Source organism: Nycticebus coucang, chromosome 6 (assembly GCF_027406575.1).
Source record: "Nycticebus coucang isolate mNycCou1 chromosome 6, mNycCou1.pri, whole genome shotgun sequence".
In the NCBI taxonomy this organism is placed as follows: Eukaryota; Metazoa; Chordata; class Mammalia; order Primates; family Lorisidae; genus Nycticebus; species Nycticebus coucang.
In genome coordinates this window covers 103,494,093-103,638,271 of record NC_069785.1, presented here as the reverse complement: position 1 = coordinate 103,638,271, position 144,179 = coordinate 103,494,093, and the positions used below count along the sequence as shown (strand labels likewise).

The 144,179-nt window shown below is 44.2% G+C and overlaps 2 protein-coding genes, 1 non-coding gene and 1 pseudogene across 3 annotated transcripts; all 4 read left to right on the top strand.

Moving 5' to 3' along the window:
• Window positions 1-51,603: 51,603 nt before the first annotated feature.
• Window positions 51,604-51,670, top strand: LOC128589458 (uncharacterized; annotated as a pseudogene).
• A 16,357-nt stretch (window positions 51,671-68,027) lies between these two features.
• LOC128589311 (U6 spliceosomal RNA) lies at window positions 68,028-68,134 on the top strand. Its single transcript, XR_008380906.1, has one exon. It is a non-coding gene; the product is annotated as a U6 spliceosomal RNA (small nuclear RNA).
• Window positions 68,135-80,238: 12,104 nt separating this feature from the next.
• On the top strand, window positions 80,239-133,861 carry ABHD17C (abhydrolase domain containing 17C, depalmitoylase). The gene is made up of 3 exons (XM_053594242.1): window positions 80,239-80,896; window positions 128,581-128,760; window positions 132,380-133,861. The coding sequence occupies exons 1-3, from the start codon at window positions 80,280-80,282 to the stop codon at window positions 132,597-132,599; spliced, it is 1,017 nt and encodes a 338-aa protein (XP_053450217.1). The 5' UTR covers window positions 80,239-80,279; the 3' UTR covers window positions 132,600-133,861.
• LOC128587832 (actin, cytoplasmic 2-like) lies at window positions 121,365-123,242 on the top strand. Its single transcript, XM_053594241.1, has one exon. The coding sequence runs from the start codon at window positions 121,385-121,387 to the stop codon at window positions 122,510-122,512; it is 1,128 nt and encodes a 375-aa protein (XP_053450216.1). The 5' UTR covers window positions 121,365-121,384; the 3' UTR covers window positions 122,513-123,242.
• Window positions 133,862-144,179: the final 10,318 nt, after the last annotated feature.

Here is a 144,179-nt window from a genome sequence, read left to right as displayed (position 1 = left end):
ATACCAGCAAATATTGTATACCATGTATGCAATAGGGAGATGAGTGAAATCTATTTGCCAATCTTCACCTGGATATTTACTTGTTCTTGTATACCCGGGAGAGCTAGATGGTGAGTTAAAAGATTATTTTTCTGAAATACATCACAAATCCTTGTTATCTGTTTTATGGTTTTAGATAAGTTTTTTTTTTCCATTAAAGAGAGCTTTAGCCATGTAATAGGTACTTTCAGTGCCAAAATGAAAAGACTGATGTAAAGTTTTAAGTATTTTCCATTGGCTTGCGGCAGGTAATAGCAATAGTCCACTTCTAATTTGTAGCCAACCTGATGGAAGTAGTGAATACTTTGGATAAAGCCCATTCCTTCTCCTTTTGGGTATATTGAGATGCATGGCTCTTAAGTGATCCCTCCCAAATAAGGGGTGCCACAAGAGGGATTATTCCTTTCTGTGCTGCTATTTTAGCCTCTTTATCAGCAAGTTGGTTACCTTCAGAAATCTCATCTAAGGTCTTTTGGTGTCCCTTATAATGAATAACTGCTACTTCTTATGGAGCCTGAATGGCTTATAACAACCTGTCTATCTCATGATGATATTTTATGGGAGAGCACTTGGAAGTTAGGTACTATCTTTCCTTCCAAATACCAGCATGGGCATGTTAAATGAGGAAGGTGTATTTTGAGTCAATGTATATATTGACTCATTTGTTTCTCCCAATTTCTAAAGCATGGTTCCTAAAGGGAGAGACCCACTCTCAATTACAGCATACTAAGTAACTACAGCATAGCCTGCTTTTTGAGTTCCATGTTCTATGAAAGAACTTCCATCTGTATATAAAACCATGTCAGGATTAGATAGGGGGAGTTCTTGTAAGTGTTCTCTAGCTGCGTAGGTCTATACTATAATTTGTTGGCAATCATGCCCTATTTCCTAGTTGGATTCAGGGAAGAAAGTGGCAGGATTCAAAGCAGCACAGGTGCGTAATTGTAGCACTGGTCCTTCTAGTAAATAAGGCTTGATATTTAAGAAGGTGATTATCTGACAGCCAAAGATTGCTTTTTGAATTTAAAAGTCCAGTGAGGTCATGGGAAGTGTAAATAATTAGATCTCTTCCTAAAGTTAGCTTGTTTGCTTCTGGGGTTAAGAAACAACCCGTAGACAGTGCGGCCATCCCTTGGCCACGGTGTCAATTTCTTTACTAAGATAAGCTACAGGTTGTAAAACTGGACCCTGGTGTTGGGCCAAAACTCCCAGGGTGATTCCAGTTTGTTCTGTAATATACAGATTAAACTGTTGTCCAGTGGGAAGACTCAAAGCAGGGGCCCGCAAAAGAGCAGTTTTCAACTGTAGGAATGCCTTATTTGCTTTTGGTTCCCATTCTAGAGTGACTAAGCCCTCTTTTTGAGCATTTTTAATTAAAGAATAGAGTGGTCTAGCTATTTTACTATATCCAGGAGTCTAGAGTCTGCAAAAGCCTATAATTCCTAAGAAGCCTTAAAGTTGTCTGAGAGTTTGAGGTTTAGGGTGAGCCAATATTGGTTCTATTCTTTCTTTGCCCGAGGCTCTATTCCCCTGTGAAAGCTGGAGACCCAAATAGTGAACTTCTGGAATACATAATTGGGCTTTAGCCTTGGAAATTTTGTACCCACAATCAGCTAGAAAGTTTAATAGAGTTTGTGTAGCTTTATGGCATTCCTGTACATCTGGTGCTCCCAAAAGAATGTCATCTTTTGGGAGACATTAACTCCCAAAAGTTAATGTCTTTTAACTTTTAGAAGTCAATAACATGGTGGTGCCCATCACTCAGTGAGTAGGGTGCCAGCCACATACACCAAGGGTGGTGGTGATGATACAGGATGGGTGGCACCCCATACTGAATAAGAGTTACTGTAGGATATGAAAAACGACTCAAGTCTTTGGCTAAGGCTTGTCCAAACAAATGAGGGCTGTCCCTAAATCCCTGGGGTAACACAGTCCATGTGAGCCGGGTGTTGGAGTCAGAGGAGTCTTCAAAAGCAAAAAAGGTATTGGGAATTTTCATGAAGTGGAATGCAAAAGAAGGCATCTTTTAAGTCTAAGACTGTGAAATAGGCAGCCTATTCAGGGATATGAATTAATAAAGTATATGGATTGGGAACTATAGGATGGAGAGGAATGACCGCTTCATTTATAATGCAGAGGTCTTGGCCTAGTCTCCAAGTTCCGTTTGGCTTTGGCACTCCTAGAATAGGAGTGTTACATAGACTATTGCAAGGTATTAATAATTTCTGTTGCTTTAGATTCTGTATTATGAGTATTAGTCCGTTCTTAGCATCTGCTTTTAGATGATATTGTTTTTTATTGGGATAGATGGTGGGATTCTTAATGTGGACTGGTTGAGCATATCTTGCTCTTCCCACCTGTCTCAGTAGCCCACACTTCTGGGTTAATTTCTGTCTCTAATAAGGGAAGGCATAATATAGGTTCCTATTCCATATTCATATTGTTCCCACTTTAGTTAGTATGTCCCTACCCAGAATAGGAGAGCCAGTCACCCCAATTGCAGCTTAAAGGCTGAGAGAAAAATTTGGTAACCAGCTTTCCAGACACCCCCTGTATAGTTACAGATTTCGGTGATCAAAGACCAGGGTTAGAGAGAAGTACAGAAAAGGTTGCTCCAGTGTCCAGAAGAAATTCTATCTCCTGGCCTACACTATAAGGCAAACCTGGGGCTCCTGGGGGGTGATGACACAAGCTATAGCCATGAGAATCTGCTACTGGCTGATTTCCAGATGATGGACATCAAAATTATTAGTCTCCATTACTATAACTATAGAGAAAAGCAGGATAGAGGTAAGTGGTCCCATACAGATCTTCAATCCTGAACAACAAGCCCCCAAATATGATACCGGAATTTCATCTTCAGTAGGTTCCTGGTCTCAGTGATTCAAAGAATGAACCCACAGACCACCAGATCAGTGGTAAGAAAGGATTTATTGCCGGGCGCGGTGGCTCACGCCTGTAATCCCAGCACTGTGGGAGGCTGAGGAGGGAGAATCGCTTGAGCTCAGGAGTTCGAGACTCGCCTGAGCGACAATGAGACCCCCCCGACTCGTGAAAAAAATGGAAAAACCCAGCCGGGCGCTGTGGCGAGCACCTGTAATTCCAGCGGCTTCGGGAGGCTGAGGCAGTGGGGTGCCCGCAGCCCGAGTCTGAGGTTGTGGTGAGCTACCACGCCCACTGCACTCTGCTCAGGGGCATAGGGTGGGACCCTGTCTCAACAAAAAGAAAGGATTTATTTATAGAAAAGAATACAAAAACACCAAAGCTCCCAAGTAGAGAAAGAAAAGGTCTTTCTCTCTGTCTCTGTCTATCTGTCTCACTGACTCTGGGCTCTTTGTCTAGGGGTATATATATTTCCATGGGGCCCTCTGTAGTTACATTTGTCTGGGACATCAATGAATGGCTACAATGCCTTTCATTACCAGGCCTAGGAAACTTACATGAAATTGACCAGGCCTAGAAAATGGGGGTTGCCAGTTCAGCCATAAGTGCAAGGGGAGGGAAACCTAAGGGGCTGGTGTCTGCCCAGTGGTTGTCTGGCCCCTCCAGCTACTGGAGCCTCCTGCAGGGTCCCCCAGCCTACTCTTTAGCCACTGGTTCTTCTGCTCGCTGCCACAGCACCAACACCACCAAGGCAGAGGCAGCTGGTTCACCCTCCCCTCAGGTCCACTGAACTGGCTGGGGTGCCACCCATCCTGTATCATCACCACCACCCTTGGTGTATGTGGCTGGCACCCTACTCACTGAGTGATGGGCACCACCATGTTATTGACTTCTAATTTCATTTCACTGTGGTTAGAGAACATGTGTTGTATGATTTCAATAATTTTATATTTATTGAGGTGCATTGTACTTATTAACAGATGGTATAAGTTCCATTCGCAGTTCCACAAAGGGTATATTCTGTCGTTGTGTTTGGTGTTCCGTAGATGTCTATTGAGTCTAGTTGGTTTATGTTTTTAAGTCTATTTCTTTGCTGATCTTCCCTCCAGCTTTTTTTTTTTTTATCAACTATTAAAAGTGTGGTGCTAAGGTCACTGACTATTACTGTGACATTGTTTATTTCTCCCTTCATTTCTGACGGTTTTTACTTCACAATTGTTGCTTCAGGGGAACGGAACTAATACAACATGGATAGGTAAAAGGGTATGTAAAGGGAGATGCTCAAGTATAAAGACATCTAGGAAGACACTCACTATTAGGTATGTGGGTACTCACATCATTGTGGAGGCAGAGAACTTCTGTCATCCACTGTCTGTCAGTGGAGACCCAGGAAAGCTGGTGGTGAAGTTTAAGGACCTGAGAGCCATAAAGCTGGTAGTATAGATTCTAGTCCAGGCCTGAAGGAAAGGCCTGAGAACCAGGAGCACAGAGCACAGGGAAGATCAGTGCTCTAGCTCATCAGGCAGGGAGTGAATTCAACCCTAGGTGTGCAGGCCTTTAGCAGATTGGATAATGCCCACCCACAGTAGACATGACTGGTGATGTTAGCCTTCACCACTTAATTAAGGTGTTTTCTGCCAGGGATCACCACTGTGACATTATGTTTTCTCTTTTCATACTCTATTCATGTGAAGCAGGTCACTAAGTCCAGCCCATGCGTGAGTAGAGGAATTTTAAGCTCTCCATCCGAGAAGGAGTATAAAAGAGTTTGTGGGCATGTATCTAAATCACTGCTGTAATTAAAGAGTATAATTTTAATCTATGAAAATATCCTTTCTGTCCTAAAAGTTTCACTCACTAATTGAATCATTTACTCAGTGAATGTTGCCTGGAGCACTTATTACTGTAATGTTCTGATGGCAATTTTCTAATGACCCTATTTCTTCTACATTAATTGGGACTCTTCTGTAAGGAAGATTTGTCCCTCTCTCTTGAATCAAAATGGGCTTGTGTATTTTTTAAATACTTGGAGGTATAATTTAATACTGTGTTATTTTGGTGCTTAAATTATTCAAATTTTGACCATTGGGTTTTCTTTTGGGGTTGGCTCTTGCATCCTTTTGACAAGTATCACCCCACTTTTAAAAAACTATAATTTTCTAGAACTGCAACAGATGTTCTGGTCTCATCTTATATTTTCCCTGGCGGTTCCTTTCATGAGAGAATGGTATTTGACAACCTATCCTGGTACTAGGTGTGCTTGCTGCAAATGGGGTATCACTTCTAGGCCCTGTCAGACCAGAGCTAGAAAATACGTGTACATACATGAAATAAACATAAATTCTCATTATCTGTATTTCTTTGTTCAAGCCTAGTATACATGTAAACTACTTTCAGAATTGCCATGCCACATCCTCATGAGATGCAATGCGTAGAATGCAATATTTGCATACAGGGGTTTTCTCCTCTTTAACCTAGTGCATCAAAAATTATTTAGGTCATTTTCTTTGTTTCCCCATCACCCTCAATGAGATTATATTATAGTGCTGTAATACAGTTAGATTTATTTGTCACAGTCTACATTCCATCCTGGGTTCCTCAACATTCTGGTCAGTTTTAACTTCAAATAGTAAAAGTCACTGTTTGGTATGTATGGTTATGTGGATTTTGACAAATGTAAAACTCATGGAATTATATAATTAAAAGATGGAGAGTGGATTAGTGGTTGCCAGGGGCTAGGAAGGGAGAGACAAGTGTGGCTAAGGGTAACAGGAGGGAGTCTTGCGGTGTGGGTATGGCCAAGTGGCTTTGTATGGTTGTGTGATTGTGCAGGGCTAAACATGATAAAATTGCACAGAGATACTCGCGCACACACACACACACACACACAACTGAGTGCATGTGAAATGTAGATGAGCTCTATGGATTGCACCAATGCCCATTTCCTGGCCTCACCATGTCCTCTATCTGCAAAAGAGGGAGAGGGAGCAAGATGTATGGGAGGGACATCCCTGTACATTTCTTTGTGTCCCCCTGTGAATCCATGATTATTTCAAATTTTTTTTTAAAAATGTAATGAGGTTACAATACAGTACAAATGCAGTTTATTTACAAATTACAAAATACTTTTCCAACACCCTCTTTCTTTCATTTATATCCTCTGATCACATTAAAGTGAATTCACTTTCTACATGCCAGAAAGCCAAAAGGGAACCATAATTTTTTTAACAGACGTATATTATGGAAGTAGCATCAGCAACGCCAAATGACACAGCTGAAAAGTGATACCCAGCCAGAAAGTGTCCATCGGCTTTGGAGCTTAGAAGACACTGGGGACCTGACAAGTGCAAGACAAGTGGCAAGGCAGAGGCAGAGGCCGAAGCTAGTGCCTTTTATGTCAGGCATAACCCCCTGAGACTTATCCAGAGGAGGACCTGGACATCAGGAAACAGATACGACCTTGAATGCCTAGAACACAAGGTGAGGCCTAGGCTTCAGAAACAAGGCAAAGTGGGAGAGACGAGCAGCAAGTTGACCTGAGGTTGCAGACCCTGGCGGATCCTACAGGGGTGAGTCAAAAGGTCACATCAGTAGGCAGGGAAAGCTGGAAGTCTGGGAGCTGGGCAGGCCCTGAGAACCACTTCCCAGTATGTCAGCAGATGTCCACAGATGTATGAAGATCATCACACAAATCCACACGGATCTTAATTTAGGTGCTTGCCTAAGCTGTGCTTAGCCTCAAAGCAGGAGGCTGTGGAATTTTACAATGCCTCAAGACTAAAAAATAAGACTATGTGTGCCGTCCTTTCTTCACTGCGTGGTCATTATTGATCTCAGCAATGTAGCATTCACTGGTCCCAGGAGGTTTGGGAAACACCATTGCAGGTTCCTGACCTTCACTTAGTACTAGACCATAAGCCACTCAGACATGTATATATATATATATATATATATATAGTCCCACTGACCCATTCATCCAGACCTGGCAATTTGTTATAGAAAAACTACTCAACAGGGCGAAAAGCAGAGCCCGAGCAAGAGTGAGACCCCATCTATACAGAAAATAGAAAAGCTAGTTGGGCATGGCAGGATGCGCTGCTAATCCCAACTGTTCTGGAGACGGTGGAAGGAGGATCACTTGAGCATCCCAGGAGTTTGAGGTTGCAGTGAGCTGTGATGATGCCACTGCACTTTAGTGAGGGTGACAAAGCCAAATCCTGTCTCAAAACAAAACAAAAAAGGAAAAACACAAAGCCACAGAATTTTTCATTTCAGTTTTATTTACATGATACGGTAACAATTTACTACTAGCCTATAGATACTCCATTCCTTTATCCCTCTCTTCCCTATCCATCCACTCAGGTGGCATGAATAGCCTCCATTCATCTAGCTGGTAGGAGTGTAGAGACAGTCTAGAGCAAAGAAGTTGACGGAAATGTTAACAAATACTTAAAGAACCGGGAGAATTAACAAAGTATTTTTCAAGATCCAGCCTTTATTGAAAGTTAGGCCAGAGGCTGTGGTTCACGCCTATAATCCCAGCACTTTGTGGGGCTAAGGCAGGAGGATCCCTTAAGGCCAAGAGTTTGAAAACAGCCTGGGCAAATTAAATGAAAATAAAAGTTAAAAGAATTTTTCAAGCATTCTATGATCTGAACTTAAAAAATAAAAGGCCAAACTGGAAGGACTCAATGGAGATTGCTCTTCCCATTGAGAAAGGAAGACGTCCTGATGACCACCTGGTTGGTTTCCCACCAAAAAAGGGAGTGGGAGTCTGGCCAGAGAGGTTCAGAATGGACAAGAGAGAGTGTGGGTGCTCCTGGGTGTTGCGGCACCTCACAGAACACTAGTCCTGGTGTGGTGGCAGAGTCCCCAAATGTTTGTGGTATCCCAGGGCTAAGTATCTGCACCTCCTTTCCTTAAGCCCCTGACAGAAGGCAGCCATGAGCAGGCTGGTGCTGAGGAAGCTGGTAGGGTCCCCCAGATCCCCAGGAGGACACACAAATGCTGACAGGGTGGTAGCTGTAGGAGGCATGAGGTCACGATGACAAGCAAGGAGCATAGGTCCGCTCTCACCACAGGGACCACTGCCAACTCTAGGCACACCAACCCTCAGAGCCACGGAAGACATCACGGACGAGAGAAGCACTTGGCACCAGATAACCTTGATGTCTCCCCCACCCCGGTCCCTTGGGGAAGACGGACAGGTGAGGCAAAATGGGAAGAGTCTTAGATTTGACCCCAAACACACCAACTTTTAAAGCAGAATCAAGCAAAAGAACAAGAGTTTCCTACCCTCTGTGCCACAAGTAGAGCCCAGCCATGGGGCATTCATACGTGGAAATGTGACTGCTTGTGCTCAGTGGGCTGCAAGGGCAGCAGCGCAAACTTAGACATGAGGAACTCTTTGGCAGCCGTTTGCAGTGATCAATGTGAAAAGAATGGGAGCTCTGTGGGCCGGGCAGGGTACACAAAGCAGGCTGCAGTGGTGGCAGCTGTGAGCCACCACTGTGTGCCACCACTGTGTGCAATGGGAATTAGCAAACACCAGCTTTCTGGTGTTTCCCTGGCCAGGCCTGCTAAGCCCAGGCCATGGCTCTGGGATAAAGAGAAAGGCTGCTTTAAACTGACCATTGTCATGTATTCTCCGTTCCAGCTGCCTGTCACTCACTGACTGACCCCTCAGAATGCGTTTTCTAGGCTTTGAGAAAATCTCACAGTCCTGGCATTTTACCACCAATCCAAAGCCATGGATCGGACACCTCCTGTTGGAACCCAGGCAGCTGTGCAGCATAAAGTGCCTTTTCTAGGAAGCAGGGAATGTGAGGCAGGACTTCTGGGCCTGCTTCTCCCTCTGTCTCCCTGGCCCCACAGACCACATCTGGGTTAATAGTGCCGGTCCAAGTCCCTGCAGCTGGGCTGGCAGAAAAGAGCCTCCCTCCTGAAGGAGAGTGTGTGTGTGTGCACGCGTACATACGTGCAGCAGGGGCTGGGCACAGAGGGCCTCCCTCCTCCGGCTTCCCCACTGGCCCCCTCTCCTCCAACCACAGCCCCAGCAAATGTCCTGCACCCCCTTTGCCCTAGGCTGTGTCCCTGGCAGCAAGGAGAGAACAAGACAGCCCCTCTGGTATGCTCCACACACAACAGACTTGCAGCGTGGCCTTTTTGTATATACCACAGGAAAAGCAGCACCTCACCGTGGGCCCCAAATGCTCTCACCCAGCCTGTCCCTGTATTCTTCACTAGGTCAGCCTTTGAGAGGCTTTGGGTTGTCTCCAAAGTTCAACAGTCAAGTGTTTTTGGTCATGGTGCCACTTGGCCTCCACCCGTGTTTCCAGCCTTGTTACTCCTCCCTGTCATGCTTCTGACCTGATCTGACTGCTTCCTGCTGTCCACATTAGTCTGTTTGGCTGCTATAACAAAACACCATGGGCCAGGTGGTTTAAACAACACACATTTCCTCTCTGCTCCGCAGGCTCTAAGTCAAACAGGAAGTACCAGCATGACTGGTTTGCGTTGAGGCCCTTCTCCCTGGCTTGTAGCCAGCTACCATGGTGGGGTCCACCCTCACATGGTACCGTGTCCATCCTCACGTGGTACCGTGTCCATCCTCACCATCCTCATGTGGTACCGTGTCCATCCTCACATCCTCACATGGTACCGTGTCCATCCTCACGTGGTACTGTGTCCATCCTCACGTGGTACTGTGTCCATCCTCACCATCCTCACGTGGTACTGTGTCCATCCTCACATGGCCTTTCTTCTGCACACAGACAGGGATAGAGATGTCTCCAATGTCCCTTCTTTTCCTTTCCTTTCTCATAGTCCACACCAGGACTGTGAGATTTTCTCAAAGCCTAAAAAATGCATTCTGAGGTCAGTCATTCAGTGACGAGCAGCTGGAAGGGAGAATACAATACAACAGTCAGTTTAAAGCAGCCCGTCTCTTTATGCCAGAGCCACTGCCTGGGCCTGGCAGGTCATCCATCCACCAGAAAGCAGGTGTTCGCTAATTCCCAGCCCACACCTGCCTATAGTGGCTGGCTGCAGGCTCATAGCCACCACCACGGCAGCTGTTCCAGGGTCCTGTCAGATCAAGGTCCTCCCCTTCCACTCTCATTTACCTTTACTCACCTCTAATATAGTCACGTGGCAGTTGGGGCTTCAACATACTAATTGAGGGGGGATGCAATTCAGTCTGTAGCTCTCTCTAAACTATATATCTGTTCACCTGCACTCCAGCCACCCAAATCCACGCTGAGTTCCCTTCCCCTCCTGCCGCGCACCACCCTTCCTGTCCCAGGGCTCTCTCTCTTCATTGACCCGCTGCTGTACCTGGACCTCCAAGGATGGGCATTTTCCACCCTGATTCCTGGGGTAGGAGGATTTACCGTTTCTCCCTTCATAGACTGGAAACTACCCAGAGGAAGAGCCCAGGGCTTACTCTACTTCTAACCATCACAGTGCCCGACACTGGTTGCTCAATAAATATTTGCTGACTTTAGTAAAAAATACGGAGCCACATCACTGAGGATAATTATTCCAAAGAGCAAATGATTATGTCAGCTCCATTAATCACTCCTAACTAAGTTTTTCCAAGATGCTTAGGGCCAGCATAGCTGTGCTGGAACATCTCTCTTGCCCACTGTGGCAGTCTCCTGTGCCCATATAATAAAACACCACAAACAGAACAGCATAAAACAGCACACGTTCATCCTCCTGTGGTTCCGGAGGTCAGAAGTCTCAAAGCAGCCTCTCTTGGCTGACATCAAGGCAGTGGACGGCTGGTCCCTTCTGGAGGCTCTGAGCCGAGACTTCACACTTGCCTTTTCAACTTCTGCAGGCTTCCATCTGTCCCTGGCCTGGGACTCCTTCTTTCCTCAAATAACTGCACCCTCTTGCTTTTCTCGCTGCATTTTCTATCAACTCCAACCTTCCTGCCGTCCTCTTATAAGGACCTTTATGATTCCCCTGGGCCCACCCAGATAATCCGGGACAATGTGTCATCTCAAGATATTTGACTAAGTCACATCTGCAAAGTCCATTTAAAGTATCATATTCACAGGTTCCAGGGAAGAATGTAGGAATCTGGAGGGGGGTGGCATTGTTGAATTTATCACACCCACCAAGGGGATTATGCCGACTGGATGTGCTGTGGTTATCAAAACATTATGTGATGTGATGTTATGTTATGTGATGTTATGTGATGTGATGTGATGTGATGTTATGTTAATTATGTTATGTTATGTTCTTTATGTTATGTTATGTTACAGATTTTCTGTACCATAGGCTGAGTAGGAGTGGATAGAGCTCCCAGGCAGAGTCAGGAGCCTTGAGCTTGACCTTCTGTTGTGTTGTCTATTCTATACTTTTGCATTCTAATGTTTTCAAGTATACAATAGCACAAAAAAATACAAAAATGCTGCTGTGAAGATGCAGGAAGTTGATACCTGTAGGAAAGACCACATACACCTGTCATTCACAGGCCCCTCCTCCCTGTCAGCCCTGGTGTCTAAAACACACCCTCCTCCCTCTTACCTACCAGGCCTGCATTGCTGACCATGAGTGTGACGAAGTAGGCTCCCTGACGGAAACAGTTTTTCCTCCCCAGGCAGACTCAAATGAGGGTCCCTTACGTTCAAAATGCAAATGGCTCACACTTGAATTTGGTGAGCAGGACAGCTCAGGCCTGCCTGGTTTCCTGCTCATTGTCAACACCAGTAGTGATCCTGCTACCTTGGGCTGTCACCAATCAGCAGCCTCCGAGCACCAGTCTTATGCCTTCTGATCATTCTCCACACTGTGGCACATGAAGTATCTATTAAGAAATGCAAATCTGATTGTCCCGTTTCTCCTAGACTACCTCATGGCTCCCTTGTAAGAGAGCCCATGCTCTTCCTGGTGGCATTCGAGGCCTTCCTTCTGGGCTCCCCATCCCTCCAGCTTCACTGCCCACTGGACGTCATCACTCAGCTACTCCTACAGGCAATGCCCTGTCTCTGCCTTCATGCCTCTGACCACCCAGCGGCTCTGCCTCTGGTGCCACCTCCTTGTAACCCAGCTGGGACATGACCTCTCCAGGAAGCCTTCTCTGACCCTGTCTGAGTGAGACATTTCTCCTCAGCACTCCACAGATGGTTCAGTTATCACTTTGTACTGAAACAGCCACTGAGTGTCTCTCACCAGAGGATCCCCTCAGGGTGCGACAGTGGCCAGCTCACTGCTCTATCTCTGAGGTCTCCTGCCATGCCTGGCACCCTGCAGGAGATCTGGACTAAAATGGGTTCAAGGAGTTTGCATCCTGCAGATATTAAGCTGATGTTAAACTGCTCCCTGATGTCTCTTTTGTTTGTTTCCTGATGTCTTGAAAGCAGCCGATAGATGCTGTGGTTTATAGAAATTTCCCTTGGTGGCAGCTAAACTGTTAAGCAAGCAAGTCCAGAACTTCAGAAACTCCCAGGAAAGGGCAAATGTGACGGAAGCTGGTATTCATTACTCACCACCAATGTTTGTTTTCTAGGCAAAATGGTTTCTTAATTAAGGATTTTGTAAAATATTTGGGAAAAATATAAAAACAAATTGCGATGTTCTCTGATTCCCAAATCCCTGTCAGCCACAGTCTCTAACATACTGCTACCTTGGCATCCGACGGGTCTCCTCTTTACTTAACGCTCTTGAGTTACGGAGAGAAATCCAGCAACCCAGTCTGAGACCACAGTCCTGAGGAAGAGCGCGTGGATGTCACCAGTTTGGAAGGGACACACAGCACAGTCACCATCTGCCTAAAGGCTGGGCCGTAATCCAAGAGGGCTGTTTTATTTATTCTTTCATTTCCTCTATTCTCTGCCCTCAAGTAGTTTTGAAATGATGGAAGAGGAAAAGAGAGAGAAAATTTTTCCTACCAAGTTTTTTATTTTAATTAATTAATTAATTTTTTTGAGACAGAGTCGTAAGCTGTCACCCTTGGTAGATTGCCATGGTGTCACAGCTCACACCAACTCTTGGGCTTAAACAATTCTCTTGCCTCAGCCTTCCAAGTAGCTGGGACTACAGGTGCTCGCCACAAAAAATAGCCTGGCTATTTTTCTTTTTTTTTTTTTTTTTGGTTGTAGTTGTCATTGTTGTTTGGCAGGCCCAGGCTGAATCAGGCTGGATTGGAACCCCCCAGCTTTGGCGTATATGGCTGGCACCTTAACCTCTTGAGCCAAGCCCTTCCTACCAAGTTTTGACTCAGCTCATGTACATGGCAATCAGCAACTGATGATTTCTGTGATAACTGTCCAACAGCAACAGCTGCTCCCATGGACAGTAACTCTAAATCAGCCCTCATAATATCTCAAAGAGGTAAGAACCACAATCACCAGATTACAGAAACAGAAGCTGAAGCTCATCTTAGTTAACTTTACCAAATGGCTCTTAAGTGACAGAGTAGTGATGTGGGCCTGGCTCAGAGCTGACTTCACAGCCCATGCTGCCATGTTTAGGACGTGCATCTTCACAGTCTGCCCTTGGATCCATCAGTTCTCTGATTCATGTCATCCCACCACCAGAAGCCCCACATCTAACCCCATTTCTAACTGCCCCCAGCATTCCTGTTAAACCAGCTAGCTCATGGACTCCCACAACAGTTTAGTCCAACTCTGCTCAGTAAAAATTGCAAGCAAGGTCTTCCCCGTGTTGAATTCAAGTCTGTTAATACTCTACCAGCTGGTACTAGTTCTCTGACCCTGGGACTACACAGAACCACTCTTCCACAGATGGCCCTTAAGATGTCCAAAGCCAATATCCCCTGCCTTGGGCTATACCAGGACTCAGGGGTGAGCCCCAGGGGTTAGAAAGGGGCCAGTGCAGAAGCTGGACTTGGAGGTGAGACTGAGCATGAGTATGTGGGTGACACTCAGGGTTGCTGCTTCTCCTCCTAGACCTTTCCTAAACCAATATCCTAATTCTCCATCAGCCACATTTTTCTCAAACGGTGTTGAACTTGGACCTTTTTCTCCCCTTGGATCTGTGATAGGAGTGGTTACTCTTGAAATGGTGGCCCAGAGACATACTGAGTGATCAGGAAAGGCTCTCATAGGGTGCAAAGGTGCACACAGGTTCTGTGGAGACCTTTACTGGCCATGTCCATCTCTTCCCTTCTCCAGAGAGTGCCTTGTGGAAGCTCAGTGGCCAGACCTAACTGGTGATCCCCAAACGATGCCCCTAACTTGCAATGCTCACTTCCCCAGCATGGAGGTGATGGTTGTGGTTCTTCCTGTCCCTGCTCCCTTCTCCTCTTACCTTACCTTATTGGGTTTTGCAGAGAAGTGTTTTGGTTTTGCAAAGAACCAGACAGTAAATATGTGGGACATATGTCTCTGAGGCAACTACTCAGCTCTCCCATTGTAGTGACCACAGCCATGGGCACAGCAATTAGGGGAATAGATGTGTCAATGTTCCCTTAAAACTTTACTTGTGGATGCTTGAAGTTTGAATTTTATATAATTTTTCCACAAAATATTCTTTAAATTTTTTCTCAAACATGTACAAAAAAACATTCTTAGCTTGACGGCTGTACAAAAACAGACGGTTAGATGTGGCCCTCAAGACTTGATTTTTAGACTCATGGTCTAGAATATTTATTCACTGACCCCAAGTGAGAAACTCCAGTCTATAGGCTCTCCCAAAGGCCTTGATCCCTGGACTCTGAAGCTGGACCATATGGGGCTTACATCCTTGATGACTGTTCTGGAAATAATGTGCATCCTGGCCCTGAGTGATTTCTTCCTCTGTAGCTCTGTTCCTCTGCCCGTGGCCACACCAACCCCTACATTGACAGCCTTGTCACATCCGTTTGCGTCTTAATCTTGTGGTGTCATTCCTTGGAAGGCTTGGCCTGCATAAGAGGAATATTTGACAACTGCCTCAAGCTTTGACTCACTACTGCAAAAGGGCAAATGCTTGAAAATTAATTTCCTAAGAGGAGAAACATAATTAAAAGGAAACCTGAAGGTTTAGGGATAATAGCAACTCAACAGGAAATGAGGCACTTGGAGAAGCTGGAATGAACCAAGAGTTAAAATGGGCCACTGAAGAAAGAGTAGTTTTATCATTGAAATGAAAGCTGGTATTTCCCAATGTTAAACACATTTCTTAAATTCAACTTCAAAGTACCTTTTTTTGGTGCTATAAGAGGGAGCGGGTTCTGTTTGTTTGTTTGTTTGTTTTGGTGAAAACTAGAGCTACTTTTAAATATTTTAACTTATTTGCAATACGATGCTTTCTTAATCTGGAAGTGGGAGTTTTGAGTTCTGCTAAATATTGTTCTTTCTTTAAATCCCTTGTTTTTCTTAGGAAAGTCCCAGGGCCCTTGTTCCCGTTTGCATGTTGGCTTGCTTTACCAAAGCGTCTTGGTTGACCTCTGTTCTTCCCCATTTTATGGGCTGCCTGGAAAAAGGAAGACTAAATGCTTGGAGTGTAAATAGCACAGACCACAAGAAGAAGATGTCATTAAATAGTAGGTCAACAGACTTTCCATCACTGTTCCCAACCCAGGAATGGGTATCAATTTCCCCTCTGCCCACTCAGGGCACTAAGGCCAGAAGGTGGGGTGAGAAGTCCAGAGCTAATACAAGTGGCAGCTCCTACTGCTGTCAGAAAAAGTCCAGGGAACTTATGCCAGTCATGTTGTGACCCACGGTTCTGCACAAGGAGTGAGATAAACTTCAAGTTGCCAGCAAAGTGATTGCATAACAATAAGTTAGTTCCGTTGTAAACATATATTAGTCCATAGATTATAGAAAGTATTGAGGGGTTCACAGAATCTCTGTCTGTTCACAACGCTGAGGACATTCAAATAATTAACTTTTATTTTATTTTTATTTATTTATAGACAGAATCTCATTGTGTCGCCCTCAGTAGAGTGCCGTGGCATCACAGCTCATAGCAACCTCAAACTCTTGGGCTTAAACGATTTTCTTGCCTCAGCCTCCCAAGTAGCTGGGATCATAGGTGCCTGCCACAACGCCAGGCTATTTTTTATTTGTTGTAGTTGTTCATTGTTGTTTAGCTGGTACAGGCTGGGTTTGAACCTGCCCCAAACCACTGAGCTATGGGTGCCGAGCCAATAATTAGCTTTTAAAAATGATACTTTCATGACTATAAAATAAACATAAAAATACAGGAAAACAAATGAATTGAAAATTATCCATTACTCAAAAAATCAAACACAGTATTACCATATGATCCAGAAATTTTACTTCTGGGTATAAATTAAAAGAATTAAAAGCAGAGACTCAAATAGATATCTGTACACCCATGTTCATAGAAGCATTATTCACATTAACCAAAAGGTGAAAACAAACCAAGTGTCAGCAGACAAATGGGTAAACAACATGTGGTTCATAATATTATTCAGACTTAAAAAGGAATGAAATTCTGACTTATGCTACAATGTGGATGAATCTTGAAAACATTATACTTGGTGAAATAAGCCGGACGCAAAGGGACAAATATTGTGCAATTCCACTTATATGAGGGGCCCAGAGTAATCAAACTCACAGAGACAGAAAGTAGGATGGTAGCTGCCACCGGCTGGGCAAGAGGGAATGCCAAGTTACTGTTTACTGAGTATGGAACTTCACTTGGGGAAAATGAGGACATTCTGGAGATGGATGGTGGCGATGATTGCATAGCCATGTAGATGTACTTCATGTACATTTTAAATAGTTAAAATGGTAAATTTTATGTTATTTATTTTAGCACAATAAAAATATTATCCATTAACAAAAGAAACACAAAACTTACAATCCCAAACTACAAAACAGGGCTGAGCACGGTGGCTCACTCCTGTAATCCCAGCGCTTGGGAGGCTGCGGCAGGTGGATTGCCTGCGCTCACAGGTTCGAGACCAGCTGGAGCCAGAGTGAGACCTTGTCTCTAAAAAAAGTAGTGGGGCATTGCGGCGGGCGCCTGTAGTCCCAGCTACTTGGAAGGCTGAGGCAAGAGAATCGCTTGAGCCCAAGAGTTTGAGGTTGCTGTGAGCTACGCCATGACACTCTACCAAGAGTGGCAAAGTGAGACTCTGTCCCCAAAACAAGACAAAAAACAAAACAAAACAAAACAAAAACTACAAAACATTGTTAAAAGAAACTGTAGAGACCTAAATGAATTGAATCTATCCCATATTCATGGATAGAAATACAGTATTTTAAGAGGGCAATACTCTGCAAATTGATTTGCAGATTTAATGCAATTTCTATTAAAGTCCCAGCTACCTTCTTTGCAGAAATTGACGAGTTTATTCTAAAATTTATATAGAACTTAAAGAGACTCAGAATAGCCAAAACATCTTTTAAAAGAAAGCATGGTAATGAAAATGTGGTATTGGCCTAAGCTAAACATAGAGATCAATGGAGTAGAGCTGACAGTTTAGAAATAGGACTGTGACCTATACAAAGTAACATTTGATCATAAAAGGAACGTGGTACGAGGGCGGCGCCCTCAGTGAGTAGGGCGCCGGCCCCATATGCCGAGGGTGGCGGGTTCAAAACCCAGCCCCGGCCAAACTGCAACAAAAACATAGCCGGGCATTGTGGCGGGCGCCTGTAGTCCTAGCTGCTCAGGAGGCTGAGGCAAGAGAATCGCGTAAGCCCAAGAGCTGGAGGTTGCTGTGAGCCGTGTGACGCCACGGCACTCTACCCGAGGGCGGTACAGTGAGACTCTGTCTCTACAAAAAAAAAAAAAAAAAAGGAACGTGGTACTGATATCTGATTCACCCACAACATGGGTGAATTTTGACATTATCCCAAGTGAAGGAAGCCAGTCACAAAAGACCACATATTGTATGATTTTATTTACAGTAAGTGTGCTGAATAGACAAACCCATGCAGGCAGAAAGAGTGGTGGTTGCCCCAGGCTGGGGGTGAGGACTGACTGCTAATGGATACAGGGCTTCTTCTGAGGTAATAAAAATCTTCTAAAATTGACTGTGGTGATGCATAAGTCTGTGAACATACTGAAATCACCAAATCGTGTACTTTGAATGAATGAATTTTATGGGACGTGGATTACATCTCAAAAAAGCTGCTATCAAATTAAAGGATCCATCCCACTGTTAGAATCTATAGTTTTATAGACTTTTGTAAAAAAATTAAGATTGCAATGTTTCATAGTCTACACTTTTATTCAACTATATGGTTCTATATTGTTAATTAGTCTTCTACAGAATTATTTTTAATTATTTTATTGTATTCCAGCTTATGGATGGACTATCACTTATTTAACCAACAGTCTGTCATTACCAATCACTTGTGCTTGTAAATAACATCATAACAAGCCTCCTTTGGGGTAAATTTCTTAGCCATCCATAATTATTCCTTGGAAGGCTGCTGTAATCAGGTATTAAAAACACATTTAATGGTTTTTGAAATGTATTACCAAATTTCTCTCCAAAAGGATATATCTAGCACGTAAAAAGCTGCTCAAAACTATTAGCCACCAGAGAAATACAAATCAAAATAATAATGAGATACCACTTCACACCCACTAGGATGGCTATAATAATAATTTAAAAAAGCAATAACACATTTCAGCAAAGATACGGGTAAATCAGAGCCACTACACATTGCTGGTGGAAATGTAAAATGGTGCAGCTACTGTAAGAAATAGTTTGAAAGTTCCTCCAAAGTTTTAACATAGAATTACCATAAGATAGGCAATTCCAAGTGTAGATGTATCCTCAAGGGAATTAAAAACATATGCTCTCATGAAAACTGGTACATGAGAGCCAGGCACAGCAGCCCACACTTGTAGTCCCAGCTACCCAGGAGGCTGAGGTGGGAGCATCACTGGAGCCCAGGAGTTATCAGTGCAACACAGCAAGACCCCATGTTAAGAAAAAAAAAACAACCCTAGTAATAGTAAATGAATGTTCTTAGTAACGTTATTTAAGATAACTAAAAAGTGAAAATAGCTCAGCAGTCCAACAACTAATGAACAGATGTGGCATTTCCATACTTTGAAATGTTATTCAGCCATAAACAGTCGTAAGTGTTGATCATACTGCAATGTGGATGGACCTTGAGAAAATTATGCTGAGTGAAGAAGTCAGACATCAAAGGCCACACACCACATAGCTTATTTATACACCATGTTCAGAACAGGAAAATATGTATTAGTGGCTGCCCGCAACTGGAGGAAAGAAGAAATAGAGAGTGACAGCCACAAGGCAGGGGAGTGTTTAGGGAAGCGATGAAAATGGTTTGGAATTAGACTGTGATGATGGCTGCACAGCTTTGTGAATAGACTACAACTACTGAGTTGTATACTGTAAAAGGGTGAGTTTTGTGGTCTGTGAATTACGTCTTGATGGGTGAGGGGGAGCTGTAGCTCTTTTTACTTTCAAAAAAGCAGACAGGGAGGGTTACCAGTGCTTTGCAGCCTTTCCTTCTAGCAGAAGTATTTTTAATCTTTCTTAATTTGAAAAGCAAAAAAAAATCTTTTCTTTAGTGTTTCCAATTGCACGCGTTAGGTGCTCAGTGCGGTTGGCTGCTCTTTATGTTTAGTGACCACTGGTGTTCTGTTTTTGTGAACTGTCTGCCGACAGCTTTGCCCACTTTTCTTTCAGGTACTCATTTCTTCTCTTATTTCATAAAACAGCTTTATCTAGTAAGGATTTTAATTTGTAATCTTTTGTCAAAAAGTTGCAAACTTTTTTTCCAGTGCTTAATTTGCCTTTTCATTTTATTTATTCATTCATTCCTTCAACCAGGATGCCTCAATCAGTCCCACATAATAGACATGATTACACCACGTCTGCTTTACACAAGAGGAAACTGAGACTTAGGAGAATGTGGAGGACTCTGTCTGCAGGTAATGAGAGATGCTCTGTCCCACTCTGAGAGGCAATGGTGTGTGACGCTCACTGTGTACTGGAGTCTGCTGACGTCCTGTGGGCCCTGAGTGGGTGTGGCAGGAGGGTGGAGTGATCATGTGAGGCCTTTTCCTGAGGGGATAACATCTACTAGCTCCTTACAGAATGCACCCCCCTCTCTTGGCCTATCTCTAGCCCAGTGAGCGCTCCTTTTCCTCTTTTTACCTGATGTAGCAGAAATTATGATAAGCTCGTCCTATACCTCTTAACAGACCAAAGACAAAATGCTTTAGTCATGGTCAATTTTACATATCAACTAGGCTGGGCCGTGGAGTGCCCAAGAGTCTAATGAAACATTATTTCTGACTGTGTCTGAGGGTGTTTCTAGAAGAGAGAAGCATGTGGATCTGTGGGCTGAGCTGAGCGGACGGCCATCCCCAGTGTGGGGGGAAGTCACGGAGGTGAGGCCTGCACTCTGCTTCACATTCTGCCCAACTGCTTTGAGCTGGACACGGGTCATCTCTGGCATTTGGCTCTCCTGGTTCTTCAGCCTTCAGACCCAGAATGGAATCTATGCCACTGGCCCTCTGGTTCTCAGCTTGCTGAACTACCCCTGGCTTTCCCATAATAGACTGTAGGATTTCTCAGCCTCCATAGTTACATACTCCAATACCCTGTATGAAATAAACAGACAAATAAATTCTCTGGAAAACTCTAATACAGCCCCTGACTTTCCTCAGGCTTCGGGCATGAGGATTAAAGAAGCTGTCTGCCTTTCTCTAGCCTCAGCCCTCCTTCCTCCAGCTCCCAGCCCACCAATAATGGGTCAGTCTCCGTGGTGACAGAGGCCAGGCACTGTGAGCACCTCGAGGGAGCTGGTAATGGTCTTCAGACTGGGAGCTTTGCTGGGGTGATGAAATTAATCTGGAATTAGATAATAGTCAGGGTTGCTCAACTTTGTGAAACATTAAAATCCACTGAATTGTATACTTTAAAGTGTGCATTTTAAGGAAACTATGGCCACAGCTTGCATCTTGGCGGGAAATGAGTAAACACCTCATCTATCTCAATGTGGCATGAATCAGGACAGGAAGAAGCACAGTAACCATCCCTCTGATAACAACTGACATTACAGAGGCCAAAACACAAACTTGCCAACATTATTCCTTCGTGACCAAGGAGAAAATGAGTCTGAAGATACCTTGTTTGGAATTAAGCATCTTGCAAGTGCAGAATGTGGAACCACAGAGGAAAAGCAAACAGAGCCAGCTCCTCATGCTGGGCATATCGCGTGGAGGGACTCAGCTGCCCAGAGGGTGTCCGCAGGTCACCTGCCTGCCTTTCTGCACGACAGCCATCAATTTCATGAGACTGAGTTCTGAGTGGGGCTATAGTGACATGACTTGAAATTGACAAGTCTTATTTTTCCAAGCCAGGAAGGGATTTATTTATTTATAATTTATGGAGACGACCCTGCAGAGGGACAACCGAATGTGCTGTGAAGACACAGTGGAGCTAAGCCCAGCCACAGCTAGCCTTCCCTTAGTTTTCACACAGCAGGCAGGACTAAGAAGGCACAGACACTAAGAGGCATCTCCACTACTCACAGAATCCTCTTTCATTAGCAAATGTATGTGAACGAACCCCAGGCAAGTGCTTGGGGCTTTATGCATCTCCAGAGGGGAGGCAAGTTGGTCACTGTGATCAGGAAAGCAGAAGTCCCACCCTGTGTTCCAAATGGAGAGAATGGGGACAGGGAGTTGGTCACAAATGCACAGGGAAGGCCCAGAGGAGCAGAAGGGGAGCAATGAGGTGGGCCAAAACCCAGAACTGTAGGAAACGGACTCACGCCTGGGTGAGAGGGCCACCAGGGAAGTGGGGTTGCCTACAGTCAGGGACCTAGGTATTGTGACCCTTGCAGCCAGCACCTCAGTGCCTCAGGAAGTCAGGGCCTGTCCTCTTGCTGTTGCTGCTGGTGGAGCAGACGGCCAGACCACCCCCGCCAGCCCTGACACCACCTGACCACAGCCCACCAGGTACCATGCTACCAAGTCCTCTGATATGTCCAGTGTCATGGTCACCACAGCCTGAGCGGGCAGCCAGGAGCTCAGCCACTGCATTGCCAATGCAGACAGGAAGGCTGGGGGGCCCTTCCTCCTCTCCATCTCCCAGGGCCCTGCCTCTGCTTATTCACACACAGAATCTAACCAGCCTGCAGAATCTGGTTGCTATGCACAGGGCTGAGCTTCCTGCCATGCAGAACGGAGCACAGAGCAATGGGAATGGGGCTGACAGACAAAATGACCAGTGTGGAGTGAGTGTTGGAGCCTTTCATGGCTGGAGGTAGCTAAACAGGAGCAAAAAGTACCTGATTTCGATTTAAGGCCGAGCTTAGCCTTGGAGAACATTGGCATTTCCAAGTACAGATTTGCTTGTCCGCTCCATTGCTCATTCACACACTCACACGCTGTGCGTTCACTGGACTGTCCACCAGTGTGCGAAACGGTGAGTGCCAACTGGGGGCATCTCTCTTCTGTCTTAGATGCCTACTGATTGATCTTCAGGGTCTTTGTGGGCTTCCAGAATTCTCTACAATATTTCTTCCTGCACTGAGATTGTAGCCAACATCAACAGAAGAGGAGTGAAGGGAAAGAGGAGGCGCTGGTCCCAGTACGCAAAATGACGCTCCCTGGAGACTCAGGTATGCACCATGAGGCTGTGCTGGAATCCCTCCAGTTTTGTCATTACTCTTAGCTCAACACGCCAGGGGAGACCAGAGACTGGCTCCACCTCGTTCTTTTTATTGAAAACTTCTTTTTTTTTTCTTTTCTTAATTAAAAAGCACACCTTTTCATCGAGGGGATAGGACTCTTTGTGGTACCGAGTTTTAAGTCTTTGTCATGTGGAACTTTCTGATATGCTGTGATGCCATGAGACATGGCAGTGTCCTCACTCACATTTTCCCAGCAAACCTGGAGCAGAGTCCGCATGGCCACTGGTAGTGGGGGTGTCAGAGAAAAGCCAAGTTGCCAACCAGAGTCTTGTCTGTTGACTGTAACAGCCCCCCTCCCAAAGTGCTCAGGAATTGGGGGAAGTACACGTGCTCTGGGGAAGGGGGTCTCCATGCCGCAGACTCCAGCTCTTGCTCAACCTTGCCATCTTGCAGAGCCTTCAGTGGACCTTCGAAATGGGTGGTGGATGCACCAGAGAGGGCACAGCGCTGCTGAGCTGCTCCTGCTGGGGCAGGGGGGAGGGTGTGCTCAAGTGAGTCTCTTGCCTCATCCTTCCAAGTAGCTGGGACTACAGGCCCCTGCCACAATGCCTGGCTATTTTTTTTTTTTTTTTTAAGAGATGGGGTTTCTCTCTGGCTCAAGCTGGTCTCCAACTCCTGAGCTCAGGCAATCCGCTGAGGTGCTCCTCTGGTCTGTAAGAAGATCCAGGCACCACACGGCCAAATGCCACTGTGAGAAGTAAGTCCGGAGAGCCAAATTCTTCTCTACCATCTCACTAACTTCACCACAAAAAAATTTTTTAAGAAGAAAATAAAAATTGATGTTGAAATGCCATTTTCTACTTATGTTGACAAAGTTAAAGAGAATGATAAACATTGGTTCTCAGGAAATAATTATTGATGGGCAGGAAATAGATTATATAATGGATTGTTTATTGGACTGGTATGATAGTGAAAAAATTAAAGTAAGCTATGTATCTAACACACAATGATGTTCAATAAATTATTGTAAACTCACAATATGAAATAGTCCCATAAATAAACATCTATCACCATAAAAAAATGTTTGTAGAGCAGTATTACTAATAAAGTAAAAAAGCAAATTGAGAAATAAATAGTATATGCATTTACAATGATTCCATTTATATTAAATATACAATATATGAGTATGTGCATATATACACACACATCCATACAGTCATGTGTCTCTTAATAATGGTGTTATGTTCTGAGAAATGTATTGTTAGATGATTTTGTAATTGTATGGAAAACACAGTGTCCTTACACAAACTTACAAGGAGAAGCTTTGGCTACGCACGAGGCTATCTGGTGTAGCCCAGGAGTGGGGAACCTTTGCACGTTGGAAGGCCACATTAATTTAGCTGTAATCAAATAAGGCTGCACTCAGGAAACTTCAATGAGATACACTTAAAAATGTACATTAATTTGTAAAAATCTAACTACTATGTGGTTAGTAGTTTCAAAAAGTGAAAACTATTTAATTTTAAAGTTAACTAATCTTTTAACATTTTATTGTGTCTGATTTTTCTTGGAAAGCATTTGAATATTTGCTAGCAGCATGGAGGTCTGCTGTTTTACGTGATCCTCTACATCAGTGTTTTTCGACCTTTTTTTATCTCACGGCACCTTGAACATATAGTTAAAATTCTGCAGCACACTTAAGTTGTGTTGATCAAAAAAAAAAAAAAAGGAGTAAAAAAGAGATACTTACCATGCTTTGACTTCTTTAGAAAATAATTTTTTTTACAACACAATGGGCTTATATCTAATATAGTACTTCTCATTATAGAGATATTAATCAGTTAATTAATATAAAGTTTATTTTTCAAATTATATCTCTTTTCCATTTCAATGTTAATATAAAGGATTTTGTTTTTACATTAAATATTTTTTTGTATTACAATATTAGATATACTGAATACACCTTTCTAAATGTTTTTTACCCAGAGATAAGTGTTCCAATTTTTAGCTATGTGATATCTAAATACCACATTAACTTGAGTGATAAAACAAAAATATAATAAAAATAATGAGAAAAGACTCCTCAACAATTCAGGAGGCAGTGATTGTTAACAGTGGAGATTTCCTTGGATTCCGGGCAAAAGCTTTCTTCTTCCTGTTTCATGTGCTTTGAAAATTCTAAAACTGGCTCGGCACCTGTGGCTCGAGTGGCTAAGGTACCAGGGGTTTGAATCCAGCCTGGGCCTGCCAAACAACAATGACGGCTGCAACCAAAGATAGCCGGGCATTGTGGCCGGTGCCTGTAGTCCCAGCTACTTGGGAGGCGAAGGCAGGAGAATCGCTTGAGCCCAGGAGTTGGAGGTTGCTGTGAGCTGTAATGCCATGGCACTCTACCCAGGGTGACAGCTTGAGGCTCTGTCTCAAAAAAATAAAATAAAATAAAATCCTAAAACTATGAATTACTTACATAAATTTCAACCATCTTACTTCTTTGATCCCCTTTCTAACCTACATATATAAAATATAGGCTGAATTATTTAGTGCATAACTTGTAAAGAAAACATTTTTTCTCATTTATGTATCAATTTGTTCTCATTTTAAGGGAAACAACAAAGACTATGAAACTCTCCTATTTACTATTTCTTGGAAATGTTCAGACACCAAAGTTCACGTTTAGTCTAACAGCACAAAGGTTTTTAGGGCAAGGTTTGATTCAGGAGATCCTTCAGATGCCTGTGATGCTGAAAACTGCACCCAACAGCCATGGGCATCTGCAGCCTCCACTGCTTCAACAACAGGCAACACCAACAGCAGTGAAGTGAGGACTAAGATCAAATGTGTTGAAACTGTAGGCATGATGTTGGCATCTTGAGGGCTGAAGGTTCTAAATAAATGGTTTATATATAATACTTCTATCAGACTTGATATTTTCCCTTTTCTGGAGCTCCGGAACAGATCTTAAGGCTAAGAGGTTCCACATGACACAGGCTTCCAGGGAGCAGCCATTACAGGAATGGCTAGAAAATAATTTAATTAATGATCTTCAAAAATTTTGTGGCACACAGATCCTCTCATGGCATACTGGTTGAAAATCACTGCTGTAAATGAGTATCAGTCATTTGTGACCTTAAGGGTGTCTTGATTTGAGTTGGGCGGGAGAATGTAGATTCACAGCAATAGGGGTCAAAAAGCAAGAAAGCATTTTTGAGCATGTTGCTGAAGGTGAGGGCATTCTACTGCATTTTTCCATCTTCAGTTGTGTCTTTCTTAGCTTCAAGCAATGACTTTAAAATTTCATCTACTGAGAGTTCAATCAATTCCATCTGTAGTTCTCTAGGTGCCTTGGTGATATCAATGATGTGAGGCTGAGATGCTAATTTGAGTGTTATGTCCTGATTCTCAAAGTCAGTAAACTTTTTATTGTATTCTCCAGTTAATAGGTCTGTAACAGCTCTGTTCTTCATCATCCTGCTTATCAATGACCTTTGCCAGCTGTGGAAAACATTTATCCAAAATTTCCTTTTGAAGAAATGTTTTGAAAAAAGATGTTTTTTTTTTTTCAAAATGCTTATTTTTCACACACCATAGGTAGACTTAGTTTTACCTTGCAAAGAAATATTTATGTCATTTTTATTTGATAGGGTATCACACAGAAATACTACATTCCTATAGAAATCTTTCCATAATTCACATTGCTGATTCTGTTCTTCATATCTCTTCTTGCAATGATAGAATGTTGGCTAACATCTATCCCTACAATAACCAATAGACTTGAGAATGAGAAGGCAAACCCACACTGAAAACTTCATCCTTCAAATGTAGTATGTTATAAAATTGACAATGCTGTGTTGTATTTGTATGATTATAGTTAATAATACTTGCAATGTGTGGCAAAATGTCACTTAAAATAGTAGCTCTAGCACAAAATTTAGCTGATGCAAGATGCAATGAAAAAAAATGAAAGCATCTGATCTGTTAATTTTTTTTAACCTATGCAATAAACCCTTCATGTTTTCCTGTCATGGAAGGTGCACCATCTATACATACACTCACTAAATTTACCAAATTCAGTCCAACTTCATGACATTCATCTTGAAGATTGTTGAAGATATCTATTTCCCATGTTCTATTCGCCTGAGTGCCCAAAGTGAGTAACTCTTTGAAGCCAAGAAAATCTTCTGTTATGACCCAAGTAAAGTATAAAATCTGCACCAAGTCTGTAGTATCAGTTGATTCATCCAAACCGATCAAATAATGTGTTTTCCTTTTGAAGTATTGCATAAATTGTTCTGTTAAGTTGAAGGCAAATTCGTGCTGTCAATCAGTTAATGGTTCTCTTTGAAAGAGGCAGTTGTTTGTACTTTGAAATGTTATCAGGGTCTAAGCATCCCCAACTTTGCCAAAGTATTCTTCTACTATTCTACATCACTGAATGCCTTTTCCTTTTCACCAAGTATATAAGCTACTGTATAAGTAGTTTCGATGCCATTATTTCCAGGTCTTACTGCTGCTTGAAAGAATTGTGTTTGCTTTTCATCTTTTAATTTCCACAACTCAACTTTCATGCCTCTCCCTATAATTTAAAATATTTGTGCTCCTTATGAGTGTTACAGTGCTGATGAGCATTGAATTTCTTTAATGTTGATGTTGCAGTATACAAAGCAAACAAATCATCTTATCTTTAGCAGAAACAAGATAATATTGCAATTCCCAATCTTCACTTAAAAAATCAGTTTTCTTTCTTCAGTGTTCTCTTTGTCTTTTGGAGATGATGGGCTGTTAAGAAGACAGAATTAAAAAATACTGTCAAGCTATGCAACTACTCACAAATTCCACTTCAAACGCAGCGCACTACTGTCAAAAGTTGACAACAGACTGGCCTACTTGCCCCCCACCAACCAGCCTGGCGCAGTAGTGGCGCCAGTCAGGCAGGGGGTTAGAACTAAATCAGGAGCATAGCAGCTATCAGTTTAGCCCTATGGCTCACTGAAGTTCTAAGTGTGCCAGTCAATACAGGAGGATTATTTCACTGAAACTTACTTTATTCTTTGGTATTTTAAGTATGTTCATTTTAAAAATAAAAATACAAAAGATGAAATGTATTAATAAAAGGTTTTTTTTCTGTAAAATTTGGATTCAGTCAAAAGGCCACACTTAAGGACCTAGAAGACCATGCATTAATTAATTAAAGAGTATTAAAGGGCCACAGCATTAGGAAGGTTGAGAACCACTGATCTATGGCCTTCAGGCTACAGGTTCCCCTCCCCTGGTGTAGCCTGTTGCTCCTGGGCTGCACACCTGCACACCATGAGCCTGTGCTGAATACTGTAGGCAGCTGTAACAGAATGTAAATATTTGTGCATCTAAATATCTGTAAACATAGAAAAGGAACAGTAAAAATACAGTATGGTAATCTTATGGGACCACCAACATAGACACAGTCCCTCATTGACCAAAACATTGTTATGAGGCACAATGAAAGAGATATTTTTAAAAGGAATGGTTTTTAAAGACTTTCAAGCCCATGCTACAAACCAATTAAATCATAATAATCACAGCAGCCCTCTGTCTGTGATTATCATAATAATCACAGCAGCCCTCTGTCTTTAAATCACCCCAGGCGTTACAATCTTTAGCCACAGTTACAAATCACTGCTCCAAACACCTCCCACTTTGTTCTACACACCCTCCACCTCACACCAAAATTAAACTGCTGCTTTTATATACGTTTCCCAACTGATTTATTTTGGTACCATTTGGCCCTCGGGAAAATAGAGAATCCCAATATTGGTTGCTATACAGAAGCATTTTCCTGGAGCATTTTCTTGGGGCTGAGGTGTCTGGAATGTTTCCATTGCCAGCCTGACTCGGCTTGAGAAAATCACCCATAAGTATCTGGTAGGACCTTCTGTAAGCAGTTCTGAACAGAAGCCTAAAGAGGAAACACACACACAAACACACACACCACACAGCTGAAGCTGAGGATGATTTCCCAGCCTGCTGGGAAGAATTGTGGAGTATTTGATGTTTATAGCATGATTGAACTCATCCTTTCATTAGTGACCTTTGGTTAGGTTGAATCATTTCCTTTGGATATAAAGGAAAATGCTGTGATTGTTTTTGACAATTTCTATTCATCTTTAAAAATATTTTGCAAAACTAGTTTTCTCCCTTTTGGTAGTTTCAAATTTCATCTAGATTTTGTGTCTATTGACCTAAGCAGACAATTACATAATATTGTTGGCTGAGCAAACTTGACTTGAGGGGAGAATTGTTTTCATTGGAGTTCAGGGGGCAACTAGACTTCACCCACTGTGAGCCCCTCTTCCACGGTACGGCAGGGCAGATGGGAGACTGAGAACACCCAAACGTCTCAGTGGGGGTCAGGTGGAACATGACAGCTGAGCTGGGAGTGGGACCCACTGTTTGCTTCCTTCTTTAGCTCAATTTTTACTGGATCATACTGTGTGGGGTGCAAATGTTTCATGGGAACTCTCTGTAAAGCCATCAGACTGCAGCTTTCTTTGTTCAGTAGTAAAGTGTGCGACCTCTTGGTGTTAGCATACCCAGCTTCAAATTCTGGCTCAGTTACATATTAGCTGCGACAACTTTGGCAAGTTACTTAACCTCCCTATGCCTCTTTTTCCTTATGTGTAAAATGGGGATTTGCGCCACTCTCATGAGGATTAAATGTGTTGATTTGTGCAAGGCACCTGGGACAGTGGCTGCGCATCATCAGTGACAGCCGTTGTTAGGTCCATGAGGTACTGACACCAACCCCACTCTGCTCTTTCTGGTGCTCCATTTCCCATGCCAGGTCCCGGGAGCCTGTGTACTGTGTGGGAGCGGAGGGGGGCCTCATGCCCAAACAGAGGGAAATACTGTTTAGCCTTGGAAAGCAGGAAGCTGGCAGGCTGGGACCTGGGTGGAGAAGGAGGGCTCTGAGATTGGAGACTTCTGAGTGCTCGCGTTCAAAGCCTTGTTCCTACAGCCCCTCATCAAACCTTTCTGACTAAGGCACTTGGAAGAATCATTAGCACTTTTCACAGTTACCAAGAAATTTTGTGTCCATGGTCAGACACTTGGACAGGGAGGAGGAGACCGCCCCTGCTCTGTCCTTGATGTCCAGCGTGGCCTTGGGCTAGACCTCTTCCTTTTCTGTCCGAGCCTCCCTTTTGATCCAGTGGGCATAAGAAGGCTTCTGCCAGTCATAAAATGCTGTGTCCTTTATGTTATTGGACCCTCAAAATAACTGGAAGTAAGGGCAAAAGACTTGCCCAGGGTGTGTGTCACCTGGAAGAGGCGCCTCAGGCTGCAGCTTCTATTTGCTGGTCCACATTCTCCCCTTGTCCCCATCATGGTCTGGCTGTCACTGCCTCATCCTTTCCTCAACCATTCACATCCATCACAATGAGCTTCTCTCCCAACACCTTTGTTTTCCATAAAAATCTTTCCCTTTCTTTTCTCATCTCCTTTAGGGCCCAGTTTGAGGCTGGATCCTTAATCAAAGAGACCAGCCTGAAATGATGATGGTCCAAAATGGGTTCAGGAGTTACCACTTCCAGGAAACCAAACTGATACTTCACGTGACTTCGTTAGATCAAAATGCCACCCACAACGGGAATGATTCACAGATTCATAGATGACAAAAAGTTCCGATACCTTGGCCAGCCAGAGGGACAGCTGCTAGTCACTGGTGGGGCTGGTGGGGGCTGGTGGGGGCTGGTGGGCTGGTGAGGCTGGTGGGGGCTGATTGGCTGGTGAGGCTGGTGGGGCTGGTGGGGGCTGGTGGGGGCTTGTGGGACTAGTGGGGTTGGTGGGGGCTGGTGGGGCTGGTGAGGCTGGTGGGGGCTGGTGGGGACTGGTGGGGCTGGTGAGGCTGGTGGGGGCTGGTGAGGCTGGTGGGGGCAGGTGAGGCTGGTGGGGGCTGGTGGGGCTGGTGAGGCTGGTGGGGACTGGTGAGGCTGGTGGGGACTGGTGGGGCTGGTGAGGCTGGTGGGGGCAGGTGAGGCTGGTGGGGCTGGTGAGGCTGGTAGGGGCTAGTGGGGCTGGTGAGGCTGGTGGTGCTGGTGAGGCTGGTGAGGGTGGTGAGGCTGGTGAGGGTGATGGGGCTGGTGGGGCTGGTGGTGCTCGTGAGGCTGGTGGGGCTGGTGGGGCTGGTGAAGCTGGTGAGGCTGGTGGGGCTGGTGAGGCTGGTGAGAGTGGTGGGGCTGGTGGGGCTGGTGTTGCTGGTGGGGGCTGGTGAGGCTGGTGGGGGCTGGTGGGGCTGGTGAGGCTGGTGGGGACTGGTGGGGCTGGTGAGGCTGGTGGGGGCAGGTGAGGCTGGTGGGGGCTGGTGGGGCTGGTGAGGCTGGTAGGGGCTAGTGGGGCTGGTGAGGCTGGTGAGAGTGGTGGGGCTGGTGGGGCTGGTGTTGCTGGTGGGGGCTGGTGAGGCTGGTGAGGGTGATGGGGCTGGTGGGGCTAACGGAGGCTGGTGGGGACTGGTGGGGCTGGTGAGGCTGGTGGGGCTGGTGGGGCTGGTGAGGGTGGTGAGGCTGGTGGTGCTGGTGAGGCTGGTGATGCTGGGGGGCTGGTGAGGCTGGTGAGGCTGGCGAGGCTGGCGAGGCTGGTTAGGGTGGTGGGGCTGGTCGGGCTGGTGTTGCTGGTTGGGGCTGGTGAGGGTGGTGGGGGCTGGTGAGGGTGGTGGGGCTGGTGGTGCTGGTAGGGGCTGGTGGGGGCTGGTGAGGCTGGTGGGGCTGGTGAGGCTGATGGGGCTGGTGAGGGTGATGAGGCTGGTGAGGCTTTTGGGGCTGGTGGGGCTGGTGAGGCTGGTGATGCTGGGGGCGCTGGTGAGGCTGGTGAGGGTGGTGGGGCTGGTGGGGCTGGTGTTGCTGGTGGGGGCTGGTGAGGGTGGTGAGGGTGGTGGGGCTGGTAGGGCTGGTGGGGGCTGGTGGGGGCTGGTGAGGCTGGTGAGGCTGGTGGGGCTGGTGAGGCTGATGGGGCTGGTGAGGGTGATGAGGCTGGTGAGGCTTTTGGGGCTGGTGGGGCTGGTGTTGCTGGTGGGGGCTGGTGAGGCTGGTGGGGGCTGGTGAGGGTGGTGAGGGTGGTGGGGCTGGTGGTGCTGGTAGGGGCTGGTGGGGGCTGGTGAGGCTGGTGAGGCTGGTGGGGCTGATGAGGCTGATGGGGCTGGTGAGGGTGATGAGGCTGGTGAGGCTTTTGGGGCTGGTGGGGCTGGTGGGGCTGGTGATGCTGGTGATGCTGGGGGGGCTGGTGAGGCTGGTGGGGCTGGTGAGGCTGGTGAGGCTGGTGAGGGTAGTGGGGCTGGTGGGGCTGGTGGTGCTGGTGGGGGCTGGTGGGGGCTGGTGAGGCTGGTGAGGGTGGTGGGGCTGGTGGTGCTGGTGAGGCTAGTGGGGCTGGTGAGGCTGCTGGGGCTGGTGAGGGTGATGAGGCTGGTGAGGCTTTTGGGGCTGGTGGGACTGGTGGGACTGGTGAGGCTGGTGAGGGTGGTGAGGGTGGTGGGGCAGGTGGGGCTGATGGGGCTGGTGGATCTGGTGGGGCTGGTGAGGCTGGTGGATCTGGTGGGACTAGTGGGGGTTGATGGGGCTGATGGGGCTGGTGTGGCCGGTGAGGTTGGTGAGGATGGTGGGGCTCGTGGGGTTGGTGGGGCTGGTGAGGCTGGTGGTGCTGGTGTGGCTGGTGAGGCTGGTGAGGGTGGTGAGGCTGGTGGGGCTGGTGGGGTTGGTGAGGCTGGTGAGGGTGGAGGGGCTGGTGGGGCTAGTGTGGCTGATGGGGGTGGTGGGGACTGGTGGGGCTGGTGAGGCTGGTGGGGCTGGTGAGGGTGGTGAGGGTTGTGGGGCTGGTGAGGCTGGTGAGGGTGGTGGGGCTGGTGTTGCTGGTGGGGGCTGGTGAGGCTGGTGGGGGCTGGTAAGGGTGGTGGTGCTGGTGAGGCTGGTGGAGCTGGTGGGGCTGGTGGGGCTGGTGAGGCTGGTGAGGGTGGTGGGGCTGGTGGGGCTGGTGGGTTGGTGCGGCTGGTGAGGCTGGTGGTGCTTGTGAGGCTGGTGGGGCTGGCGGGCTGGTGCAGCTGTTGGGGCTGGTGGGGCTGGTGGGGCTGGTGGGGCTGGTGAGGGTGGTGGGGCTGGTGAGGGTGGTGAGGGTGGTGGGGCTGGTGAGGCTACTGAGGGTGGTGGGGCTGGTGGGGCTGGTGAGGGTGGTGGGGCTGGTGAGGGTGGTGAGGTGGTGAGGCTGGTGAGGGTGGTGGGGCTGGTGAGGCTGGTGGGGCCTGTGGGGCTGGTTCGGCTGGTGGGGGCTGGTGGGGCTGGAGGGGCTGATGAGGCTGATGAGGCTGGTGAGGCTTTTGGGGCTGGTGGGGGTGATGGGGTTGGTGAGGCTGGTGGGGCAGATGAGGCTGGCCTGTGGAGAAGTGGACATAGGTGCGAGAAAGCAGACTCAACTGGAGCATGCTACTCCCTTGTGGACCTCAGTTTCTTCATCTTTATGCAGCATGGCCAAACCAGATGCTGTCTGATGTAACTCCCAGCTCATACTCCTTCCCTGAAGTACCAGTACACAGCTGTGAGTCTGTAGATCTGCCCAAAATACACTGGCATTTCACCTGCATCTTTCCCACCTTTCTTATTAGAAGTCTCAAATCACCTCAAAGATGTCTCCCCTCCTCGCTGTCATCCAGCAGCTTTGAGACCCTTTGGGCTTCCTTCACCTCACCCCAGCTTCTGTTTCCCTGTTTACCTGTTGCAGGGAGAGAAAGTAGAAACCTCTGGTTTCTCCTTATAGTTCTTTACACTTCTTTCTTTTTAATTTAGAATTAATATGAGGGTACATAACAACTGGGTTACATTGGTTGTGTTTATAAGGTGGAGTCTGAGTTCTAGCTGAGTCTGTCCCTGGGGGTGAGCCACAATGGGTACATTGTGCCCATTAAGTCAGAGCTTACTGAGCCGCTAACGCCCTCCCCCCTTTTTGAATTGAATTGTGTTTTTCTCTCTTGCAGGCCTGTTGTTGTTCATCTACTCATTTCAAATTAATACTGAGTACTTGGGTTGCTTGCTTTTCCATTCTTGAGATACTTTACTACTGAGAATGTTCTCCAAACAGCTAAAAGTAGACCTTCCATTTGATTCTTCACATTTCCTTAGTGACAATTTCCTGTCAGGCACTTGGGCAAATGAGAAGGGGAATGAGACGCAATTTTTGCCCTCAGGCCCCCAAACTATAAACCAGTCGGGGTGAAACAGATGAGGGCCACAATAGGGGGGCACAGCAGGAGCTGAGGGGGTTTGGGAGGAGAATTGCTCATCCTGGATTTTCCCAACAAGTAAGGAGGGGCAGGACCAGAACTGAGCTGCAGGCCCAGTGAAGACAGAAAAGTGGGTCAGCGTGGGGTGTTGTCCGCTCTCCTGCCTTTATTATATTACAAAAGGCAGCAGCAACAATGGAACTCAGGGGGCAGCAGCATCACAATCCTCCCCTTTAATGCATCAGATGATTTTATTTTTCCAAATCCTTTCCAGACCCTGGTGACATTTGTGCAGAAACGTTATGTTGTGGTAAACACAGCATGAGCTCAGTCCTGACTCCAGCTGTTCTCACTTAGCTGCACACACTGAGCCCGTGTCGCTACACAACCAGCCCTGGCCTAACAGCTGCACAGCATTTCCTGGAGTGCTTCCACTGTGCCACCAACAACAGACGGCTGCGCCAGTGTCTGAAGCTTGCGTGCTGATTATTGTTATTTTTATTTGAAATGTTTGTTCATTTGTTAAACACTGAGCCTCCTTGTTACTTTTTTTTGAGACAGAGCTTCACTCTGTTGCCCTGAGTATAGTGCCGTGTCGCCATCATAACGCACAGCAACCTCAAACTCCTGGGTTCAAGTGATTCTCCTGCCTCAGCCTCCCAAGTAGCTGGGACTACAGGAGTCCACCAATACGCCCAGCTAACTTTGCAGTAGAGGTGGAGGTCTCGCTCCTACTCTCACTCCTCAGGCTGATTTCCAACTTCTAGACTCAAGCGATCCTCCCACCTTGACTTCCCAGAGGGTTAGGATTGCTGGTATGAGCCACCATGCCCAGGCCCTTGTTACCTTCTCTGCATTTCCTTGATAAGTAGGAAGGCACATACATTGATTATGTATCAATTCTTTCTTTTGCTGATTATAGGTCCTCTTGTTTCTGTGACCTGTTTGAGTTCTTTGGCTTTCCTAGACTGTGCGTGAGCTCATTACAGACAGTGATCAAAAGTCCTGGTTTCCCCAGGATGGAGGGGATGCCTGGGCTGTGAGGCTTTGGGCATTAAACCCAGGACGAGTTGGTCCCCTGTCTGTATGTAATGGGTTCAGCAACCATGCAGTGAGTGCTTGATGGAGACTCTTCCCCATATTCTCCTAATTAAGCTTTCCTTTCTTCCTCTCTCGACTAATAGTAATAGGACCATTGTAAGAAATAAATGAATTAGCATAGTTGACCCACTATGAGCAGTGCCCTGGACATAGTGCTTAATGAACTTGGGGGATGAGGGCAGAGCACACCGTTAAGATTGTGCAGCCTAGAGTCTGACAGTTCGGGTTCAGACCTTGGCCGCTTGGCTTCCTCCTCTGCAAAGTAAAGATATAATTACCTACCTCATGCTGGCAGGGAAGATTAGCTGAGCTAATCCATGCAAAACACCGGGAGGAGGGCCTCCAAACTGCAAGTCCCAGGTATTAGCTTCCCTTTGTGGCAGTAGAAACAGTAGCAATAGGTACTGATAAATGCCACTGTTGACCATCTACTATATCAGACTTTGCTGGGGTGACTAGCCATCCCAGTTTGCCTGGACTTGTCTAAGTTTGGCACTGATGTCTCATGTTCCAGAAATCCTTCAGTTCCAGGCAAGCCAGATGGCCAGGCATGCAAGTACCATACGAGTTTTAAGTGCTCTCATTTCATCATTCCAACCTCCCTTCACTTTACACATACAACAGGGACTCTAAGTGATTAAGAAATTTTCCAGGTGACACAGGTGGTGAGGGGCAGAGCCAGCTAGCCCCAGAACCTGAAGCTGTCTCACTTTATGAACAGCGTCTTCACCGGGAAGGGGCTGGATGCTGCCTGGAGGCTGATTCATGCTCACCTGAGATCATCTTTCTTTAAAAAAAAAAAAATTGTGATAAAATATGCATAATGTAAAATTGACCATCCTAGCTATTTTTAAGCATTCCTTTCAATGGAATTAAGTGAGTTCACATTGCCTTACAGTAGCCACCACCATCCACTTCCTGAGATGATCTTTCCACAATGTTTAAATCTGGGCACATGCTGACTCTTTGTAAACTTAGATCATTTTCACAGTGTCTGTGGCTTCTGTACCAGAGCGAGGGTTCTACTCCCAGGAGAGTTCTGTGAGCCGCTAGTTGCCTAATGTGGGTGGATGTCATCGGTTGCCATTACACAGCACTAGTAAGGTTGAGTGAGTGGCTCTGGCCACATCCATGTCGTCTCTCCTCACTCCTCATCTTCCTCTAAGTTTATTTACGGAGCTGCCAGAAAGGACAGGGCGAGCTGAGAGCAGGAGGAGAGGCAGTGGGTGGAGGCGAGATGTGTCCGCCCTGCGTCTGGGCAGGTGCTTCTATTCAGGGAGGGGGAGGCTTCCTTCCTCTCTGTTCGGGAGACTTGGGGGCCTGGCGCTGGGAAACCTCCTGCCACACTGTGACTAGAGCCAAGCTTGCAGTATGGGAGTGCATCCTGATTCAGGCAGGGATCCTGAGGACACAGCCCAGCAGACTTCACACAGTGAGGCTGCCGGGGCTGCAAGCAGCCTCTGAGGCACCATCCATCCAGCTGTGCTAGGAGTGAGAGCTATACTCCTCTCAGATTTCCCACAAACACTTTCTTTGAACTCTCTTCAGATTCTTTTTGGTCCCATCCCCTCTGTAGATCCCCAACTCCTAGAGGCTGGAGAGGCTGTCTCTCTGCTGCTGGACTTGAGTGTGCAGGTGCTCAGTCACCAGCATTGCCTCAGAGACAGCAGGTGTTTTAGGGAGTTGGTCCTGGGCTATCTGTGGCAAAGGACTTCAGTTTCCAAAGGCAAAATAATAATACTAAGTACTTTCTATGTCACACACACCAGGCTAAGGGCTTTCCAGGGAGTCCTCACCATGACCCTCTGAGGAGGTTCCCATGGCAGGGCAGGACTGAGTTGTCCTCTCTCCAATGGGTTCTATATTTCTAATGCAAACTAAACTCACATAGTCAGATTCCATTATTATTATTATTATTATTATTGACAGCATCCTGCTCTGTTGCCCAGGCTGGAGTGCTGTGGCATCAATATAGCTCACAAAAACCTCAAACTCCTGGGTTCAAGTGATCCTCCTGCCTCAGCCTCCTGCATAGGTGGGACTCTAGGTGCCTGCCACCATATCACCTAGTTTTTTCTTTCTTAATTCTTTGTAGAGATGGGGTCTTGCTATGTTGTCCAGGCTGGTCTCCAATTCCTGGGCTCAGGCAAGCCTCCCACTTGGCCTCCCAAAGTGCTGGGATTAGACGTGTCAGCCACAGTGCCTGGCTCCTTATTTAATTATCGAAAAATTGGAGTGAGTTCGGTGGAGTGTTATAAGGAGGGTGAGTGGCCTCAGAAGAGAGCAAGAGAAAGTTCATTAGGGCTGAGCTAAATGGGTGACCGGAGGGAGAGGCCTCCTGCAGGAGCAGAAAGCCCACCTCTAGGCTCCCCCAGCTGGATGGGCCTCAGGGGGCTTCAGAGGTGAGTGCAGAGGTGAGTGCAGAGTGTCCAGAGGCCCACAGATGGCCGCAACACCAGCAGGGGCTGCCGGGGGTAGGGCAGGACACCATCCTGCTCTGGCTCTGGCTGGGATGAGAATGTGGCCAGACAGCACATTGCCCAGAGGGAGTTCAGAGGGTGAGCACAGAAAGAGCAGCTGCTGGAAGAAGCTTCTCTTCTCTTTACTCACCGTTGCATAAGAGAAATGTGCCTGCTACTGCAGCTTTGCCTGGAATAATTTGTAATCGATACAGTTTTCACGATCTCTCCAGGTTTCCTCTCTCTCTTTTTTTTTTTCCTTTTTGGTTAACAGAATAATGATGAGTAATTTTATCTGACTTCACTATGACATCAACTGGCACATCTCCTAAAGCAGTCTTTGTCTACCGACTGCCCTTCAGGAGGTATATTTATATTTATGTCTCGTTTATTCACCTCCTCTGTGGATTGTGGTTTTCCGGGAAAGAATCCACTTTAGGAGAAAATGGAAAATCCAGTTCTTCAATAGACAATAAATCCCATTTCCTCTCTCTGTTTTCAAAAGATGGGTTGTCAGATCACATGTTAAGAATGATTATCATGCTTGAAGTACGAGCCTTCTGATATTTATGCCTTGTGGGTTTCTGTAGCCCGTTGCCAGCAGATTTTACCTGGTTTCTTTTTTTTTTATTAATATTAAATCATAGCTGTGTACATTAATACGATCATGGGGTACCATACACTGTTTACCTGGTTTCTTGCTTTAATGATATTAATATTCTATGCCATTGGGTTCACTTCAACAGAGCATGAGTGTATGACCACCTGTGTTCATTGATCACTCAGCTGTTTGCCAATAGGCCCCCACCATTTATGGGGTCGCTTTCTGCCCACACACATTCTGCTTCAGACACCTCTGCTTCCTCACTGGTGGCTCCCTCCCACCACCAGTGCCTCTGCCATGTGGTTAGCTTTGCAAAGAATGCATTTCCCCTTGCTATCTGCCCTGAGCATTCCTGTACATCCTTTCAGCTCCAGTGCAGCCCTGTCCCTTTCTCCTGGAAACCTTCAGAACCCCTCCCTGAGGTGGGTTAGGTGTCCCTCCTCCAGCCAGAGCACCCTCCTTGCCCTCTCCCATCTGCTGTCACAATCAGTGCTTGTTTGGGAATTCATTGTGGTGCAAGACTTGTCTTTGTGTCTTATTCATTTTTGTATCCCAGGGTCTTTGCACAATACATGGCACAGAATAGTGGCTTAATAAATATATCTTAAATAAAAACAGGTATCTATGTATGAAAGCTCTCAGTTTTCTATGCCACCTTCTCCATGAAGACTTTCTTGGTTCTTCCAACTGGGAGATCTACCCACCTGCAGGCTTCCTTTGCACTCTGCCTGGGCTTCTCTTTGAACCCGGAACCCTTTCTGATCTTCCATTCGACCAGGGAACTGCCTGGCACTTAGGAAATAGTCTTTAAGTGGTTGCACAATGAAAGTTAGTTAAAAACTGAACTGAATTTGCTCACAGAAGTACAGAAAGCATCATTCTGAGGAACTCTGTGGACTGTGACAGCTTTTCCCCCTTATGTTGTAGAAAACAATATTCCTAAGAGTCCAGGGAAGAATTTCAGTTGTAAATGGAATCGACTGTCTGTGGAGTATCTTCAACTTTCAATGGTTTTAGAGGTTCCTGAAATTTGTTGATGATGTCATTATTGTTTCGAGATTCATGGAATTTTACAGGCCTAGAATCTACAGGGACTGAAAAGCCTATTTGTTTTTTCACATATATTGCTTTTATTCTCTGATGGTTGCTTTCTTGGGTTTTTGCCTAGAATAGCTTTTTTCATTTATCTTTTGTTTTGGGGTTTCTTTTGTTTGTTTGTTTTGAAACAAAGTCTCACTCTGTTGCCCGGGCTACAGTGCCATGGTGTCAGTCTAGCTCATAGCAACCTCAAACTCATGGGCTCAAGCAATCCTCTTGCTTCAGCCTCCCAAGTAACTGGGACCAAGGCATCCACCACAACACTTGGCTTATTTTTCTATTTTTATTAGAGACAGAGTCTCAATTTGCTCAGGCTGGTTATGAACTCCTGAGCTCAAGGGATCCTCCCACTTCAGCCTCCCAGAGTGCTGAGATTACAGGAGTGAGCCACCTCACCTGGCTTCTTTAAAACCATTTTCTCTTAGAGATTGAGAACCAAGATCTAGAAAGACAAAATAACCCATCCAGGCAGGTCAGTGCCCAGTAGAATGGGTCTCACCTATATTTACCCTCTTTAGGGCAGTGATTTTCAACCAGCATGCCATGGGAGGATCTTAGGTGTGCCGTGAAAACTTTTAAAGATCATTAATTCAATTATTTTCCAAACAAGTTCAAAGCACAGTAAGTATATTCTGTTTTGTACTCTTTTTTTTTTTATCAACATAATTTAAGTGTGCTGCAAAAGTTTAACTAAAGGTTCAAGTGTGCTGTGAGTTAAAAAAAGGTTGAAAAACACTGCTCTATAGAGACAGAAAGAGTTCTGATCAAGCCATAACACAGAGCTGGGTGTCATTGTTGAGCCTGATGTGCAGGAAATGGTGACTTACTAAGTCTTCGAGACTGCGTCTAGGAGGAGAACATTGCTTCTCCATTCTTTTGCTGAGCTGCAAAGCTCTCCCGCTCAGGAAGTCCAAACCAGTCCACGTACTGGATCAGTGCCCAGAACAGGGCACCCAGAAGCCCCGAGAAGTGCCTGTCCCCAAGTGTTCCCCTAGTCTGATACTAATAGTCTTCCCTGTCACATTTAAGCCTGACCTGAGGAAAGAATCCTCAGGTAACGAGGACATAGCGAGTGTGTAAGAAGGACCACTGGGAACACACATTGAATCCAGCGAGCTGTTATTATAGTCACAAGGTTAGAAGGTTCATGGCAGCATTGGACGGACACTATTGTGCCTACGGCACCTGCCACAGTGCCTGGCACCCAGCAAAGATTACCCAGTCACATTTGTTTGGTGAAATTAAAGTCAAGTATGCACACTCAAACTTAGAGAGATGCAGAGACGAGAGCAAGGGCCATGCTAGGATGGCACGCAAACCCATAAAGGGACACAAATATCCACACCAGCCTTTGCCACAGGCTGGGCCAGGGTTTTGGGGTTCTACTGGGCACTGACCTGCCTGGATTTTGTCTTTCTAGATCTCGGTTCTCAATCTCTAAGAGAAAATGGCTTTAAAGAAGCCAGGTGAGGTGGCTCACTCCTGTAATCTCAGCACTCTGGGAGGCTGAAGTGGGAGGATCCCTTGAGCTCAGGAGTTCATAACCAGCCTGAGCAAATTGAGACTCTGTCTCTAATAAAAACTGGGTGGAGTGCAAAGGAAACTTGGTGTGCATCTATTAGTTTTCTTTCTTTCTTTCTTTTTTTATTAAATCATAGCTGTGTACATTGATATGATCATGGGGCATCATACACTAGTTTCATAGACCGTTTGACATATTTTCATCACACTGGTTAACATAGCCTTCCTGGCATTTTCTTAGTTATTGTGCTAAGACATTTACATTCCACATTTACTAAGTTTCACATGTACCCTTGTAAGATTAGTTTTCTTTCTTTCGTTCTTCTCCCTTCCCTTTCTCCTTTCCTTTCTCCTTCCCATTTCTTTCCCTCCCTCCCTCCCTTCCTTCCTTCTAACTCACTCTGTTGCCCGAGGCTAAGGTGCGGTGTTGTCACAGCTCACCACAAGCTCAAACTCCTGGACTCAAGAAATCCTCTTGCCTCTAACTCCCCAATAGCTAAGACTACAAGTACCAGCGACAAGGCCTGGCTAGTTTTTCTTTCTTTCTTTCTTTTTTTTTTTAAGTAGAGACAGGGTCTCACTCTTGCTCAGGCTGGTCTCAAACTCCAGAGCTCAAGCAATGCACCCTTTTTGGCCTGCCAGAGTGCTAGGATTACAGATTTGAGCACCATGCCCGGCCTCTGTTTTATTTCTTAATCAAGACAGAAAATAAAGGAGAAAGTAAAGCAAATATGAAAAAATACATTTATCATTCTGAGTGTTTATCATTCTGAAGGTTTAAGTTCCTTTTAAGTAATACTATATGTTACAAAAAGTTAACAATTTTAGTTTCATTTCATCAGTATTGGGAATCTCCAAGGCTCAGATCCAATAATTTGGTAGGACACACAGAACTCAGAAAAGCTGTTATAATTATAGCTGTCGCTTATTACAGTGAAAGGACATAGGTGAAATTGTCAAAGGAAAAGGTGCATCAGAGTCCAGGACAGACCAAGTGTGAGCTTCCACCTGTCCTCTGCCAAAGGAGTCGTACAGAGAGGACTTAATTCTCCCAGAAACAACACTAGCAATGCACACAGTGTTGTCACCATAGCATCTCACCAGAGATTTACTGTGCAGGGTTCAGTTACTCAGTTTCCAGCTTCCCCAGAGATCAAGCAGATACAGTATGGCCCTAGACCCCCATCATTGCTAATATTAAGCTTATCTGGCATGGCCTAAGGCCTCACTTATACAAAGACACTCCTATCAGAAATAAGCTCACATTCTGTCTTCAGAATGTGCAGAGATTGACTATCTTAAGCCTGTGAGTCAATCTACTGTGCATGGCTCTCAAACAAAAAAAAGCAAGATGCAAGATCTCCACCTGAATTTGCAAAAGATCGTGTGACCCTTAGCCAACCACCTGCCTCAAGCCCACAAAAAGTTTAAAGTGACTGGGGTGGGTGGGGAGCCTGCTCCTCACTTCAAGTCTAAGAAAATGGGCTCCAGGGGAACCCCTGGAGGTCTCAGGATGTGTTCCCTGAACTTTCAGAAACCAATGGACTGGAAACTGATTTGCAGTTGAGAAATCTAGTTTAGGAAAGGCTGGCTCACTGTGCTGGCAACGGACTGTGGATCTGACTGCACTGCCCGGTTTTACTGAGACAGAATAGGTGAGCATTTCTAATAGAAAAAGGAAAAGCAAGGCATGTCAAGGTCTTCTTGCCTCCAACCGGGGCTGGACCCTGTACAGCGCTCTGAGAGGCTAAGGAAGGACTGAAATTAATGAGCCAGAGGGAAAAGTGTCAACCTGGAAACAGGAAGTAGGGGGTAGAGTGGGGCTTCAGAAACTTGTAAAGGGCCATGGGGGAAAAAGAGTTAATTTTCAACCTACAAAGCTCAGGGAAAGCGTAAGTCAACTTATTGTAACAGTCAATTAAAAATTTCCTGTCCAGGCAGCACCTGTGGCTCAGTGAGTAGGGCGCTGGCCCCACATACTGAGGGTGGCGGGTTCAAACCCGCCCAGCCAAACTGCAATGACAAAATAGCCGGGTGTTGTGGCAGGTGCCTGTAGTCCCAGCTACTTGAGAGGCTGAGGCAAGAGAATTGCTTAAGCCCAGGAGTTGGAGGTTGCTGTGAGCTATGATATCACAGCACTCTACCCAAGGCAATAGCTTGAGACTGTCTCAAAACAAAAAACAAAAACAAATAAAATCCTGTATTTATAAAAAATACATATATATCCTGTCCATTTTCTCCTCCACTTTCTTTCCTGTTCTATTTGCAGAGAGCCAGAATTTGGTTAGTAAGATATATGTGGACAGGCAGAAGAACAAGGTGAGTTAACAGAAAAGTGTCCCCTTCCTGACACAGGTGGGAGCTGGGGGAGGGGCATCCTCACCTTTGATGAAATGTAAAATTCTAATTATTAGTGAGACTGGAGGTTTTAATTACTGAATGGGATTGTTTTAGAGAATAGTAATAAGAGAAATTTTTCCACCTGATTTCCTCTCTGAGCTTCAGTTGTAGTATTTTCTTTGACTTGTCTTCAAATATACTAATGTCGTTTCCTGCTCTGTCCAGTCTGGTGTCAACTATCCTAATAAATGCCTAAATTCCCAGTGACTTAGGAGGCTAAAACAGGAAGATCTCATGAACCCAGGAGTTGGAGTCTAGCCTGGGCAACATGTGAGACCTAGTCTTAAAAAAATCCAAAAAAACAAAGTATGGAATAATTTAAAATACCAGCAATCCCCAAATGGGTAAATTGTTTAAGTATATTATGATGAATTAGAGCTATATGGATATATTATTTTTCAGAAATGTAGTTATTTGAACATGTATATGCAATATGCATACGTCCAGCCTGAACACCGTTTGTGAATGAGCTAGCAATAGCTAACATAGAGTGGGATTATGGGTTTTCTTCTTGTTCTTTTGCTTGTCTGTTTACTCATTACGATGACTGTGCAATGCTTTTGTAACAAGAACCCCATCCCCGCAGACACTACAAAGACTGGAAATTTTTATGTATAAAGCTTTTTCTTACTTAAAACTGTTGATTTATTTTATACCAGTTACATCTGCTTTGCTTATTTGGTTGTGTTCTCACTTTGTGCACAGGGGCAAAGAAATTTCACTATTTTTAAATCTGTAAAACGGGAATAATACATACCTCCAAGGATAATTATTTTTTTTGAGACAGAGTCTCAAGCTGTCACCCTGGGTAGAGTGCCATGGCGTCACAGCTCATAGCAACCTCAAACTCTTAGGCTTAAGCAATTCTCTTGCCTCAGTCCCCCAAGTAGCTGAGACTACAGGTGCCCTCCACAACACCTGGCTATTTTTTTTAATTATTATTATTGTTGGGGATTCATTGAGGGTACAAGAAACCAGGTTACACTGATCGCAGTTGTTTGGTAAAGTCTCTGTTACAATTGTGTTTTGCCCCCAAGAGGTGTGTCACACACCGAGACCCCACCCCCCTCCCTCCTTCTCTCTCTCTGCTCTCGCCTTCTGCCAAGCCCCTATGGCCCTAGTTTCAATTGCCACAGGAAGGAACGAGGTGTGACTTGGATTAGACGTACAAGCCTACAGGAGGCGGGCTAACCTGGATCGCAGGGTAGCCCTGAGCAACCTCTGCAGTAGCCTTTTATTGAGACAGCACAAGACAGGTGAGGGGAGTATAAGACAATGACTCCGTGCCTAAGGATCACCATGGGCTCGGGCTCTTTCTCTGCAAGGAAAACCTGTGGATGAATTGCCAGAGGATCTACCCCCCCGCCCCCCCCTCCACTGCAAATCAGAGGTCGTCTGGCTCTTGGCATTCTCTACATTTCCCCCCTCTAGTGTATTAACGACATTTCTGGATAGGCAAGCGAGAAAATCTGTCGTTGGTTATTTCAGCCATTCTCCTCACCCAAGAGCTTTACTTCTTGCTAAGTAAAAGAAACAAAAGGGCATGTAAGTATAACAGAATTACACCAACAGAACTAATCCTGGTATAAGGGAAACTATTTTAGCCAAACTAGGCAAAGGGGAAAACATGTCCCCTTTGTGCTAATCACCACCCAACTACGTGCTACAGGCTGACCCATAGGGCCCATGACGCTTCCATGGGAAGTATTAACCACCACCTGAAGTTATGTTAGGTGGGGAAAGGGCTGTACCAAACTCAGATGCTTTCCACAGAGCAGTATAACTTTAAGTAAAGATCAGGTGCTCAACTGAAACAGATATGAATCCAACAAGTGAAATTCTCTTACCTTGGCCAATACCAGTATAATCGTTACCTCGAAGCCTGCTGTTCTAGGTCTTTGTTGTCATAACCTTCCAAGGTTTAGAAGATGCATACTATTGCCGGGCGCGGTGGCTCATGCCTGTAATCCCAGCACTGTGGGAGGCTGAGGCGGGAGGATTGCTTGAGCTCAGGAGTTCGAGGCTTGTCTGAGCGAGAGTGAGACCCCAACTCGTGAAAAAAATGGAAAAACCCAGCCGGGTGCAGCGGCAAGCGCCTGTAATCCCAGCGGCCCCAAAGGCTGAGGCAGCAGGGTGCCCACAGCCGGAGTCCAAGGTTGCAGTGAGTCCGATGCCACTGCCCTCTGCTCAGGGCATAGGGTAGAACTCTGCCTCGACAAAAAAAAAAAAAAAAAAGATGCATACTATGCTTACCTGGGGCTTGTTATTCAGCCCAAAATAATGAAATCCTGTATCAATCTTCCCACTCTGCGTAGAAGCTCCAACTGCCTCTTAGGGAAACAGGACGCTGACCTCTCTTAACTGCTTCCTGCTGATGGGTGGATGGTGATATGGGAAAGTAAGTTAGAGGCCCCACAGAGAAGATTGATCCAGGGTTTCTCTGTTATGAAATTACCTAAGTTCCAAAAATCAGAGTCCTGTGAATAAAAGAGAACTTAGTGAAAACAAATTTGTTAAGGTGCTTGCCAGGTGTCCTGCTCGTGTCGAGGATTAATCCAGCGGGCTGGTAACCACTGCTTCTTTTGGTGTTCTGTAATAATATGGGCAAAACCTCTACCCCAATGCAGTACATAACCAGGCTTCCACTCTGACATGTCAGGTTTTCTATAAAAAATAGGTTGTTGTATTGGAGAGAATGGTGAATGAATGAGAGATGTCCAATGGCGTTCTGCAGCTGTCTTTCTGTCGTTACTGAGATTCAGAAAATTGAGAATGAAAAGAGCTCAAGTGAGCATGTACTTAGAACTATTATTCAAGGGGAGGATATCCTCTCCCCCTCTCTGTTTTTCTAACATATCTTTCAATGTTTTATGATGTCACTCAATAATGGCTTGTCCTTGAGAATTGTAAGGAATACCATGAGATAATTGAATATTCCAAAAAGATAGGAAGGTATTTAATTTGTGAGTAGAATAAGAGGGTGCATTGTCAGTTTTAATAGATTTAGGGAGACCCATAATATTAAAGCACTCTAACAAATGTTGAATGACATGGTGAGTCCATTCTCCCAGTACAGCGGTAGCCCAAGAGAAATGAGAGAAAGTATCTACAGAATGATGAACATATTTCAATCTACCAAAGGATGCGACAATGGTAACATCCATCTGCCATCTCTGATTTGCTGCTTCTCCTCTAGTATTGGTTCCCTCCAGAAAGGGAGGTAAGTGTATCCTGGAACAAGAAGGGCAGTTAGAAAGAATCTACTGAGACTGAGTTCTTGTAAGTTGAAATTTCTTTTGGAGCATTTTCGCATTAGCATGTGTGTAAGAGTGAAAGGTAGAAGCTTTTTGAACAGTACCAATAAGGGCCTGATCTACTTTTGCATTCAATGAGGTCATTGGACCTGGTAGTACAGTGTGTGCTGTGATATGAGTTATGTAGATAGGGTGAGTATGATGCCTTATAAGTGCCTGAATAGACCGAAAGAGAGAAGAAATCTCATCAGTGGAAGTGATAATTGCTGTTTCTATCTTTCTAATAGCTATGCAGGCATACTGAGAGTCTGTGACCACATTTATTGCACAAGGAAAGTCTTGAAGTAAAATAAAAATAGCGTATATTTCATTTTTTTGAACTGATGTATAAGGACTTTGAACAACTTTGAAAGTATTACCATCTGTATATCCAACTTTACCATGCTTGGTGGCATCTTTGTAAAAGATAATAGCATCTGAAATTGGAGAGTCTCTAACAACATAAGGGAGAATCCAGGAAGCTTTAAAAACTGAAATCTTCTGTCATTAGGATATTCATTAGTAATTGAACCTGTATAGGATGCAAAAGCAATTTGCTATGATATTGATAATTGAAAATTGAATTGAATTTACTTTTCTGTGAAAGGAACAATAGAATAAGGATCATAACCTGTAAGTTGGTGAATTCTATTTCTACCCCTAGCAATCAATTCACAAATTTTATCTAAGTATTGTTATAATTTTTGTGTAGTTGTTAGAAAGGAACAGCCATTCTAAAAGAATATCTACTTGATAAATAACTCCAGTTGGGGAGTGACTAGGGGCTATAATTATTAGCTGAATTGGAAATCTGATATCAACCCTATCTAATTCTTTTGATGCAAACTCTTTTTCAATTAGCTACAGTTCTTCCTTGGCTTCTGGAGTGAGTGAACGAGGACTATTTAAGTCAAAAGGTCCTTCTAGAATTTTGAAAAGATTAGACAAAGCATAGGTTGGTATTCCTAAAATAGGACATAACCCATTAATATCACCCAATAGCTTTTGAAAGCCATTTAAAGTAGACAGAGAATCCAGTCAGAGTTGAACACATTGTGGAAGAATTTGAGTTTGAATCAATTTATATCCTAAATAATTATAAAGAGCTACAGTTTGCACCTTTTCTGAAGCAATTTGAAGAACATAAGACTTTAATATACATATAGCTTGTTCAAACATTTCCTGTAAAACCATCAAACTCTGATGTGCCAATAAGATGTCATCCATATAATGAATAATGTAGGCTGTAGAGTATTTCTAAGAATCTGTAACAGTTGATGGACAAACTGTTGACACAGTGTAGGATTATTCAACATACTTTGTGGCAGAATCTTCTGCCACAAAGCAGAGGTAATGCTTTGGAGGCTTCTGCTGATTATACACAGGAACAGAAAAAGGAAAACGTGGCAGTCTTCAGGATGCAGGTATGGTAAAAAAACAAACAAACAAACAATCCTTTAAATCAATAACATACAAATACCAATTGGAAGGAATCATAGAGGGTAAAGGAAGTCCTAATTGCAGGGGTCCCATGGGTATAAGATTTTTGTTAACTTTGTGAAGGTCAGTGAGCTTTCTCCAATTGCCTGATTTCTTTCTTGTCACAAAAACAGGAGATTTCCAAGGGCTAGTAGAGGGCTCAATATGCCCTTGCTCCAATTGTTCCTGTACTACTAACTTCAAACCATCAATTGTACCATAGTTAATGGCCACTGTTCCACCTGGATTACTACTCTTCCAGGATAACCTGAGAGCATATTTTGGGGCAGTGGCCTCTATGCTAAATTTGACATTTGCAAGGAATTAACATGAGGGGATGGTATGGTTATCACAACATTCCATTGCTGGAGCAAATCATGACCCCATAAGTTAATAGCAATGTTGACTATATATGGTCGGATTTGAGCATTCTGCTTATCCGGCCCCAAGCAGGTCAAAGGCAAAATACTCTGAAAGATTGAATCTAGAGTTCCAATACCAACAAAAGTAATATCAATAACTTGTTTCAGCCATTCCCTGGGCCACTGATTTAGAGCCATAACCAAAACATCAGTGCCGATGTCTAACAGGCCAGTAAAGGTTTTATGACCACAAAACGAACCAGCCAAGTGGTGCCTCGTGGCAGCCCATTGCTTCCCTCTTTCCCAAGATGACAATTTTACTGTTTTAGGCGACTTCTTCCATATCAAATTGCTGAGAGGTGCACGTCCAGAAGACCTGTCCACTGAGAAGCTGTAAGTCCCTGTTTTCAGGACCACATGGCATTTCTGGCTTGAACCAACATGTTGAGCTGACTGGTTGGTGATCCAGGTTTAGGTTTGTCCCTCCTCCGTCAGCTGCTTGTAGAGAACATAGGAGGCCAGGAGTGTGACCACCGTCTTGGTGCAAGAGAAGCAGACAACTTGGCAGACAATCTGCTTGCAGAACCTACTTGTGCTGCCCAGACCTGTTCAGCTTCAGCTTAATCTCGAATGTATTATTCCAGCTGAGCACTGCATTCACTAGCACCATCTGGTGACTCGCTGGGTGCCAGGTCCTGATGCTGGGTTTCAGACAAGACACATTGGCACTGCAGGACCTGCTTTTCAAATGCTGACTCGTTCTCTGATGCAGATGGCACGTGATAACCTTACTTGCCATGACATCCTCTGGCACCGGGATTCCACCCATCAGTAGCCCAAGTTGTAGGGCTGCTTGCGTCACAGCCTGAATCTAGAGCAGAATTCTCTCTTGCTCTGGGCTCTGGCCAGCAAGTCAGGGAAGTTGGAAGTGAGGCTCTTTTGCAGGACAGTGCACCTTGTTTTAACAAGAGTTAAACTTTCCCCTCTTCATTCACAGCTCACAGCAAACTTTTACTGAGAACATATATACTTTTACTGAGAACAGCAGACTTTTACTGACGTTGGAAGGTGAGAAGGAGAGTAAAAAACTACCCCACGTAGCTTTGGATGCCTTCAAGAGGCTTGCAGTTTGTAGCAAAAAGCTAAGACCAAAATATCTCTAGAAGAGAGACTGTGAGGCACAGCACGAGGGCGCGTCCCTGTGATTCAGGGAGAGGAGAGGTCACTTCCTGCTGCTAGGATTAGGGAAGGTGTCATTAAGGATGTGGCCTTTGTGCTGGGGATTTGGACATCTGGGTGGAGGAAGCAGCTTCTCACGCAGGAGCGAACGCCCTCCCCAGGGCGGCTTCCGTCCTTAGGCGGATGCTGTTGCCTGCTAGTCAGGATAACTAGTTATATGGGACAGATATCCAGCTCAACCTGGTTAAAGCAGAAGGGAGATCTTTGGCTCAGAAAATTAAGTTGAACAAACTATTTTGAGAGGCCTCTGGAAACATTTGGAACCACAGACTCGAAAGCTACCAAGATTCCTTCTTCCTTTACATCATTCGCTCCTCTCTTGCATTAGACTGGCCCCCTGAACATGACAGGGACATGACTGCAAATAACTCCTGTCTTTTATTGATATCTTACACCTTCCACTACCAGAGAGGGAAACCCCTGAGGTCTGGTGTTTGCTTCAAAATAATAAGAGAGGAGAGGGAAAACCTAGATGTGTAGTTGAGACAGGACTGGCCATGGAGTGATCATTGTCAAAGCTAGATACTGCCTACAGGGGGGTCTGTTATGCTATTCAAGGAGTCACACTGGCACCTGCCTCTGGAGCAAGCAACAGTGGCCTGGGGATGTGGCCGTGTAAAGAACTAGATAGCTCTGAGGCTGGGCATGGTGGCCTACACCTGTAATCCTAGTATAGGAGGCCGAGATGAGAGGATCGCTTGAGCCCAGGTGTTTGAGGTTGCTGTGAGCTAGGCTGACTACACAGTGCTCTAGTAGCCTGAGCAACAGGGTAAGACTCTGTTTCAAAACAAAACAAAATGACAACAAAAAAAAAAGAGCTAAACAGCTCATGGCTGGGCTATGGGCCAGGAAAAGGGTGCTGTTCCCAGAACTTCTAGGGAAAAGGAGCAGAGAGAAGGTGGGTGGAGCTGAGCCCTTGGTGCTGACTCCTGACTTGTTATTACCAGCCTCCATCACGCTCCTGGGCTCTAGAGAATCATCCCACCAGCTCCACTGGATATTCCATATGGGCCTCTAAGCCAGTGTTTTTCAAGCTTTTTTTATCTCATGCACACTTAAACCTTTAGTTAAACTTCTTTGGCACCCTTAAATTATGTTGACAAAAAAAAAAAAAGTTAAGAATATACTTACTGTGCTTTTAACTTCTTTCAAAAATAATTTATGATCTTTAAAAATTTTCATGGCACACCTAAGATCCTCTCATGGCTCACCAGTTGAAAATCACTTCTCTAAGTTCACGTGTTTAAAACCACACACTTGAGCATCTCCTGCTTCTGCAACGTTTTCATACTCCACTCTGTCACTCCAGCGATAAACTTCTGAGTCATGTTCTGCCCATCCAGCTTCCTCATACCTCCTGCATCTCAGCTCTGTTGTTCCACCTCTGAAAGCGTCACCTGCTCCCCTCCCTTCCTCACTACGTCAGGTGAGATGCCTGGGTGGCTCCGAAGTCCACACTTTACAACTCTTTACAACTCTCCACAGCACCAGTTTAATCCTTTCATTCCTGTGCTTCAAGTTTTTCGTGGTTCCTGGGTGTGCCATAACAAATGTAAGGCATGACGACCTTAAGCACTTCTGTGGGTCACTACGAATGTTTTGAGACAGACTGTGTTATGGTCCATTATTTCACCTCCAAGAAACACGGTCCACAGTGTCCTTTCTGACTCACCCGTGCAAGTTTCAACTTGCTCCGCTTATTGGTACAGCTGGAAGAGCTTCATTTGTTTCCATCCATGCAGATTTTATATTTCTTCATTTTTGCATATCTCAAAACTTTTGTAATGACCCATGTATAAGGTTGTTGAAAATTTTGTCTTAAACTTCTATTAAAGCTGCTTCTGTTTCTTCTTCTTCCTCCCCCTCTTCTTCTTCTTCTTCAACAGAGTCTCACTTTGTAGCCTTTGTGCCATTGAGTCACAGCTCACAGCAACCTCAACCTCTTGGGCTTAAGCGATTCTCTTACTTCAGCCTCCCAAGTAGCAGGGACTACAGGAGCCTGCGCCAGTGCCCAGCTATTTTTTATTCTTATTGTTGTTTGGCCGGCCTGGGCCAAGTTTGAACCCGCCAGCTGTGGTGTATGTGGTCAGCGCCCTAGACGCTGAGCTACAGGAGCTGAGCCCTATTAAATGCTTCTTGGTAAATACCCATTAGACTATATACTCCAAGAACATCTAAATTCTTCTTTACTGCTGAGCACAGTAATGTGTGCCTGTAATCCTAGCTACTTGGGAGCCTCAGGCAGGAAGGGTCCTTGAACTCAGGAGTTCAAGACCAGCCTGGGCAATCCAATGAGATCCCATCTTAGAAAAATTTTATTTTAAAAATGTTGCAGATCTTTCAGAATTTGTTTTTTCTAGCAGGTTTTCAAGTTTTCACTAGAAAACTCCCCATGCAGGATGTTAATAAAATTATTTTTAGTAATAAATAAAACATAATTCTTCTGTACTTTTGTACATGGTACTTCCTTGTATTATGTGTTTATTTATTTATAATCAGTAAATAATAACTGCATATTTATAGGGTACCATGTAATGTTTTCATCAATGACATGTACATTGTAGAAACAGTAAATCTACATGAAACTATAAAAATACTAGAAGAGGGTGGCGCCTGTGGCTCAGTGAGTAGGGCGCCGGCCCCATATGCCACGGGTGGTGGGTTCAAACCCAGCCCCGGCCAAACTGAAACAAAAAAAATAGCCGGGTGCTATGGCGGGCACCTGTAGTCCCAGCTACTCGGGAGGCTGAGGCAAGAGAATCGCTTAAGCCCAGGAGCTGGAGATTGCTGTGAGCTGTGTGAGGCCATGGCACTCTACCAAGGGCCATAAAGTGAGACTCTGTCTCTAAAAAAAAAAAAAAAAATACTAGAAGAAAGTGCAGGGAAAACAGTTGAAGAAATCGGTCTGGGCGAATATTTTATGAGGAGGACCCCCCGGGCAATTGAAGCAGCTTCAAAAATACACTACTGGGATCTGATCAAACTAAAAAGCTTCTGCACAGTCAAGAACACAGTAAGTAAAGCAAGCAGACAGCTCTCAGAATGGGAGAAGATATTTGCAGGTTATGATGTCTCCGAAAAAGGTTTAATAACCAGAATCCACAGAGAACTCAAACGTATAAGCAAGAAAAGAACAAGTGATCCCATCGCAGGCAGGGCAAGGGACTTGAAGAGAAACTTCTCTGAAGAAGACAGGTGCACAGCCTATAGACATATAAAAAAATGCTCATCATCCTTAATCATCAGAGAAACGCAAATCAAAACTACTTTGAGATATCATCTAAGTCCAGTAAGATTAGCCCACATAACAAAATCCCAAAACCAGAGATGTTGGCGTGAATGTAGAGAAAAGGAAATACTTCTACACTGCTGGTGGGAATGCAAATTAATACATTTCTTTTGGAAAGATGTTTGGAGAACGCTTACAGATCTAAAAATAGACCTGCCATTCAATCCTATAATTCCTCTACTAGGTATATACCCAGAAGACCAAAAATCACATTATAACAAAGATATTTGTACCAGAATGTTTATTGCAGCCCAATTCATAATTGCTAAGTCATGGAAAAAGTCCAAGTGCCCATTGATCCATGAATGGATTAATAAATTGTGGTATATGTACACCATGGAATATTATGCAGCCCTTAAAGAAAGATGGAGACTTTACCTCTTTCATGTTTACATGGATGGAGCTGGAACATATTCTTCTTAGTAAAGTATCTCAAGAATGGAAGAAAAAGTACCCAATGTACTCAGCCCTACTATGAAACTAATTTATGGCTTTCATATGAAAGCTATAACCCAGTTACAACCTAAAAATATGGGGAAGGGGAAAAGGGAGGAGAGGGGAGGGGGGAGAATGGGTGAAGGGAGGGTGATTGGTGGGGTCACACCTACGGTGCATCTTACAAGGGTACATGTGAAACTTAGTAAATGTAGAATATAAATGTCTTAACACAATAACTAAGAAAATGCCAAGAAGGCTATGTTAACCAGTGTGATGAAAATATGTCAGATGGTCTATAAAACCAGTGTATGGTGCCCCATGATTGCATTAATGTACATAGCTATGATTTAATAATAAAAAATAAATAATTAAAAAAGAAAGAGTAAATCTAGCTAATTAATGCATTCATCACCTGACCAACTTAATTTCTTGTGGTAAAAACATTTAAAATCCACACTTTAGCAATTTTGACAGGTTTAATACTATGGTGTTGTCACTGTGGTCACCACGCCATGCCCTAGATCACCAAGACTTACTCCTCAATTCTAACTGACACTTTGTGTCCTTTGATCAACATCTCCCCTTTTTCCCATCTGTCCCTCCCTCCACCAGCCTCTGGTAACCTCCTTTCTATTCTGTTTCCATGATACTGGCTTTGTTAGATTCTACATATAGGCTTGGCATGGTGGCTCATGCCTATAATCCCAGCACCTGGAAGGCCGAGGTGAGTGGATTGCCTGAGCTCACAGGTTCGAGACCAGCCTGAGCCAGAGTGAGACCTTGTCTCTAAAAATAGTTGGGCATTGTGGCAGGCACCTGTAGTCCCAGCTACTTGAGAGGCTGAGGCAAGAGGATCACTTAAGCCCAAGAGCTTGAGGTTGCTGTGAGCTGTGATGCCACAGCACTCTACCGAGGGTGACACAGTGAGAGTCTGTCTCAAAAAATAATAATAATAATAATAAATAATAAAACTCATCTCTTTTACAGAAAACCTCTGGCTTCCTAGGTCGTCACTTCCTCTTTTGTGCTATCTTAGGCCCTCTCTTAGTACAGCACTTCCAATGCCACACTGAAATTACCTTTTTACATTCATATCCTTCTTTTCCTCTTTGGCAGAAACCCAGTTTTAATCATAACAGTGAATCTCTTATAGAAAAAGCAATAAGAAAATATTTTTAAAATAAAATCTAAAGCTATAATACAAAACAAACAGGCTCTCCTGATCACATGGGCTCCCCAACATTCTAGTTCTGCCACCTATTGAACATTAAACTTTGATAACATCTGCTCCAGTGAGAGGAAACTCTCTCTTGAGGCAGCACATCCTGCAGATGGCCCTCCTCTCTGCAGCTCTCGCCGGTTGGTCCAAATTGTATTCCTTGGGCCCTCCTGAAGGACTGCTGGGTTTATGAAATCATCTCTCATGTCTTGAAGACCAAACATCAAACATTCTTTCAAGAATTTCTCAGGAGGCCTGATCTATGTTGCCAAGGCTCTGCGCAGGCCTCAGCCTGCCTCAGTGTATCTGGATATGTGGCTCCAGAGTTGTGTACAACACCAGGTGTGGTCAGATCGGGAGCAGGACATCAACGAGGGGTGAGTAAGAAACTCTTGAGCAACACACATGTAGGTGGCATTGCGTGATCTGGTGCAGTTTCCCACAGCACAGCTCAGCAGCCTGTGAACGGCAAAGGAGACAAGCGCCATAGCGTACTCAAAATTGCAGTTGGTAGGGTCAGAGCCCTCCAAGGGTCGTCCATTCTTCAAATACTCCTCTCGGTCTTTGAAGGCTTTGGCATTACAAATGAATTTCTTCAGACTTTCCTCACTACACTTTCAGAATTCATTGATTGTTTGAATTTATTCCTTCTCCTTATTTGATATAACAAAGGGGAAGATGCTTTTCACATTGTTTTCCTAATAATATGTTCCTTAAAATTTGAAAGACTAGTAATTTTCCTAAAAGAGATTACATGAGGGAACCAAGTAAGACTTATCTCATTAGATCTTCAAAAATAAAATGTAGTGTCTACGTTACCCAGGATCAGTGTTCTTCCCTAAGTGTGGGAGAACTGGGCTCTGAAGCCAGATGTCGTGAAAGAAGAGAATGGATCTTCTGCTTCGCAGATCTCTACTCTCAGCCAAGAGTATGGGGGTGGTGATGGGGACCAGGGAGATGTGTGGAACTCTCCCTCAAAATTAAAGCAGGAGTCAGCTGGATGTAGTGGCTTATGACTGTAATCCCAGAACTCTGGGAGGCCAAAGCAAGTGGATTGCCTGAGCTCAGGAGTTCAAGCTCTTGCCTGAGCAAAAGCAAGACCCTGTTTCTACTAAAAATAGAAAAACTAGCTGAGCCCTGCGGCGGGTGCCTGTAGTCCCAGCTACTTGGGAGGCTGAGGCAGGAAGATTGCTTGAGCCCAAGAGTTTGAGGTTGCTATGAGCTGTGATGCCACTGCACTCTGCCTAGGGTGATGGAGTGAGACTCTGTCTCAAAAAAAAAAAGGTGGAGTAATATCTTAGTCACAAAGAAGAAGTTTCTGACTTTCAGAGTTTCCATATATTGGAACACTGCAACAAAGCTAAACATCAACATTCTGCAAAACCTTTTGTGAAATAGCAAACTGACACTTGACTGGGAAAGGAATGTCCCTCCAGAAGACACCTTGTATCTTGGAGACAAGATGGCCAGATGAGAAGGGCTTTAAATTGAATTTAGAGGAAGAGGCAGACAGATGCCTAGACAGACCCGTGAAACCAGTTTCTGCGGAAGATGAGTCGCATAAGCAAGCCTTTAGGTGCACGGCACATGCAACCTCCACCACCTGTGCCACACACACATTTTACTGGTCATAATGTGGATTTGAGACCACAACAGCATAGCACCAACACTCTTAGGAGGATAAGGTGACTTGATCTGATATGAACGGGAGATAGAAATACGGAGATTAAGATACATCTTGTATAACAACTAGTTAGAAGGGAAACTGGAATATTGTTACCAGCCCTCAGACCACTACCAGGTATTGAGGCTACATTGGGCCCCAGGGGCATGATCATAACTGAGACACACTTGGCTCCTGCCCTTCTGTAAGATGAATTTAGAGAGGTAAGAAAGGAAGTAGAGGCCATATGAGGGAATTTAGGCCTTATCCTAATACCTACGGGCTATCATTGGAGGATCTGAAGCAGGGACATGACAGGAACAAATTTTATTGGGGACAAGATTGGATGCAGGGACTAGAAGCTAAGTCAACAATCTATACAAGAAAAGATCATAGCTTGGATTAGGTAGAGATGGATTCAAAGAAAGCCAGAAGCAGGAATTGGCAAGACCTCAATCAATTGGAAATAGGGGTTGAAAAGGAGGAAGGAATCCTAGATAACACCAAAATATCTAGCTCTGGTTTCTGGGAGGAGCCATTCGCTGAGTGGGGAACATGAGGGGAGGGTCCAGCAGAGTAGGGCAGGGTTTGGGGCAGATACTGAGCTCAGTTTAGGACATATTGAGTGGAAAGGGCCTGAGGATCATTCGAGTGGAGGTGACTAGGAGGCAGATGGATCGCGGTTCAAAAATGTCGGGGGAGAGGTGGGCTGGTGTTCAAGATTTAGAAATTGAGATTACCCAGAAAAAGTTCCAAGAACAAAATGATACATCTGTTCACAAATTTGTGAAAAAGCACAGGCACAAACTGCAGTGCACGTACGTATTTTTACATCAGCTCCTTTCATTCTGGAGCAGAATTTTTAAAATAAATAAATCTATAAGGAGTAGATTGCCAAATGAAAAACAGAACTGTCTTATCTGGGGACTCAGCAAATAGAGAATGGGGATATCTACTAACATTTCAACGAAAGGTATTATTCTTGTAAGCACTGGAGTTATGGATTTACCAATTTTGCTGTTTTTAATTTTTTTGACAGAGTCTCACTCTGTTGCCAGACTTGAGGCATCATCACAGCTTACAGCAACCTTAAACTCTGGACTCATGCTATCCTCCTGCTTTTAGAGTAGCTGGGACTACAGGTTCCTGACATAATCCCCAGCTAATTTTTCTATTTTTAGTAGATACCAGGTTTTGCTATTGTTCAGGCTGGTCTCAAACCCTCGAGCTCGAGCAATTCACCTGCCTCAGCTAGGATTACAGGTATGAGCCTCGTAGGAATTGTTGACCTTAAAAGTATGTATCCTTCAGCCTTAATTTTTCATATTTTTTTTTCATCTATTCCAGCAAGGAGAAAAGTTCTGTGGGCATTCCACACTCAGATGAATTTGCCAAGGGCCTGAGCTATGACAGAAGATGCCGTCTCTCTAGAACCAGCATTTGGTGACTGGAGTCATGTGCTATAAAGGCAGACAGACAGACAGTTGTGCCCAAGTCAAGATAATATCTATACCATCAAAACTCTTAGAATTGTGTATTATCATTTTCTGGGTTTAAGTTGTACCTTGGAAATTAGGGAGATGTAAATGATCTGACCCATCTCTTTGCCTGAAAGATCTTAGCCATGCTTCAGGCCACACCAGACACAATCCCTCCATTGTTATAGGGTAGTTTCTGGGCCTGGCTTCAATGAACTAAGCAGCTAGCTGCTCAGTTATCATTATGTTATCTGCACTTCTACTATTTGACATTTTCACACCGCTCTTTAATTATGTTGTATGTGGGTTGACCTCTTCTAAATCTCGTAACATACTAGAGGTACCAGATAGTCCTGTTCTCTGGACCTTCAGATGGAGAAACAAGGCACAAATCAGCTGTCCAATGATAGTATTGGAGAGTTACAGTCTCATGTCCCTGGGGCAGGTCCATGGCAGTTAAGCATTCATCCTAAAGCAAAGGCCTTGGTAAGACTGGGTAAGTCATCGGGCCACTAACACATTAGACTGAAGGTAAAGGGACACCGTCTTGAGTTCAAAGGTCTGGGAGCTGGGCTTGCCCTGCTGGTTCAGTGGAACCTAGATTCCTGGAAACCACCCACCTATCAAGACAAGAGCTGTCATTGGGCTTGTGCTACCTTTTAATCTGAGCTAATTCTGGCTTCCTTGCTGTCTCTCCCCTGGGTCTAGAAGGTGTCTGATCTCTATCGTAAGTTCTACCTCTCATGACTGGATGGTGAAGATCGAGATGGAGGAGGGAAGATTGTCTGAATCCAAAATACTGAAAATAGGACTCCATCACCTTATCCCTGCCCATTCCCTACGAGTCTTGACCGTGGGCCCCAATGGCAGAGATTACAAGTTTTATATCTATTCATGAATGAATAGTATGTATTACTATTCTGATTTATAGCAGCATCAAAGAAATACTAACACAAATCACAACAGCCAGCTCCTTCTATCACATCTAATTTGATAGGCATCTTTGTCTTATCCCTAAAATACACGGTAGAATCCACATGAAAATGATATCCCTCTGTCATTCTGCATTTGATACACACAGAAACCAACTGTGCAAGATTTCTTTCTTTGGCTGTAAATCATAAATTCCATCCCTAAGTTTGTGGATCTGGAAATTATTTGAAAATTGGGGTGGATTTGGTAGAAATTTTTCGTTTTCACTTTTTTGCACCAAAAAAGGAGATGAATGTTAGATTGTGTGGTGCTTTTTATTTCTTCTGATTTAAAGGTGAGCATGGTGCTTCAATCTTGCTATCTTTAAGCAGATAAGTAATTTTAAAGAAGAATAACCTGTCCTAAGATTCCCTCCCAAAGTTTAGTATTTGATCAAGCACAGCTGCGTGGCCTTGTAAATATCATTACTTGGCAAAGCTACTTTTCTTTTTTTTTTTTTTTGTAGAGACAGAGTCTCACTGTACCGCCCTCGGGTAGAGTGCCGTGGCGTCACACGGCTCACAGCAACCTCCAACTCCTGGGCTGAAGCGATTCTCTTGCCTCAGCCTCCGGAGTAGCTGGGACTACAGGCGCCCGCCACAACGCCCGGCTATTTTTTGGTTGCAGTTTGGCCGGGGCTGGGTTTGAACCCGCCACCCTCGGCATATGGGGCCGGTGCCCTGCTCACTGAGCCACAGGCGCTGCCCACAAAGCTACTTTTCAAAGACTGGCTTCCTGATAACTCAGCTGGGTCCCAGCTACTGTTCAACACGTGTCACATATTGTCACCTCCTCCAAGGCAGCACGTCAGACCTCAGCTTTCCTTGTTAACCCACCTGATCCTTTCTTGCTCCACCTGTTTGTTCTCAGTACGTCCACTGATCAGGTGAAGAGCTCTGCCAGCTTCCCTGCTCACAGCCCCAAGCTGGCTATGTTCCTGCCACTGGCTGTAAAGGTGGATGCAGTCTTTGGTCAAACAGCCCCTCTACTTATGTGCTTGATTCTCTGCTGCCCTTCTTCTTGGCCCATCAGGCATCCCCTTCAGAATTTTCCATTTCTTCTTAATGTATCCCTCCCATGCTTGCAAAAACACTACGCCTCGTCTATCTTGTGAAAGAAATGCCCTTCCCTAAGAACGAGGCAAGTTCTCTCCTACTCTGCACCACCAAACTCCTCTAGAACATATTCTACACCCATGTAGCAGGTTGAATGGTGTCCTGCCAAATTCATGTTTACCTGGAGCTTCAGAATTTGACCTTATTTGGAAATTGTCTTTGTAGAATTAAGAATCTCTAGATGAAAAAAAAAATCATCATTATGGATTTATAGTGGGACTTAAAGCCAGTGATTGGTGTCTTAAAGAAAGGGGAGGGATATCTGGATCCATAGAGAAAGATGGAGAAGAAAGCCAGGTAAAGAGGGAGGCAGAAATTGGGGTGATGCCACCACAAGCCAAAGAAATGTGGGGTCCCTAGAAGATGAAAGAATCGAGGAAACATTCTTCCTCAGAGCCTTCTGAGAAGGCACGGCCCTAATGACACCTTTATTTCAGGCTTCCAGTTTCCAGAAGTGTGAGAGAACAAATTTCTAATACTCTAAGTCGCCCAGGCTGTGGCGAGAGCCCGAGGGAACTAATCCAACCCACTTGTTTCTCTTCCTCTCCTGATCTTTGATCAAGAAGAGTAACTCAACTTGTGTTGAGTAAGTTCTTCACACATAACCTCATTTGATCTTTAGTCTGCTAGAGGTAAGCACCATTGTTACCTCAGGTGCTTACTGAAAATCACACAGCTAGTAAACCAGAGACTTAGAGTTCAGGTCCCACCTGTCAGATCCCATAGCCCAGCCTGTCAATTGTGATAACAGCTGGCACCTACACCATTCTCGATTTTTTACAATTTAACTTCTACTGAATTTAACATGTTCTCCCAAGTGATGGTGCTGGCCAGGCAAGGTGGCTCACACCTGTCATCCTAGCACTTTGGGAGGCCAAGGAGGGTGGAACACCAGAGCTGAGGAGTTCGAGACCAGCCTGAGCAACAGTGAGAACCCCATCTCTACTAAAATTAGAAAAATTAGCCAGTCCTCATGGCAGGCACCTGTAGCCCCAGCTACTTGGGAGGCTGAGGCAGGAGGATCGCTTGAGCCTGGGGCTTTGAGGTTGCTGTGGGCTATGACACCACAGCACTCTACCCAGGGCAATAGAGTGAGACTCTGTCTCAAAAATAAATAAATATGGGCGGTGTCTATGGCTCAAGGAGTAGGGCGCCGGTCCCATATGCCGGAGGTGGCGGGTTCAAACCCAGCCCTGGCCAAAAACCACAAAAAAATAAATAAATAAATAAAATAAAGATGATGATGGTCTCTTACTAAATCAAATGTCCTCTGTCCCACCCTGCTGGCCTAAAAGAGGCTAAAGCACAAAATATAAAGTGTTACTTAAGCCAAAGTGAGGACAGCTGAACAGAAGACTCAGCTCCTGCCCCCCCACCCTCCCAAGTGATGTTGGGTATGGGTTTGTTCTTCCTTTGTCACAAGTAAGTTTGTAAAGGTGAAGCAAAAGACGTGGACAGGACGTGGGCTGAGGCCAAGTTGTTTGTCAGGAGTTGTCCTTGGCTTACAAAAATACAGTGTCATAGCAATAGCATGCAGTGTCAAGAGACAGACAGCAGCTCAAGGGCCATAGGACAGGGCTGCTGTCTCATTTTAATGTCTCTCTGGGCCCCATAACTGAAAAAGACTGCATTCCTCGAGTAAAGTTCAGCTCTTTTCTCACCCTCTCCCTCCTCTCCCCCAGCTCTTTGCACTGTCTGCTGGTCTCTCCCACCTGTCCTTCCCACAGGCACTCCTGGGAGCACCTGCTGAGCTCCCTTCCACCTCTTCCTGCTCTTGCCCAAGATGTGACCTACCTCGTGACTTCTACCCACAGTACCTCAAAATTTTGTCCTCCTTTGGGGGCTTCAGACCAGCGTGCCCCTTCTGACGCTCCTCCTCCCAGGGTCCTCCCATTCTCTTTATCTCCCCTTTCAAGGCGCTTCTGTCTCCGGGTTTGCTCTAATACAGGACAATCTCTTTCCTGTGTCCCTTTGTGACGGAGGTTGGTCATTACCTTTGACACTCTCCATGGTATTAGGACAGATATACTCTGGGTTTCCTGCAGGACTCCTGGCTCTCAGCCCCTGTAGTTCCGCCGTGTTATTTCCTGAATGACTCAAGCACAAAGAGTGTTTCTTGATGTTTGGTCAAGATGTTTGGCCAAACATCAAGAAAAGGTGTTTGGCCTTTTCTTTTTGGCCTTTTCTTGATGTTTGGCCAAACATCAAGAAAAGGTGTTTGGCCTTTTCTTTTTGGTCCCTGAAGGATAATGGTGGGAGACACACCAGGGAGTATATGTCAGCAAGGCAATTTTGGAAAGTCCCAAAAAGCCCAGGATGGGGGCTGGGCTGCAGGAGAAGTAGCCTGTACCCACACAGTTAGAACTTTCCATCTCATCCCAACTTCCAGAGAGGAGGAGCCAAGGGTTTAATCAATCATGTCTACACAATGAAACTTCCATAATCCCCAAAGGACAGCATTCAGCCAAGCAGGTGGATGTGCCTGGAGGGCGGTGCCTGGAGGGTGAGGAGGGCACGGCAACTCCAGTTCCCTTCCCTGTATCTCACCCTGGGCATCTCTTCATCTGCAGCCTTTGTGATGTCCTTTACAATAAACAGGTTAATGTAAGTAACGTGTTTTCCCAAGTTGGTAAGCCACCCTAGCAAATCCGAGGAGGGGGTCATGGAAACCCCAATGTACAGCCAGATGGTCAGAAGCACAGGTAAAACAGCCTAGGTTGTGCAATTTGCATGGTTGTGTAGGGCTGAGTTCTGGCCCTGTGGGAGCTGATGCTGTCTCCAGGGAGAGAGTGTCAGGATTGCAGTGAACTGGAGCCCCCAGCAGGTGTCTGCTTGCTTGGTGTGAAGGAGAACTCCCTCCACACTTGGTGCCAGAATTATCCTGTGTGGATTTCTGTGGGGTGAGAATCGAAAGACCTCAGGTTTGTTTTTCCACGCTCACCCCTTCCCCAAGCAGGTTAGTTTATGAATCCTATTGATTCTCCTTTCTTCATCTCTTGCAAAACTCTCCTCTCCATCCTGTTCTCAAAAGTTGAGTCGAAAGTCCTTTCTCTCTTCTTTGGTTTGTTGCAATGGCCTTTGTTGAGACTCAGAAAGCACTACCCCAAGATGAAGTTCTCGGCAGCAAAAGTTTTTCTGACCTTCTCTCTCCTTCTCATTCTTTTCTGAGGCTGGCCAAGGAAACTAGAATCCCCTTTCCACAAGCTGGTTCAGAGAAACCAGTGCCCCTTTTTCCTGAAAGACAGTGATAAAACCTGGTCATAGGCTCAGCACCCATAGCATAGTGGGTACAGTGCCAGTCACGTGCACCGAGGGTGGCGGGCTCAAACCTGGCCCGGGCCAGCTAAACAACAATAACTGCAACAAGAAAATAGCTGGGCATTGTGGTGGGTGTCTGTAGTCCCAGCTACTCAGGAGGCTGAGGCAAGAGAATCGCTTAAGCCCAAGAGTTTGAGGTTGCTATGAGCTGTGACGCCATGGAGCTCTACTGAGGGCAACATAGTCTCAACCCCCTCAACCCCCCCCAAAAAAAACCTGGTCATAAGAAATTATCTGAACTACTTTGCTTGATTGCAGGTCATAAGGCCCCCATTCCAGAGAGGGCCCTGCCCACACCCAGAAGAAAGGAATGCTGCTCAGAAAGGCCAAGAAGAATCCAGACCAACAGGTCTTGCTGAGTCTACCTACTCAGTCTATTAGCATTAGATCACACCCTTTTTATCCAGTCATATTTCTACATGGCTGTCCATGCTTTATTAAACATAAACATAAAAATGGACAATATCTCCTGTATCTTTAGGTCCTCATTCTGAAGGCTTTGTGTATACATGTTAAATAAACGTGTATCCCTTTTTCTTCTATTAATCAATCTGCTTCATGGCAGTGATTTTCAACAAACCTCTGGGATCCCAAGGACTCCTACCACCATTATCCCCATCTCCAGCCCATCCTTCACACTATTTCACACTATTACTTCTACTATAATTCTAAAATACATGTTACCCCCCTCCTGGATCGAAAATCTCAAATGGTTCCCCAGGGGCTAGATGAGGTCTAGATGCTGATGTGGCGTTTTCTCGTTCCTCTGTAATTTTGTACCAACGTATAATACCTGGTTTTATCTTATACCTCTTAATCTCATCTTAAGTTTTCCCTAGAACAATTTCTTAATCTATTTGTCATTATTGCCTCTCCAGCCTTTTTGAGAGGTTTTTTTCCCTAATTGTCCCTTTTTATGAAATTGTAACAGCACGGATACACTGTCTACGTGTTTATGCTCTGTAGCACTTTGGAAACCACAAACCTTGTAATAGCTAAGACAATTTTACTCTCTAAGAGCCAGTTTTCACACCTCAGAGGCTGTATCACCCCCTCCTGACCTCCCATTGAGAATGCACACCCCGGAGTATGAACTTAGGAATCAGAACCAAAGTTCTGAGACACGTCTGCTCTGAGATGTGTGAACTGTGTGACTATGAAGAAGTTATTCAACCTCCCTGACCTCCAATGTTCCCTGGGCCAGCAGCTGAGACCTTCAGTGAGCCCACAACTTTCCGTCCCGTGTACAGTGTTGATACCAGCAGCCCAAAAGTCACCTTCCTGAGGCTCAGTGCCTGTGGCTCAAGCGGTGCCAGCCACATACACCTGAGCTGGCGGGTTTGAATCCAGCCTGGGCCCACCAAACAACAATGATAGCTGCCACAAAAAGGTAGCCAGACATTGTGGCAGGTGCCTATAGTCCGAGCTACTTGGGAGGTGGAGGCAGGAGGATCACTTGAGCCCAGGAGTTGGAGGTTGCTGTGAGCTGTGGTGCCACAGCACTCTACCCAGGGCAATAGCTTGAGGCTCTGTCTCAAAAAAAAAAAAAAAAAAGTACCTTCCTGAAGCCTTTTCTGATAGTTGACTTTCCCAGGGGTAGAGGGTAAGCACTTGTGTCACTGGGCTAGCACAGATGGGCACACATGGTTTCTGAACAAATAGCAGGTTCTGTCCGCCTAGCAGGACAATGTCCTGTTGTAGAAGCCGGTGCACCCTCCTGGCGTCCGTCACAGGTTGGAGAACGTGTATCAGTTCTAGATTCCAGGTTTCATCCTGCTTTGTGTACTGCGTCCCACTAAGCCCACTCATGTAAGTAGCACGAGATTCCAGTTTTGTTAGAAGCCATCCTGTGGAAGGCTTTGAATGCTAAGCATTTAAACATGGTTGGCCAACTATTTCTAATGCTTTGGGAAAATGGAGCAGAACAAAGAGTAAGTAGATAGCATTGAACTTTGCAGTTGGTGACCTTCAAGGGGGCAGCCTGCCAGGGTAATGGCAGTGATTCCCGAACCGGTGTGCACAGTGAAATTACCTAGGGACTTTCAAATACTGATGCCTGTGTCTCTCTACCAGAGGCTGACATTATCAGTCTGGGGTGTGACCAGAGTTTTGGAAGTTTTAAAAGAAACTGGGATGGTTGTAATGAACAGGAGACTTTGGGAGCCACATAGTTACGGGGATTATTGGATCCTGAGGGAGTGGTGATATTGAGTATAGACTCAAAAGCTTAGCAGTGAAGGGACAAGGGCACACAGAAGCTTCAGTGGGTAGGGGGAAGCCAGGAAAGTAAAACCATGCCTGTTGTCTGTTCACAATACGGGGAGACCTGGGAATCTGTATGAGCTGAAGGGGAAAATCCAAGAAGATGGGTGTAGTGGGTCACGGCTGTAGCTTCAGCTGCTCAGGAGGCTGAGGTGAGAGGATCACTTGAGGCCAGAAGTTTGAGACTAGTATGGACAGCATAGCATGACTCCCATCTCTAAAAAAAAAAATAAAATAAGCATTAAAAGAAATCCAGATGGCAATAGAGATTAAAATTGATAGTGTGAGAGGTTTCTAGAATAATCCTTGGATGTGATGGGTCCGTGGCATTCATGGAAGAATTCATCTTACGAGGAATTTATCTTTAGAGGAAAAAAATAGCACTTTCTCTTTGAGACAGGACAGACATATGATCCTTTCACACACTCTGAGCACTTTCACCTGGTGGTGCCCTTCCATCGCTGAAAAAGTAAAAAATTATATTTTATAACCATGTTGGTTTGAAGACAAATATAGCACTATTATATATTAACATTTTCTTCAACCTAAAAGTTCAGTTTTTTCCTTCTGATTTTAAAATATATAAAAACATTTTCATGAATCCTTAAAAGAATAACAAGGGTGGCACCTGTGGCTCAGTGGGTAGGGTGCCGGCCCCGTATACCGAGGGTGGGGGGTTCTGAACCCAGCCCTGGCCAGACTGCAACAACAAAAAAATAGCTGGTGATCATGGAGGGCACCTGTTAAGTCCCAGCTACTTGGGAAGCTGAGGCAAGAGAATTGCCTAAGCCCAGGAGCTGGAGGTTGCTGTGAGCTGTGACGTCATGGTACTCTACCAAGGGTGATAAACTGAGACTGTCTCTAAAAAAAAAAAAAACAGAAAAAAAAAAAAAGAATAGCCAAAATTCAAATTCTCTGTTCCTGCCATGTTTAAAATGGATAAGTGGGCCCTGTGGGCAAAGTGGAGAGAAGTCACATCATGTAATCTTGCTTTAAAAAAGTCTGATGTGCAGACAGAGCGGAGCAAGAGGAGAGGAGCAGGTCTGAAGGAGCTGTGGGCACAGGAGAGAGGGCGTCAGTGAAGGTTTCCAAGGAACCGCAGACACAGGAAAGCAGGGAGGAGGCCATGGCAGACCTCAGGCTGGGACCCATCCGTGCTGTTGGTAACATCATCCAGCAATCCTTGGCCTTCCTGGAGGAAGGGAGCAAGCTGACGTTTCAGACAGACACCTCCTCCACAAGGCACTGGGTGGATCCCTCCCACATCAGACGCGAGTGTTACTTTTCTAAATATCCCGATGTCTCTCTGTTGCCTACAAAATGAAATAAAAACTCCTTAGTGTAACCCCAAAGGCATTCAAAAATAATAACCCAGCCACAGTGGCATGAACCTATAGTCCCAGGTACTCAGGAGGCGGAGGCAGGAGGGTCGTTTCAGCTGAGGAGTTGAGTCTGCAGTGAGCTACAATCATAGGACTGTACTCCGGCCTTGGTGACAAAGGCATCCTGTCTTAAAAACATTTTTTAAAATAAAAAATAAAATTTATTTTTATTTTCCAACATTCCAAAAGTGATCATGTTCCTTATGGGAAACCACAGGGAAATAAAAATAAGTAGACATTACCTATAGTCTAATAGCCAAAGATAACTAGTGCTGAAACATGGAGGTGCTTCCGATCTTGTTTCCCAGTGCACTTCTTTTGCTGCTTATATGACATAGCTCAAATCATCCTATACTCTAGTATCTCTTAAGACTAGTGTAGGGGCCAGGCATGATGGCTCACGCCTGTAATCCTAGCACTTGGGAGGCTGAGGCAGGTGGATTGCCTGAACTTATGGGTTCAAGACAGCCTGAGCTAGAGTGAGACCCCGTCTCTAAAAATAGCCAGGCCTTGTGGTGGGTGCCTGTAGTCCCAGCTGCTCAGGAAGTTGAGGCAAGAGAATTGGCTTGAGCCCAAGACTTGGAAGTTACTGTGAGCTATGATGCTACAGCACTCTACTGAGGGAAACAAAGTAAGATTCTATCTCAAAAACAAAACAAAACAAACAAAAACCAGTGCAATTTTAGGCAGCTATAACAGAAATTGTATATGAAATAATAGAATGTAGTGATTTCCTTTCACTCTGCTTTTGTCAGGCCCCCTTTGGAATGAGCTCCCGTTTTCAGGGGTGGACCAGTGAAGTGGATCAGATCACATTAGAGAAAGGAAACAGCCATATAAGGCCTCTGCTTTAATTTTCATCTCTCACCATGTCTGGCCCTAAACCCTGCACAAGTCACATCATCTGCTGGTTCTCCACACATCTAAGTGTTTAAATTTCTCTGCATTCTCTGTGCTTTTCCTGGTGCCTGGAATCATATCTTCTTCCTTCAAAGCCAGTTCTGAAAAGGCATCTACCACAGGTCTCACACTGGCATAAATCACTCAGTACTCTGTGGACATTTTCAGTAGTTCTCTTCTTTTTTTTTTTTTTTATTGAATCATAACTGTATACATTGATATGATCATGGGGCATCATCAGTATTTCTCTTCTTATTGCTACCATGCAAGTTAAATAATGAGCATGCATGAAAGTTATTTTTGGACTAGGTGCCCATGCTCAGTGGGTAGGGCACTGGTGACATACACAGAGACTGGTGGGTTTGAACCCAGCCCGGGCCTACTAAACAACAATGACAACTGCAACAAAAAAATAGCCAGGTGTTGTGCTGGGCACCTGTAGTCCCAGCTACTTGGGAGACTGAGGCAAGAGAATCACCTAAGCCCAAGAGCTGGAGGTTGCTGTGAGCTGTGATGCACTTTACCGAGGGTGACGTAGTAAGACTCTGTCTTTAAAAAAAAAGAAAGTTTTTTAGTATGAATCTTTCTTTCTGAGGGAAACACGTTGGCTTATTCAACTTCATGATCCTTCTATAAACTCTGCGCAGTTCCTGGCAAATATGTTGCGTATTTGTGTTAATTACAATATACTTTGTTAAAGAAATAAGTTATGGTGCTCGCTTCGGCAGCACATATACTAAAATTGGAACGATACAGAGAAGATTAGCATGGCCCCTGCGCAAGGATGACACGCAAATTCGTGAAGCGTTCCATATTTTAAAAAAAAAAAAAAAAAAAAAAAAAAGAAATAAGTTATGAAAGCTTATAAGAGTACCTAAAACGCAAACTTGCATAAATTAAATGTAGGCATTTTTAAAGGAAGGAAATAACCAGAGAAACAACAAAATAAAATGAAAAAAAAAAAACAAGTTATGATCACAAATCATTACCATTATACCAGCTTTAAGTGTGGTAGCACTTAGCCCTGAGTTTTCTAGCAGCTGAAGTAAAAGAGTCACAATTTCTGAACCATTCAATTCACAATGTCCATGGATGAATGTGGGGGGGTGAAAGAGGGACAATTAATCACTCAATTATTCTGGTATCAAGATTAAATGAAAAATTTTCCAAAGGGGTCCTGATAAAGAGAACTTTCTATGGCATGATCAAAAACATTTTGTCCCTCTTTGCAGTTGCTACATAAGAAACTGCTCAAAGTGTGGTGGCAAAAGGCAACAATTTACTATTATTTCTCATGGTTCTGAGGGTTGATGGGCTTAGCGAGGTGGTTCTTATAAGGCTGCGGTCAGAGGGTGGCTGTGGTTGCCGTCATTTGAAGGCTTCTTGACTCGAATGCCTGTAGACCTGGGCTGCAATGATGGGCAGATCCGGCTGTGGCTGACATCTCTCCCCATCTGGGTAGCTTGTGCTTCCTCACAGCATGGCAGCTGGCCATCCTCAGAGGAGGCAAAACAAGAGAGTTAGGCAGAAGTTGTGAAGTTTCTTAGGACCTGGGCTTGGAAGTCTCACAGAGTCACTTTAACTATGTTCTGTTAATCAAAGCAGTCATAGGCAAACCCACTAGGGAAATAGAATAAACTTTTTTTTTTTTTTTTTTTGTGGTTTTTGGCCAAGGCTGAGTTTGAACCCACCACCTCTGGCATATGGGACCAGCGCCCTACTCCTTGAGCTACAGGCGCCGCCCTAGAATAAACTTCTTAATGGGGCAATGGCTTGTGTGGGAGGGGAGGCATTAGCAGAGGACATTTAGAGGAAACCTACTACAATCCTAAACAACATTTAAAAGTATATGCAAAATGTTATAGCCTTTTGTATGCCTTTTATTCAGCACACCCTGCAACACTAATTTATTAAAAATGCATGCTTTCATTCTATAAGTATTGGGTATTTACAGCGAAAGGTTGTACATGTATATAGTGGTTAAGAGTAAGGGTGAATCTAAGCTTTTCCCCTTATTAATGGTGTGACCCTAGAAGTTGCCAAACTTTATTGTGCCAGTTTTCTTCTCTACAAACTGAAGGAAATGACAGTATATACATCAGAAAGATTGCTGTGAGAGTAAACTAAGCTAATACAAGCAAAGTGCACATATTAGATATGAGCACAGCAAGTATTCAGTAAGTGTTAGTATTTCTAATTACCATCACACCAATATCGTTTTATGTCAGGCACCACGCTTTGTAGAGCACAAAGTACAAGGAGTTGAAAGGAATTTTCTGGAAACAGGCAAAAATGCTATCATCTGTTCCTCTCTGCTGCATACCTCATGACTACCAATGGAGAAAGCAGCTGACATTTAGTGAGCAATTTCTATGTGACAGCTGCTGAATTCTGTCATACCTTGCTTCCTCTAATCTTGACAAAGCCTAAAGAAACCAGGGCAGAGACAGATTAAACCACATGTCCAAGTTCACCTTGCTGGTAACTTACAAAGCTGGAATTTGAACCCAGGTTCCCAGTCATTGCTTAGTCTCCCAGAAGCACGAAAGGTGTTCTTTATGAAACTTTTATCAGAGGCCAGAACTTAGTCACTGCTGCTGAAGTCTTTGCATTCATAACCATCAAGCTCTTATCTGTTTACAAGGTACTTTCTCCCAAGAGCTGTCCTCGTGGTTTGCCCAAGGTAATAAAACTGGGATTCAAATCCAGATCCAACCGAGTCTAAAACATGGGCTCCTCCAGCAAACAAAGCTGCCTCCCATTCTATTAAACCTAATAAAAGAAAAGTAGTTTTAAAAAATGATGAGAATTGTATATCCCAGCTCTTTACTGACCTGCATGGCACAGGGCAGATGCTCAACATTCATTACAGATGACATCTAACCAGGGAATGGGATTAGCAAAGTGGAGGGATAAACGTGGGGATGCAGATGGGCTGCTTATTGAAGGACCAACAAAAGCTCTGTTGGCCTGATACACATGAGCCCAGGCCAGGAAGGGCATTCTGGACCATCATACCAAGGAGGGTTGGGTAAGGAGAATCTGGAAGGGGGTCAGTGGGAGGGAAGAACAATGGTGGACGAATAGTCAGAGAAGGAACTGCAATATCCTGGAATGATACAGTGCCATATGACCAGGTGCATGACAATGTTTATGGGTAGTTTGGTAGAGAAGAAGCCAAACGGTCAGGAGAGGTGAGGGGACAGTGAACTGTGAGGTCAGGTTCTTCATCTCTGGAGTCCTCACTTGTCATTATTATTACAGAGAGAAAGGCAGAGAAGGGAGGAGAAAAAGAGAGTAAGCCTCCCAAAAAAACTATTACAGAAGACAAAAGCATGTCCTTGGGCTAGACAGGTATTAGAGTTCTTCAGGGAAACAGACTCAAGGGTGGGGGGTGTATTATTTAAGGAACTGGCTCCTGCCATTATGGGGACTGAGCAGGACCATGACTGCTTTCTGCAAGCCAGAAGAACTGAGAAAGCCAGTGGTGTAATTTAGCCCAAAGGCCTGAGAAATAAAGGAGCTGACGGTTGACTCTCAGTCTGTTGCTGAAGCCCTGGGCACTGGGCAAGGGTGATGGAGTGGGAGAGAATTCACTCTTGGTCCACTTTTTTGTCCTATCCACCCTGCCAAGGGAATGGATGATATCTGAACATTGTCCTCAGACTCAGCTACTAATTCAAATGCTAGGCTCTTGCAGAAACACTTGCACAGATGCAGCCAAAAATAATGTTTTACCAGCTGTCTGGTAGGCATCCCTTAGCCCAGTCAAGTCACCACATAAAATTAACTATCACAGTAGGAGCAACATTGAGAAAGTTCATATGACCAGATTGAGAGATGAGAGAGGGAGAGAGAGAAATGGAGAGAGAGAGAGAGGCTCCTGGGGGCTGAGCCAGGGGCTATTTTGTTCATCTTGTATTTTCTGCAGAGACAACCACATTTCTGACTCCAAGTCAGTCTTGGTAGAACACTGCTTAACTCCATTATAATAACATTATTTTATTATTTTGTTAATAGAAAATTATTTCTGGAATATTCATTTGTGAAGTATCTCAAAATAGCTAGAAGAACATCTTCATTATTCTAAAGTACTTTCTTCCCTCTTTTTGGGGGGTGTGTTTGGCATAAAATGACCTCTATTATTCTCTTTTAATTATAAAACTAATACATCCTTAGAACTTATAGAATAAATGCTCTTCTTCCCTCCCACTGACCCCCTTGCAGATTCTCCTTGTCCAATCCTCCTTGGTATGATGGTCCGGTCCAGAATGCCTGCCTGGGGCTCATTGTGTAGCACGCCAACAGTGCTTTGGTCCTTCAATAAGCTGGAAATAACCAATGAAACAAACCGAAAGAAACCTCCATAATCTCATTGGCCAATGATAGCTTTTTCTGGGCTTAAACTCTTTTTTTTTTTTTTTTTTTTGTAGAGACAGAGTCTTACTTTATGGCCCTCTGTAGAGTGCCGTGGTCTCACACAGGTCACAGCAACCTCCAACTCCTGGGCTTAAGCGATTCTCTTGCCTCAGCCTCCCGAGTAGCTGGGACTACAGGCGCCCGCCACAACGCCCAGCTATTTTTTGGTTGCAGTTTGGCTGGGGCCGGGCTTGAACCCACCACCCTCGGTATATGGGGCCGGCGCCCTACCGACTGAGCCACAGGCGCCGCCCTTTTTCTTCCATTCTTGAGATACTTTACTAAGAAGAATATGTTCCAGCTCCATCCATGTAAACATGAAAGAGGTAAAGTCTCCATCTTTCTTTAAGGCTGCATAGTATTCCATGGTGTACATATACCATAATTTATTAATCCATTTGTGGATCTATGGGCACTTGGGCTTTTTCCATGACTTAGCAATTATGAATTGAGCTGCAATAAACATTCTGGTACAAATATCTTTGTTATAATGTGACTTTTGGTCTTCTGGGTATATACCTAATAGAGGAAATATTGGATTGAATGGCAGATCTATTTTTAGATCTCTCAGTGTTCTCCAAACATCTTTCCAAACGAAATGTATTAATTTGCATTCCCACCAGCAGTGCAGAAGTGTTCCCTTTTCTCCACATCCACACCAACATCTCTGGTCTTGGGATTTTGTGATATGGGCTAAACTCTTAAAGTATATTGAATATTGTTGTAGGTATTTTGTCCTGTGTTTTTTTACCCACAAAAAATATTGTGTATATTTTCGTATCATAGTAAAATGGTTCTTCGATTTCCATTTTAATGGCCCATGTTGGCCTACCGTCTGGATGCACTATTACTTCTTTAGCTTTTTGTGTTCTTAATTTTTTTTTTTTGCTATTATAAACCATCCTAGTATTTAAAATCTGTGTGTGTGAAAAATGAGTTATTTCTTTAGATTAAATTCTAATCTGAATTACTGGGTCACAAATTTGTTGTTTTTAAGCCCTTTGGTACATACAGTCATGTTTTCTTCCTTCCAATGAACACACCCAGAAAGTCGTATGTGAGAATGCTTGCACTTCCACACCACAGCCAACAGAGACAAATGGGTTTTTTATTTTTTAGTACTTTAAAAATTTTTCAGAATATTAAGGGGTACATGTATCTTGTTTACATACTTTGTTTTTGTACAGATTGTGTCAGAATTATAAGTGTGCTCTTCACCCAGTGTGCACTGTACCCAATAGGTGTGAACTTATCCACTGTAGACAGAAACTGAAGACCAAATGCAAATATAGTGATAGAGAGATTTTCTTTGTTTTTTTTTTTTTTTTTTTCTTGAGACAGTCTCACTTTGTCGCCTTTGGCGACACAGCAACCTCCAGCTATTGGGCTTAGGCAATTCTCTTGCCTCAGCCTCCCAGTAGCTGGGACTATAGGTGCCTGACACAACGCCTGGCTATTTTTGGTTGCAGTTTGGCTGTGGCCAGGTTCAAACCCACCACCCTCGGTATACGGGGCCCGTGCCCTACTCACTGAGCCACAGGCGCCAAACAGATAGAGAGATTTTCATTGAGATTTACTTCCATATGTGCATTTAAGTATTGATCAATTACTTCTAATTTGGTATTGAGTACAAGTGTTTGTTTCTCCATTCTTATGACATTCACTTAAAGAGGTTTCCAGTTCCATACAAGTTGTCATGAAAGCTAGTAGATTGCCATTTTTATGGTTGAGTAGTACTCCACAGTATGCATATACCATATTTTATTAATCCATTTACATATTGGTGGGCACTTGGGTTGTTTCTGCATCTTTCTGATGGAAAATCGTGCTGCTATAAACATTCAAGCACAGATGTGCTTTTTGTAAAATAATCTTATTTCCTCTGAGTATATACCCAGCGGTGGGATTGCTGGATCAGATGGTAGGTCTACTTTAAGTCCTTTGAAGTTATCTTCATACAATTTTCCATAGAGGTTATACCAGTTTGCAGTCCCACCAACAATATGTAAGACATTCTTTCTCTCTGCATCCACGCTGGCATGTTCTTTTGGGACTTTTTAATATGAGCAACTCTCATTGGAGTTAGGTGATATCCCATGTGGTTTGGATTTGCATTTTCCTGATGATTAGAGACACTGAGTATTTTTTCATGGGTTTCTTGGCCATTAGTATATCCTCATTTGAAAAGTTTCTGTTCATGTCTTTTGCTCACTTTTAATGATTTTGTTTGGTTGAATGAGGGGTTATTTGGAGACATGAATGAAAGGAAGAGGATCCCAGGTTCTGTGTGGGTAAATTGGCCTTTATTCAATGGGGTAAGAGCAAGCTGAGATTGTGGATTAAGGCATGGTGGGAATATAAGAGTTTGGGAGGTGGGGGGTTGGGACTGGTGCATTTATTCCTTCTGGCTGGACGGACATTCTTTCCTGGGCAGGATGGTTCTATCTGGGCGGGTCCCTACCCTATCACTTTGTAGATTCTGGTTATCAGTCCTTCAGCAGATGTGTAGCATGCCAATATTTTCTCCCATTCTGTGGGTTGTCTATTTGCTCTTTTGATTGTGTCTTTGGCAGTGCAGAAGTTTTTTAGTTTATTTACTTTTGTTGTTGCTGTGACTGCTTGGGAGTGGGTCTTCTTCATGAATTCTTTGCCTTTATGAATTCTTTTTTCTTTTTTATATTTGGGTCAGTCCAAGAAGGTTAACAATACATTTTTTAAGGTTTGCTTTTTTAAAACTAATGACTGTCAAGATTTTCTCATACGCTTATTGGCCATTTGTACTCCTTTTTATAAATTGTTTGTTGATGTATTCTGTCCATTTTTTCCCAATGGGGAGTTTTTACTTTTTTAATAAATATATTTGTAGCACATATTTTTGCCTATTTTTTCAAAATTTTTAAAATTTAAAAAAGTAATTTTTTATTATGAAAAATTTCAAATGTACAAAAGTGGAGAAGACAGTTGATCAAACCCCTGTGTACCATCATCCCATGACTCAGATTCAACAATTATCAGCTCATGGGCTAATCTATTTTGTTGGATGTCTATCTCCCCTCCTTACCATTTCCCCATACAGTTCTGTTGTTTTTTGGGTTTTTTTGCATCAAATCTTCAGGGTCATAACATATTATCTCATATGTAAACACTTCAGTGTAGATTTATGTAGTGAAATCACCCATCTTTTCCTTTGTAGTTTCTATCTTTGGGATTATATAAAAATAACATACATTTTTATCTACATTTTTTCCAGTTGTCTTTTAGTTTCATTTTAAAAAATCTTTCACCACTTGGTTGGGTTTCTAAAAAAAAACAAACCCTTGACTTTTTGATCAATCAGAAATGCAATTTTTTCAAATGTTTAATCAATTGCATATGTTAATGTATCCTGACTGATTTGAAATATCAAAGTTATCATATGTAAGATACTTATACACTGCTAGGTCATTTTGGTTTCTGTGATCTCTTGTTGGTATTATTATTTTTTCTAGAATATGTATTTTAATATTTATTATAAATTCCCTAGGATAACAATACAAATTAATCATTCATATATTCTACTTTAGTGTGTAAATATCCAAAAGTCTGAAAAAAATTAAGACTGATACCATGATATTATCAGATTTGCAAGCTCAGCATGTAAAAGGCTGCTTTCTACTTTAAAAAATTACTTAAGTAAAACTTTACTTACACTTAATTAAAACCTATTTATTACATTTTTTGCATATTTAAAAAATGATTAGAAATTACCGAGAATTTAATTACAATCAATTGACAAATATGTTTTTGAGTTTTCATTATGTACTAGGACATAAATTCAGTCCTGATTACACAGGGAAAAACAAGATGGACACAGTTCCTATCTAGTAGCTCACCAACTCTAAATTCTGCCTTCAATTTCAGGGACTCTGGGCCCCTTGGGAAGAATCCATGAATAGGAGATAGGATGAGACTCCTCAGAAGTGCAGGTTTGAGGACACAGTCATCCACAGAATGACCCCAGTTTCAGGAACTGTGAAAACACGTTTCTGTGGGGGGTGGTGTTTTCCTTCTCTTAATCCTCATCTCTGCAGAGCTTTCTCAGCATTTCCCGGATCTCCCTAGGTGGGTTCCAGGGACCTCATTTACAACACTTTGGTTTAAATTATAATCGTAATGTAAATATCTGATATGCAGGATGTATTTAGGCAACCCCTGTGAAAGGGTTGTTCCACCCCTAAAGGGGTCATAACCCATAGGTTGAGAACCGCTGGTCCAGACTCTTATCTTTCTTTCTTTCTTTTCTTTTTTTTTGTAGTTTTTGGCTGGGGCTGGGTTTGAACCCGCTACCTCAGGCATATGGGGCTGGCGCCCTACCCCAGACTCTTACCTTTTTTCATCACCATCTTCTGCTGTAAAATTTACTCTCATGGTTGCAAGATGGCTGCTGAGGCTCAAATTACAATGCCTGCAACCCAAGCAGGAACAAAGGGAACAGGCAAAGGGAAACTGTAACAGCTGAGTCTGCCTCTATTAAAAGTCTCTTCAAAAGATCCCCTTATGTTTTCCATTTAGAGCCTACAGCCCAGAATCCTATCAAGTGGCTATCCTCCCAACAAGGGAGGCTCCGTGATTGTGTCTCCCAACCAGGAGCACTGTCACCAAACAAAATTTGAGCTCTGGTAAGAAAAATAGAAACAGTGTCACAATTCCTTAGCCAAAGGACACATACAGACAGACTACTCACAAAGCGTGATGCTGCCATTGGCTATGGACCATTTTGCACCTTCCTGAAAGCCCATATTCCAAAATATTGCCCAAATCAGGAGGACCACGCTTGGTTTTTAGAACACATTCACTAAATCACTCACTCATTCTTTATCAATGTAAGGCCAGGTGCAGCAGCTCATGCCTATAATCCTAGCACTCTGGGAGGCTGAGGTGGATGGATTGCCTGAGCTCAGGTGTTCAAGACCAGCCTGAGCAAGTGTGAGACCTTATATTTAAAAAAATAGCCAGGCATTTGGTGGGCGACTCTACTGAGAGTGACAAAGTCAGACTCTGTTTCAAACAAAAAAAAATTATCAATGTAATTCATATTTATTGTACATCATCTCTATGTCAGTCATAAGGGAAACAATGGTCCCTGACTTCACGGAGCATCCAATCCCAAATGACATTTTTAAAAAAGTAAATCAGGGCAATGTATCTTAGATTCCATGTAGACAAACTAGATTTAGTTTTTAAGCAGGAATATCCTTCTCTTATGAATAATAAAAATTGGATCATTCTCTTCTATACTATAGTTTATTTTTATAAATTAAAGTGGCCTTAAGCAACTCAACATACAGCATACTAACATGGAAGGCAAAGTTCAGTGTCTAAAAGGCCAATAATGGGGGGCACCTGTGGCTCAAGGCGTAGGGCGCTGGCCCCATATACCGGAGGTGGTAGGTTCAAACTTGGCCTTGGTCAAAAACTGCAAAAATAAATAAATAAAATAAAAGGCCAATATTAAACAATACAGACCATTAGCTACTTAGAATATTGTTTAGTTCTTCAGACCTGGCTAGCTTGGCAGGACGCAGTCATTCTACGCAGACAGCAGGGTGAACTTGTCTTAGACACCTCTACATTTTCCAACTTAGTGACTGACTCATGGCAAGTACCTAGTACAGTAAATACATTTGCTGATCTGAACTCAGAGTTAGACCTCTCTCTACTAGGATGACAGGAACCGCACGTTAATTTTTTTAAGTCAGGTGGGCAGCTGGTACTACCTGGCTGTCACTTATTATTTCTCTGCCATATGTTAGAGTTTCCCAGCCAACGTGCCAAGGCACACTCACACGTTTGCTGCAGTGTGTTAGTGATATGCAGAGACACTAGACCCTTCAGCCCCTGGGAATCTCACCAAACTCTACCACTGTCTGTGTGGCACAAGGTAAGAATGGCCTGGTAGCTCTGCTCTCTAGCATGTAACTTTAAGGTCTCAATTTCATATTCACACAAACCTGAACCAAGATAATTTCCTGGGGAATAGTCTCTTTCAGCCCACTTCTGTGTAGCTTTCTAATGGGATGAAAAGATAAACAAGGCTTTCATTTGTTTATTGGTATTATACTCAACCACACTCCACAAATCCTTTGTGGAATAAAATAGGATATACATAAACAAGTGTTTGGTTTTTAATTTTTCCTAACACTCTGCAGACCATTCCTACTGGCAGCACAAAAGGCATGTGCTTGAGACTCCTCAAAGCCCTCTTCATGAGCAAAGGGCTATTCAACTCTTAACAAAGGACAGTGAGCGGAGTGTCATTTGAGAAATATTGACTGAGACACCCTTTCATCTCAGTTCCCAAAGTCCTGTTCTTCCTCTGAATTATATTAGGGAGTAATGCTTTGCCTGAGAGCCTGCACTTGCACTTTAGCTGCCCACAGAAATATCAGCACTGAACCAAGACCATCTTCTTAGCTTTTATGAGGAAGCGATGAGTTTTTTTTAAGGCAAGTAAAAAGTTGTTGAACCTTCTGATGATGCCCTAATTAGATTGTAAGGTGCTTGAAAGCAGGGACTATTGTACCTTTTGTGTAGTGCTAACACCGAAGGCAGTGGGTGCTGTGTGTATGAAAATCATTATGTATCTATATGTTGAGTAGAAGAAATAAAGTATCCAAGCAAATTATAACAATGTGTAGTGAGATTTTTTTAAAAAAGGAATCACATTTGTGAAGGTAAAGTTGGGTTTTTGGTGGGAAATAACTTCAATACATACTGCAAATACGTAGTCTGAACAGGCTTCATCACCAGGTTATTTTAAACCAAGTTTGTATAATTTAGAAACATCTAAAAATTGTTTTAATGAAGAGATGGCCTTTAAAAAACCTGATCCTGAGGGTTATTGACATCAGTATAGGCAAATTCATTTAGACAAGGGGGCTCAAAGTATTCCTTCTGTAAAAGCCACAACGAAAACTAAAATTCTCAGGAGATCTGTGAACTAAACCAAGTTCAAGGCGGTGATTGTGCCAATTTCCGAGCCTCTGGCTGCCTGCCTGACAGTCCAGGAAGAGTATCTCCTGTCAGTTCCTGAAAGAGACTTCAGCTGCCAAATCAGGAGGCGAAAGGGAAGTAGAGAAGGCTCTGGAAAAACTGGCACGAGAACACACACAGCTTCAAGGCATTCGGAGTTACAGTTGAAAAAAAATCATTTAAAGGTGACTGCCAAGATTACAGTGGATTTAAATCAGTGTAAGAAATCTTTTTTTTTTTTTTTTTTGTAGAGACAGAGTCTCACTGTACCACCCTCGGGTAGAGTGCCGTGGCGTCACACGGCTCACAGCAACCTCTAACTCTTGGGCTTACGCGATTCTCCTGCCTCAGCCTCCCAAGCAGCTGGGACTACAGGCGCCCGCCACAACGCCCGGCTATTTTTTGTTGCAGTTTGGCCGCGGCTGGGTCCGAACCCGCCACCTTCGGCATATGGGGCCGGCGCCCTACTCACTGAGCCACAGGCGCCGCCCCAGTGTAAGAAATCTTTCATGATTAAGAACACTTCAAAATCTTAGACCCAAAACCGTTCTAGAGAAATAAACACCGACACCTAGTACCTACTTACTGCCAGAAAATGCACCTCCCATGGGACCAGAAATGACAACTTCAACAGGCTTTGTGGCTAAATACAGTACCGCCCTGTTACAATAGTTGGATTTTAGAGACTGGGGAGAGGGGTACTGAAGGTCAATCAGCGCCCCTGGGAAGGTAACACTGTCGCTACTTAAACAGAACCCGGAAAGTAGACCGACGACCATCCTGTCGCACGACCCTAGGGCCCCTTACGGGGCTGAGACCTGTGGGTGCTGAGGCAGTTCAGAAAGCAGCGCGGACACCCAGAACCGAATCTTTGGGGTTAATTACAACTCTCTTCTACCCATTACGTTCCTTTGTAGTAGAGTCCCACGGACCTCTACCCACAGCAGAAACTTGGATTGGGGGAGGGAATCCCAGGGGAGAGGAGCGAGGAGAAGAGTCCGCTGCGCGAGGACACCCTTGCCCCTCCACGGTCCCCACTGCTGACCAGCCCAGCTGCCCCTCCGCAGAGCCCCGCGCCCGAGCACGAGGACGCGCCTCCGCGAGCGGGCAGAGCCCGCCCCGCGCCGCAGCCGGGGAGCCCCGCCCCGCAAGCCTTGCCCGCGCCGCTGTAACCCGGAAGTGGCGGCGGCGGGCGTGCGGGGAGCGGGAGCGGGAGGCGGCGCGCACGAGCCGGCCATGGCCGCCGCCGCCGGCTTTGTGTGGCGCGCGCGGGCCCCGGCCGCCTGCACCTCGCCCGGGCTCCGGGGCCGCCGCTGACCTGCCCCGGCCGGGAGCGCCGCGCCCGCCGGGCCGGCCCCGCCTCCGCCCCTCCTCCGCCTCCTCCCGCCGTCAGCCGGGCGGGCGGGCCGCAGCCGCCCTCCGCGCTCGCTCGCCCACGGGCCGCGCGCCCGCCCGCCCTCCCTCCTCCCGGGCCAGCCGGCCAGCCAGCCAGCCAGCCAGCCGGGCCGGCGGCGGCGGGCGCCAGGTCGCCCTGATGCCGGAGCCAGGCCCCAGGATGAACGGCTTCTCGCTGGGCGAGCTGTGTTGGCTCTTCTGCTGCCCGCCCTGCCCGAGCCGCATCGCCGCCAAACTGGCCTTCCTGCCGCCCGAGCCCACCTACACGGTGCTAGCGCCCGAGCAGCGCGGCCTCGGCGCGCCCGCCTCGGCCCCGGCCGCCGCCGCCGCCGCCGCGGCCGCGGCCGCCTCCTCCTCCTCCGCCTCCGCGGCCCAGCCGGCGCCGCAGCAGTCCGAGGAGGGCGCGGGCGCGGGGCCCGGCGCGTGCAGCCTGCACCTCAGCGAGCGCGCGGACTGGCAGTACTCGCAGCGCGAGCTGGACGCGGTCGAGGTCTTCTTCTCGCGCACCGCCCGGGACAATCGGCTGGGCTGCATGTTCGTGCGCTGCGCGCCCTCCAGCCGCTACACGCTGCTCTTCTCGCACGGCAACGCCGTGGACCTGGGCCAGATGTGCAGCTTCTACATCGGCCTCGGCTCGCGCATCAACTGCAACATCTTCTCCTACGACTACTCGGGCTACGGCGTGAGCTCGGGCAAGCCCTCGGAGAAGAACCTCTACGCTGACATCGACGCCGCGTGGCAGGCGCTGCGCACCCGGTGAGCCCGGCGAGGGTTGCCAGGCCTGGCTTGCGGATGCGGGCGGTGTGGCCTGTGGGGAGAGGGGCTCTTCCTCCGGGGCTGTGGGCGAACGGGGAGCTCCTTGGCCTCGCATCCATTCTCTCCGGAAACCCCACTAGTCCTCAGGTTCCAGGAGAGCTCAGACTCGAGGATTTTGCCTGCTTTGGCACGCCTGGGTGCCGCCGGTCCACCGGCTGGGGCTTTTTTGGCTGTACTTACTGCAAATAGCAGCGTGTGGGTGCTTCAGTACAGGGCAGAAAGCAACAACTTGGTTCGTCTTTCATTTGTGTGAGCTGACCCAGAGACTGAGGTCCTCAGGCTGTAGTGACCTTGGGCAAGGCACCTGCGTCTCTAGACCTCAGTTTCCTCCTCTGTAAAGTCAGTGAGTGTGACAGGATGACCTCCAAAAGATTTTACGGTTGCAAAGAGCCCCCAGGGCAATGTATGGGCGACATTAGAGGCAGATGGGGGTCGGATTGTCCAGGAGTTCATCTCCCCGTGGGGGAGAGTAGCTAGCTCTGTGGACAGGAAGTTAGTTGGTGGCTGGTGGCCTGGTGCCTTTAAGAGAGCCTAAAACAGCCCTGGATAAGTTTGTCTCAAAGGGTTTGGGGGAAATCTTTTGACCTTGAATTAGCATTCACAGGACTGGAAAGTATATATTGAGGGCTTTTTATTAATTAATTCATGCTAGGCAGAAACTGGAGGCATTGTTAAGGGTTGGACCTGGTGAAACAAGCAAACAAAAAAACTTGGGTTTTATTCTCAATTAGACAAGGGTCTGCTAAGTGAGCAAGTCAGGTCACCTGTTTGTGCTCCAGTTTTGGTATATGTGACCTTTCCCATCTACCTCATAGCAGTGATGGTGAAAATACCTGAGGTTGTGTCTGTAATGAGATGTGATTTCTTTCAATGGAGGAGACCCCATAAGTACAACTAGCATTGTTGTTGCCGTGGACCCTTTTATAGTTTTTACCTAAAACCTACTTACTGGTTTGTGCACATAGCTGGCAGTACTTAATTTTCCCATTCATGTTTATATGTGTGTACATGTGTTCATAAGTTACTCCTTGCCCGTCTGGGAAAATAGCTTGTCCAACTGGGAAGTAATTATTTTACTATACTTGGGACGTTTGTGACCCCTGAAGTTCTGAGGGGATGCCCTTTTCTAAATTACAGCCTTCCAAAACTGGTTTAGAGAGAGGAGAGCATATCACATGCAGTTCTTTGGGGTCAGAATTCACAAGCAGTTAAAAGCCACCTGTTCCAGTAAAAGGTTTCCAGTAAAAGTATGTGTCACACACAGTCTATAATATGCTAGAGTTTACTGTTAGTAAAGGAAGTAAAAATAAGGTTGGCGTTGGATCTTTTGAAAGTGAAATATGAGAATCCTACTTTGTATAGATTTTATTCGAAAGTTTCTGTAGAATGTTGCTCCCCTGTCTGCACATCTGCATTCAAATGAAAGCCTTTCCCAGGGCTACTCCTGTGCCCTGAATATTCAGGCGTGTCCGTGTTGCAACATACTTGAGGTGTAGTTGTTTCCTGGGGACTTTCCTTGTCATACTGAGTTGAATTAAGGGGCGTTGTTTTGGATGATATTACATTTTGTATTACCTGATTGTATATCTAAATTGCCCATGATTTACTTCATGTTATGCTAGAACTTATATCTGGAATGATATATGCACATGTAAAATAGTTTAGAATTATTTTGAATTTTGCCTGCTTGGTGCCTGTAGCTCAATGGATAGGGCGCTGGCCGTATACACCGGGGCTGGTAGGTTCGAACTTGGCCCAGCCTGCTAAACAACAATGACATAGCTGGGTGTTGTGGCAGAGGCCTGCAGTCCCAGCTACTTGGGAGGCTGAGGTAAAAGAATTGGGAGGCTGAGGCAAAAGAATTGCTTAAGCCCAAGAGTTGGAGGTTGCTATGAGCTACGGCACTCTACCGAGGGCGGCAAAATGAGACTCTGTCTCCAAAAAACAAACAAAAAACCAGTTTAGAATTTACAAGCAAAATGAGAATCTTAAAATACGAAGAAATCTCACAGAACCTCTTGTCCTGTGCTTTTCAAACTATTTCCAGGGGTCCTCAAACTGCGGCCCGCAGGCCACATGAGGCGGTGTGATTGTATTTGTTCCCGTTTTGTTTTTTTACTTCAAAATAAGATATGTGTAGTGTGCATAGGAATTTGTTCATAGTTTTTTTTTAAACTATAGTCCGGCCTTCCAACGGTCCGAGGGACAGTGGACTGGCCCCCTGTTTAAAAAGTTTGAGGAGCCCTGACTGTGCCCCACAGGAAGAAGCAGGTTTACATCTTGATCAAGCACATGCATTCACATCTATAACTATGTATCAAAAACAAATGTCTCACAGAACAATATTCTGTGGGCAGTGCACTTCACAGAGTCTGTTTTATTTTACCTTTTTTTTTTTTTTTAAGAAGGCACCACATTTATGTTCCCACTTATTTGTGGATGCTGCTCCTGTTCACCCACCTCATCCCACAGATAGTGTCCCAGCCAACCAGCAGTCGGTCTGTGACTACTACAGTTTAGCACTATTTCCACTGCACTATGTAGCCATTCTTGTCGGATTTCTCAAGAGGTGCCCTTCTGTGTCTTGGTTATATTAAACAGGACTTACCTGGTTCCGAAGCTGCTCGGTAAGGGACTGCATCCATCATGTTTCCCGTGGTGATGTTCTTCCTGTGTAGTTCTCCTCTCTGATCTTGTCAAGAACATACACTGTTTTCTGCCCGTCTTTCACTCCGTTCAGGCCACTGATGTGGCAGGAACCCCTTCTTCTCCAGGTACCCATTCTTCTGTGGCTGCAGACTCTCTTTTGTACCTCCCCAGCCCCGTGTGTTCTTGGGAGAACTTTCTCTTTTTCCACCTGGGTAGCTGTACTCCTCAGGACACTGACTGGAGAGCTTACCTTGTCCAGAGTGTCCTGAGTCATCTCCATCTCTGTACTTGCATTATTCCCCCAAGAGGATTATAAGGTATGTTGTCAGTGCCTGCAGCCCAGGACTTTGCCCTCTGTCTTCCCATTCTCATCTGGCCTTCTGTCTGTGCCCTGCTCCTGTGCTGGGAACACTGGATCCAGACCAGTGGGTTAGGAGACCCTTGGTATTCCCTGTGCACCTGGTGCTCAGCTCCCTGGCCTGCGGTATCGCAGTGTTGGCTAGAGGTGCTGTTTATCTGTCTCCCCACTAAATTGAAAGATTATTGGGGACCGGGACTCTGTGTCTTCTTTGTTCCCAGCAGTTGCTGGCAAAGTGTCTTAAAGTAATAGGTACTCATGAAATATTTGTTTAATCAGTTGCACATATGGGTGCCCCATAAATAAATGAAACGAATTTAATTTTTTCTAAACTGAGTTCTTACAAAGACTTGGATGGTATTTTACCTTTAGCGTTTAATGTCTGTGGGTACAACCATAGACACAAGGGGGTTCAGATATATTGACTTGAGGTCAGATCTACTTTGTATCCATTCCGTTGGTGGTGGTGTGATGTCGAAATATCCATATTGAACAGAAGAGTAGTAATGATCCTTACCTTGTATTTCTCTTTGTATTTCTCATTATCTAGCTGTGTCAGCCCCCATGCATGCTATAGTGAGCTGCCCTGCCTTGATGAGGCACTTTAAAGTAGTGTGCAGACCCCACAGGTGTGGATAAAGGCTGTGAGTCTTCTCAAATGATGAGTAGTAAAGCTGGCAGATAGTCTAGAATAAGGGCTTCAGGAGGAAGCAAATGTGGAAATCAAAGGCCTGGGACGGGGGTGTCCAACCTTTTTTCTTCTCTGCAGTGCACTGGGAGAATAAGAGTTGTCTTAGGCCACATGTTAAATGTGAAAACACTAAGGAAAGCTGATTAGCGAAAAAGAAAAAAAAAGATCCTCAGCATGGGTCCACCCCATGTTGGGCATCACTGGCCTAGGATTTCTACCTGGGTTTGATTAGGGGGAAGAAAAACAATGTGTTATGAATAGTTTGATAAGGTGAAAGCACAATGATAATTCTAGAGAGAAAATAGAATGTTGACTTGCAGTGGAAGGCAGACAATATGTGAGTATCCCATTAGGAAGATTGAAACTCTTAAGAACAGACTTGTTGAAACTAAAAGTAGGCTAAGTATCTTTTGGGGGCCAGCTTAGAACCCCTCTCGTCCACATACCCTTCTCCCATGCGAGCGCTCTGTGGTGGAGCCTGGCTCTTCAGGCACTCTCCCTGGGCCCTCATGCTGGTTTTCTCTTTAGAAGTTCTCTGCATCCCAGCAAAACGTACTCATCTGTGGTTCTTTTTTGAGGGGCCTTGCTTTTATCCAGTAATAGAGCTGCCAAAGATCTGACAGACTTTCATTTTCTGTGTTAACGGGCAATAACTCCTTAATGTATTACCCTCCAAGCATGTTTGTTTTTATTAGGGTACTCTTGGAGGATCGTTCTTGGGTGAAATCCAGTCTTAAAACTAATGGTGCCATGGCATATTGGTGGAAGAAGCATTTAAGTGAAGTAAGTCACTTAAATCATACTATCCTGAGGTTACTTAGAGCTTACTTTTAAGGTCACCCCTACCTTTCATTACTACTCCTCACTCCCTCTGCTCCATTCTATATTGATTATCCCACGTATGACTTAAAGTCTGGCTTTGGGAATCGCAGTGTTCACTTGGGCGGCTGCTTTACTCTCTGGATTAGATTTCACTTAGTCTTGACTTGAAACTAAGTCTGTTCCACTCCTAAAAGCCTATCTGCAGGAATCCAAAATATCAGGCCTCACACTTAGTAGGTCATTATTTGGACAACATAAGGGTTTTTTATAGGATTGTTGTAAATAGCAGTCTTCCTAATTTTGTCTAAAAGGAAAACACAGAACCTTTTGGACTAGGATAATTAGTTCCAACTCTGCCAGTCTCACTAATTTCACCACGCCACTATCTTCATCAGTTGTGTGCTGTTCTAATAAAATACCTGAGACCAGTAATGTATAAAGAAAAGACATGTCAGGTATGGTGCCTCACACCTGTATTCCCGGCACTCTGGGAGACTGAGGTGGGAAGACCCCTTGAGCTCAGTGAGACCCCATCTCTACTAAAAATAGAAAAATTACCCGGGTGTTGTGGTATGAGCCTGTAGTTCCAGCTACTCAGGAGGGTGAGGCAGGAGGATCTATAGCACTCTAGCCTGGGCAATAGGGTATGACTCTGTCTCAAAAGAAAAAAGAGAGAAAGAAAGAAAAGACATTTCTTTCTCATGGTTCTGGAGATGGGAAATCCAAGATCAAGGCGCTTGGCTGGTTGGTGTCTTGTGAGGGCCTGTTCTCTGCTTCTAAGATGGTGTCTTGAAGCCTCCACCAGAGAAGAACCTCCTCCTGAAGAGCAAGAGAGAAGGAGAGGGAAGAAGGAAGATAGAGAGGCTTAGCTTGCCCTTTTATAAAAAGCCCAGAGTGAGATAACACATTAATCTGTGAGGATGGAGCTCTCCCGGCCTAATCACGTCTTGATATGTTTGAATGTCAACATGAGCTTTGACGGGGACAGACATTCAGACCATAGCAGACAGGCATTTCACTGTTTGGGGCTTCTCAGTCCATTGTTTTACGACTTAAAACAATGGGATATGATGCAACTGCATGAGGTCTGACATGGCTTCTGGTATGTGTTGCGTGATTTTTCAGGGAAAACACCTAATGTTTGGAACTTAACTTTTCTTGACTACACTAGGACACTCAGAGGATCTGAACCCTAGCTGTACTTTAGAATTTCTTAGCTTGAATTTTTAAATTAGGCACAGTAAGATTAATCAATTGTAATTAATTAAGAGTTGAAGACGCTGGAATGTTAGAGAAGACTTTTTACACATCTTTATACAGTAGTCCCCCCTTATCTTTGGGGGATGTGTTCTAAGATCCCAGTGCATACCTGAGAGCTCAGGTCCTACCTAACCTTTTGTACCTAACCTTTATCTTACAAAGAGAGAGGAGAGGAAGTGAAGGAGGGAAGACCATGGGGGAAGGGAGACGGAGAGCAGGGATATGGTGAGACTTCCCAAAAGAAGAAGAATGCCGCTGCAGGTCTAGTGGGTAGGAGAGTTTAAGGGGGACAAATAATTAAACTGCAGCCAAATTCACAAGGTGTTGTGAAAACTGGTCCATCCGCTTTTCCTGGCTGGTAGAAGACATATCCCATTGTTCTCGGGACACTCAGGAACTACTTGGGGCTAAAGGAGTAAATTCTGCTGAACTGTAAAGAGAAGGAATTTACATTTCCTTTTGGTCTGCTGGGCTCCTCAACTGCTTGTGAGAACCCAAATGCAGAGGAGGAGGAGGGGCTGCTGGCAAGAGAAAGCAGGCGGTCAGAGAGAGGGATTGATTTCTTTGACCCAACTGAAAAACTGTTAGTTAATAACTTCCCTATTCTTTCACTGTAAAGACCGAACATCCTTACGTATGTTATAAATTAGGCACTGTAAGAGATTAGCAACAATATAAAACAGAACAGTTCTAACAAACAGTATAGTGAAAGTTATGAGAATGTGGTCTCTCCCAAAACATGTTTTTGTTCTGTCCCTTGGGTAACTGAAACACAGAAATTGATTTTAGTTAAAGATCTTTTTGGTGGCCGGGAGTTCATTAAAATAAACCATATAGGGGGCAGTGCTGGAAAAGGAGTCACCACATTCACCCTTGGAGTCTTGACTGGGGCCGAAGCCTGGAACTTGGAAGCTGTCAGGACCCCTGGCCCTGCCCTGCCTTTGCTCCCTCCAGCTGCCAGCCTGTCCAGCAGTCTGTGGTCTTTGCACATCTCCGCACACATCTCACCCAGCTTTGCTCTGACTTGGCTGCCCTGGGGCTGGCTCCTTGCTCCGTGCCCGTTCTTGCTTCACCTGCTGTACTTCAGGATTAGTGATAGCTCTGGGAGCTGGAGGAGGGGGTTGTCCTAGGAGAAGAGGGCTGTGGCCCCGGCAGGCACCACCAGACACATTTCTGCGCCCTGTGAGCCAGGTTCCTGCCCCTGTCTGGTTGTGGATGGAGGATTGAATGGGGCGTCTCCACTCTGCCTCCTGTGTGTGATGGACTTCACACTGACAAGAGAGCATCTGCCTTGCAGAACAGACCACAGTTAATTCCGTAAACCAGGTCAGTGGAGCGGTGACATCATTGTCTTTTTGTGACCATGTGCGTGGTCCCCCATTGTAAGCCTGGGAGTGAAAAGGCTATAGAAAAACAGGTCTCTCCCCTTAGCTACCTCCCCAACCCTGACCCACAGCAACACCACTGCCCGCCTAGAGCGGTGGGGCTGCGGGTGAGGAAGGAAGGAGAGGGGAGGGCCCGGTCTGCACTGTGCCAGCTGACTTCTGTGTGACTCAGGTCAAGGGCTCCCTGGCATGAAATGATTTAATGACTTATTTCTTCATTTAGATGCTTTGCAGCCAGAGCTGGTTTCTGGCTCTTATGTCAGAATAACAGAGAAGGTTGTCTCAAGGGTAACCTGAGAAAGAATGTTCCCCACAGTTAGGAGCTTCTTATGATGTTCTTTTGTTTGTTTGTTTGGTTGGTTCATTTTTTTTTTTTTTTTTGAGATTCTGCCTGCCTTTAGCTGCTTGACCTCAGGCAAGTTTTCCAACCTTTTCTAACTTCAGTTGAAGTAAAAAGGACAATGGCAACAGCCACAGTCACTTATCAGCTTCTTCTTTTTTTTTTTTTTTTTTTTGTGGTTTTTGGCCAGGGCTGGGTTTGAACCTGCCACCTCTGGCATATGGGACCATCGCCCTACTCCTTGAGCCACAGGCGCTGCCCACTTATCAGCTTCTTAACTGGGTGCCTTCCCATTGTTGATAACTTTGTTAGAGCTGAGATGACGACCAAATCCTCAGGTCTTGTTGAAAACCAGAGGCTTAAATCAGGAGTTAAGATAAGGAAATTGTTTCTTTTCTCGCTCTTGTGGATGGAAATACCCAGGTCAAGCCTAGTATAGTGTGTGGATGTAGAGCAGTGATTTTGAGGATCTTAGGTGTGCAGTGAACATTTTTAAAGACTATTAAATTATTTTCTAAAGACCTTCAAAGCACAGTAAGTATATTCTTTTTTTTTTGATCAGCATAATTTAAATGTGTCACAGAAGTTTAACTATAGGTTCAAGTGTGCTGTGAGATTAAAAAAAAAAAGCGTGGACCACACTGCTGTAGAGGAACAATACAGATGTTTTTGTTTTGTTTGGGGCTGAGGGAAAGTAGGCTCTGTGGACCTGTTGCTGGTGGCCTCGGGAGCTCTGGGCAGTGATATGCATTAGTGCTTAAACTCTGGTAGCATTTCATCTACCAAGGTGTTTTATATCCCCGAAGGAGATCTTCAAAGGAGAGGAAATCTCTCCTGTAATCCAACACCTGTGATCACTTGGCTGTTTCCAGGCTTAGCTCTTAGGAGGTGGGCAGGAACCAGAGACTTCTTAGAGCACAAAGTCAGAGGTGGCAAGGACAAGAAGGTGACGCCTTGTCTCTCCTGCTCCTTTCAGAACATTCTGGTTGCTCTTCACTTACCAGATGACCTTCCACAGACAGAGTTACCTTTCCCTTTTCCTACAGTTGGCCGAGGGACCGGAATCACTTGTTTCCTTTTGAAATAAGAATGCTCCCATCATCCCTTTCACCTTGGGTTCACGTGGCCTTTCCGAGGCTCTGTGTGATGGAGCTCATTGATAATTTTCACATTATCGATCCACTTGTGAGTGTTAAAGGACCATGGCACCACGGTGAAATTAGAAACCTTTGTTTCCAGGAAGTCTAGGTCATTCAGATTCAGTACTCAGGCTAATAGTTAACTGTTGGATATCAGTTACATACTTTGAGAAGAGCCCAACCTCAAGGTTATTTAACAGAGTGCTGCTTACATTTCCCAAGGAAGCGGGAGCACACAGACCCCTTAGTTTTGATTATTAGTTTGCTCCTTCACTTGACTTTTTTTTTTTTTTGCAGTTTTTAGCCAGGGCTGGGTTTGAACCTGCCACCTCCAGCATATGGGCCCAGTGCCCTACTCCGTTGAGCCACAGGCACTACAACTTGACATTTTTGTAAATGGTTACGTGAGCAATTACTTTGGCGGGAAAAATATAAAGAAGTCTATATTCAGGGTATATTCACAAAAAGGGAGTTTTCAGACATGAAATATAACTCTGCTAGCTAAAGCTTCTGTTATCATGATTGGTAATCAGATGAGAATTCCAACCTTATCCCAAAGTGTTTTTAGGGATTATTGCTGACACAAGTAAACCTTGTGGCTGTTGTCATTGTCCTTATTACTTTTTTTTTTTTTTTGGTAGAGACAGAGTCTCACTTCATGGCCCTTGGTAGAGTGCCGTGGCCTCACACAGCTCACAGCAACCCCCAACTCCTGGGCTTAAGTGATTCTCCTGCCTCAGCCTCCCGAGCAGCTGGGACTACAGGCACCCGCCACAACGCCCAGCTATTTTTTGGTTGCAGTTTGGCCGGGGCCGGGCTTGAACCCGCCACCCTCAGTATATGGGGCCGGCGCCTTACCGACTGAGCCACAGGCGCCGCCCCCATTGTCCTTATTACTTTAACTGAGGTTAGAAAAGGTTGGAAAACTTGCCTGAGGTCAAGCAGCTAAACACAGGCAGAATCTCAAAAAAAACCCAAACTAAACAAACAAAAGGTTTACTTATGTCTGCAACAATCCCTGAAAACTTAGTTTGGGATAAGTGTAATGATTTACTCCTCTAATAACCATTCTCTTCCGTTGATCCAGGCCCCAGCGTCCTCTTTAGTGCCTTTTCTCTTATAGCCACACATTGCTTTTTTTTTTTTTTTCCCATCCTTTCTGCTTTCCTAGATTCCTTGTCCCTGGGTTACTGTGTGGTTTATCTGGTGGGGAGGGGCAGCTGAAACCTGCCTGCCCAGGTTTGCTCCTGACTTCACTTCAGGCTCCTGGAAGTGTACAGCCTGGGATGTAGTGAGTGCTCATCCAGTATTTGTAGGGTAGATAAACAAATGAGTTGCTAATAACAGTGCTCACAGGCTTTAGTGTAAGAATAATCTGGAGGACCTTTTTTAAGACAGACTCAAGGCCCCAGCGTCTTTAAGATGCTGACAGACTAGGTCTGGGGCAGGCCCAGTAGGAAGGGTGGCAGGTGGTCCGTATTTCAGGGCCCTGGGTCCTGTAAGTTTATGAGGGAGGCAGTTGGAGACCCCACATAGTGACTTGTGGTTGTGTAGTACAGCCCAACCTTAGAGTTTGCTGTGATTCTCCTTTGCCTGAAGCAGCAACAATTATTGTGCAACTTGTCCATATTATACCAGTGGTTTTCAAATTTTATTTGGAGAAAATATACTTTTGTAAGTACATGTGGATATGTGGTCTGTTACGCTGTTGGTGGCTGTTATTCTGCTCCTCAGAGACTTGCATGTCTGGATCCCAGTCTTCTTCATCCCTCCGCCTTCTGCTCCTGTCCTGTCCAGTGTCAGTATCCCACACATAGAAGCCTCTTCCTGGTGATTTCCCCACCCTGACCACCGCACAGCCTGTACCTGTGGCCGCACCTCGCACCTTGTAACCACCTGGCATGCTCTACTTCTGAAATGCCCCTTCTGACTCATTTCATATCCTGTTGAATCTGCTTATTTAACAAATATTAAATGCCTGTCATTAAAGGCCAGGCATAATTCCAGAACAAAACAAACAAACAAAATCTCTGCTCTTACGACGCTTTCATTCATAAGCCGGATGAAAAACAATAATCATGGCCAAGTGCGGTGGCTCATGCCTATAATCCCAGTACTCTGGGAAGCCTAGACAGGTGGATCGCTTGAGCTCAGGAGTTGGAGACTAGCCTGAGCAAGGGTGAGACCCTGTCTCTATTGAAAATAGGGTGCCTGTAGTCGTAGCTACTCAGGAGGCTGAGGCAGGGGGATTGCTTGAGTTTGAGGTTGCTGTGTGCTATGATGACATCATGGCACTACCCAAAACAGTAGAGAGAGACTCTGTCTCAAAAAAGAAAAAAGAAAAGAAAAATGAAAAATGGCAATTGTAATAATTACGTGAACAATAGTTTATTAGAATATAATAAATGCTGGAGAAAAATGTAAACCCAGGGCAAGGTGATGGGCATAGTGGAGACAGGACATGTGGGCTGTAGCTTTAAAAAGGCAATCAGTATGCGCTTTACCTGTAGAATGGAATCTGGATTGGGCTCAAAGCTATGATGATGCCACTATACTCTACCTAGGGCGATAGAGGGAGATCCTGTCTCCAAAGGAAAAAAAAAAAGACTTGAGCTTTTAGAACAAAAGGAGCCATAGGGAGGCTTTGGGTAGAGAAATGATGCGATCTGACTAAGGGTTTCAAAAGGATCATGCTGTGTTGTGTGGGTGGTAAACAGGAGAGGCTGCATGTCAGAGAACAAGGTGGGAGGCCAGTTAGGAGCTGACCACAGTATTTCAGGTGCGAGATGCTGGTGACTTGGGTGAGGATGGTAGCAGCAGAGGTGGTGAGATGTGCTCAGATTTTGGATATATTTTAAAAGTAGAATCAACAGAATTTGCTGGTGCAGAGTGGGGAAAGGCATTGTCAAGGATGACCCCAAGGATTCTGGCTTGAGCAACAGGAAACCTGAAGTTGTCGTTAATCAGTGAGGGGAGAGTTGTGTGAGTGGCTCAGGACTGGGGGACAGGATGTGGATCCAGAGTATGGCATTGGGTGTGCTGAGTGTGCCGCTCCCACAGGGTTTTAACTGGAGGTGGACAGTCAGCCATAGAATGACACTCTGGAGTTGGGGGGTGAGCCCTTCAAAGGAGAGGCAGTTAAGACATAAACTTAAAGGATTGGCAGTTTTGCTGAGATCAAGCAGCCTCTGCCCTCACCTGTTCTGTCACCCTGTAAGAGCTCTGTTTGTGGGGTTCCATGCTATCTTTTTGAACAGCGTTTTCACCAAGCCTCTGGAAAAACCTGGTGCTGCACGGTCCAATGTTCATGTGAAGGGCGAGTAACTCGTCTCTAAGAGCATGGGCTGTGTTTGCCTGAGCTGTGGCTCTTGGGTCACTCTCTGTGTCTGGAGAGTGATCACTGGTGTACCCTGTGATTTCTTTCTTTTTTTTTTTGTAGAGACAGAGTTTCACCTTATTGCCCTAGGTAGAGTGCCGTGGCATCACACAGCTCACAGCAACCTCCAACTCCTGGGCTTAGGTGATTCTCTTGCCTCAGCCTCCCGAGCAGCTGGGACCACAGGCGCCTGCCACAATGCCCGGCTATTTTTTTGTTGCAGTTTGGCCGGGGCTGGGTTTGAACCCACCACCCTCGGTATATGGGGCCGGCGCCCTGCTCACTGAGCCACAGGCGCCGCCCTACCCTGTGATTTCTTTTGAACACCCAGGAGAGCAGCAGGCAGGGCAGCTAGTTCCTGCAGAAGGCTTTGGGCTCTGGGCATTATGCTCTGCCAGAGGTCTTTTCATCCCTGCTTGCTTCAGCACTTCCACTGGATGATTTCCCCAAAACCTCTTACTAACTCTATGTGGACTGGTGTTTCTTGATGTGCAAAATAGGAGGGGACCATAATTAACTTTTGCGGGATTTAAGTATGTTCAAGATTAAGTGTTAATTTGCATAATGCCTCCTTCCGGTGCCTTTCCCTCTATTTCTTCTGAACTGAAAATGGGACAAGAGTTTCTTGGGGCCTGTTGCAGATATGTGGATCTTCAGAAATCCATTCTTTTGTTATTTTTGAGTTATCTTACGTTTGCATTTTCTGAAGAACCGCAGAGTTAATTAATTACTACCCCAAACAATTGTAGTCTAAATCTCTTAGGAATCGTCTCTTTGTTTGCAACTCTTTTCTGGAAAAAAAATAAATAAATAAAACAATTGCCTAAGCCCAGGAGTTGGAGGTTGCTGTATATTTATGAAAGAGAAAAAAAAAAAAAAAGCCCTGGCTTTTCTGTGTGCTTTACCTGGAATGCTTTTTTCTGGCTGTCAAATGTTATTGAGATCCCTCCTTCACCTGTTCACACATCTCCCTTGCAAAGCCTTGCCATCGAAGGCAGCCTTCCCTATCCCTGCTAACTCTGTGATCTCCTCGTCTTTTGGTTAGTTAGGACTATATCGCACTCTCTGTAAGAATGTGATCGCCTTGAAGGCAAGACAGTATTCGTTTTCCATTCTTTTTTGATTGACCCGGAGCCAAGAATAATACTCCTTGACCAAGTGGAATCACTGCAAGGCAGTGTTTGTACTTTGGCCTCTTTCCTTTCAGGTTCAAGATTCACTGTCTTCATCTTGATTCTTGGAGTGGAGACCTCAGTCAGGTAGCTGCTGCAGCCCTTCCAGGCTTGGATGTGAATGTGTAACCCAGCCTAGGGGAGGTGGAAGGGAGAGTAAGGACCCAGGGAACCAAGATCCTTGCCTCAGCTGGACATCTGGTCCTTCAAATGCCTGGCCTTCCTTAAGCAAGACAAAGCTTGTTTTCTTAAGAGAAATCTCACCTGTCTGTGGGTCAGGTCCAAAAAACATGATAAAGGGCTAATAACTAGAATTTACAAAGAACTTAAGCACATCAGCAAGAACAAAACAAACAACCCTTTCAAAAAGTGGGCAAAAGACATGAATATTCTTCTCTAAAGAAGAAAGACAAGTGACCGATAAACATGAAAAAATGTTCAGTGTTACTAATCATCAGGGATATGCAAATTAAAACCACAGTGAGATACCACCTTACCCTGGTTAAAACAAGAGATGCTGGTATGGATGCAGAGAGAAAGGAATGCTTATACCCTGTTGGTGGGACTGCAAATTAGTGCAATTTCTATGGAAAACAGTGTAGTGATTCCTCAAAGAATGAAAAGGAGACCTGCTATAGATCTTGCAGTCACACTATTGGGCATTACCCAAAGGAAAGGAAGGTTTGACCAAAAAGACACCTGCACGCGAATGTTTATTGCAGCACATTTCACAGTTGCAAAGGTGTGGAATCCACTCGAGTGCCCATCAGTTCATGAGTGGATTAACAAAGTGTGGTCTATATGATGGAATACTACTCAGCCATGAGAGGATGAATTAATACCTTCTGTTACAGCCCAGATGGAACTGGATGAAGTATCTCAAGAATGGAAAAACAAGCGCAAGCACATGGACTCACTGTTAAATTGTAACTACCTGATGAATGCACTGTGCAGAGGAGAGCCCCCAGGAGCCGGGCAGGGGGCAGAGACTAGCCAGCGGGTACTGTGAACACTGGGTGACAGGCACACTTACAGCTGAGACTCAAGAGTTATAGAGATGATCCACGTAACCAAAAACATTTGTGCTCCCATAATATTTTGAAATTCAAAAAAAATTAAAGAAGAGAAAGAGGATGTTTGTCACTGGAGAGAGAGAAAGAGTAGTGTGTCCAAGTCCATCTACTTACTACCAGTGTTGGCACCCACCGTCCTCAGAATGTGGATTGAGGGACATCTCATTCTAATGTTTTTATGATACTTGGAAAAGTGGTTGTAGTGGTTATTATGGAGGAGTCCGCGGATACCTCCAGAGTTTATTTGTACTTCTCTGTCTTACCTGTTGGCTTCATCTCCTCAGATCCGTGAGACCTGTGCATTCACTTTCTTTCTTATTCCCTTCGCCTCGCTGTTTATTAAAAAACGGAACAACCTGTGGCTCAGCGGAGTATGGTGCCAGTCCCATATGCTGGAGGTGGTGGGTTCAAACCCAGCCCCAGCCAAAAACTACAAAAAAAAATTAAATAAATAAAAATAAAAAATAAAAAAACGGAACAAAGCAAAACTTTATAAAGGAATATCTGAAGTTATACACAAGTTGAAAAAAATATCAAGATAAACTCTATGGCTTGTCATCCACCTTCAACAGTTGTTAACATTCTGCCATTCTTTTAACACCCACACCTCTTGTCATGCCCCACCTCCGGTCTATAATTGTTATTACTTTGTGTGGGTCTTTTGCTTTCTTTTAAGGAAAAATGTGCATATGTTAAAATGTATAAATTGTAGGTGGTTATTTCCTAGCAGGATCTTCTTGCCATCCATACCAGCACTCAGGTCTCAGGTCGATGAGCAGTACAGAGCCCAGCTTACCTGGGCGTGCCGTGGTGACACTGGCCTACTGTTATTGGAGTATGGTTCACAACATGAGAAAGAGGTAAGGGAGGTAGTGAATACATACCAAAAGAAAGGCATCGGGGTCTTAGGAAGGCAGAAAGAAAGATAGGGAACTCCAGAGGTGTGTCGCATTTATCCAGAATTAGTGGAATGCAGGCAGCAGAGCCCTGGTGTGAAGCTTGGAGAACAGCGGCTTCCAGTCAGCCCTTGGGACGCACAGTGTGTGGCCTGGATGGATAGTCTTACACTGTCTTTGGGCCTCCTCGTCTCCATTTATAAAGTAAGAAGTTTGCATTAGACACTGGTTCTGGTATAGCCAGCATTCACTGAACATCTGTTTTGTGCTAAGCACATTTCACATGTTAATATAATTTTATTTTTTAATTAATTAATTTATTTATTTTTGAGACAGAGTCTTACTGTGTGAGCCCTCGGTATAGTGTCTTGGCATCACAGCTTACAGCAACCTTTTGGGCTTAAGAAGTGATTCTTTTGCTTCAGTCTCCCAAATAGCTAGGACTACAGGTGCCCGCCAAAGCCCCCGGCTGTATTTTGTTGTTGTTGTTGTTGTTGTTTGGTAGGCCCAGGCCTGGTTCGAACCTGCCAGCCCTGGTGTATGTGGCCAGCGCCCTAGCCTGTGAGCTATAGGCACTGAGCCACCTCACGTAATTGTAATCACCACATCTGTGAGGCAGAGACAGTTGTCTCCATTTCACAGATGCAAAAAACTGTGACAAGGAACCTCTGGGTGACAGCAAGTGAAAAGACGAGCCGGGATTTCCACCCAGGTGGAGCACATATTCAAAAATCAGAAAAAAATTCACTTTTTGTCAGTAGCTTCCCATGGTGGTGATGGGCAAGTGTGCTGGACGATGCTCAGGAAAGAAAATAAGGAAAGAAAATAGAAAAACCAGAATTTATATTTCTGCTTGTTATTTATCATTTTTCATTGTTGATTTTTGTTTTCAATATTGTGGTACATATGCTTGCAGTGGTGAAAGGAATCCAGTGGCCATCTCAATTCTTTTCTTCCTTTCAATTGATTTTCAAAGATTCTGGAGACCTGCTCTGTATTCAGAATACAGCTAGACAACAGTGCAGAACTCTCCTCAGAGGGGAAGTCTCTCCAAGGGGATTCAAAGTCATCTTTTAAAATGCAAATTGATTTTTTTTTTTGTACCTTAGAAGATTGTAGCCTAGCACCTGGCATATATTATTTGTTGAAAGACTGAATTTCAAATCATTTTATTGTCATGCTGAGATACTATTATTCTGAGAAAAGAAATGAAAACATATATTAAGTAACAATGTTAATTGACAGCACTGGTGTCTAAACTTTTAATTATGCATCCTTCCTCATTAAAAAAAAAGTATGTATTTTAAAATATTACTTGGAAGGCTGGGCTTGGTGGCTCCTGCCTGTATCTTAGCACTCTGGGATGCCAAGGAAGTGTTTTACCTGCGCTCAGGAGTTTGAGACCAGCCTGAGCAAGAGCAAGACCCCGTTTCTTCTAAAAATAGAAAAAAGTAGCTGGGCAAAGTGGCAGGTACCTGTAGTCCCAGCTACTCATGAGGCTGAGGCAAGAGGATCTCTGGAGCACAAGAGTTTGAGGTTGCTGTGAGCTATGATGCTACAGCACTCTACCCAGGGTGACAGAGTAAGACTCTGTCTCAAAAAAAAAAAAAAAATTAATTGGATTGAGAGGCCAATGGATTGGATTGAGAGGCCATCATCTGTGAATGATGACATTGGTATTTCAATAGAGATTGCATTTACCGTTTGTATTGTAGATTTTGGTGAGATGAAGTTGGCTGAGGATTAGTAAACAGAAACCTGGTAACTTGGGCCTCAGGCTGCAGAGGGTAAGAGCAAGGACTGTAGAGCTAGACCACTTGGGTTTGAATCCTGCCCGTGCTATTCAGTTTCCTCCTCTGTAGGCGAGGAAATGAGAATTGTATGTATAGTGGGTTGTTAATCATAACACATGATGTTTGCAGAGCACATATATGTAAGATGGATAAAATAATTTTTTTAAATTGATGCATATTTTACATATTTATGGGGTACATGTAATATTTTGTTATGTGCATAGAATGTGTTAGGAACATTTCAAGTTTTCTCTTCTAGCTGCCTGGAATAACATTCTCTGATGCCCTGTTGCTGACTGTAGTTGCCCCACTGTGCTGTGGACATTAGAATCTGCACTCCAGTCTGAATGTGTGTTTGTGTTCACTGACTACTCTCTTCATTTCCTCTGCTCCCTCCCCCACCCTTCGGGCCTCTGGTATTTATCCATCTGCTCTCTACCTCCATGAGATCGAATTTCTTAGCCCCCACCTGTGAGTGAGATGACGTGATACTTCTCTTTCTGTGCCTGCCTTATTTTAGTTAATATGATGACCTCCACTTGAATCCAGGTTGCTGTAAATGATGTGGTTTCATTCTTTTTTTATGGGTGAATAGTATTTCACTGTGTGAGTATGCCACACCCTCATTTCCTGTTTCCATCCCTGTGCTGCTATGTGCAGAGCTGATTCACTGACTGGGGGTAGGTGCCCAGTAGTGGGATCACTGGATTATATGGGCATTCTATTTTGATTTTTGAAAACTTTCCATACTGTTTTCCATGAAACAGTACTATTTCACAGCGGTACTAATTTACATTCTCACCAGTGGAATATAAGAATTCCCTTTTGTCCACATCTTTGCCAGCATCTGTCTTTTTTTGTCTTTTAACATAATAGCATCTGATGATATCTCCTTGTGGTTTTGATTTGCATCTCTAATGCTTAGTAATGTTAAGTGGTGTTGGCCATTTTTATGTGGTCTTTTGAGAAATGTCTGTTTACACCTTTTGCCCCCCTTTAAAGGGATTATTATTTTTACTGTTGAGTTATTTGAATTCTTTGTACGTGCTGGGTATTAGTCCCTTGTTGGATAACACTCTACAGATTTTTTCTCCCATCCTACTGGTTGTCTCTTCCCTCCTGTTGATTGTTTCCTTTGTGTGCAGAAGCTTTTTAGTTTAATTTTGTCTGTTTTTGGTTTTGTTGTCAATGCTTTTAAGGACTTAGGCATAAAATCTTTGCCATGACAAATGTTCTGAAGTATTTTTTTCTATGTTTTTTGTAGTAGTTTTACAGTTTCAGGTCTTGTGTTTAAGTCTTTAATCTATCTTGAGTTGATTGTGTGTGGTAAGAGATGGGGATCCAGGTTCTCCCTTCTGCATGTCGATCTCCAGGTTTCCCTGCGCCATTTATTGAAAGGGTATCTTTTCCCTCAATATATGTTCTTGTTTTTTTTTTTTTTTTTTGCCAAAAATCAGTTTGCTGTAAATATGTGGATTTATTTCCAAATTCTCTATCCCATTCCATTGGTCTGTGTGTCTGTTTTTATACCAATACTGTGTTATTTTGCTTACTGTAGCTTTGTAATATGTTTTGAAGAATGATAATATAATGCCTCCAGTTTTGTTCTTTTTTGCTCAGGATTGCTTTGGCTATTCAGGCTCTTTTTTGTTCTTACAAATTTTAGAATGTTTTTTCTATTTCTGTGAATGATGACATTGGTATTTCAATAGAGATTGCATTGAATGTATAGATTGCTTTGGGCTGTGTGGTCTTTTTAATGGCATGAATTCTTCCTAGAACTTGAATTATCCTTGCAAGTGGCTTCCTGGAATCATGTGTACTACAGGAGCATACCAGCTGCGCAGGAGCCTGTCACCTGTCACTTCTCAGGAAGGCTTTATTGACCTGAGCCAGACTAGGGTCCTGACTTAAACTTCTTTCTCAAGACCATAGGTAAGCAAGTAAGACAAGTCTGTGACCTTGTTGGCAACCTCTCTGCTTCATGGGTTCTTACCAATCTGTGGGTCCCTCAACAATTTTTAGCAAGTGAAAGGGTCTCTTCAACCTAAAATGAGAGGGCTCTGGCAGCAGGGGAGCTGGAGCCAGGTCCAGACTTTCTTGGCAGAATGGATCTGGTGTAAGCCTCTGCTAAGAAAATCAACCATCTTGAATTCCTCCCTTCTCCTACCCCACTGAAATTTAGTCTTGAATTATATAAGAGATACTAAGGGGCATGGTCTTTTCTCTGCCTACCTGTGCTGTGTCCTGCAAAGCCCATTATATTGATCAGTGGACTTTAAGGTCTCAGCCCCTCCACTGCTAGGGAAACCATTGCAGTGTAGGTCAGAGAATCCTCAGAAGGAATGGCGCAGTTGAAATAATCCAGTAGATTCCTAATGCCATCACTTATCCATAGCAAAACAGGAAAAGTAAAGACAGTGGTGGTTTCTTGAAGCAGAATGTACTCAGTAGGTCCAATATCCTGAGTTTTTGCCCCTTCTGCTTTTGTTATTGTCTTTTAAAAAGTATCTTATGTGATATATTAGGGAGTTTGGCAAGTGTATGAAATCTAGAAATCCAGACTCTTTACTCATTTAGTCTAACTCATACTTGATTTAAGAATTTCTTAATTCTTTTTTTAAAAAAATTTCTAGGCCTGGAGCATTAGCTCATGTCTGTAATTCTAGCACTTTGGGAGGTCGTGGTGGGAAAATCGCTTGAGCCCAGGAGTTTGAAACCAGCCTGGGCAGCATAGCAAGACCCTGTCTGTACAGGAAGTTGAAAAATTAGCCAGCCATGACTACTGAGGCTGAGACAGGAGGCTGAGGGTGAGTGAGGAGCTGTGGTCTTGTCCTTGTACTCCAGGCTCAGCAACCAAGAGACCCTATCTCAAAATGAATGAGATACAATATAAAATAAAAATTTCAAATACAAAATTTGATTGTAATCTTAGGTCTTTGATAAGTTTTCATGGCCCATTATGAGTGCATTTGTTTAGCTTTTGTGTGTGTTTGAATAATGTAACAAATATCTCAAATCCTTTACCCTAGATAAAAGCTAAGAAAATGATAATAATTTACCTCTAACCATAGTGTCTTTGTCCTACTTCCTCTTCCCTTTTGGGAAGCTGTCTAATCCACCAGGGAGTTAGCCACCCGAACCCCAAATTTGTCTTTGCTAATAATTCTCTTATTGATAGCTGCTCCTTCTCAAATGTTATTTTAATGAATAACTGAATTAACACCTGAATAGCACCGCCTAAATCCTTCCAAGAAGAACAAGTTTTTCTTCTGAGTTCACCTGTGTTAATTTTTTCTCACTGGTGCTAGTTCTCAGTTGCCATTCCGTGTCATGTCCTGTCAGATATTTGGAAACTGCCATCACGTGAGCTCTGTGAGGGCGGCCAGGGCCTTCTTTTACATTTAACTTTCCCACAGAACCTAATACGAGGTGGACTGAACCTCAGTAAATGTTGGCTGAATTAGATTAAATTTTCCTATTAATCATCTCTTTGTAGCCTAAATTATCCCCAGGTTTTTTTTTGTTTTTTTTTGTTTTTTTTTTGAGACAGTGTCTCACTCTGTCACCCTGAGTAGTGCCCTGGGCGGTCATCTTAGCTCACAGCAACCTTAGTCTCTTGGCATTAACGCGATCCTCTTGCGTGAGCCTTCCAAGTAGCTGGGACTACAGGTGCCCACCTATTTTTTTTATTTTTGTTTAAATAAAAAATAATTTTTAAGAGAGGTGTTTCCAGGCCCTTCACCATTTTCCCATTCTTATCCAGCAGCATTTCTAAGACAAGTCTGTAGTTAGCCTCTGGCATGGATTGACCTGGGGCAGCGCCACAGAGCTGTTCTCCCAGGGCCTCCACCTACGAGGTGATGAGGCCTGCGGCGGCACAGGCTACCATGCCTGTGCATTTCTGAAAATATGAAATATGCACTAAGCGGAATGACGGAAGATTTCATTCATCAAAGGCTAGTTTAAAAAGAATAATTCTCTAATTATACCTTGACTTTTAGATAGTTTTAAAAAGTGACATTTATTTCTAGCTTTTCACATGTCTTAAGTATTCTCATTTTCTTTTTTTTTTTTTTATTTTTTTATTTTTTTGCAATTTTTGGCCAGGGCTGGGTTTGAACCCGCCACCTCTGGCATATGGGGCCGGCACCCTACCCTTTGAGCCACAGGTGCTGCCCTATTCTCATTTTCTTTAAGAGTGGATGGTGGGGAAAAAAAAAAAAAGAGTGGATGGTGGATGAAACTTTCTTACCAGCCAATGAGCATTCAAGAGAGGCATGTGAAAATCAAAGTTTTGGTATGTCTAATGCTTTCATCGTCTTGGCCTCAGCCATCTTGAGTCCTGTGCTTATTGTTAATTTTAGCACTTTTCATTTTTTTCCATTTTCCACTCATTTTGTAAAATGTGTTTTCAAACACATTTTAACAGTGGTTTCGTGATCCTTATTTGACAATTAAACTCTTTTTAATTTTTATTTATTTACTTATTTATTTTGAGACAGAGTCTTACTCTGTCACCTGTGGCAGAGTGCCATGGCGTCATAGCTGACAGCAACCTCAAATTCTTGGGCTCAAGCGATTCTCTTGCCTCAGTCTCCCGAGTAGCTGGGACTATAGGTGCTCACTACCACCTGGCTAGTTTTTCTATTTTTAGCAGAGATGGGGTCTTGCTCTTGCTCAGGCTGGTCTCGAACTCTTGAGCTCAACCCATCCACCTGTACCAGACTCCCAGAGTGCTAGGATTACAGGTGTGAGCCACTATACCCGGCTCTTCTTTTTTTTTTTGCAGTTTTGGCTGGGGCTGGGTTTGAACCCTCCACCCCAGGTATATGAGGCCAGCGCCCTACTCCTTGAGCCATAGGCGCCGCCCATACACCCAGTTTTTCTTGTAATTTTAAGCCCCATGCTTTGCCCATCGATATCTCCTTGCCACTGACCTTATTAATATTCATTCTTGATTTTTAGATCAGAATCTTAAATGTAATTACTGCAAATTAGCATCGGGTGACTTAGAGGACTGCGGCACCTTTCCAGTGAGGTGGCGTCACTTTGCTGCAGCTGAGGAGACAGAGTCAATTTGTGTAGGGCAGAGTGAGGTAGAGGAGAGAGGAAATAACTTTGTAATCAGTCTGAATAATGCCTGCATCTCATTTCCTCACGCAGCTATGGTGGATGAAATGCAGGGTGGTGACCACACCTTTAATTTTTTAAAGAAAGTGTTATTGGTGAGAATATGCCTCAATAAAAACAGTAAACTATATCATTAGGTACTAAGATATGCCAGCCTGCCAGTGAGAAAACATGGTAATAAGTGATGTGAGAGATGAGTAACAGTTTGATGACAAAATTTTAAATTTTCACTTAAATAATACATGTAGACAAAAACAAAGATGCTGATAAAAAGCAGAAGCCACGCTGTTCCTCTTTACTCCTAGTACCCAAGAGCAACTTAAAGTCAGTTATCTGTTGTCTTTGTGGTAAGAAACATCAGGATTTTTCTTAGTTAACCAAAAACTTCCTTTTGCTGTTCTCAGCATTTGGAAGTTATTTTTGCTTGCTTGTTGGCAGTGCCTTTTACTTACTTGATTTCTTGTTCCGTCCCCCTTTCATCTTACTCTGTCCGCAGCTCCTGGGTGTCAGCTTAACTTTCCTTCCTGCAGTGTCAAGGTGGTGAGCATCTATGTGCTTTCTGGTGATCATGGTGACTTTTCATTGAGTTTCTGTCATTTCAATCCATAAGTTCAAAAAATCAGTGACCACCATGACTGTTGGGCCGTGCGGTATGCCAGAATGACATTTTCATCTCTGCAGATACAATTTCAGGGAACCAGACCACTAAAAGATCACTATTTCTAGATCTTTCTGGATCCGTGCAAATGTGTACTCCAACAGTGGCTTAAAAACCAGGCTATAGATTTAACTTCACCTTTAGATCATAATTTCTTTGTGCTCCATTTTGCTTTTCTTGGATTTTGTGACCACCTTCTCTATTTCTTGTTTAGAAAAGGATAGTGGGCTTCCGTCATGTCTTCTTTGTTATACCATCTGTTGCATAACACTGGAGTCCTCTCCTCCCATTTTATTTTTGAGACAGTCTCACTCTGTCTTCCTGGGTAGAGCGCTGTGGCATCATAGCTCACAGCAGCCTCAAACTCTTGGGCTCAAGTGATCTTCTTGCCTCAGTCTCTAAGGCATTCACCACAAAGCCAGCCTAGTTTTTCTGTTTTGGGTAGAGATGGGGTGTAGCTCTTGCTCAGGCTGGTTTTGAACTCCTGAGCTCAAATGATCCACCTGACTTGGCCTCTCAGAGTGCTGGGGTTATAGGCATGAGCTACCATGCCCGGCTCCTTCTACTCCCATTTTAGATTTTTGCTTCTTTACCTGTGACTCTAGGGTCATCTGGGGTCTACATTGCCCTTCCTGGTTGACCCACTATTTTCTGGATTCTATGATGTTCTTTCTAGTTTTGCTGGAGTAAGTTCTTCATTTCTTCAAAGGCATGGAAATATAAGAAGGAAACTTTCTAGAAGCTACTTTATGGTTCATTTCTGGAATGAAAGTCAGCCCTATAGATCTGGTGCTTCCCAGCACCTCAGAGCCTGGTGCCAGACTGATTCTGGTTTCTTTGTAGATGTCTTTTTCTCTTGTAAGGAAGCATTTAGACTCTTTATTCTTGGTGTTAAGAAGTTTTACAGAAATATTCCAAGGAAGGATCTTTTTAAAATTACAGAACCTCTGTCAGTTGACCACCCAAGGGACTGTAACAAACCAGTTGACTTACAGAGGTGGTCAGCTCAAGGAACCAGACCTACTGTGCAGCACGTACGTGTGGTGCATGTCCGATCTATGAAAATCACGTCAGCTTGAGTGGTCATTGTTCTACTGTATCACGGATCTGTTCTGTTGAACACTTAGTGGGCGTCCTTACCACCTGAAGACTTGAATCCTTTGCTCTGAGGGATTTTCTTTAATATTTCTTTCAAGATTTCTTTCCCTTCATTTCATAATTGTCATTGTGACTTCTGTTGTACTGTCCTCCTGGATTTTTCTTGTCTCTCAGATTCTTTATCTAAACTAGTTTGCTTGATATCCTCGAAGGTCTCTTCAACTTCATTTTCTGGCCTCTAGAGTTAAATTTTGTATTTTTGCCGTTGTTCATCTGTTTTTACTGTCTGACTTCACTTTTTCATAGCATCCTGTTCTTGTTTTAAGGATACAATTTCACAAATCCTTGAGTATACCTCCTTATTTTTTAAGTCCTAGATGCTTATCCCCTTACTTTTCTGTTACTTGTGAATGATACTTGGTTCCTCTGTGCTGCAGTTTCCCTTGTATGCTGATAGTCTGGTTTGGTCATTGAGAACTCAGTCACTGCCTCTTCAAGTCCTGGCTTTGTTGACTGCTTATTGCAGAACAGTTTAACAATAATGGTGTTAACCTGCCAGGGAATGGAGGATTGAATGGTTTAGTGAAATTTTTAGAATTGTGGCAGGTAGGCAGCAAATGCACAATAAATGCTACCTGTCTTCATCTTCATCATCATTTTTGTTATCAGTTCACACTGAAGAGGAAAAGATTGGGTAACCAGGTTGGGTTTTTCTCTGTGTGGTATAAAGAGATGTTCTTTATCAAGCCTGTCCCCTGAAAGCAAAGTCAGGCAGGGACTTTCTTTTCTTTTTTTTTTTTTTTGAGACAGAGTCTCACTTTGTTTTATTTTTCTGTTTTTGAGACAGGCTCACTCTGTCTTCCAGGGTAGTAGCGTGCTGTGGTGTCAATGCTCACAGCGACCTCAAACTCTTGGGCTCAATCAATTCTCTTGCCTCAGCTTCCTGAGTAGTTAGGACTATAAGCGCCTGCCACAAGGCCCAGTGTGGAGACAGTGTCTCGCTCTGGCTGAGGCTGGTTTCTAACTCCTGAACTCAGGCAATCCACCCGCCTCAGCTTCCCAGAGTGCTGGCATAACAGGCGTGAGCCACCACACCCAGCAAGTGGCTTCCACATGTGGCCTGGCAGGCTTTGTCCCTTAGAAGAAGGCAGCTCCAAAGCCAGAAAGAGGATGACTTTCTTTGAGAGCACCAGCTAGGGGTTTTAGCTCACCTCTGAGGGCTTTGTATTCTGTGTTGGGAAGAGGATTGGATTTGTATAGTTTCTTACCCAGACTTCCGGTAACTTACCTATGTTTAGTGGCATGCTAATCCTGAGCCTCTCTGGAATTTGAGTGGCTCCCATTTCCCCTGCAGCTCTCTGATAGCACATTCTGAACAACCGTCTCCACACTGTTTTATCCAGCAATACATCTTCACAGAAAATCTACTGCTACCTTCTGTAGCCAAGAAATGTATTGAAATTTCTTCTGATTTTGCCCAATCTTCCTATTCTCTCTGTTGCTGTACGTTTTTTTTTTTTTCTTTTGGGACATTTATGCTACTTTTCCAGTGGGGTTTCAGTTGGTTGGGAAGTAAAACAGATGGGCTTGGGTCATCATTTTGAATTAGAACCCAAGGGAATCTTTTTTTTTTTTTTTAAACAAAGAAACTGCTTTATTGAGACATGATTGACATCCAGTAAGCTGTAGATATTTGATGTGTACATCTTGATGTGTTTGAAGTTGACAAACCTGTCAAGCCTTCACACTGTCATCTCTGGGAATGCCACAAACTTACCCATTACTCTAAGTTTCCTCCCAGCCCCCCCTTTCCTTTTGTGATAAGAGCACTTATCCCTCTCAGGAACTTTTAAAGTGCACGATGCCATATTGTTAATTGTAGGCTCCTTATTGCACAGCAGATCTGAAATTGTTATTTATTTTGTATAACTAAAACTTTGTACCCTTTCATCAACATCTTCCCATTTTTCCCTCCTCCTGACCCCTGGCAAACACCATTCTGCTGTCCGCTTATGTGTTTGCTTAACCAGAATGATGTTGTGGACGGGCTAGTGCAGGCCTGCTGGGTGCCAGGTTCTAGTCTAACAGGGGATCTAACTAAACCAAAACGTGCCCCAAACACTTAGCCCATAAATACAGAAATTTTCTGTGCACTGAGTTTATAGACCCTTGGCATAGAGATTACTTAAAGCATTGCAAACATGGAGTGTTTGAGAATTCCTGCTCCGTGGGGTCATAGGAATGAGCATCTCCGTTTGCTTTAAGCTCTGAATTGCATAGTCTAGTTTATTTTGATGGTCAAGCTGCTTTTGTTATTGTATCTGCTCTCAATACCTGGAGTTCTCATTCCTTTTTACATAGTCTGTTATTGCAGTTTGAATTTCTCCTTGGTTCAGGAGTAGTTCAGAAAAGTTCTTTCGTGATTTCTTGGTGGGGGGGAGATGGTATTCTTTTCATACTACTGCATTTTCTCCATAAACTCTTGGGAACCGGTAAAATGCTTTGTCAGCATTTCCTTTTATTTGTATTTATTTAGAGGCTGGGTCTTGCTATGTTGCTGAGGTTCCATACAAACCCCTGGGCTCAAGCAGTTCTCTTGCCTCAGCCTCCAGGGTAGTTGGGCCTACAGGTGCCGGCCACTTGTCCTGACTTGTCCTGTGCCTCCCCTCCATAAGTTCAAAGACTTCCTCCTCCTCTCTTAGTTAATTGCTTCTTTTTCTGTTGTCCTCATTATTTGCCTTCAGGTCAGAGAATGCGTCATAACTCCTACTGACTTTGATTTCAAGATTGGTCCCTTTTTAAACTTTGCAGAATCTTTGCAATGTGATTGGTATAAGTTTTGTCAGAGGTCATAGGTAACTCTGTTCAAATCTTGTAGTATAGACTGAGGGAGAAAAGATGTTTACTGTAAAGTACAAAAACAAAATATGATTAACTCGTTTGTTCTAGTGACTATGATGAATTCTTCTTAAGGAGATCTGGCCTTGGTGTCTTTTCCAGGCCCTGATACCAGTAAACTTTAAATCCTTTCTTCTCCTACAGGGCAAGCAGTCTGTATCCCTTTGAGTGGCTTGGTGGTTCAGTGTGTTTAAATAGAGATTTGGGGCATTAGCCAGGGGAGAAGGCATGTTATACTATCCAGTTGCTGGAGAAATTTCAGGCGAGAAATTCAAACAATTTGGTAGTTCAGCAGGTGGCACCTCATAGCTCCGTTGCGTGTTTGATGAAGAATGTTCTCTGTGCTTTGGCTCGCCTTGCTGTCCCGGAAGGTTGGAATAGTCCAGATTCTCTGGAGCCACTTTTGATCCTTTGAGTAACAATCAATGTCATGGCACAGCATTCTTTTCAAATTAGAATATAATCAGTATCCAAAAATAAAGACAGTTTCCCTGAAATAACTGGGGGTGTATTGGGCGAGAGAAAGCGGGGAGGAAGAGAGGGTGCATGAAAAGGATGGTAGTCCAAAGTGTGTTATTGGCAGAACTGCACGCAGTGGGGTCTATGAGTATCCCAAGGTCAGGGGCCAGTGAGTGCTCAGCAGCCTGGTGATTGCTGCACATGTCCTGAATTTTGGGCTTTCCTCATAAGTTTCTTGTGCCTCCTGGGTTAAAACTGTGAGTGTAGCCTTAAGGAGAGGGCTGGGGTCACATCCTGAAGCAATCTGCAGGCCTGCCGCACTCCTGACCTCACCTCGCTAACCTTGCTACCTGGACCATTGTTGGTGGCCCCGTAGAGAGGTGGCTGGGAGCAGAGGGGCTGAGCTGAGGTGGGCATCTGTCCTGGGCTCAGAACCAGGCTCTGCTCCCTAGGAGCTGAGCTCTGTGGCCTTGGGCAATTCACCTAATTGGCAGAAGACTTTGTATGGGGTCCACACAATGGAGCTGATAATATCACCTGGCAGTTTGTGTCAGGAGTAGAGATAAGGTGCAGAAGTGCCATTGAGGCCACAGTCTCCTGCTGTGTGCCCAGCTGCTTCTAGTGATAACATAGAGCAAGCCTGGCTGTTAATGGGCCTGACTGTGACTCAGGCCTCGCATGTCCCCCTCCACCACCAGTATGGCTGCTGGTGTACAGGGACCTTCAAGAGCCAGGTAGTTCGCACATACAAGAGACCCCAGTTCTCCCTGGGAAAAGCACCTGTGACCTGGTATGGAAGCAGCTCTAGCTGAGAGGGCTGGAGGAGGCAGACCCGGCCTGGATCCCCTCACTTGACAGCTTGTCCTTAGAGGTTAAGAGCTCTGAGGACAGGTCATGGCCTTGTGCCTGAAGGGGCATTGTGGTCAATGGAAGTGATTTGTTGGCTCAGGGACCTTACCGTCTCTTCCATTAGTACATTCAAGTCGATGAAACTAGGTAAATGACAAAAACTTGAGGGCCTCCCAGTATCTGAATAAAATTGAGACTGTTTAGAAGATAAAATGGCCTGTCCTCTCAAAGAGCCAAATTAATGATCTAAGAAGCACAGATTTTCTAGAGACTATATTGGTCTTAGAGTTAACAAGCCATGTGAATATCAGCCATATGACACAAACTGGCAGGGCTGTAAAATCAGGCCTTCTTATTTTAGAGTACAAATAGCATAATGAGATCATTAGACTGTTAGCTCCATGTTTATTATCAGAGCCTCAGCTGGTGGCATCAAGGGCCTGTGGGGTACTTGGTAACTATTTGAGAAGTAAATTCCTCACAGAGACCCCAGTCAGTGTGTAATCACGGAACCCACAAGGCAAAACAGGAAAGCTCACCTGAGATACTTATTGATTCAGGTATTCATTTAGGTACACGTATAACCTTGCTGATAAATTTTGCTTTGTGCCAAGGGAATGTGAATGTGAAAACTTAATATAATCTTAATATTTTCATAAATATTTTGGGCGTATGGTTTTATGGTTTTTTTTTTTTTTAGTATTTTGGAGAGGGTATAAATATGCCTTTTCACAATAAAAATGCATACAAATAGAATGTTATGGAAAGCATTTGTTAATACTTTATAGAAGATTTTGTATCATTCTAATTTGTTTCAGGTTTTTTTGTTTGTTTGTTTGAGACAGAGTCTCACTTTCTTGCCTCCAGTAGAGAGCCATGGCATCATAGCTCACAGCAACCTCAAACTCTTGGGATTAAGCAGTTCTCTTGCCTCAGCCTGTAGGTGCCTGCCACAATGCCCAGCTATTTTTTAAAGACCAGGATCTTGCTGTTGCTTAGCTGGTCTCGAACTCATGAGCTCAGGCAGTTCACCCGCCTGGGCCTCCCTGAGTTCTGGGATTATAGGCATGAGCCACTGCACCCGGCCTTGTTTCAAGTTTTGGGTGAGAAAAACAATACTTGACCATTTTTATATAGTAAAAACTGTTTTTTCTACATCACTTTGCTTTGATGAGAACTCAGAAACCGGGCTACATTATCAAGAAATCAGATGTATTAGAAGTAAATAGCATAGGAACGTTCCAGGGCTGAGGAAAGGAATTCAAATGTTTAATATGTTGGAGTACCCAGCCATTTCCAGGCTGTAATTTTAGGTGGACTGTTTGAGGTCCAGCAGACTTAAGAAGAGGAGAGAGGCCAGCCAAGGAGGCTGATGTGCAGTGAAGTGAGGGCTAGAATTGTATTAAAAGCTGGGATAAGCAAAGCTTAACTCAGGCACCTTGGAGCAAAGGAGGAGGTTGAAGGCAAGCCTTGCAGAAGGGAGTGCAGTCAATTTCATGTGCTTGAAACAAACTCAGTCCCCCAGTAGATTCCCGGGAGAGCTGCCTGAACTGGGAGTCCCCAAGCTTGTGTGACCCTCGCCTTGCTGCTTTCTTGCCCCTGCCTTTGTCTTAGCATCTTAATCTCAGCATCTGGGACCACCAGTGGGTCCTAAAGTCCCACAGAGCCTAGGGGGTGCCCTTCTGATGGCCAGCCTATGCTGCCTCCCAGTTCCTGTGGGAGGTGGGGTGGCAACAGATACTCCCCAGATCCCTTAGAGTATGTGAGAAAGACATCTGGGTGTCCTTATGGTCTGAAGTCTTTGCAGTTCTGTTTCAGAATGGAGACTCTGGTCCATGGCTGTGGCTGTTTGGAACATCCTTGGCCACAACTTGTGTGAGGTCTGTCTGCTTCTGAAATGATTTAAGCCAGGGGACATAGTATTTTACGTCCTGGCAGAGAAAAGCTGTTACCACAACAGAATAAAAGTGGGATGCAGAGGCTGGGAGCGTGGATGGAATGGGGACCTGCAGGGTGAAAAGCATTTGGGTCTCCTCTTCAGAGGCTGAGGTACGTGGTGTTGCCACCAAAGCCTGGGCTATGCGTTAGCGGTGACTGGTCTTGTGGAATTACTAATGACACAGCATGTGGTATTTTAGTGGCCAGTAAAGGCTTCCTGTTTATGACAAACCAGGATGTAGGATCAGCTTCATTAGGTTTATACCCCACCTAGTATTTGAATTAAAAGACTGTGTTGAGGTTACCTCAGGCCTTATTGTAGACTGGGGAAAGGAGAGTCCGTGTGGTCAGGCCTCTGAGTCCTGCAGTTCCAGTCTGCTGTCCCGAGGCTGTGGGAGGGGATCAGGCACATGGGATCCCAAATCCTGTGTCCTTGGCGTACGGTGGGGGTGAGGTTTTATTTTAGAATGCAGCTGACCTTGAAAACAGCTGCCCTTGAGTGTTCAAATACAGACATTGGTGTACTGTTACCATTTTATTCAAATAAAAGAAACACTGAAGGAAACGTTTGTGTGTTTCCAATCACCCCAATGTCTCCCTTTTGTGATGTTCCCCCGGGAATCCTTTCATCTCCAGAAGAGAAAAATAAAGGCAGAATTGTTGTGCTTTACCAAAGGACTGGGGATCTTTTGTTGTGCTTTTTAAAAATCCAGGTGAGAAGAGGTAATGGAAAGGTGTTCACATCAGCGCAGTGTTGAAATGAGAAAGTTCTTTAGAGTTCTTATCTAAAGAGTTCTTATCTTAAGATAAGAACCCTCCCCGCTTCAGGCCGTTCATGGGTGGGAGGTCCTCCCAGATCAGCAAAAGAATTGGCATTTTGTGTATTAGTGATGCGAGTCATCTTCATCTTTTTCATTTATGTTACCGGTAAATTTGTAATGCCCTTAGATTTTAGAGATTTTATGATAAAAGACAGATTTTACCAATTTATTGTTTTATTTACTGTTCATTGTTTTTAACCTCTACCATAGAATCACATTTAGAATTCAAGAGGGCTGGAAATTTCCTTTGTATTATTTAATAAGGAAACAAATGTAGGTCAAATTTAAGATGAATTGTCTCTTTTTTTATTGTGGCAAAATATACATAACCTAAAACTTACCGTTTTAACCATTTTAAAACATGTTCTGTGGCATTGAGTACGTTCACATTATTACACGGCCTTCACCACCGTCCCCCTCCTGGACTCGGTATCCCCACACTGAGGTCCTGTGCCAGTTCTTTGAAAGCATCGTTCACATCTGAAATGCTCGAGCTGTGGCTCTGGACACACTCCTTCCAGATGGGATTACCTGCGAGTTCAGGGAGGGGACTGGTGTCTAACATGCGTGGGCAGTTACCAGCCAGCCTGGCTAGGCGGGAGCCCCACTTCACCCCTGCGGGCACTGAACCACAGAGTGCCCCGGCCCCGTCAACAGCAGGGTTGGGCCTCAGACACGGGGACAAATTTGGGGTCTGTGGTTGCCACTCAAAGGATTCACCATTCTCTTGGTTTAGTCCGAGTCCCCGCGCTCTGCTGTCCTTACGGCAGCTTAGCAGTGCCGAGTTAAGTCACAACCTCTCTCCAAGCTTTACTTTCCTTATCTATAAAATAAAGTGGCCCATCTCTGTGATTCTCTAAGGGCCTTTTCTCTCTGTTATCGCTATTCTGTGTTTAATATATTTCCATAATTGATGCAGTGAACATTTTATGCTTTTAAAAACTATGACGGGGGAGATGAAAGGTGCTGGTAGCAGGATAAGAAGGGCGGACACCCGGCAGGCACAGTCAGGGAGAGGCTGGGAGAGGGCTGACATCGCCAGTGGGGGTCGGGGCAGTGGGGTGGGTCCAGGGTTGCCTCACTGGGTCTGCCCAGGGGAACGTGTCTATTTAACACATTTCCATTTTGGATATTGGCAAGACACATGTAAGGTGGGGACTAGTAAGGGTGGGGCAGTGCTGAGCCCACACTCATGGAGTCAGTGGCTGGATTCTGCCTTCAGGTTAGGGGTGGCCTTGCGGTGTCCAGGGGCCTTGTTAAATCCACCCATGCCATGCTCCGCTAATGGCAGTGGGAAGCAGCCTGGTAGTGTGCTTGGGAGAGAGTGTTAAGGTACGGCCCTGTCCCAGCAGTTCCCCTCATTGTCTCATTTAACTCTCACTGCAGTCCCAGAGACAAGACTTACTCTACCCTTTTGTGACCAAGAAGATAGTACTGCAGGTGCATGGCAGGACTGATACTCAGACCCTGAGGCATCTTGATTCCGTCTATGTACTAAGACCTCCACCATCCCACACCCAGGTTGCTCACAGAGCCCAGTGTCAGTCTAGCATCAGGAGACAGCAGTCCACACTCATAGGACAAGTTGGTGGGGCGCAGGCCTCGCACACTCTCTCAGCTTCATTCTCCCCATAGTCCTCAGGGAGGCGCTTTCAGTGTGTGACAACATGAGCTGCCTCAGTTCAGCAGGAGGAGTTCGGACATCCTGGGGAAGCCTAGGGTCTCCCGGACTGGTGTCCTGTGTGTGTCCTAAAGCGGTCACCCTCACTGGCCAGACCTGGACATGTGTTCACACCTGGAATTTCAGGGCTGGGAGACAGGTGTTCCAAAAGCTAGGTTATACATGCTCTCTGTCCCCAGTAAGTCATCCTCCAAATTTCCTGGTGGACATCTCAGCGGGTTCAGTGCGAGATCTGAAGCACTTGGCCGCATCACTGTCTCAGACCCACAGCCACTTGCCAGTCAGTGTCAGGTGGGCAAACTCACCAAACCCCTGCCTCTCAGGTACTGCAGCCCTGGCGAGAACCCCTCCTACAAAGACAGACAGTGATTGGAAAGGGGACACTTGAGTTTCCAGTTCTAAGAAACAAGTTTCAGCTTTGGCAATCAAATTAAATTCTATTTTTAAAAGTTTTTCCCATCATAGATTGTATGCAATCTGTACCTTGTTTTCGGCTGGGTTCCTTGGAGTTGGGATGTGGGATTTATTGGCTGTTAAGGCTCTCCTTCAGTCAGGTATCTGCGTTTGGTGTGGACTGAAGTGACTTTCATTGAATCTTTTCTGTCACATGTCTGTGCTGGGTGTTGAAGCCAGCTCATGTAATCCTCTCAATAATCCCACAGGGGAGGTGGTATTCTCACCACTTGACAGCTGTCTGTGCAGCTATAGGGGGAAGTGACATTTTCTGGCTTTTCTAACATGTTAGATAATTACAGAATGCCAAAAGAACAATTAGAACTATTTCATGTACAATTATGCTCAGTTAAATTCAAGCAAATCATTCCATTTTAATTGTAATCGATCCAAAGAGAGTTAATTTTATATTTTTTAGGACTTTCTCTAAACTTGTTGTCTAAAAGATGATTTTTGAAAAACAATAACATGAAGTAAGGATGTCAGGTTTTGTTCATTTTCACTTTGACACAGAGAAAGAGTATTGTAGGAGTAGAGAACAGTCTTGAATGTCAGAAGGATTACGGTTGTTTTTGAAGGGAAGTGTAGACCCGTCACAGAACCACCACTTTGAAAGGCATTTCAAACAGCTGGGATAGAATGAAGCATCAGATACAAGGGCAGGTGCTGTCTTACAGAAAGTTAGAGAATCTGATGTTGAGTCTGGAGATGGACAGACAGGGCTGAGTGAGGCTCTGTTGATGAGCCTGTGCTGCACTGCACCATGCCTTCCCCTAAGCTGTGTTTGCCAGCGATGCCCTTGTTATTCTCTGTGTGTTCTTGTCATTGTGCATGGGACCTGGACCTTCCAGTCCCAGAGCTTCTGCCGTCAGATGGACTCCTGTTACTCGTTACCTGGACTGATATTCACCATGCTGTTTCTTCTTCCAGCCCCTCATCCTGCTCTGCACCCTGTCAGAGGAGAGAGAGAAGGAGGAGAGCTCAGGGGCTGGGCCTTCTGGCAGAAAGTTTAAAAACTTTCAAGAAGATTTTTCTTTATGATTAACCCTGAGAGGTTGACTTTTGTGTGCCCGACTAGGACGTTCCACACTTGCCTGAAACTCAAGTAGATTCCCAAACTGAACTGATTTCTAATGAAACAAGCAAAAGGTCCAACTGCACATTATCTGTTCTCCAGATTCCCAATTTTTTGTGCCAGTTTTCTCAATGCTTACCCTATAGAATTGGTTTTGGATCTCTCTCCCTTCCCCACCACTACCTGCCACAGAGCCGCTCTATCTGCCTCCCACGAAGCACTACTGTTGCTGACGCTGCCTGTCTTCCCGCTGCCCAAACTTGCAGCCCACCTCCGTGTGGATGGGATCTTGTACACATTCCCAGACCCTTCCATACTCTGCCTGCTCCTCCTCGTCATCCCTGCTGCTGCCTAACAGGAAACCTCTGCTGCAGCTCCGTGTGCCCAGGAGGTCCCCTCGGTCCTGCAGCTGCCTTTCTTCTTGTTCTCAACATCCCCTGCCCTGCCCCCGCACCTTGACATTGGCGCTTCAGGCTCCACCTTCTGCACCAAGCTTCACCTGACTTCCCAGTCCCTGTTTTGATCATTCTCTTTGCTGTGCTTTGATGAACGTAGAGATCGTAATATTCTTTTGCCTCCATTTATGCTTGGTTTTAGTGTTTATTTCTTGGTTTGAGTCTCATTTCATTCTTTATTCCCTCAAAGACATGTAACCCAAGAGTATACGGTTTGTCCCATTACATTCAGTGTTCCTTGAAATGCCTGAGGCCACTTTGAACTGGTATGTTTTATTTTATGTTCCGTGTCCAGTCCCTTGACTGTGTTCAGGTTCTTAAAATTTCCAGGGCTTAGTTATACTTACCTAACTTGTAAGTGTCCCTTTTAACCAAATTAGTTGAAAATTAGAAGAAAGGAAACAGATACACGGCAGACATCACTAACCTTTAAACTTCTAAATTTTCTCCAGCAGTGTCAATGCGGCAGATACTTTAAAATGTACGTTTTTATTTTTATTTTTTGGCTTTCACCATTGGAGTTAACAACCAAGAGAAATCTGTTTGTCTTAGTAAAACACTGAAAAATGTTCTAAACCTGTAAAGGTATATTTTAAAAAAGACAAATGAGCGTGTTTGTGGTGATCACTGCTTTTTTTCTTTCCCTTTCTTGTGATTAAAATATAAAGCACTTGTTTATTAAACGTTGGCTATCGAAAGTAAAAGATTGGCTTACCATTTACATGCCCGAGGGCAGCAGTATCCCGTGTGGACTTCTGTGTTTTTTGGCAGACCATATTTATGCACCTGCTTCTGTACACAGTCAGTCCTTTTAACTGAGGCTTTGCTCTAAAGTTTATTATTTTATTATGTATATCTGAGGTTTAGATCTCATCCTTCCATTGACATTTATGCTACCTTGTCTATTTATCTTTGTCATATGTCTTAAGATATTTCCACTAGGAATTCTAGCTCTGAACTATTTAAAATGTTGACTTCACAGTTAACGTATCTATGCCACGTGTGTATCTCTGAAGATAAATGGGAGAATTCTTGACAAAGGACAAATTTGAGGCCCATTAACTTAGACAAGATGCCGTGTGTCTCCGGGAGGCTAGGCTTGTTCATGGATGTAGGAGGAAAAGAAAGCCTTACATTCAAACAAAAACAGATTTCAGCCTTGTAAGTGATCATTCCCCTGGGACATCATCTCCTTGGCAGTGTCAGCCCCGATCGTGGGGACTTCTTGCCTCAGCTGTCCCACTGGTCCTCGGCTGCAGGGAGCTTGAAGGCAATGTCTTCCATGCTGAGTGGTAACCGAAACCTACATTTGTAATGGTCAGCCTGTGCTCCATGTGACTTGTGACTGCAGAAAAGTGGCAGACCTCTGGAGAGGTAAAGAACAAACTTGGCGGTGTCCCAGGGATTACTAAACATGTCTCACTGCCTGTTACAGAGATTTGTTATTTAGGGTCAAGGCATCTCCCTGGTAAGAATGGAGAGACTTTAATTCCTTATGCCATTTTTTAAGGAAGTTCTATCTTGCCTAAGAGTAGCAGTGTTTATGTTCTTACTAAATAAGACAATTTTTTATGTATTAGCAAATTTTTGCTAATTTGCAAACTGGAGATTCTGTTCCTTTCTCGACCTTCACAAAGATGTTAAACTTTGAGTGGATTATATATCCATTGGAATGACAACTATGTCTGAAATTCAGTTTTAATTTGTTCAGAAATAGCCTTTGGCTAAAATCACATTCCATTCAAAGCCAGGGTGCCTCCGAGCTCACTGATCCCTGAGCTTGGGAATTGTTAACTGCCCCAAAGGGAGGTGCGATTTCCCCTGTGTGGCGCTTACAACCTCATTGGGTATTCCTTGTGGTGGTCAGTCACATACACCCTCTATCATTGACCCCTCAGGGGGAATGTCTCTGGAGAGCAAATTCTATTTGTATATAGGCTGGAGCAGGTAGGGGTAAGTGAATGAAGAGGTTGGACTGGAATAGACCTGACGGATCCCAAAGTTTGCTGGATGATAAAGGAGAGAGAACATTCCAGGCAGAGGGTGTTTACTAGCCAGTGAAGAGTCTCACCCATGGGAACAGAAGAGCCACTTGTGAAATTGGAATAGCCAGGTAGGGCCAGCCTGTGGAGGTTGATCTGAGGATGGGGACTTTCAGCCTAAGTACAGTGATTTGTGGAAGGGTTTGATCAGCAAAATAACATAATGAAAATTACCCGGCCTCCACTGCAGTATCTAATGGGAATGTAGAGGATGGAATGGAGGGAGAGCGCAGTGAGTATGGCAGCTCATGTAGATGGAACTGGAGGGAAAGCCAGTCTGGGCAGGAAGAGGCCTTGGGCCTTGGGCCTGGGCCATGATGGACCTTGGGGAGGAGGACAGAGGCAGGTGGCTGCTGAGCTGTCACAAGGTATGCCGTTAGCTTGAGTCAGGGCAGGGCAGTGGACTGAGACCAGGTCAGCAGTCAGGAACTAGGACACCTGCCTCCAAGTCAACCATGAAGCAATACATGGAAACCTAAAGGGTAGGATGGAGCCACTGGAAGTCCGAGCATCACGTAGAGGGATGTAGAAGTGGTCGTGGTGGTGGTGGTTGTGGTGGTGATTCCAGAAAGACCTCTGGGCGAAGGCCCTGGGTACTACAGTGGAGATGTTTACCACTGAGCAAACTGCATGCATTTGTACACTGAACGGACAGGCAGATCCTGATCACTTGGCCAGAGATGCTGCCGGATGCAGCTGACCACAGAGCAACAGAAGTGGCGTCTGGCATTAGGCTAGAATCCCAGCACTCTGCAAGGCTAAGGCGGTGGATGCTAGAGCTCAGGAGAGTAGTTCAGGACCAGCCTGAGCAAGAGCGAGGTCTCTGTACAAAAAATAGGAAAACTAGCCAGGTGTTGCGGTGGGTGCCTGTAGTCTTAGCTACTTGGAAGGCTGAGCTAGGAGGAGGATTGCTTGAGCCCAAGAGTTTGAGATTGCTGTGAGTTATGATGACGCCATAGCACTCAACCCCCTGGTGACAGAGTGAGACTGTGTCACAAAAAGAAAAAAAAAGTGGTGTAAGAAAAGAGATGGGTGTAGGAAACATCTCAAAGGTAGAAAGGGCAGAACTTAGTGAAAGTTCTACCTTAGAAAGGTAGAACTTAGTGACTAAGAATTTGTGAGGGACACAAGGGAGAGAGGGTGAAAAGTTCATGCTTGTTCTCAAGCCCATCGCTAGAAGGGTGCGGTGATGGGTAGCAAATGTGACGAGTCGGGTTTGGGAGGTGCTGGGTGTGAAGTGATGGCTCCAAGGGAGAGCAGAACAGATGAGATGCCAGGAGTGAGTACATAGGTTTAGCGAGCCTAGCCACCCATTTATTTTTTCAGCAAACATTGCACAGCTACTTTACCTCAGCCACTGTGCCACATGTGTCATCGGGTGAGCTCTGCAAGGAAATCACTTTGGAGATAAAAGATCCCAGAGAAGGATGGGGATTGAGCTTTAAGGATGCCCAGCTGTCCATCGGGTGTTAGAAGAGTGGGGAGCAAGCAAAGGAAACAGAAGAGAAGGCCTTGCTAATGGAGTCTGCAGGCCGCCTCTGTGTCGTCATCGGGAGCAGACATGCACTGAGCACTTTTTCCTGGTGCAGAAAGCACTTCGTCCCCCACGCTGTCCCTGACCCCTGGGCCCCACTGCCTGTGAGAATGCTCTCCCTCTGACTTCCAGGCTCCGTAGGTAACGACTCTGCTGAGCTGCCTCAGTCAGTGCCCTACATTTTGAGTTTTCTATTTTTTTTTTTTTTTTTTTTTTAAATCAGAGCCCATCCTGTGTGTCCCCTTACTCTGTGTCATTCACATATTCCTCTGAGCTTACCTGGCACTGCCTGAGTGCTCTTCCTGAACTCAAGTCTTTTTCCCTTGTGGGCTCTTTCTTCTTCCTTTTTACGCCGTGGTGCCCTGTCCCATTCTGGGGGTCTGTGTTCTGGCCCTGAGGCCCTGAGGCTGCGCTGGCTCCTGTCTGGCTACTAACCCTGTGTCCGGTCGGCACTGAAAATTGTTCCTTGCTTTTGTTTTCTAGCCCGCCCTTCCCACACTTGCAGACTTTCTGACCCTTCTGCTAACTTACCCCCCTCAGGTCTGCAGTTATCCTGACCTCATTGCTTACTCTGCTGCCTTCTCTCTGCTGGATCCACTTCAGCAGGATACTGCCCAGTGTGGTCCTGTAGAGTCTTTCTCCTGAGTTACTTCCCGAGTTCCTGGGAGGCAAGAAACACGTGTCCTAGTCTGAATGGGCTCTGAACCTTTCCTGTAGACTCCGATCAGAAACTTCTGGGTCCCTTCTTCTAGGCCACGCTTGCTATTCTGGCCATGTGGATGGAGGTATGGTTTCATGGTGGAAGAAGATAACCTCAGCTGTCTGTAACTTGCCTCCCTACCCTTTCTTCTGCAAATCCTCTCACCTAATAAATGATAAGAGAGAGAACATTCCAGGCAGAGGGTGTTTATGAGCCAGTGAAGAGTCTCACCCATGGAACAGAAGAGCCACTTGTCAAGTTGGAATAGCCAGGCAGGGCCTGACTGTGGAGGTTGGGAACTAGCAACATTGGGGTGGCCAGGGGGTGAAAGGGTTCTGGGGGTTGTATGGTGGGGCTGAAGATGGTGGGCTGTGTACAGGTGCAGAGACGTGAGGAACGGGATGCTGGCCGTTTGAGAAGTCCGAGAGAATAGAGGTCATGACCACAGTGAGGAAGGGATGGTGGGGAATTGGGGAGCAGAATGTGATCAGGAGATTGCGATCACCTTTTACGTGATGAGGTTACAGTGAAACTTGGGCCTCTTAGGGTTCTTTGACAACACTAGAGTCCTGTCTCCATGTCAAGACTTTCCATCTCAGATCCAGTCCTGAAGAAGTCTGAGTTCCCCCTTTGATCAGAGCATCAGAACCTCCCCCAGGAACCTGAGGGCCAACCGTAGCAGGCTGGGACTTACCATGGCGAAGTATTATGACACCCTGAATTTGAGGCCCTTATAAAATGCCTATGTTTTGTCTGGTGGGAGGAGAGCGGGCTTTCCCTAGAGAAGAATATGCAGACATTATCTACTTACGCATTTACGACCAGATTTCACAAAGCAGCCCAGGGAGACTCTGGTAAAAGCACATGCTATTGTTGACCCAGGGAAACTGATAAAAGCACATGCTATTGTTGACTGGGAGCAGGGAAGGTCCTCTGGCTACTAGCTTCACCGCCTTCATCTGTGACCTGATGTTCACACCTTGCTTCTCCGTGCCCCTCCTTACCTTTATATGTATGTCTTGACCCCCAGCGGGACTGTAAGCCCCTGAAAATCCCCAGACCTATTACATTCTTCTCTCTGTCCTCTGACGCTCTGTGTCTGGCCCTCCCGAGATGTGCAACAGCTGGTTTTTTAATACATTAAAAAAAGACCAAGACCTCCAGTGTGTGCCTGAAACCACAGATAATAGCGAATCCTGTGTACGCAGTAAAACTAGCGTGAATTTCTTTTTCCTTCTTCACAATTTCACAGACATTTTTACTGTAGGTCCTACCAATCTCAGCATGTGATTTTTTTTTTTTTTCTTAAGTAGAGAACTTTCACCTTTTTACTTCTACGAAGCACTTCCTGGCTCCTCTGTGGTCTCTCCCGATGGCCAGCATCACTACCCTGGCACTTCAGGGCCACTGTTATGTAAAGTAAGGGTCAGTGAACACCAGCGCCGCAGTCCTGCAGCCGTGGATCTGATACTCCATAAAGGTGGAACAGGAAGCTGTGGGATTTCATCACGCTACTCAGAATGGCACACAATCTAAAACCTATGAATTGTTATTTCTAGAATTTTTCATTTTGGGCCACCCAATTGACCATGAGTAGATGAAACCATAGAATGGGTCTCACTCGCTGCCACTGGCTTGTGCTGTGTGTTGTCCTGCCATTTTGCTGTTCCGTCGATTGCAATGGAAGAGGAAATTGCTGTGCTCGTTACTGATAATGGTTCCAGCATGTGCAAAGCTGGCTTTGCTGGGGATGATGCTCCCCGAGCCGTGTTCCCCTCCGTCGTCAGGTGCCCCCGGCACCAGGGCATAATGGTGGGCCTGGGCCAGAAGGACTCGTACGTAGGGGATGAGGCCCAGAGCAAGCGTGGCATCCTGACCCTAAAGTACCCTATTGAGCATGGCATTGTCACCAACTGGAATGACATGGAGAAAATTTGGCAGCACACCTTCTACAACGAGCTGCGTGTGGCCCCTGAGGAGCACCCGGTGCTGCTGACGGAGGCCCCCCTGAACCCCAAGGCCAACAGAGAGAAGATGACCCAGATCATGTTTGAGACCTTCAACACCCCGGCCATGTATGTGGCCATTCAGGCTGTACTGTCCCTATATGCCTCTGGGCGAACCACTGGCATCGTCATGGACTCTGGAGACGGGGTCACCCACACGGTGCCCATCTACGAGGGGTATGCCCTCCTCCATGCCATCCTGCATTTGGACCTGGCTGGCCGGGATCTGACTGACTACCTCATGAAGATCCTCATGGAGCGTGGTTACAGCTTCACCACCACAGCCGAGCGTGAGATTGTGCAGGACATCAAGGAGAAGCTGTGCTATGTCGCCTTAGACTTCGAGCAGGAGATGGCCACTGCTGCGTCTTCTTCCTCCTTGGAGAAGAGCTATGAGCTTCCCGATGGTCAGGTGATCACCATTGGCAATGAGCGGTTCCCGTGTCCAGAGGCGCTCTTTCAGCCCTCCTTCCTCGGTATGGAATCCTGTGGCATCCACGAGACTACCTTCAACTCCATCATGAAGTGTGATGTGGACATCCGTAAGGACCTGTACGCCAACACAGTGCTGTCCGGTGGCACCACCATGTACCCCGGCATCGCCGACAGGATGCAGAAGGAGATCACTGCCCTGGCGCCCAGCACCATAAAGATTAAGATCATCGCGCCCCCTGAGCGCAAATACTCGGTGTGGATCGGTGGCTCTATCCTGGCCTCACTGTCCACCTTCCAGCAGATGTGGATCAGTAAGCAGGAGTATGATGAGTCTGGGCCCTCCATTGTTCACCATAAATGCTTCTAAACGGACTGCAAGCAGACGTATAGCACCTGCTGCACGAGTTGGTTCAGAAGTACAGATCTGCTCCAGTGAATGCACACCTCACGCTGGCCTCAAGAAACTGGAATACGCCTTTGAAAAGAAATTGTCCTTGAAGCTTGTATCTGGTATCAGCACTGGATTGTAGAACTTGTTGCTGATTTTGACCTTGTATTCAAGTTTACTGTTCCCTTGATGTTTAATACCCTGTACGTGTCTTTGATTTAAACCCCTGAGAAGTGGCTCAGTCACCTCTGGCTGAGGTGTGAGAACGTTCTTTTGGAAGAGAAATCTGTGGCCTGGTGAATATGTGTGGCCAACATCTTCTCGATCTGTGCAGGGTATTAAGGCAGAGCTGACCATTCCAGATCTCCAGGGGCTGGCAAGATTCCTGACTACTTGTCACTTCTGTCTTGCCCGTCTAATAGGGTTGGAAAAGTCCAAGCCTTTGGGACCCAGTTTCCTTTCTTGCCTGATATTTTCCTGTCGGAATACCATGGGTGATTACTTGGCTTGAGTTGGAAGCAGTTTGCATTTACACCTGTAAATTTATTAATTCTTTTAATTTATGTAAGGTTTTTGTACGCAATTCTCAATTCTTTAAGAGATGACAAATTTTGGTTTTCTACTGTTAATGTGAAAACATTAGGCCCCAGCAACACGGTCATTGTGTAAGAAAATAAAGTGCTGCAGTAAACAAAAAAAAAAAAAAAAAGAAACCATAGAAAGCAGAACTGCAGATTGGGGGGTGGGGGGCATTTACTGTGGGAACTGGCTGGTGTGATTATGAAGGCTGATGAGTCCCACCGTCTAACTTTTATAAGCTGGAGATTCAGGGAAGCCAGTGGTGTAATGCAGTCCCACTCTGAGGGCCCGAGAGCACAGAGGAGCCAATGGTGTGACACACTGGACTTGGAGGCCAAAGGCTTGAGAACCAGATGGGGCCCAGGGGATGGTGGATGCAGGTATAAGCCTCAGACTCTGAGAAGCAGGAGCTCCAGTGTCCGAGGGCTGGGGAGATGGATGTCCCAGCTCAGGAAGAGAGGATTCCTCCTTCCTCCTCCTGATTATTCTGTCTGGGCCCTCAGTGAATTGAGTGATGCCTGTTCACACTGGCAAGCGCATCTTCGTTGCTCAGTCTACTGATTCAAGTGCTAATCTCTTCCAGAAACCCCACAAACACACCCAGAAATAACGTTTTACCAGCTATGTGGACATCTCTTAGCCATCACAGCTGGCATAAAGTTAATAGTTGAAGTCATGGGGTTAAGTGACGTCATCCAGAGAGGAAATCTGAGAGCCTGATAGGAAGGCAACATCGTGGAAAACATGAGCCAGTGCAGGGGACTGAGCCCATCTGCCACAGGGAGCAGGAGGACAGCCCAAGGGTGGCTCAGTGTTCAGAGCTGAGGAGTGAATTTTAAGAAGAAAGGTATCATTCTCAGTGTAGACTGCCAAGGAGAGGGTGAATTGCAGGAGATGCCAGAAAGAGCTGGGGGACCGGGGACAGCTAAACTAGCAGGTCAGAGGACATGGTGGGGGCCGCAGGTGGATTTCATGGGCCTTAATGTTGAGTGTGTGAAAGGGTAGGGGGGTGGGATGTGGAGGGGCAAGATGGGGCCATCGCCCAGGGAGCGCATACCAAGACAGGTCCTTTCTCAGATTCAGAGACTTGGGTTCTGTAGTGCTGAGAAAATAAAGATTGCAGTTTGTGAGGGGGTGGAGGAGAGTCTCAGAGTCCTGGAGTGGAAGGTTAGCCCTGGTGTGAGGACACAGTATTTCTGCACATGCCAGGGAGCAGGGAAAAATGGGACTGTGGGGTTGCCCAGGACCCCTGCAGCCACCCCCAGTGTCTGTGCTCTTACAGTATAATATTTGGGGAGGAGGGACACTGAACTTTCCCAACACTACCTAGGGATGGAGAATACTAAGAAAGGGCTGTGTGGGCCCTGTTGCCTCCTCTGTCTTACCCATGAAGGTGCTGCTTGCTAGAAGGAATCCCGTTCAACCTTTTGACACTGTGATACCCCCTCAAAATAGCGAATCATAATTTAAAATCCAAAACTCCTGTACAAATACTACTTCTATTTCTCCTGTACTGTTTCTGACTGCCCCAGAGCTACTATCTTGTTCAGATTGATCAGGTTTAACTTCTGTTTTATTTCAAAGGAAGAGTTTTAGACTTTGGGCTGATGATGCTTTTGAGAAAGTGCTTTTCACTTGATCCTGCTACCTTTTTTTTTTTTAAAGCTGTAATCATAAGCTGGCCTTTGTTTCACACCAACTTACTAACGTAGATTCCACTCACTCTTTCTCTCTGACTCTTTTTTTATGTAATTTATTTTGAGAACTAAAGCAGCTTTAGGAATTGGTCCAACCCTTTTTGCCCATTGTCAACCAGCATAAAGTTTGAAGAATCCACACACTCTGCTGAATTAGAATTTGAAAATGGGTAGTGCCTGTGACTCAGTGAGTAGGGCGCTGGCCCCATATACCGAGGGTGGCAGGTTTAATCCCGGTCCTGGCCAAACTGCAACAAAAAAATAGCCAGGCATTGCGACAGGCACCTGTAGTCCCAGCTACTTAGGAGGCTGAGGCAAGAGAATCGCCTAAGCCTAAGAGCTGGAGGTTGCTTTGAGCTGTGATGCTACAACGCTCTACTGAGGGTGATAAAGTGAGACTCTGTCTCTTAAAAAAAAAAAAAAAAGAATTTGAAAATGGGGAGCCAGGTAATTTACATTAAAATAAGTAAGATACACTGGTTTCCCAAGTACTTCAGATACTTCTCAGAACCTTGGCAGAGAGATCTCCAGTCTTCTACTTTGATGGGGAAAACTATCTTACTGGTACAATGAAAAGACTGCTTCATTGGCCTGCAAAAAAGGTATTACTGGAACAGAGGCCTCCCGGTTCTCCTGAAGATCTTGGTACCTTCACAGAATTACCACCTCCCCAACTCCTCATTTCCTCTCAGCACAGTAAAGACTGGGAAAAGTGAAAAGTCCGTAACACAGTGCTAACAAGTCTGAGCCTTTGGCCAGCATACGAGTTTTCACAAATACGTGAACACTGGCAGTTAGCGGCAAGCTTACCTTCTCTATGCAAAAAGGACCAGCAATGTTGCTTGTTTTTTACCCCCAACAAATCACTACCTAATAACCAAAGGAAATTAGGAATGAAAATTTGAAAGAAGAAAAACTCTCAGTCTCATCACCTGAAAATAGGTAACCATTCTTACTGACGTTATTTTCATTTACTGCTGTCAAGTCTCTTTTCCATAGATAGAGGGTTTTGGGTTTTTTTAAGAAACATAATTGTGACCCTGGGTTTGGAGGCTGCTTTGTATTGAACATTTTAACATTAGTTTTCCCCCATATCAGTGTTTTACGAAACATGGTTTTTAATGGTTTCATGTTTTCTTACTGCTTTATTTTTAGCACAAAATCTACTGTGAGTCCTAACGGTTTTGTGAGGGCTGTCTCTGTATCTGAAGTATCTGGTGAACTTTGAAAGAATTTTTTTTTTGTCATGAAATATAACCGCCATACAGAGAAGTTCTTGTCCAATTAATGACTTATAAAAGGAACGCCTATGACAAAAGGTAGCCTGAACCAGCTTTCTACAGCCTCCAAAGAACCTGCTTCTCCCCAGTGACAACCCTTCCCCTTCCTGTCTGTGATTACATCCTCACTCTAACCAATTCATTTCCTTGGTTTTCCTTGTAGGTTTACTACCCAATTAAATATTCCCACAGTGTTCAATTTTGGTGGATGTAAATTTTTTGTGAATGTTGTCATACAAAGTGCATTCGGTTGTGTCAGCCTCTTTTCTTGACAGCGTGTCTTGCAGATGCGTTGGTGTGGTCTGCAGCACGACCAGCCTGCAGTTTGTTACTCTGCTGTTGATACACCTTAGTGCTGTCTCCACCGTGCAGACATGCGCCCCACAGTAGTCTGCGTATACTTCCAGTGTATAGAAGCACTTATTTCTGTCGTGAATATACCTTAGAGTAGAATTGCTAGGTCCCTGGGAATGTGTTAATATATGTTCAGTTTTACTGAATATTGCCAAGCTTTTTCCAAAGTGGTTCTATCAGCTTACTCGCCCGTCAGCAGTGAAGGAGCGTTCCTGTTGTTTCCATCCTTGCCAGACTTGGTGTTTCAGACTTTTAAATATGAGTGTGTGGAGTGTCATTATTATTTTAATGTGCAGTTCCCTCTTTACTAATGAAGCGAGTAACTCTGTTCTTTCTTCTCCCTTCCTTCCTCCCCCTTTGCTAGCACTTCCACTCTCCCACTCCCCCCCTTTTGCCATTTAATTTCTTTTATGAAATGCCTATTTTGTAGCATTCTTTTTCTTGTTTGTTTGTCTTATTGATTTGCAGTGGCTCTTTACATATTCTAGTTCTAAGCTCTGTGTTGGTTATGTCTGTGGCAAATATCTTTTCCCACTTGACTACTTGCCCGTATACTTCCTTAATGGTGTTTTCTGATGACCTTGGACACTCCAGTGGCCTTTATCTTCTCCTGGATGGGCTCTAACCCATGAGCTTCCCATTGAAGTTCTCCCAGCTGCGTCTCTGCTCCCCAGCTGCCATGCTGTGTGCCCTGTGCTGCTCCATAAGCCAGGCCTTGCCTCTCCAGGGGTTGGGGCCCTGTCTGCCCTCATGGCACAGCCCAGGCACAGCTTTTTAGAAAGCATGTCTCAGTGCTTGCTTGCCAGGAAGAGCCACTCCCTCCCCAAATTCCTTCTTAAGGGCCCCCATATTCCTGTGAAGTTTTATGGAGCAAGAGGGGAAGCTGGACTGAAATCCTGCCATCCCCCTCCACAGTGGATTGATTGTCCTCCTCCCTGGAGGCAGCCGGCAGAAAGCATTTCTTGTTGCCCTGTAGGCTGCAGGAGTTTGGCTCCCAGTCTTCAGCTTTCCCAGATAACCTCACGTTGTTTCCCCAGGTGTACACTCCCACACTATGTGATAGTGTCACACTTTTCCTGTGTTCTTGTCCTTGTCTGACTTTTTAATTTTTGTCCATCTCTTGAGTATAAAATAATAACCCACAGATTTAATTTGCATCTTCATGTACTAGGGAGACTGAGCATCACATGTGCTTGTGTGTGTGTTGGGCATGTGTGTTTTTTTCTTCTACGCTGTGTCTTCATCTCTTTTGCCTAATTTTCTTTTTCATTTCTAGGCACTCTTTATATATTCTAAATATCCTTTGTAGGTTGATAAAAGAGCACATATTTTTCTGGGTCTCCTTCTGTTTTGTTCTGTCAGCAGATGTAGGGTGCTACAGGGGCCACTGCGCTTTACTTCCCAAGAGAAAGAGGAGAGGGAACCAGGAGAGCACACTGCCCCCTTTAAAGCTGAGGCCTGGAGGTGGCCCACGTCCTTTCTGCTGATGTCTGTTTGGCCAGAGTTTAGTTCTCTGGGCATATCAGGCTGGAAAATGAAGCCTGTATTCTATGCAGCCTTGTACCCAACTAAAAATTGAAAGAGAATGATTTGGATACCATTGATAGATTGAAAGACTTGGAAGGGTTTAGCCCCATGAAGAGGCTAAAGAAAATATAGTTTTCTCCAAATTCATGGTCTCCTAGTAAACTTTTTTTCTGGTAAATATTCATACCTTTCGTCATTAGCACTTCACTCGAAGAATTGTTAATATTACAATTTGCTATCAACCTGCTTTTGTTTTTACTTTAGAAATGTATATGTGCTTATCAGAGCAAATATAAAGAGAGAATAATGGGAAATAGATGACTTGATAGCTACTGAATTAAAATGTATTTAGGTAATCAGCCAGAAAAAATTACTGTGTTAATTCCTTCTATAAATCTTATGGAAGACAGAATCTTAGTCACTTGCTACTGAAATAGGCTCCTAACATTTGGTTTTCTCAGGTTCATATTCATCTTAAGCTACGGTGTACACATTGGGTGATAATGGCTTTAAGCTGGTGGATGGTGGGAGTTTTGTGGGTTTACGATATTAGGTGTTTCCCCTCTCTGTCTTCATTGTTAGCTTATCATACAACCTCTGATTTCTCCAGGTATGGAGTCAGTCCCGAGAACATCATCCTCTATGGTCAGAGCATCGGGACAGTCCCCACTGTAGACCTGGCCTCCCGATACGAGTGCGCAGCTGTAATTCTCCATTCCCCTCTGATGTCTGGTTTGCGCGTGGCTTTCCCAGATACCAGGAAAACATACTGCTTCGATGCTTTCCCTAGGTAAGTCCACATGTGTGCAAGTCAGTGCTGATTAGCCAGTGACCACGTTCCGATCTGATGCTGTTGTTAGCTGTGTGCCCCTCACAAACACTTAGTGAATACACCTGCGTGCCAGAGCCAGTGCTGGGAAGTGCATATGACACAAACACTGTCCAAAGAAAATCTCCTAAGAAAATCTCCCAAATGTTGTATAAGGATCTGACGCATGCTGGCGCCTAGGATTAATTGATTCAGCTGTCCTAGGCAGGGGAAAACAAAACAAAACAACATGTCCATGTTCTAAAGAAAATAGTTCAAAATTCGTTCATTTATTCAGAGGGATGGCTATCATCGAATCCCAAAAAGCTATGTGTAGTATGTGTGGCAAGGCAGCTAGCAGTGAGCTACACACACCAATAAAAACTGCCAGCAGGCACAATTTTGAGCTTTCTCTTACGTTGTTAGTCAGACAGCACAGCTAAGGTAGACGGTCCTGGGCTTGCTTAATCTTACCATAAATAGAATGAAAAAGCCAAAGGGAGTTACTAGCAAGCCAGGTTTTGGTCTTTGGTAAGTATTACAAATGTATAAACCCACCTGCCACCTGTCTCACCCAGCTCTGCCACTTTGACTGGAAACCCTCAACCCTGCAGAAGTGCCCCCACACACCCAGGGAAGCCGAGCAGGGGAGAGCCCAACATGCCTGGGATGTCCACCCGCAGAGCCCCCACCAACTTTGCCCCTGCTGTGCCTATTCCTCCCCACCCCCCCAACAGAAGGAAGTAAAATACCCTGGAACTGCAAAAGGGATAAGCATGCTGATTTCTGGAGTACCTTCCTTTGAACATGTCTACGTTGGTTTTTTTTTAAAAACCTAAGATGAGAAAAGTATTTTTAATAAAAAGTATTTGGTTCCAAAGCTTTCCCCATGGCACATTGCTAAAGTGGTCTAATGTGGGGAGGCTGGCTCATGCTGCCATTATATTGAGAAAAGCTCAGCAGAAATATTGTACAGTTTTAGGGTTTTGATTGACCTGTTAATTGCTAACATTCTGCTATTGCCTGGGGTAAAAAAAGAACATCGTTTGATTACATAAAGATCTGTTACCCAGACTGTCTGATTTCACAGGAAGAAACATGTTACCACCTCAGGTAAACTTTAATTCTGTGCACTTTGTACCAGGATTCAATGAAACTCAGTTTCATGGGAAAGTTGTACTGCAGATTTCTAGTGGTGTGGCTGGGAATGCTAATGTGCATCTCAGATGTGGCCTGATTTCTGCTGAATTGGTAATGAGAGGCCAGTTTGCTGAAAGAGATACTCGGCATGTTTGTGGGAAGCAATGCTAGGAGTTACCCTGGCAACAGAAATGAACAGTTTTTCCCCTGGCTTTTGAATTAGAATATACCTTGAAATACTGCCATGACAACTAATTGCAACTTATTAATTAATAGCAAATTGACAATTAATCTTGTGCTGAGTTTACCTGACAGCCAGGCTACGCATTTCATGCTCAGTTCCCCCCGCGCCCAACCCCAGTCTTCACATCAGCCTTAGAAGGTGGTCTGACTGCTATGCTCACTGTACAGGTTAGGACGCTGAGGCTTAGAGATTAATTAAGGTTGGTGAACCTGAGACAGCAAAAAGAGATGACTCATCATATTCAGTACCGGGCATCATTAATATGATAGATTTCAAACCAGTACTGGTTGCATGATTTTCGTCATTAACTGGACTCAGTAAACTTTGACTTGTGGTGTCCATTGGTACCAAAGGGCAGAATTGTCTCTGTACGCCTCTCCTTAAGCGAAGATACATTCCCATTTCCTCTAAGTAATAAAGAAATAAAGAGAGCATTGTTTCATTTGAGATTTATTTTCTTTTGCCGCCTTTTCATTTTGGATCAGATGATGGCATTTAATTTCACTTCCAGCCTCCAGCCAGCAGAGATTCTCTTAAATTTGTGCTGTGGAACATGGTCCCAGGCCCCTTGTACTGTAGAGTAAATATCTTTTTAACTGAGTGTAATTGAACTCTTTTAAAGTCACTTTAAAATTAAATATAGGGAGAAGTAGGATTCCAAATAAGACTTCTAATCTGCATAATTGAATACTGCCACAGATGCTCTGATCTTGGCAGATTACATGGCTGAAGAGGTTTTGCAGTTTTTCCGGGATGTTGTAAAGTAGTCTGCAGCTTCGTGAGTTGTTCATATAGGCTAGATGACAGTTGTTTGCAGGTCTTCAGAATGTATGATGGGCATTAGAGCTCTTTGTTATCCCTGTGACCTCATGCCCATTGTGTAATGCTCTCTCTGCTCCAGGCCCCTCCCTGATGAAACAGAGGTGGTCATCCCCCCACCCCCCACCCCCTGTGTTTCACTGATGATTAGTCGTGACTGTATGACGTACAGAGCACCCAGCTGCGGTAAATGTTTAATAAAGGTTAGCTATTACTTGAAACAAATAGATGCCCGCAAATAATGCCAATTGTTTTTTTTTTTTAAAATAACTTTAACTAGGATTAAATTTGGGAAGAGAGGTAAACTACAGGAGGCCCTTTGGCAGGAGGGGAGGGAGGGAGAGAGAGAGAGACATCCAGTTTTCCTGATTTATTCATGGATGAAATGATTATTATATCTATGTCAGAGAAGCCACCTACATACCCAACACGAAATGCTTAGAGTCTTTGGAATTCCTCTTTGGGATATACTTTCAGAGCCTAAAGCACATTTTTTTGAAGATCCTCAAATATTCATTTTTTGAGAGTAGATTTGATTTTTGTAGATAGAAGTCATTTGGAGTCCAACATAGGTATTAAATTAAATTTTTAAACTAAATAGTACAGTTTTTATTTTAAAATTTAGGCATTAGCTTTTAAAACATTCATTTAAGATATGTTAAGTACTGGCCCACTTACTTTTTCAAAAAATTCTTTGAAAAATATGAATATGTCAAAAATAGTTATTGGTTTGATAATCATGCTCTTAAGAATTCTGTTATTAATGAAATACTTTAAGAAAACACAACTGCTAAATGCAGTATGGTATTCTTGATGGCTCCCGGAAGAGAAAAAGGACAATTGATGGAAAAATGAGTGAAATTCAAATAAAGTATGGCATTTAGTTAATTGTAATGTACTGACACTGGTTTCTCAGTTTTTGACAAATGAGTCCTAGTAATATATACTGTTAGCCCACAGGAAATGAGTCAGGAGTATATAGAATCTCTGTATTGTCTTTGTGCCTTTCCTGCAAATCCAAAGGTATTCTAGCTGGAAAAGTTTGTTTAAAAAAGAAAAATTAATTACTAGAAAAAAATGAGAGAATAAAAGGTAGTCCATCGTCACGTGTCAGTGCGGGCTCGTCAGCTGTGACAAATGTCCACTCTGCCACTGATCCCCATTAGACCTGGTGGGGATCTGACAGTGAGGGAGACTGGGCAGGTGGGGGCGCCCATGAGGAATCTCTTTCTCTCAATTTTGCTGTGAACCTGAAACTGGTCTAAGGAAGCAAAGTCTTTAATTTAAAATAAAACAAAACAAAACCCAGCGTTAACGTCCTTGCGTATGGATGTTAATTGGCCTGTCCTGAAGTGTGACTGAGGAGTCTTTTCTACCCCTTTCCCTTCTGTTTTGCAGCATTGACAAGATCTCTAAGGTCACCTCTCCTGTGTTGGTCATTCACGGGACAGAAGACGAGGTCATCGACTTCTCCCATGGCCTAGCCATGTATGAGCGCTGTCCCCGCGCTGTGGAGCCCCTCTGGGTAGAAGGGGCTGGGCATAATGACATAGAGCTTTACGCACAGTACCTAGAGAGACTAAAACAGTTCATAGCTCACGAACTTCCTAACTCCTGAAGATGACAACTTGATTTTACCTCATTTACTGTGAACGGAAGAGCCCTCTGGTTTGCACATGCTTTAACTGGATAGCTGTAATGGATTCATAACCACAAAGAAGTGCCCAGCCTTTAGGGTGTTCTTATCAAAGAGCTGACAAAATCTCAGTCTTCTGTAGCTAGATATGGTTCTACTAATTCACACAACGCATTAAACTGAGCAGTCATGACTCCCAGCTTCATTGCCTTGCAGGAGTGGGAATGAGAGCTGAGTGTAGGGACAGTTTTCCGGTGCTGTGTGAAGTATGCTCCCCTGTTTCCATCCTACCATCATTTCTGACTCATTTATGCAGGATGCAGCTCTGTCCCCACCTGTGTCCTCCGTATTTGATGTGCAGCTCTCTTTCAGCCACAGGACTCATGGGTTCAATCCATTTGTGAAGCTGTGATAGTGTAACTGGAAAGTACTGTGGTGAAAATTCCTTTGTTAATTTCTGTTACCATGCTGATCTTTCCCTAGAGAAGTAAACTGAAGGGTAATTTACTGGATTTATCATGAACAGCTTCATCAACTGTACCCATATAAATATAACTGGAATATTCTTAAAAGAAAACTAGGGGGTTTTTTAAGTGTAAATTTATTACTAGCCAACAGAGTTTTAATATTTTGATTGTCTGGTTGGTTTAACAAAGAGCCTAGCCGACTTACCTTCTCTAAATCCTCCTCCTCGTAAGGCTTTTTTAAAGTACTGTACATATTTGCAATCACATTGTGCATAGATTCTTAATGGGTAGTTTTCTTTTGTCAGGATACAACAATGAACTGCTAAATTCCTCGTTTGTAATATAAATGATTGAATACATTTTGTTAATATGTTTTTATTCCTATGTTTTGCTATTAAAAAAATTTTATAACATTTCCAAGACAAAAATTCCAAGTTTATGCTTTGAAGAATTTATGTAATTAAAATTTCACTGAACTAATCTTTTTAGTTTAGGAGTTATTTGGGTTTTGACACTGGAGTTGCACCAAGTAAGCATCAGAAATGTAAGATGCTTGAAATTGCTACACTACTTGTATTGGTTGGGGGTTTGGGGTTTTTTTTGGAGGGGGGGGGTCTTTGGTTTTATTTTAATTTTATTTTCAAATTTCAAAGCCTTAAATGTACTGTAAGCCTCAGATTGTTGTACAACTGGATTGTGGTTGATTGCCAGTTTGTGTACCGTTGCTTGGAGGCAGCACAGTGGTTGGTGACGGAATAAAGGATGCATGGATCAGAATGTGGGAGTGTGCCCAGTTTTTTCTTCATCTCTCCATCAAAGAAAATAGTGAATAAGAGAGCAATTTTTTATCTTACTTTAAGAAGAAACTCTTGCAGTTTACGAACATGTAGATGCTTTTGTTCTGTAACGGACCTTTGGAAGAAGCCAAGATATAAAACACGCAGCAGTAGAGTGCAGATGGGTAAGTAGAGTACATAGTGGATTCTGGCTGCAAAACAAAACCAGTGAAGGCAATCTCATTGGAACTGGCTAGGAGGGAGAATGGTGCCTGTGTCCCTGGGAAGCCCAAGTCAAGTGTGTCCTATAGTGTTTTCAGCCCCTTGACCACCTGACCAGAAAAGAGCAACCAAGCGATGATGGTTTGAACTCTTAGAACACACTCTCCTGAGCGTGCCCAGGGGAGATGCTGGTGGCAGGGGAGGTATAAGGACGTAGATGTCTGCACCTGTTAATGTGTGCACACGTGCATGTGCAGGCCACTTCCTGATCTTGAACTGGGTGAGTGGGTTGGGCTCACCTGAGAGGGGCGTCCACAAAGCTCCAGAGGTGAGGTCTGTCTCAGATTCCTATCCTAGACGGGAAAGAAGCACAACCAATGTCCTGTTTGGGGCTGGAGAGCAGTGGACTGAGATTGCCAAAAACAAGATTTCTCATTCTGTGCGCTGCTTGCACCTTCTGTAACCAGTTCTCCTTTTTTCTCGTAGCTATTCAGTAAATTTCCTTTTCCCAGCCAAATTTCAGCAATGTTAATAGGAAATTGTAAGCCCTTTCATTGACTTGTATCCATTTGAAGCAGCTTGTGCTTTCTTAAAACAGAGGCAAGGGGGTTTTGTTCACCTTTTGACAGAGTTTGACATGAGGACAGCATTCTTCTGAGGCTGGCATGAGCTGAACGGTGAGAATCCCAGGGCAAGAACCTCAAGGGACTTCTGAAGGTCGGCCTTGCTGAGCTGCAGGCTGTTTTGGTCAGACCTGGACATAACCCCAGGGTTCGGTCTTCACTAGGTGGGAGCTTGTCCTCTGGGTCACTCACTATTTCTTCTACCTGCGCAAGAGGAAAAAGTTAAGTGGCTCCTGGAATCCTTGCAGAGTATAGAGAAAGATACCTGTATTATTTGTAATATATGAATTTATGCTTTTTACACTTACAAAAATCCTTTTATAGCTATTAAAGGCCTGGAAATAACATTTAGAGAAGGATATTGTGACCATATTATCATTCATTGTGGTGATTATGATTATGTATTATGGCCCTTAAAATTAAGCAAAGTAATACAAATTTGGATCAGTCATTATAATCACAGGAAAAATCCCGAATCCTAATTTAAATCATTGCTGTTGTGTCCTTTGAAAACCCAGAGAATAGAATGATTATTACTATCTCAAAATAGAAAAAGTGTCTTCTGTTTAAAAATAAAAACTTGTAAGCAGTCCCATTTAAGACTGAATTCAAAATGTGAGACCATCGATCCCTCAGGGGGCAAATGAATTGTCAAGATGCTCCTTTTGGGAACATTTCTCTGATTCTTGATGTGTGGAGGAGGAATGTAGAATCTACAGTCTATAGACTTGTGAGCCTCCAGGAAATGATCACAAGTGTGTTATGTTTGAAGAGAACAGGGCAGGCCATATTGAGTTGATTTGAGGGGCCGTTTTGGGCTCACAGTGAAAATCAAATCGCCCCTTTCTTGGTGCACGTACTTTGTGTAGGTCACCTGCCAACCTCTGCTCCTCCTCAGAACTAGGACTCAAAAATACAGACATACACATGCAGTGTCTTATAGTCCAGGTGAGCCTGTAAAGCAGTGGTTCTCAACCTTCCTAATGCTGTGGCCCTTTAATACACTTCCTGTGGGTCGCAACCCACAAGTTGAGAACCTCTGCTTTAAAGAGAGGGGATTGGGACCATAGACTGGGTGATTTTGACTTTGTTCCCGGATTTCTCTGGAGCTCTGAGATGTTTTTCCTTACCTCACTTGGGTAGTATAAACAGTAAATAAGAATAGCTGTGCAAGTGCTGCCCATATCCTGCTGGAAATTGTATTGCTGGCAGCAGAGTTGCCGGAATTCTCAAAAGAGAATAGACCAGTAACATTTGAAGAACTGGAAAGTCAAAAAGAGTTAAATTATCTTCAAAGAAGTATACTAGGCCCAAGCAATAATTGTAAGGATAAGTTCTTTCAAACTATTAAGAAACAGTTAATTCGGTATATTAACTGTTCCAAAGGAACATGTGTGCACAGGTCTACTCACACACACTGACACAGAGACACCAACTAGAAAATCTAAGCCTCTGTCCAAAAGGCAATACAGCATGATCAAATGATCTTACTCCAGTTATACAGATGCAACATTGGAAAATACTAGTATAATGCATATTAATAAACGCACCTATGTTAAAAGCAACAGTAATGAATTTTGAAATCCACTTCTGATTTGAAAATCTTTTAGTAAAAAAAGTATGGAAGGATGATTTCTTTTTACTGTTTAATTTTTAAGTATTACAGGTACGTAATAGTTGTTTATCTTTATAGGGCACATGTAATGTTTTAATACAGGCATACAATGTGAATTAATTAAATGAAGGTAATTGGTGTATCCATCACCTCAGGCATTTATCATTTCTTTATGTTAGGAACATTCTAGTTCCATTCTTCTAAAGGATAACTTATGGTTGTTCATAGTCACCTCGTTATGCTATCAAATATTTTTCATTCTATCCAGTTATCCAACTATATTTTCATACTCATTAATCATCCCCAATTTATGTCCCAATACACCACGGTTCCCAGCCTGTGGTAACACCATTCTACTCTCCGTCTCTGAAATCAGTCGTTTTTAATATTTACCTCATATTTGCGTGAGAACATATAAGATTTGTCTTTCTGTGCTTGCCTTATTTCACTTAACACAATGTTCTCCAGTTCCATGTTGCAAATGGCAGGATTTTATGCTTTTTTGTGGCTGTATAATAGTGTGTATATGTACCACAAATTCTTTATCCATTCGTCTGTTAAGGGACACTTAGATTGATTCCAACCAAACCCTGGCTATTGTGCTGCAATAAATATGGGAGTGCAGATAGCTTTTCAATATAGTGCGTCCCCCTCCTTTGGATATACACCAGCAGAGGGGCTTTGCTGGGTCATATGGTAGCTCTATTTCTCCATAATGGTTGCAGTAATTTATATTCCCACTGACAGTGTATGAGGGTTTTTTTTTCCCACATCCTCACCAGTGTTCCTTATTGCCTGTGTGTGTGGTTTTGTTTGTTTGTTTTGAGACAGAGTCTCACTTTGTCACCCTCTTGGAGTGCTGTGGCTTCATAGCTCACAGCAGCCTCAAACTCGGGCTCAAGCAATTCTCCTGCCTCAGCCTCCTGAATAGCTGGAACTACACACAACAGCATCTGGCTATTTTTAGAGATGGGATCTCACTCTTCCTCAGGCTGGTCTCAAACTTGTGAGCTCAGGCAATCCACATGCCTCAACTTCCCAGAGTGTTGGGATTACAGGCATGAGCCACTGGGCCCCGCCTACCTGTGTTTTTGATAAAAGCCATTTTAACTGGGGTAAGGTAATATCTCATTGTAATTTTGACTTGCATTTCTTTGGTGACTAAAGAGGTTGAACATTTTTTCACATACCTATTGGACATTTGCACATCTTCTTTTGAGAAATGTCTATTCAGATCTGTTGACCATTTTTAAATTGGATTATTTGATTTTTCCTATTGAGTTGTTAGAGCTTCTTATCTATTCTAGTTATTAATCCCTTGTCAGATGGGTAGTTTGCAAATATTTCCTCCCATTCTGTGGGTTTCCTCTTTACTTCTTTTGAGTGTTGCCTTTGCTGTACAGAAGCTTTTTAGCTTGATGTGATCCCATTTGTCCAGTTTTGCCTGAGTTGCTTGTGCTTTGGGGGTATTACTTTGGTGTGGAAGTCCTGGCCCACACCAATGTCCTGAAGCATTTTCCTAATGTTATCTTTTAGGATTTTCAGAGTTTCAGGTCTCAGTTTTAAGGTATTAATCCATTTTGATTTGATTTTTGTATACAGCAAGAGATAAGGGTCTAGTTTCATTCTTCTGCATATGGATATCCAGTTTTCCCAGCACCCTTCATTGAAGAGACTGTCCTTTCTCCACAATATGTTCTTGACCCCTTTGTTAAAGATAAGTTCCTTATCAAGGTGTGAATCAATTTTGGGGTTCTCTATTCTGTTCCATATGTGTCTGTTTTTATACTCGTACCGTGCTGTTTTGATTACTACAGCTCTGTATTATGATTTGGAGTCATGTAATGTGATTCTTCCACTTTTGTCCTTTTGCCCATGGTCTTTTGTGGTTCCATATAAATTTTAGGATTACTTTTTCTATTTCTGTAAAGAATGTCATTGTTATTTTGATGGGGATTTCATCGAACTTGTAGATTGCTTTCAGTAGTATGGACATTTTAACAATATTGATTCTTCCAATCCACAAGCGTGATATGTGTGTGTGTGTGTGTGTGTGTGTGTGTGTATCCGCTTCAGTTTCTTTATTCAATGCTTTATAGTTTTGATTATAGAGTTCTTTCACTTCTTTGGTTAATAGAATTTATTCTTAGGTATTTTATTTTATTTATAGTTGTTGTAAGTCGGATTAATTTCTTGTTTCTTTTTCATATTGTTTATTACTGCTACTGATTTTTCTATGTTCATTGTGTATCCTGCAACTTTACTGAATTTGTTTATTAGTTCTAATAGTTTATTTTTGTGGAATCTTCAGGTTTCCTTAGATATCAGATCATTATTATCTGCAAACAAGGATAATTTTATTTCTTTCCAATTTGGATCTCCTTTATTGCTTTCTCTTGTCTGATTGCTCTAGCTAGACATTCTAGAACTAGGTTGAAAGTGGGCGTCTTGTCTTGTTCCAGATCTTAGAGGAAAGGCTTTCAGTTTTCCCCAGGCAGTATGAAACTAGCTTGGGTTTGTTATATGTGGCCCTTATCATATTGAGGTAAATTTCCTCTGTACCCAATTTTTTGACCGCTTTTCTCAAGAAGGGATGTTGAATGGTTATCAAATACTTTTTCAGCGTCAATTAAAATGACCATATGGTTTTTGTCCTTTGTCTATTGATATGAGGTATCACGTCAGTTGATTGATTTGCCTGTGTTGAACCATCCTTGCATACCCGGGATAAGTCCCACTTGATCATGATGAAAATAGTCTTTCTAATGTGGTGTTGAATTTTGTTTTCTAGTACGATATTTGCATCTATGTTCATCATATTTATAGGCCTAAAGTTTTCTTTTTTTGTTACGTTTTTGGTTTTGGTATCAGGGTGACACAGGCTTCATAGAATTAGTATTCTCTCCTCATTGATTATTTTTTAGAATGGTAGCATAGTATAGAATTGGTATCAGTTTGTTTATTTATTTATTTCGAGACAGTCTCACTCTGTTGCCCTTGGTAAAGTACCATAGTACTTTAGTACCATAGTACTTTACCAAGAGCTCACAGCAACCTCAAACTCTTGGGCTCAAGAGATCTTCTTGCCTCTGCCTCCTATGTATCTGGGACTATAGCTGCCTGCCCACCATGCCCAGCTACTTTTTCTATTCTTAGTAGATATGGGGTCTCACTCTTGCTAAGGCTGGTCTCAAATTCCTAACTTTGCCTCCCAGAGTGCTAGGATTATAGGCATGAGCCACCACGCCCAGTGAGTATCAATTCTTCTTTGTATTCAAATAAACAACCAAATCAAGCATCTTGGTAGAATTCAGAAGTGAAGTCATCAGATCCTGGGCTTTTCTTTGGTGGGAAACTTTTTATTAATGAGAGCTTCTCTCTCATTACTTCTTATTGCTTTATTTGGGTTAAGGATTTCTTCCTGGTTCAATCTTGGTTGGTTGTCTGCATCTAGGAATTTACCCATTTCTTACAGGTTTTCCAATTTATTCAGATATAGTTGTTCATAGCAGTCTCTACTAATCCTTTGGATTTCTGCAGTATCAGTGGTAATGTCTTCTTTTTAATCTCTGATTTTATTTATGTGAGTCTTCTCTTTGTTTTTCTTAGTTTGGCTAAAGGTGTGTCAATTTTGTTTATCTCTTCAAAGAAATGACTTGTTGAATTTTTGTAATATTTTTGGTTTTAATTTCATTTATTTCTTCAATCTTTATTATTTCTTTTCTTCTACTAATTGCGGGCTTGGTGTGCTCTTATTTTTCTGGTTCTCTGAGATCCTTGATTAGGTTGTTTATTTTTAATATTTTCTACTTTTTTTAATGTTGGCACTTATTGCTATAAACTTTACTCATATTACTGCTTTTGCTGTATCTTGCAGGTTTTGATATGCTGTATTTTCATTTGTTTCAAGGAATTTTTAAATTTCCTTCTTAATCTCTTCATTGGCCTATTGGTCATTCAGAAGCATTTTATTTAACTTCTATGTGTTTGTATATTTTCCAGTATTTCTCTTGTTGATTTCTAGTTTTATTTCATTGAGGTCAAGAAAATACTTGGTATGATTTCAATTTTTTTTTAAATTTGAGACGTATTTTGTGGCCTAAACTATGGTTTATCCTTGAGAATGTTTCATGAGCTGAGGCGAAGAATGTGTATTCTGCGGCTGTTGGATTAAAAGTTCTGTAAATATCTATTAGGTTCATTTGGCCTATAATGCAGATAAAATTTAATGTTTCTTTGTTGGTTTTCTGTCTGGATGATCTGTCCAATGCTGAAAAATGGAGTGTTGAAATCTCCATGATTATTATTGTATTGGGGTCTATCTCTTTTTAGGTCTGATAATTTTTGTTTTATGTATCTGAGTGCTCCAGTGTTGGGTACAGAAATACATATTTAGAACTGTTATGTCCTTTTGCTAAATTGACCCCTTTATTGTTATGTAATGACTTCATTTGTCTCTTTTTACAGTTTTTGTCTTCAAATCTATTTTACCTGATAGAAATATAGCCTTTTTTTAGTTTCTCTTTGCTTGGAATATCTTTTTCCATCCTTTACTTTCAATCTGAGTGTTTATTTTTAGGTAAAATGGGTTTCTTGCAACATATAGCTGGGTTTTGTTTTTCGATCCATTCAGCCACTGTATGTCGTTTGATTTGGAGTTTTGTCCATTCATGTTTGATGTTATTATTGATAGTTAAGGACTTACTACCATGTTGTTATTTCATTTCCGGTTGTTTTGTGGTCTTTTTTTATTACTTCCTTTTTGTTAAAAATGATTTTCTCTGGTAGTTATGTTTTAATTTCTTGTTTTTTGTGTTTCTGTTGTAGGTTTTTTTCATTTGCAGTTAACATGAGGCTTATCAAAAACATATTATTTTAAACATATGATAATTCTGTTTACAAACAAACATGCAAGGAGAAATCTAGCAGAAATGCTACCCTTATCTCTTAAGAAGTTGTTGTAGTTATTTTTGATAGATTTGTCTCCTAGTCTTCTTACTCAATATATAAAGTGGTTTATATACCAAAATGACAGTGTACTTACTATTACCAGTGAGCTGTATACCTTCAGGTGATTGCTTATGATTCATTAATGTCCTATTCTTTCAGATTGAAGAACTCATTTTAGCATTTCTTGTAGGACAGGTCTGGTGTTGATGAAATCCTCAGCTTTTGTTTGGCTGAGTAAGTACTTCTTTATGTTTGAAGGATGTTTTTGCAGGGTGCACCATTCTAGGATTAAGCTTCTTTTTGCTTCAGCACTTTGACTGTGTCATGCCACTCTGTGCTCTGTGTTTTCCACTGAGAAATCTGCTGTCACAAATATTGGAGCTCCTTTATATGTTATTTATTTTTTCTTTTTTCTTGCTTCCTTTAGGACCTTTTCTTTACTGTGCCCTTTGGGATCTTAATTATTAAATGCCTTGAAGTAATCTTATTTGGATTAAATCTGCTTGGTGTTCTTGTAGCAGAAATACTGATATCTTTAACTAGGTTTGGGAAGTTTTCTATTATTATTTCTTCAAATATAACTTTATATCCCAGTCTCTCTCTCTACCTCCTCCTTAAGGCCAATAGCTCTTACATTTGCCCTTCTGTAGCTATTTTCCAAATCTTGTAGATAATACTTCCTTCTTGTTTATTCTTTTTTCCTGTCTGACTGTATTTGCAAATAGCCTGTCTTCAAGCTCACTAATTCTTTCTTCTGCTTGGTCAGTTCTGCTGTTGAGAGACTCTTATACATTTCTCAATTTATCAGTTGAGTTCTTCAACTCCAGAATTTTTTGCTTGATTTAAAAAAAAATTATTTCAGCATGTTTGTTAAATTTCTTCATAGACTTCTGAATTCCTTTTCTGTGTTATTGTGAAGTTCATTGAGCTTCTTCAGAACAAATATTTTAAATTATTCTGAACTACTTGAATTATTCTGAAAGGTCACACATCTCCATCATTCTAGGATTGATCACTAGTACTTTGTTAGTTCATATGGTGAGTTCTTGTTTTCCTTGTTGCTTTTGATGTTTGTAGATGTGGGTCGATGTCTAGTCATTGAAGATTTATTTTAATCTTCACAATCAGGGCTTGTTTGAACTCACCCTTTTTAAGGAGGCTTTCCAGATATTCAAAAGGAATTGAGTATTGTGATCAAAGTCTTTGGTCACCGCAGCCGTATCAGGACTGGTGGTGCATCAAGCCCAGTAATGTTGTGATGCTTGCGATTCCTGGTAGTATTGCATTGGTGGCCTTGGGTTAGGTATAAAAGAATTCCCTGAATCACCAGGCAAAGTCTCTCACTCTCTTCCCTCACGCTCTGTCCTGGGCCACTGGAGTTGAGGGAAGAGTGACATGGGCACTCCCTTGTGGCCACCAGAGCCAGATCACACCTGAAGCCAACCAGTCTCACTGAAAGCCTGAGGTGACTCAGTCTGGCTGCCTGGCTACCTCTGATGTTTATTTAAAGCCCAAATGCTCCTTAGTCAGCAGGCAGTGAATCCTACCAGGCCTGATTTCTTCTTTTCAGGGCAGCGTGTTTTCCTTTGGCCCTGTGTAGGCCCAGAAATGCCATCCAGGAACCAACGTCTGGACTCAGGGGCTTCAGGAGTCTGCTTGGTACTGTAATTGACTGTGACTGAGACAGACCCACATTGCAAAGCAAAGTTCTCTGAATTCTTCCCTTCCCTTTTGCCAAGTAGAAGAAGACTGTTTCTGAGCTGTATTGCTTGTGGTTGGGTGAGGGATTACACAGGCACTGGCTCAGATGGTGTCTCATTGGGTTTTATGTACCCCAAGTCCATTGGCTCTGAGCCATCACAGCCCCAGGAATTGCTCAAGTTCTGCAGCCCCAGTGGTTCAATTGTCTTCCAAGTTTAGTCCAGGCGCAGGTGGTGGGACTAGCTGGGATTCAGGTTTCAGGGTGAAGGATTTCCTCTGGCTGGTCTGGTCTAAATGCTCCTTCTGTGGACATTGGCAAATTTTTGCCCTGGGCTGTGTTGCCCTGTGCCAGGCAGCCCTAGGTTCAATGCAAATTTCCACAGTCACTTCACTCTCCTTCCCCTGGTCATAGATTCTTTCTCTACTCGGAGTGCTGGTAGGGCACCATGGGAGGATAGAGGAGGAGTGATGTAGGCAGTGCAAGACTGTCTTCTCTACCCTCTTCAGTGCCTCTTTCCTTGTTACAATGTTAAAACCAGGTAGTATGATCACTCACCTGGTTTTGGTTCTTCTGAAGGTGCTTATCTGTGTGGATATTTGTTGAATTTGGTGTTGTGTGGACGGTTCATAACTGGAGGTTTCTATTTCACCATCTTGTTTCGCCCCCTTTACAGATGATTTCTTTTTTTTTTTTTTTGTAGAGACAGAGTTTCACTTTATTGCCCTCGGTAGAGTGCCGTGGCATCACACAGCTCACAGCAACCTCCAACTCCTGGGCTTAGGCGATTCTCCTGCCTCAGCCTCCCGAGTAGCTGGGACTACAGGCTCCCGCCACAACGCCCGGCTATTTTTTTGTTGCAGTTTGGCCGGGGCTGGGTTTGAACCCGCCACCCTCAGCATATGGGGCCGGCGCCCTGCTCACTGAGCCACAGGCGCCGCCTACAGATGATTTCTTAATACAACAAAATAAACCAAAACCTTAGACTAATCATGAACATACTTAGGTGGAGACACTAGAGACGTTTTTTCTGTGTTCAAGGATGAATGTTATCACCAGCATTTAACATTCCAGAAATTCTAGCCATCCATGTATTAAGACCAAAAAAAAAAAAAAAGGTGTGGAATATAAATGTCTTAACACAATAACTAAGAAAATGCTGTGAAGGCTATGTTAACCAGTTTGATAAAAACATTGTACCCCATGATTG

Bases quoted from the DNA above. Each gene is read 5' to 3' on its own strand.
- ABHD17C (XM_053594242.1), top strand. From the start codon at position 80,280: ATGCCGGAGCCAGGCCCCAGGATGAACGGCTTCTCGCTGGGCGAGCTG. The intron at 80,897-128,580 runs GTGAGCCCGGCG...TGATTTCTCCAG, and splicing joins TGGCAGGCGCTGCGCACCCG to GTATGGAGTCAGTCCCGAGA. The intron at 128,761-132,379 runs GTAAGTCCACAT...TCTGTTTTGCAG, and splicing joins TGCTTCGATGCTTTCCCTAG to CATTGACAAGATCTCTAAGG.
- LOC128587832 (XM_053594241.1), top strand. From the start codon at position 121,385: ATGGAAGAGGAAATTGCTGTGCTCGTTACTGATAATGGTTCCAGCATG.